We start from the raw sequence: 117,407 nt of genomic DNA, 5'->3' as shown, positions 1-117,407 counted from the left end.
ACTTAATGCACCCAGTAGCCTTCTTCCCTCGTAAGCTCTCTCCGGCCGAGAAGAATTACGATGTGGGGGACCGAGAGCTCCTGGCCATCAAGGCTGCACTTGAGGAATGGAGGTATCTGTTGAAAGGAGTGGCGCATCCCATACTCATTTATACAGACCATAAGAATCTGGAGTACCTGAGAGCTGCCAAGCATCTGAGACCACGCCAGGCACGGTGGGCATTGTTTTTTTTCCAGATTCTCATTTCACATTACCTACCGGCCGGGCTCGAAGAACATCAAAGCAGATGCCCTTTCTCGTATGTTTGATAATCCAAGAGAAGTGTCAGCTCCAGATACCATCCTATCAGAAGGTAACTTCCTACTCTTACAAACAAACCTGTTGTCTGGCTTGAAGCAAGCTTCAGCAAGGATGCCCGGTCCTCCTGGAATTACCCTGTTACCCAAGGATGGGCCACTATGGAAGGATAATAAGATCTTTGTGCCAGAAGATATCCAAATAACAGTGTTAAGTCTGTGCCATGACCATCCCCTGGCTGGCCATTTCGGAATACATAAGACCATGGAATTATTACAGCGCACGTTTTGGTGGCCGGATCTTGAAAAGAACTGCAGGGAATATGTGAATTCATGTGCCACCTGTACCCAAAGTAAGACTGCTAGAAGCAAGGCCTTGGGTCTGCTCTGACCCCTACCGGTTCCTGACAGACCCTGGAAAATTATTTCTATGGATTTTATAGTGGAACTTCCCCCATCAGAAGGTTACTCGGCTATTTTTGTAGTGGTTGACCGCCTGTCTAAAAAAGCTCACTTCGTGCCACCAACAAATACGCTCTCTGCCACAGAAACTGCCCAGGTCTTCATAAAGGAGATTGTAATGCCATGTACACGCGGTCGGACTTTCCGACGGGAAATGTTGGATGTGAGCTTGTTGTCGGAAAGTCAGACCGTGTGTAGGCTCCATCGAACATTTGCTGTCGGACTTTCCACCAACAAATGTTTGAGAGCAGGTTCTCAAAAACTTTGTTGTCGGAAAGTCCGATCGTGTGCACACAAGTCCGTCGCACAAAAGTTCACGCATGTTCGGAATCAAGCAGAAGGAGCCGCACTGGCTATTGAACTTCCTTTTTCTCGGCTCGTCGTACGTCTTGTACGTCACCGCGTTCCCACGTTCAGGAATTGTTGGCCAACGTTTGTGTGACCGTGTGTATGCAAGACAAGTTTGAGTCAACATCCTTCGAAACAAAAATCCATGGTTTTGTTGGCGGAAAGTCCGATCGTGTGTACGCGGCATAAAGCCCCATACACACTATCAGATTTTCTGCTGATTTTTTCCTTCAGATTTACCAAAACCATATAATATGAGGTCAAACCTTAGGAGTTTTAATTTGTATGCAATCAGGCAGGCCCTTGCACTACATGGTTTTGGTAAATCTGAAGACAAAAATCAGCAGAAAATCTGTGTGTATGGGGCTTTAGGCTACATGGGGTCCTAACAAACATTGTTTCAGATAGAGGGGTGCAGTTCACCTCTCACTTCTGGAAGGCATTGTTCAAGGTCCTAAAGATTGAACTGTCTATGTCCTCTGCCTATCACCCTCAGACTAATGGGCAAACAGAGAGGACGAACCAAACACTTGAGCATTATCTCCGGTGTTTCACCACATTTGTCCAGGAGGACTGGCTAGCATTACTGCCCTTGGCGGAGTTCGACTTCAACAATGCCAGTCACTCGGCTACAGGTCAGTCTCCATTCTTTTCCAACTATGGATTCCACCCGACCTTCCTACCTGATCTCACTCCCGATTCCATGGTCCCAGCAGTTCAGAACACCGTTGATTTCCTGAACCATAATAACAAATTATTACAGGAAGCCGTGATCAAGGCACAGGCAACTAATAAAAGGATGTTTGACAAGAAGAGGAGAGGGGAATTCTGCCTTCAACGGGGCGATCAAGTATGGCTGTCTACCGCTAACCTCAGAATGACTTACCCCACAAGGAAACTGGCACCCAAATTCATTGGTCCCTTCCCAGCGAAGAGGAAATTAAATGAAGTTTCATATTAACTTTCCTTACCCGATTCACTGAAAATCCACCAAGTATTTCACGTGTCACTGCTAAAGCCTGCAGTGCCACATGCCTTCCCAAACAAAGGATCGGGACCACCTGAACCAGTAATTATCAATGGTGATGAGGAGTTTGAGGTGGAGGCCATCTTGGATTGTAGAAGAAGAGGAAACCAGCTTCAATACCTGATCAAGTGGAAGGGGTATGGTCCAGAAGAGAACTCCTGGGAACCCAACCAGAATGTCCACGCCCAAGAGTTAATCCAAATCACGGACATCGCACACAAATGCGCGCATGCGCACACATTAGACGCGCTTTGGCCCCTAGTGGCCTATAAAGATGCTCCGGGGCACTAGGTAAACCTGACTCTGTGCTTATATCCTGTTCCAGTGTTTGACCCGGCTTCCTGACCACGCTACTGTCTCTCAGTCCTGACCGTTGGCTTGTTTGACCCTGCTTTCTACTGTCTGCCGGCCTGATTTATCCACCAATCTCTATCAAAAAAATCGCATAAGAGCTTAAATTGCAACTATCCAAGAGCTTGGCTACGTATAGTCTGGCTGAAATATTCCTTCTTTTCCTCTCTTCAAAACAGAACCTTGATGAGGTTCTTGTATTTATTTCTTTACATGGATGGACGATTGGGGATATATCTATACATTCATACCAAAAGGACATTATGGGTTATATTTACTAACTTTTGGTTTGTCTGTTTAGTTAGTTATTTATTCTTCATCTCCAATCAGACACCACTGTCCAACGGTTGCTGTAAGCAAGCTACAACACCTAATTTATAGGAATAGCCCTCACGATTTTGAACGCATAAGTCCATTTTTCACCTTCAGGGGACCTATATACACACTATCCTATACCAGGGGTTGCAGCGAGCAAGGAGATACACCGTCCACATGTCTGTCTTGTCACTCATCCACTTGAATTGGTATTTACTTAGAAATATGTGTATTTTAAGTGCCATACTCCGGATGGATGAGGGGGACGATAACACATTTAGACGTAACATTTATCTTCTTTATCTCATATAGTTCTGCCCATACACATGAAGACGGTACACCAAGAGATGAGATTGCTTTAAAACAACACGCTTAGTAAACGCCCATTTTTTTCGTTTAACCACAGTGAATGTTATCAGGTGGATAAGCATATGCTTTCAAAGACATATATTTTTGAGAGTTTGAGCCACAGAATTATTGGTGTATGATATGTTTTATTACCATTTATTTCCTGTATGCGTAACACAAGCTCGACAGGTATATGTGTAGGAGACTGCATGGGAAACATACACTCAGACATAGACCATTTATTGATCGTGTCTTTCAGTCAAGACACAAACACATGGTTTAGTTTCCACTTTGTTTCATTTTATATATATTCTATATATACTTTCACGATGATATATATATATATATATATATATATATATATATATATATATATATATATATATATATATATATATATATATATATATATATATATATATATATATATACACATGCCCCCTTCACGTTTTATGTTGATCTCCACTTTATTTTTCATTTTCACCTTTTATATTTATGATACACATAAATGCACATATACATGCATTTATAAAATACTTTTTTTTTCTTTTTTTTTTTTCTCCTTGTGGAGTTCAGATCACTAAAAAAGCACCCACACACCATATATGCATACACTTTGTTTGCATCTCAAATCTGGTAGAGTTCACATAAAGTCATGAAATTTGAAAGTCATGCAAACACTGTCACAGATCCTCACATGTAAGACTTTATCGTTTACAAAACACAGTGGTTTTTCATAGTGTTTCCTCATAATAACCTTTACAATATTCTCATTTATATATCAAAAAATTTTTTTGTAAACTGAGCAGACATATGATATCTTTCACACTATGCCGTGGCTGCTGGGCCATATGGCTCATATATACCTGCATTCATTTATATAATGATTCACATGTTTATACGTCTAAGCGCTAGTTTTAGCACCTATCTCAGTCCCGTGGAAAGAAAGGAAACTTTATATCTTCCTAACTTTCCTTCTTCAAAAGACTTTTAAAAGCAATATAAACTTTTTATTTATAGATATTTTTTGTATTGTCTATAGAAACATCTTGTCTGCACATTCACGTCTTCAATAAACACTCCACCATAAAACACACACGCAATGTTAAGAGGCCATACAATCTAACGATCAGCTGTTCAGAGTTACACAATCAGTATGGGGTCATGTGTGAGACGTATAATGTGTATATAAGTGACTTTCATTGTTGTACAAACCAGCTATGAGTAAGCGCTCTATGGGAGCGCAAAACGCGTCAGAGGTTATGCTGTATCACTTCAACAGAGCAATGTACGCATTTTATACCATGTCATTTTTTCAATAAAGAAGATTTTACCTTTATTATTCCAATCCGGAGTGCGGCAGTCCAGATTTTTCATTGCACCACGGCCTGATTACCTGTTGCCAAAACCCAGCCTGGACTCTGACTACTCTCTGCCTGCTGTTTATGCTGATTGCCCTTCTGTGTATGACCTGGCTTGTCTGGCCCTGCTCCAGCCTGCTGTCCTGCATCCACTGCTTTGCATCCACAGCATACCTGCATCTGCTAACCTGAAAATCCGCAGCACACCTGCACCAGCTGTTCCGGCTTCTCATCTGGCACCACCATTTCCAGCGAAGAGAACCCTGTAGGCACTCTTACCCCACCGTGCTCTTACCACCACTATATCAACTCCAGTGGTCTCCGAGCCGGGGTTGTACGAGAGGTCTCCCACTGCATGTCAGGCTCACACCTAAGGTACGTGACACACATGCAATAGAAGACACTCAAAGGAGAAAAGACACAACGGCTGCACACCCCATTAAGGTTATCGAAAAAGGAGGCTGTCCCCCAGAGGGGTTTTCTAGGCAGCAAAGAATAAAAGTTATATCAAAGAATTAGGTATAAATTGAAATTCTTTATTTTTGTTATCAAAGGGTATCAAAACGATAGTTATTTAAAATGTATATCGGCAAAACATGAGCTGTGGTACCTGTATAAAAAGCAGTGCCATCAACATGACAATGTACAATGAAAATGCATCATGGTCAAACATCATAGATAGAAGTATTATATGTAGCTTGTATTGGAATTCTGATGCGTTTCAACCCCAACGGGTCTTCAGACTGTAAAAACGTTAACATATATTGTAGTGTTAAGTTAATGAAAAAATGGAGAGAAAATAAACGAGCAATAATAAATATTTTCATACATTTACCAATCAAGATGTGTTGGACCATATTCAATGCTCTCTGTATGAAAAGGACCCCTTCAGCGTTTCTCAGTGCTTGGCACGGTCAGTAAAGACATAGCTGATTGCTCCATAGCTGGATCCTTCCCATGTGGACATTGTTCCTACTGCCCACTAATAAGAGAAGATAAGACTTTTCACTTACCGAATGGAGAAGTTTTTAGGCCCACACACTTCGTGAATTGCCAGACCCGTGGTGTGGTATACTTCATGGAGTGTGAATGTGGCGCCTATTATATAGGCAAAACAAAACAGGAATTTTGGAGACGTATATCCAAGCATATGTATGGTTTGCAAATAGGCAACCCATACCTCCCAGTTGGGAGGCATGTCGTCTCCACACACGGTTACATAGTACCCAAAGTAACGTTTACTGCCCTTAATAGAATGCATATACCAGATAGAGGGGGCGATTGGAATAAGATCCTACTACAAAGGGAGCAAAAATGGATATTCCAGTTACAGGCCACATCATTTTAAATAACTATCGTTTTGATACCCTTTGATAACAAAAATAAAGAATTTCAATTAATACCTAATTCTTTGATATAACTTTTATTCTTTGCTGCCTAGAAAACCCCTCTGGGGGACAGCCTCCTTTTTCGATAAGGTACCTGACACATACCATCAATGAGTGCAATACTATGCAAGACCACTGGATGTCACCAGTGGATAAAGTATTGATTGTGCCATAAATCATACAATACCAAAAAATTCAAAATGTGCATAAAGTGCAAGTGCATACAATTATAAATTGCCAGTAATAAAGTATACAATGTAAATCATTAAAGCGCAATATCCGTAAAGTACAATGTCTGAAAAATCTTCAGGAAAGAGTTGTGCTGATATACCAAATTGCATTAATCAAAATAGGGGTGACTGTGAATCTTCCTCCACCAAACCCTGTCACACAGCCTACTCACCAGAAACTCATGACACCCATTACAGGTAGTCATATGCACAGGAGAATATATGCGTCTCAGCGATTCAACCAGGGAAATCCTACAGGACTTGGGTCATGCCATCAGGTCTCAAAACATTAGTGGGATGATGAAAGAAAAAAACCAGGCTCCCATTGTGAAGTTCGTCGTGGATTTATTAAAAAGTATTAAAAAATTCCATCGCAATAGGCAATGTAAAACAATCAAACAATGCAGGAAGCAGAGATGCCGTATGTGCTCCACCTGTGTTCCACTAAGAACACAAAAACGATTCTTCATGAATCCATGCTGATTACTGCTAATAATAGCGTTCTTATTACTAAAATTTTGTATATAGTCCCTTATCATCCCCTCCAAGAGTTTACATACTATTGATGTTAGGCTAACTGGTCTGTAATTCCCAGGGATGTATTTTGGGCCCTTTTTAAATTTCGGTGCTACATTGGCTTTTTTCCAATCAGCTGGTACCATTCCAGTCAGTAGACTGTCTGTAAAAATTAGGAACAAAGGTCTGGCAATCACTTGACTGAGTTCCCTAAGTACCCTCGGATGCAAGCCATCTGGTCCCTGTGATTTATTAATGTTAAGCTTCTCAAGTCTAATTTTAATTCTGTCCTCTATTAACCATGGAGGTGCTTCCTGTGTTGTATCATGAGGATAAACACTGCAGTTTTGGTTACTGAAGCCCCCCGATTCACTTGTGAAAACTGAGGAGAAGAATAAATTCAATACCTTCGCCATCTCCCCATCCTTTGTAACCAGATGTCCTTCCTCATTTTTTATGGGGCCAATATGGTCTGTCCTCCCTTTTTTACTGTTTACATACTTAAAGAATTTCTTGGGATTTTTTTTGCTCTCCTCCGCTATGTGTCTTTCATGTTCCATCTTAGCCGTCCTAATTGCACCCTTACATTTCTTGTTGCATTCTTTATAAAGTCTGAATGCTGAGGATGATCCCTCAACCTTGTATTTTTTGAAGGCCTTCTCCTTTGCTTTTATATGCATTTTTACATGTTCGCTCTTTTAAATTTATTACCCAATGGGATATATTGGCTAATGCCCTTATTTAATTGGCTCTTAAAGCAAACCCATCTCTCCTCCGTATTCTTTGTTCCTCAAATTTACAGTATCCCAATTTATGCCTTTTAGCAAGGTTTGTAGTTTAGGGAAGTTGGCTCTTTTGAAATTCAGTGTCTTTATATTCCCTTTATGTTTCCTATTTGTGTGATTTATACTGAAACTAATTGACCTGTAATCGCTGTTACCTAAATTTCCCCGTATTTCCACATCCGTGATCAGGTCTGTATTGTTGGTAATCAGTAGATCCAGTAATGTTTTATTTATAGTTGGTGCGTCTACCATCTGACCCGTAAAATTGTCCTGCAAGACATTAAGGAACTGGCGAGCCTTAAATGAATGCGCGGTTCCCTCCGCCCAGTCTATGTCTGGATAATTAAAATCCCCCATTATGATAACACTTCCTATCCTTGCTGCTAATCCAAATTGTGATAGGAGATCCGTCTCCACTTCCTCCCTCAGGTTAGGGGGCCTATAGCATACTCCCAGTATTATTTTCCCCTTAGCTTCATCCTTTTGGAGCTCTACCCATAAGGATTCCACCTCCTCCCTAGCTCCCTTAGTGATGTCATCTCTCACATTCACTTGTACATTATTCTTGATATATAGGCATACCCCTCCCCCCTTTTTACCCTCTTTATCCTTGCAGTAAAGGGTATACCCTTGAATGTTTGCCAGCCAATCATGAGAGCTGTTAAACCAGGTCTCTGAAATTCCCACAAAATCCAAATCCTCCTCGTACAACAGTATCTCTAGTTCACCCATCTTGTCCGCCATGCTCCTGGCATTGGTGAACATGCCACATAGTTTAGACCGGTCGCATATTGTCCTCGTATTGGGTGTTTCGAGATTGCAACTAGGACTTGCTACTATACTTACCTTGTGTTTTTGTGCTTTGGAAACCTACCAATAATGCCCCCAATACTACCCTCTGGAATATCTTCCGGGCTGACTATCTCTACCTCTGGACCCTCCCCCCATCACCTAGTTTAAAAACCCCTCTAACTTTTTGGCCATCTTCATTTCCAGCAGATCTGCACCCTCCTCATTTAGGTGCAGTCCGTCCCTACCATAGTACCGGTTATCAACTGAGAAGTCGGCCCTGTCCTCCAGGAACCCAAACGCCTCCTTACTACACCAGCTCTTCAGCCACTTGTTTACTTCCCTAATCTCCCTCTGCCTTTTTGGTGTGGCTCGATGTACCGGTAGTATTCCTGAGAATACTAGCTTGGAGGTCCTTTTCCTCAATTTAGCTCCTAAGTCCCTAAAATCGTTCTTTAGGACACTCCATCTGCCTCTGACTTTGTCATTGGTGCCAACGTGCACCATGACAGCTGGGTCTTCCCCAGCCCCTCCCAGTAATCTGTCCACAAGATCCGTGACGTGCCGAAGCCGAGCGCCCTGTAGACAACATACTGTTCGGCGCTTCAGGTCTTGGTTACAAATTGCCCTCTCTGTCCTTCTAAGAATTAAGTCCCCTACCACCAGAATCTGTCTTTTTTTCCCTTCGCTGCCCCCCCCCCCACTCTTACTGGAGGAGTTCTCCCTCGGCAGCTAGGAGAGTCCCTCAGATCCAGCAGTGCTGGTCCCTGACTGGTTTCACCAATGTCACTCAATGGAGCATACTTATTGGGATGCCCCAGTCCTGGATCGGCCTCCCTGGCACTTCCCATTCTACTCTTTCTGACTGTCACCCATCTACTCTTTGCAAGTGCTTGCACCTCTTTGTCTCCACCCGCCTCTGTGCTGGCCCCTGCCGGCACCTGCCGTGTACGTTTCTGGCTCTCCTTTAGTATGGAGGGACTTCTCAGTTCTGACAGTTGCTTCCCCAGATTCAGAACCTGGGCTTCCAGGGAAACAATGTGCTTACATTTTGCACAGCAGTATTCGCCCTCGATCGGATGGTCAAGGAACGCATACATGCAGCAAGATGTACAAAGAGTCGCCTCTCCACACCCGCCGGGCAACGTACCTATTAAATTTAGTGAGGATTGGGGATTATACCCAGTCCAAATGACCTAACAGCTAGCTTCCTGGCACTAATACTAAAGACAATACACAGGTACACAACAAGACAATACACAGGTATTCACAGACCTACATGCACTCGCAGAACAGTCGCAAACCTACGTGCACTCGCAGACCTACGTGCACCCGCAGACCTACGTGCACTCGCAGGCCACTCGCAGACCTACGTGCACTCGCAGGCCTACATGCACTCGCAGGCCACTCGCAGACCTACGTGCACTCGCAGCCATACGTGCACTTGCAGGCCACTCGCAGACCTACGTGCACTCGCAAACCTACGTGCACACCTACGTGCACTGGCAGGCCACTCGCAGACCTACGTGCACTCGCAGGCCACTCGCAGACCTACGTGGCCTGCGAGGGCACGTAGGTCTGCGAGTGGCCTGCGAGTGGCCTGTCATCAGGGGTCACATGACCTGATACGTCTCCTCTATATATATATATATATATATATATATATATATATATATATATATATATATACAAAACTGCATAAAACAGGATATCCAATCTGATTTAATCCTTCGTAGTAATTAGCAAATAACTCCAATCAGAGTGTGCATTCCACAGTCTAACTAGTGGCGGCCCATCCATAGGGGGTGCCTGGGTGCCGCCCACCCCCCCCCCCCCCCCGGCAGTCACAAAAAAGAAAAAATTTAAACATGGCTCTTTAAAATAAAAAGAAAGTCCTTAAGTGCACTGTGTTCATGCACCGGACACAGTGCACTATGGGAAGCGCCACGCCTATGCAATCACGAGATAGCAGACGAGGCGCTCCATTGGCGGGGTTTGGAACTGCTTTATGGTGCAATCCATCACGCCGAGCAGCATCCGCCCGGCGCCCGTAGTATATCACTATGGCTGGGTGCTTTGTTCTCAGTGTGAGAACAAATCACTTCCAGCGGGCTACAAAAATATGGCTGCCACCTAATCCCCTTGTGTTCAGTGGAGAGGGGAGGCCCCGCCCCTCTCCACTGAACACACGGAGAAAGACAGGAACTAGCTGCAGTTAAAGGGGAGAGACAGACGCAACATGAAGGAGGGCTGTGCTGCCAGGGACACAGATGTGAGAAGGACTCTGCTCTGCTGATGGGGACACAGATGTAAGGAGGGACTCCGCTTGGGACACAGTTGTAAGGAGGGGCTCCGCTGGGGACACAGATGTAAGGAGGGGCTCCGCTGGGGACACTGATGTAAGGAGGGGCTCCACTGGGGACACAGATGTAAGGAGGGGCTCCTCTGGTGACACGGATGTAAGGAGGGGCTCCTCTGGGGACACAGATGTAAGGAGAGGCTCCGCTGATGGGGACACAGATGTAAGGAGGGGCTCCACTGATGGGGACACAGATGTAAGGAGGGACTCCGCTGATGGGGACACAGATGTAAGGAAGGACTCCGCTGATGGGGACACAGATGTAAGGAGGGGCTCCGCTGATAGGGAGACAGATGTAAGGAGGGGCTCCGCTGGGGACACTGATTAAAGAGGGACTCCGCAGATGCGGACACAGATGTAAGGAGGGACTCCGCTGATGGGGACACAGATGTAAGGACGGACTCTGCTGGGGACACTGATGTAAGGAGGGACTCCGCTGGGGACACTGATGTAAGGAGGGGCTCTGCTGGAGACACAGATGTAAGGAGGGGCTCCGCTGATGGGGACACAGATGTAAGGAGGGACTCCACTGATGGGGACACAGATGTAAGGAGGGGCTCCGCTGGGGACACTGATGTAAGGAGGTTCTCCGCTGGGGACACTGATGTAAGGAGGGACTCTGCTGGGGACACTGATGTAAGGAGGGACTCTGCTGGGGGCACCTGATGTAAGGAGGAACTCCGCTGGGGTCACCTGATGTAAGGAGGGACTCTGTTGGGGGCACCTGATGTAAGGAGTAACTCTGCTGGGGGCACCTGATGTAAGGAGGGACTCTGCTGGGGGCACCTGATTTAAGGACGGACTCCGCTGGGGGCACCCGATGTAAGGACGAACTCCGCTGGGGACACCTGATGGCATCTGGTGGCAGGCGACGTGGCAGGTGACACGCTCAGGGCTCCCACTGATTCTGCCTTATGGTGAGTTGAATTATTTTTATATTACAATGTAATAATAGAAATAATGCGCTTCAATCATCCTGACACCATAACAACCATGGTGCTAGGATGAATGAAGTGCTAACACCAGGTGTTTGGAGTATCTTTATCTGCTGATTGTTAAACTTTCTAGAATATACATATTTGTATTGGTGTGTATGATCTGGGCCTGCTGTCCCTCCCTCTCTCTCTCCCTCGTTCATCTCAGACGCTAACCACATCCCCTTAGAGTCACACCCTTTAAGCCATGTCTACTATTTTGCTGAAACCACCCAAGTGGGAGGGGTCAAAAAGGAAGGACGGGGTCTGGCGCCCCCCATCCTAAAACTTCATCAGCCACCACTGGTTTGGAGTATCTTTATCTGCTGATTGTTAAACTTTCTAGAATACACATATTTCTATTGTTGTGTAGGATCTGGGCCTGCTGTCCCTCCCTCTCTCCTTCCCTCTCTCTCCATCCCTCGTTCATCTCAAACGCTAACCACACCCCCTTAGTGCCACACCCTTTAAGCCACGCCCAATATTCTACTGAAACCACGCCCATTTTCTTCAAGTGGGAGGGGTCAAAAAGGAAGGGCGGGGTCTGGCGCCCCCCCATCCTACAACTTTACCAACCGCCACTGGACGCGATACTCCCTGCCTATAATTTCTTCCTACTTATGGATGACCTCTTGTCCAGGATTAAACTGGCCTCCTCTCTAGACCAACTGCCCTCTGGTGAACATCTGCAAGAAAAGGATGGACTTTACTTCCATGACCATGCTGTGTTTGTGCCCCTTCAACTGAGAGTTCCTGTGCTCAAACTCTGCTATGACAACAAGTTAGCAGGGCATTTTGGGGTGACCAAAACCACCAATCTGCTTTTGCGAACCTTTTGGTGGCCTACCCTCAAGGCAGACTGCCACGCTTACGTCAATTCCTGCCCAGTATGCAATCACAGCAAAACGGAAAATAATAAATCATGGGGTCTCCTACGCCCCCTGCTGTTCCCTCCAGACCCTGGTAACAGATCAGCATGGATTACGTAGTGGAGCTACCACCCTCTGATGGGTTTGCATCCATATTTGTTGTTGTGGACGGCTTACAAAAATGGCTCATTTTATTCCTGTGATTGGCACTCCTTCCGCCCCAGAAACAGCTCAGGCTTTTATCAAGGAGATCATACGCCTCCATGGCATCCCCAGCAATATTGTATCGGATCGTGGGGTCCAATTCACCTCTAAATTCTGGAAGGAGCTCTGTCTTGCTCTAGACATCGAGAACCACTACTCTTTGGCCTACCACCCTCAGACCAATGGACAAACAGAACGCACAAACCAAACTCTTGAACAGTACCTTTGTTGTTTCTCCACCTTTGTCCAGGACAATTGGGCATCCCTACTTCCTTGCGCAGAATTTGCATACTACAACGCAATACATTCTACTAGGGCGTACACACGGTCGGACTTTGTTCGGACATTCCGACAACAAAATCCTAGGATTTTTTCCGACGGATGTTGGCTCAAACTTGCCTTGCATACATACGGTCACACAAAGTTGTCGGAAAATCCGATCGTTCTGAACGCGGTGACGTAAAACACGTACGTTGGGACTATAAACGGGGCAGTGGCCAATAGCTTTCATCTCTTTATTTATTCTGAGCATGCGTGGCACTTTGTCCGTCGGATTTGTGTACACACGATCGGAATTTCCGACAACGGATTTTGTTGTCGGAAAATTTTATCTCCTGCTCTCCAACTTTGTGTGTCGGAAAATCCGATGGAAAATGTCCGATGGAGCCCACACATGGTCGGAATTTCCGACAACACGTTCCGATCGGACATTTTCCATCGGAAAATCCGACCGTGTGTACGGGGCATACCTCTAAGCAATCACCGTTCTATGCCAACTTGGGTACCACCCTTCTTTTTCCCCTGTTCTACCCGCTTCCACTTCGGTCCTGGCTGTCTGGAATAGAGTGGAGTTTCTACACAATAACTTAGAGCTCCTAAAGGATACCATGGCCAAGGCACAGCTGGATTACAAGACAATCTATGATCGAAGGCGGCGGGGGGACCTGGATCTTCAACCGGGAGACAAGGTTTGGCTGTCTACCAGGCATTTGGATTTGGCCTGTCCCTAAGAAATTGGGCCCTAAGTTCATTGGGCCCTTCCCTGTCCTGTCCTGATTCAACCCTGTTGTTTACAAACTCAAACTGCCCTCAAATTACTGGATCCATCCTGTCTTCCATACCTCCCTCCTGAAGCCCGTAGCCCCAAACCCCTTTGGGGAACATGGGGCCCCTCCTCCGCCTCCCTCTATGATTAAAGGGATTGAGGGGTACAAGGTGGAGGCCATCCTGGACTGTTGTAGAAGGGGCCGCGGACGCCAATTACTGGTGCAGTGGAGGGGTTACGACCCTGAAGAGAATTCCTGGGAACCTGAGTAGCATATCCATGCTCCAGATCTTCTCCGGCGGTTCTTTCAGCGAGCTTCATCCCAGACAGGCGTCCGGCAGCCGCCCCTTCGGGGGGGCTCTGTAAGAGCTTACTACGCATGCACCAATGGCGCGTTGCTGCAAGAGGAAATCTATGCCAACTGAGCATGCACCAATGAAGGATTCTAGAAGGCAAGGAGCCTCCTGCATCCTAGCAACTAACATTGGATGGCGAATGATGTAGCGCTAACAGGTAAACACATATATGGATATATAAGTGAAATGGTGCAAAAGTCAAATATGCAAAAAAAACCACAAATGAAAATGTGAAAAAGTCCAATGGATGTGAAATTCTTTAAGAAGGGCCATATGCGTCAACCACCAAATGATGATAAGTCAAAGATGGAATAGGCTGGCACTGTTCGGCGTGGGAAGGATCAAGGGTGGTACATCTTCAACCAAAAAAGGGAAGTATATATACTCTTACCGGAACAGGTGGACTCGAGTGTCAGTGACAACGGCGGATCAGCGGAACTCCAAGGGATCCAGGGCCTCCAAGCATGACTTCAGGGGTGTTGTGGGTAACCACCCAACCAAACTTCAGATGGAAGGGAAACCAGGGCTGGACCTTAGGTGTGGAAAGACCGGCTGGACCACAAGGGAACTCTCATCCAGATGGTTATGTAAAGAAAAAAATGCTTCCATATGGTGTAGGTCAAAAAAATTGTTTTTTTATTTCTAAAAAACAGCATACAACAATAGGAGTAAAAAACTATGATCACAGAATAAAATTCAGGGCAATGTGGAGAGCCGAAAAGCCAAGTCTGACGCGTTTCATCCCAAAGGACTTCAACTGGGGCATATAACAGCTCCCCCACATTGCTTATATTTATAGACTACATAGGAATAAAAGACCAATAATTGAAGACCAATTAGACCTGGATGATTCCAAGGTCAGTGATTGGACAAGGAACAGTCACCTGACCATATGGTCTCCAAGCCTCGATATGGGGACCAGTAATAAAGAAGAACACTGGTCACATGGGTTCGGGAACCTGCTCCACAGTGACCCTGAGGTATATGATAATTTTAACCCGGAAGTCGCGTGGCTAACACGAGGCAAACACCTCCTTGAAAAGCCCGCGAAAATCGGGTATATGCAGCCACGTGACAAACGTGAACCAATCCTGGCCCCGGAATTCACAAATCACATGACCAAAATACAATAAAGAGGAAGCGATTCACACATTAACCCAACAAAATCTTACACATGATCAGCGTTGGCCAATCATCACAATGCCCGTCATCTGTCCGAAAGGATCAATGAGAGGGGGGATCATCTAAGTACATGATCGCAACCGGATGTTGCTGGTCATGTGGCCGGAAGTAATCACGGCCATCGGAACCAATAGAGTCATGTTGAGAAGGAGATAATCTAAACACGTGATCACAACAAGATGTTGCTGGTCACGTGGCCGGAAGTGATCACGGCCACTGGAACCAATAATAAAATCAATATAAAACAATAAAGGTTGGTTTACCCCATTGAGTTGGGAAAATCAAAAACAGTGTGAGCATTAATATAAACCAGTGTGAAGGAGATGAATAAACATGTAGTGCTAACAACATATAAACAAAATATGAAGATAGACCCAAGGAAAATTAAGCTTGATAAAGGAGTTAGGACATTCCGAACGGTGAGTAGGACTTAAGCTCATATATCCAGTACATTTCGAGGCGAGAGACACAGCAAAGACGGGACTCTTCCCTCCAGTGTGGGACAAACTTATCAATAATCTGGAAATGTGTTCCAGTAGGATCTTTGTTGTGAAACTTTAAATAGTCACGGGGAACACTATGATTGATTTTTTTCCATTTTTAATCCTGGCCAGATGTTCGTTGACGCGTATGGAGAATGTCCTAATGGTGCGCCCCACGTACTGCTTTTTGCAGGGACAGGTCAAGAAATAGACGATGAATTTCGTAGCACAAGTGGCGAAATGTCTCATAGGGTAAACACGTGCTGTGACCGTTGAGGTGAATGTGTCTGTTTTACGTCTCCCACCAATGTTGTGGAGGCACACATTGCACTTCTGGCAAGGATAGTAATCCTTACATTGTTGAAAAAATTTGACTATTTTGGAGGGATCGATAACATTAGGTGCAATCTGTCATTGTATCGACCGTGCCCCTCTAAATATAACACCATCTTGTTCTGGAAGAGCTGGAAGTATCTATCGTTCTGAAGAATTTTCCAGTGCTTTTTAAAAATCTCGCTAATCTGTCTGGATTGAACAGAGTAGGTGGTAAAAAAGGACCATCTGAACTTATTATCCAAAGCAACTTTGGGATGCTCCATCAAAAGAGATTTTCTGTCTATTTGAAATACCCTACTGATCTCAACATCTAGGTCAGCGGATCTGTAGCCCTTTTCTAAAAATCTATCCTTAAGAACTTGAGACTGGGAGAAAAAATCAGTAATCCTCGTACAGTTCCTGCGTAACTGCAGAAACTAGCTGTGAGGGACAGACTTAAAGTGGATGTAAACCCAATATCATCCTTTCTAAACTACTGCCATAGGGGTTATCTATAAGGATATACATGCCTCCTGCATGTTTTACCTGTCAAATGTCTCCCCTCTGTCTGTTATCAGACCCAAAAAACTGCATATTCTGTGGGTGGGTCTGTTGTCTGGAGCTCGGTGGGTGGAGTCGTGATGTCAGTAGACTCCCCGCCCACCTCTACACTCCTTGTCAATATGAATTTTCTCCTTTGTATTTCTAACACTGAACTTCTGCTAAACTTCTGCTATGATCTCTAACATCCAGTGAAAAGACAGGAAAGTAACCACATGACTTCAGCATGCCAAATCATGCTGAGGTGTGGAACAGCCAATCCTTGCAGAGCTGCTGAAGAAAGGAGTGGGGGAGGGAATTAAAAAATAATGCCTGTGTCTTAGGCTGTCATTCACAGCAAGGGGGAGTATTTGACAAATTTTTTCTCAGTTTGTCAAGATTTTTCTCACTGAACAATAAAAGAGGATTGCTCAGAGATGGATTAACTCTGTGTGGCAAGACTGGGCTCAAATGATAGGAAATCTTATACTCTACAGTATGATATAAAAAAAATTTGGGTTTACATCCACTTTAAGCCATTGTGTCTGATGGCAACTATCAACCAGGATGTAGCCGCTTCGGTCCGTAGGCTTGAAGTAAGTCTTAATTTCTAAATGTTGATCAACCACCATTATCTCGAGATCAAGAAAATTAATGGAGGTAAGACTAGCCTCATAGCTCAAGGCTATACCCCTATCATTAAAATTAAGTTTAGCTATGAACACATGAAAAGACTCACAGTCCCCATCCATAGGAGGAGGATGTCGTCGATGTGCCGAGCCCAGAGAACCAATTCAGGTCTCTGGAAGGCATAGACGGCATCCTCCTCCCACTGGGCCATAAAAAGGTTTGCCAAACTCTGGGCGAACCTGGCCCCCATGGCCACGCCTTTCGTTTGTAGGTAAAATTGGTTTTAAAACCAGAAATGGTTATGCTGAGTGGCAAATCTAAGAAATTGCATGATCAATGAAGGTTTTTCATTGGGAATTCTAGACAAGAAAGATAAAAGTTTTCTTGTCCCATTGGCTCCACACATCCCTGCCATTTATTACCTCCCCAAGGTCCACAAGGACCCAGTCAATCCCCCTGGCCATCCCATTGTCAGTGGGATTGACTCTGTCACCTCCCGAATTGGTAGATATGTGGATTTCTATCTTCAACCGATAGTTCGATTGATTCCTTCTTATTTCAAGGACACTCGAGATACCATTCGACTTCTTGAGTCCATATACTTCAGGGAGGGTATAATCATGGTGACAGTGGATGTTGCCGCACTTTACACGTGCATTCTCCCTGAGTTGGGCTTTTCCGCTGTTGAATATTATCTTTTCAAGTATACCACTCTCCCTCTGGTCCAGCGGAATTTTATCATGCTACTTCTTAGATTTGCCACTCTGCATAACTATTTCTGGTTTCAAAACCAATTTTACCTACAAACAAAAGGCATGGCCATGGGGCCCAAGTTCGCCCTGAGTTTGGCAAACATTTTTATGGCCCAGTGGGAGGAGGATGTCGTTTATGCCTTCCAGAGACCCGAATTGGTTCCCTGGGCTAGGTACATCGATGACATCCTCCTCCTATGGAATGGGTACCGTGAGTCTTTGGATGTGTTCATGGCTACACTTAATCTTAATGATAGGGGTATAGCCTTGAGCAATGAGGCTAGTCTTACCTCCATTCATTTTCTTGATCTCGAGATAATGGTGGTTGATCAACATTTAGAATTTAAGACTTACTTCAAGCCTACGGATCAAAATGGCTACATCCCGGTTGATAGTTGCCATCAGACACAATGGCTTAAGTCTGTCCCTTACAACCAGTTTCTGTGGTTACGCAGGAACTGTTTGAGGATTACTGACTTTTCTCCCAGTCTCAAGCTCTTAAGGATAGATTTTTAGAAAAGGGTTACAAATCCGCTGACCTAGATGTTGAGATCAGTAGGGTATCTCAAATAGATACAAAATCTCTTTTGATGGAGCGTCCCAAAGTTGCTTTGGATAATAAGTTCAGATGGTCCTTTTTTACCACCTACTCTGTTCAATCCAGACAGATTAGAGAGATTTTTAAAAAGCACTGGAAAATTCTTCAGAATGATAGATACTTGGGTCCAGCTCTTCCAGAACAAGCTGGTGTTATATTTAGAGGGGCATGGTCGATACAAGGACAGATTGCACCTAATGTTTTCGATCCCCCCAAAATATTCTAATTTTTTCAACAATGTAAGGGTTACTATCCTTGCCGGAAGTGCAATGTGTGCCTCCACAACATTGGTGGGAGACGTAAAACAGACACATTCACCTCAACGGTCACAGCACTTCACCACGTGGGGCGCACCATTAGGACATTCTCCATACACATCAACAAACATCTGGCCAGGATTAAAATTGGAAAAATCAATCATAGTATTCCCCGTCACTATTTAAAGTTTCACAACAAAGACCCTACTGGAACACATTTCCAGATTATTGATAAGTTTGTCCCACACTGGAGGGGAGACTCCCATCTTCGCAGTGTCTCTCGCCTCGAAACGTACTGGATATATGAGCTTAAGTCCTACTCACTGTCCGGAATGAACGTGGAGTGGGACATTAACTCCTTTATCATTCAAGCTTAATTTTCCTTGGGTCTATCTTCATATTTTGTTCATATGTTGTTAGCACTACACATTTATTCATCTCCTTCACACTGGTTTATATTAATGCTCACACTGTTTTTGATTTTCCCAATTCAATGGGGTAAACCAACCTTTATTGTTTTATATATTGATTTTATTATCTACAGTTTATTTGTTATGCTCAACCGAGCCATGATGCATATTTTTGTCTCTTGGGGTTTGGTGACACATTTGGTTGCCTCCTTGCCCACGGAGAGATTGGAATATGTGCTGTCAGGCGAGGTTGGCCACTGTGGGAGTCTGCGTATGGAGGTGCTTACCCTGACTGTGAGTCTGCACGGTACGCCTGGCTGTCCTGTGGTGGCCCCAGTGGGGCAAATGGCTTGGACATCGCCATCATGCCCCTTTGATTTATAGGGGAGCTGTGGCGGACGACATCCTATCCAGCGACTTAAGTCAATTTGTGTAACATATGGGACTTTTAGTGCTATGTCCTTATTTGGCCGGCCATGGCACTACTATGACTGTGCAGTGGGGGCGCATCAGTCGCGCGGCGTTAGGGCGGACGCTGCGTGGCTGATTCTGCCCTCATTTACTTGTTTTAACAGTCAGGGATTTTACATTGTTGGTCATTTGATTGTTGTCAACTGGTGTGTCAGCTGATCTATTCTCTGTCATGTGATTTGCTTTGACACGTGACTTGATTGGTTCCGGTGGCCGTGATCTCTTCCGGCCACGTGACCAGCAGTATCTTTTTTGCGATCACATGTTTAGATGATCTCCTTCTTAACGTGACTCGATTGGTTCCAGCAGCAGTGATTACTTCCGGCCATGTGACCAGCAACATCTGGTTGTGATCATGTACTTAGATCAGGGGTCTCAAACTGGCGGCCCTCCATCTGTTGTGAAACTACAAGTCCCATGAGGCATTGCAAGGCTGACAGTTACAAGCATGACTCCCTCAGGCCGAGGCATGATGGTACTTGTAGTTCCGCAACAGCTGGAGGACTACCAGTTTGATACCCCTGACTTAGATGATCTCCCCTCTCATTGGTCCTTTTGGACAGATGACCCGGCATTGTGATGCTTGGCCAATGCTGATCATGTGTAAGATTTTGTTGGGTTCATGTGTGAATCACTTCCTCTGTATTGTGTTTTGGTCATGTGATTTGTGAATTCCGGGGCCAGGATTGGTTCACGTTTGTCACGTGGCCGCATATACCAGATTTTCACAGGCTTTTCAATGAGGTGTTTGCCTCGTGTTAGCCACGTGACTTCCGGGTTAAAATTACCATATACCTCCGGGTCACTGCCGAGCAGGTTCCCGACCCCATGTGACCAGTGTTCTTTTTTATTACTGGTCCTCATATCGAGGCTTGGAGCCTATATGGTCAGGTGACTGTTCCTTGTCCAATCACTGGCCTTGGAATCGTCTAGGTCTAATTGGTCTTCAGTTATTGGTCTTTTATTCCTATGTAGTCTATAAATATAAGCAATGTGGGGGAGCTGTTATATGCCCCAGTTGAAGTCCTTTGGCACGAAACGCGTTGGTCTTGGCTTTTCTGCTCTCCACATTGCCCTGAATTTTATTCTGTGATCATAGTTTTTTACTCCTATTGTTGTATGCTGTTTTTTAGAAATAAAAAAACTATTTTTTTGACCTACACCATATGGAAGCATTTTTTTCTTTACATAACCATCTGGATGAGAGTTCCCTTGTGGTCCAGCTGGTCTTTCCACACACCTAAGGTCCAGCCCTGGTGTTCCTTCCATCTGAGGTTTGGTTGGGTGGTTACCCACAACACCCCTGAAGTCGTGCTTGGAGGCCCTGGATCCCTTAGAGTTCCATTGATCCGCCAATTTCGGCACCCTTGCCGTTATAAATCGTTGTCGCTGTCACTCGAGTCCACCTGTTCCAGTAAGAGTATATACCATATATACTCGAGTATAAGCCTAGTTTTTCAGCACATTTTTTTGTGCTGAAAGTGCCCCCCTCAGCTTATACTCGAGTCAAGCACTTTCTGCAGCAGAAAATGACAATTTCCGAACCGACTTTCGGGCCCTGTATCTTGGGGCCACTTGGTGCTAGGAACCCCAGCATCATATGTTGTAGTGCTAGTTCCACTTGGTTTGCACACCAAATTTGGGGTTCCTAGCATCAAGTGGCCCCGAGATACGGGGCCCCAAAGTTGGTTCAGAAAATGTCATTCTCTGCTGCAGAAAAGTGCTTGACATTTTCAGAACTGAATTTGGGGCCCTGTATCTCGGGGCCACTTGGTTCTAAGAACCACAGCTTTGGATATGTTGTAGTGCTATTTCCACTAGGTTTGCACACCAAATTTGGGGTTCCTAGTAGCAAGTGGCCCCGAGATACGGGGCCCCAAATTTGGTCAACTGTGTCCATCTGCAGCAATGTCATTTCAGGACCCTTTGGGTCCAGAGACCCCAAATTTCGGCTGCAGCTACGGGGCATCTAGGAACCCCTAACTACCGAGTTTTAAGTTCGGGGGACCTATGGCTGCAAATGGGCACAGTGAGACATGCAAATGGGCATAGTGAGGCTGCAAATGGGCATTGTTGACCCTCTTTTCCACTTACAGTAGCTGCTCATTTCTCACCCTAGGCTTATACTCGAGTCAATACGTTTTCCCAGTTTTTTGTGGTAAAATTAGGGGCCTCGGCTTATATTCGGGTCGACTTATACTCAAATATACAGTACTTCCCTTTTCTGGTTGAAGATGTACCACCCTTGATCCTTCCCCCCGCAGGACAGTGCCAGCCTATTCCATCTTTGAGTTATCCTCATTTGGTGGTTGACGCATATGGCCCTTTTTAAAGAATTTCACATCCATTGGACTTTTTCACATTTCCAATTGTGTTGTTTTTTTTTTTTTTTTGCATTTTTGACTTTTGCACCATTTCACTTATATATCAATATATGTGTTTACCTGTTAGCCCTACATCTTTCACCATCCATGTTTCATAGGTTTGTCACATTGTCCATGTAGCAGCTTTTTCTCTCTCTTTTTCATTTAAAGTTAGCGCAGTAACCTCTACATTTACATATAGCAACTAACATTGCAAGGAGGCATGGAGTTGCCTGCATTCTAGCAATGAAGAACATTGCTGTCATCTAGCATCCTTCATTGCTAGGATACAGGTGGCTCCAATAGAGCGCATTTTCGCTGTACATTGTGCAGATGTAAATGATGGCATAAACATTTACATGCATACAAAGTAAATGCAGTCCATACGCAGGAACATCGACTCATCATGATTCCACCCACCATAATATCACCTTTGGGTGGTTTAACCCTTGAGAAGAATTGTTTATTGAACTTGGAACAAGAACCTGTAAAGCTTTTTTATGTGACATTATATAGTACTATTCTCCGGTAACTTACACAATGTTTATGAACAGGAAATATTGTTTGGATCAACTCTACCCTGGTTTAACCACAGAGTTACAAGGAATACATGAATTTCAGTTTTACAAATAACTGAGATTTATTGGAACTGGAAGAGAATGTTTCAACATACTGTATATGTCAGGTGCCATGCTAGCCCAAGATGGATATCAGCAACTCCTGTTGTGGTAATTCAGCCAGCCTCCTACAAGTTAAAAATGTGAATACAGTAAAACTTTGGATTGCGAGCATAATTTGTTCCAGAAACGTGCCTGTAATCCAAAGCACTTGTATATCAAAGATGTAGAGTCATAGTTTAGATATTTTAATGAAGTGGGGATTAAACTCTTTGATTTCTTAGTAGATAAGAAACGACTCACACTATCCCTTTATTGATAAAGAGATCAAAGATCTCAGGGATAGATTGGCTCCATATAGGACTACAGCGGAATATATTTCACTTTCTACCAGTTTGAAGAACAACCTGGAGAAGGAAGACGAAGACCAAAGAAACAAAAAACAAAAGAAATATAATAGAGACCTTACGGATTATAAAACAGATTTAGTTTTTAATTGTCAGAAAAAAGTCAATCTGCCGGTAGCCCCAGAAGGGGAAATTTCCCCGATGGAAGTTTCCAATTCTATAGCACCCAACCCTGATAGAAGGCTTGTCTATAAGCCCGCACAGGCGGAGAGTTCTGGATCTCAGGGAAACCGTGGTTATACACAAGGCCTTAAAGGTGGACCCCACAAAACTCAGGTTCCAAGGAATGGACCTCTGTATCCCTTTACTTCTAATCATCCTCCTCCCTTCAGTCATAGAGGTAGAGGCTCTAGAGGTAGAGGTAGGGGCCAATACCGGGGTTATTTAGTTGACCCTTATCATCAGGAGGGGCCTAGGGGATCCCCCAAGGTTGGCGTAATCATTATGATGATTACAACCAGGGCTATCAGAATAATGACTACAATCAAAGAACACCTATACGTATGCATAATCGATTCACACCACTTCAAGATAACGCCCCACGGGATACCTATCAGGAAACCCCTTCTCACTATGATAGAGAAGAGGATTTATATAATAAATCCCCTTATAATTACAATCAAAGCTATCCTGGTTCTTCCTATCACTCGGGTTTTCCAAGACCCATGCAGGAGTACCTGGGAAGCCAAGGACGAAAAGGAGGGCCCGAGGGGGGTGGAGGATCCAAGGCAAAAAGAAAAAGAACTTGAAGGGTGCGGGTATTTTCAATCTGAGTTCTGTCCTTTTGACAGATGCTGAGCAATCAGTATTAGACGAAGGATTGAAATACGTTCCCCCAGAATCACTTAACAAGTTTACCACCTTTAGAGATGTCCAAAAGTTTACTCGCAAATTGAGCATTCAAAGACATTTTCTTGCCCAACCCCCCAGAACTGTGCCAGCAGAAATTGAAGGTAGTCATGTACATTCAGGATTATCCAATCCCTCCTTATTCAATCCCCCTGGAACTAATTGACTCTAATCGACTCTGGGGCTGCAGGCCTGTTCATTGATGCTGCCTTTGTATCTAAGCACTCGATTCCACTGCAGCTGCGTGACACTCCACTTGCCATTGAGGCTCTTGACGGGAAGACCTCTACTGCCTGCCTATGTGACTCATGAGACGGTTCCGTTGTTCATGGCCGTAGGGGCTCTTCACCGCAGAAACTGTATGAGGATTACCTTTTTTTCTTTTCCAGTCTCAAGTTCTTAAGGATAGATTTTTAGAAAAGGGCTACTGTCAGGGCTGGCTCAGCCCTTCCTTCTCTGAGCTGGCCGCTCAGCTGTCGGCTAATTGCCAGCTCTGTTCTCTCTCCACAGTTAAAGAGCTGTTGTGGATCTGCTCGTCAGTCCTGCCTATTTAAAGACGTCCAGCTCACTTCTTTCCTGCCTTCGCCTTGGTCACATCACAAGAAATCATCTCCTGCGTTCCTGTTTAAAGACTGGCTTGCTGACATCCCTTCTGGCTCCTTATCCTGCTTGCTGTTCCTCCACTTGGATCCCTGACTTCTGGCCTGGCTGATTACCCGATCTGGTTACTGAACTCTGGCTTGGCTGACTACCCGATCCGGTTACTGGACTCTGGCTATGCTTTGACTACGCTTACTCAATTTACCTTTTTATTTGTATTAATAAACAAGTGTGATTTAACTGTACTTCTGTCTCGGTCTGGTTCATGGTTTTTGGTAGTAGGCGAAGGCCATGAATTCAGAAGATACAGTCAATCCACTTGTTGGTAATATTTTTTCCAGTTTGGATGAGCAAGATCACCGCATGGATCAGTTTGCCATTGCATTACTAATGCTCCTGAGTCGCACGTCTCACCTGGAATCCCCCACTGTGGCTGCTCCGGTACAACCTGAGTTGCAGGCCGTCCCTGCTGCTGCGCCTGTCCCTGTGCAAGCACCCACCTTGAGTATTACCTCTATAAGAGGTATGTCTGGTTCCGCCCTGCTTCCCCAGCGATTTGAGGGCGATCCAGTTCAATGCAGAGAGTTTCTCAACCAAGTTCAGATATACTTTGAGATGCTGCCCCAGGCGTTTTCCTTGGACAGAAGCAAAGTAGGGTTTGTGATATCTTTGCTTTCTGCGAGAGCCTTGGCCTGGGCTAACCCTCTATGGGAGATGCAAAAACCTGTTGTCTTGAGTTACCCTGAGTTTGTGGCCTCCTTTAAAAGTGTATTTGATGTTCCTGCACGCTCCGCTTCTGCTGTCAAGTGCCTCATGTCCATCAAACAGAGTACGAGAACTGTTGCCGACTACGCCATTGAGTTCTGTACTCTGGCAGCAGAGGTTGCTTGGAACAATGAGGCCCTCATGGCTGCTTTTTCTCATGGTCTCTCGGATTCCATTAAGGATGAGATAGCAGCCCGATATATACCCACTGAGCTGGAGAGCTTGATTTCGTTTGCCATCCTCATTGACTCCAGACTCAGAGAAAGACTTTCTTTTAAGAAGCGCTTGCGGAAGCCTCCTGTACGTTTGCCTCCGAGCTTTGCAGTCCCACCCATGTCTCCCTCACCTCCCATGCCTCCTGGTACCAAGTCGGTCAGTGAAGATGAACCCATGCACTTGGGCTTCACGCGTCTCTCTGCGGATGAGAGAGCCTTTAGGAGGAGGGAGAGATTGTGCCTTTATTGTGGCCAGGCAGGTCACCTTTTGAAGTCTTGTCCTACCCGTCCTGGGAACACCCGAACCTTGAGGTCTTGTCATGGACAGACCTTAGGTGGTGTGGTTTCGTCCCCAGTTATCCAGAAAGATAAGCCCCTGGTTTCGGTCACCCTTTCTTGGGCTAAGTTGTCTATCGAGATACAGGCTCTAATCGACTCGGGCTGCAGGCCTGTTCATTGATGCTGCCTTTGTATCTAAGAACTCGATTCCACTGCAGCTGCGTGACACTCCACTTGCCATTGAGGCTCTTGACGGGAGACCTCTACTGCCTGCCCATGTGACTCATGAGACGGTTTCCGTTGTCCATGGCCGTAGGGACTCTTCACCATGAGATAATCCAATTCCAAGTGATTTCCTCTTCTAAGTTTCCGCTGGTTATTGGTTAGCCTTGGTTACAGAGGCACAACCCCTCTTTTGATTGGCTCCGTGCTGAGGTTCTATCCTGGTCACCACAATGCAGTGAAACATGCTTCCGGAAGGTAGCCAAGGTCCTGTGTACCTCTTCACTCTCCTCCCTGCCAGAGGAGTACCGTGATTTTAGCGATGTCTTTGACAAAGGTCAAGCCGGTAGTTTGCCTCCACACCGGCCATATGATTGCGCAATTGACCTTCAACCTGGTACCACTCCCTCTCGTGGTCGGGTTTACCCTTTGTCGGTCTTGGAGGATAAAGCCATGGAGGAGTATGTTGCAGACACACTTTCTCGAGGTTTCATCCACAAATCCTCGTCTCCTGCTGGTGCTGGTTTGCTGACATCCCTTCTGGCTCCTTATCCTGCTTGCTGTTCCTTCACTTGGATACCTGATTTCTTTCCTGGCTGATTACCCAATCTGGTTACTGAACTCTGGCTTGGCTGACTACCCGATTCGGTTACTGGACTCTGGCTATGCTTTGACTACTCTTACTCTATTTACCTTTTTATTTTTATTAATAAACAAGTGTGATTTAACTGTACTTCTGTCTCGGTCTGGTTCATGGTTTCTGACAGCTACAGATCCGCTGACCTAGATGTTGAGATCAGTAGGGCATCTCAAATAGATACAAAATCTCTTTTTATGGAGTGTCCCAAAGTTGCTTTGGATAATAAGTTCAGATGGTCCTTTTTTACCACCTACTCTGTTCAATCCAGACAGATTAGAAAGATTTTTAAAAAGCACTGGACAGTTCTTCAGAACGATAGATACTTGGGTCCAGCTCTTCCAGAACAAGCTGGTGTTATATAGGGGCACGGTCGATACAAGGACAGATTGCACCTAATGTTATTGATCCCCCCAAAATAGTCTCATTTTTTCAACAATGTAAGAGTTACTACCCATGCCGGAAGTGCAATGTGTGCCTCCACAACATTGGTGGGAGACGTAAAACAGACACATTCACCTCAACGTTCACAGCACGTGTTTACCCTATGAGACATTTCGCCACTTGTGCTACGAAATTCATCGTCTATTTCTTGGCCTGTCCCTGCAAAAAGCAGTACGTGGGGCGCACCATTAGGACATTCTCCATACGCGTCAACGAACATCTGGCCAGGATTAAAAATGGAAAAAATCAATCATAGTGTTCCCCGTCACTATTTAAAGTTTCACAACAAAGGTCCTACTGGAACACATTTCCAGATTATTGATAAGTTTGTCCCACACTGGAGGGGAGAGTCCCATCTTCGCGGTGTCTCTCGCCTCGAAACGTGCTGGATATATGAGCTTAAGTCCTACTCACCGTTCGGAATGAACATGGAGTGGGACATTAACTCCTTTATCAATCAAGCTTAATTTTCCTTGGGTCTATCTTCATATTTTGTTTATATGTTGTTAGCAATACACGTTTATTCATCTCCTTCACACTGGTTTATATTAATGCTCACACTGTTTTTTATTTTCCCAATTCAATGTGGTAAACCAACCTTTATTGTTTTATATATTGATTTTATTATTTACAGTTTATTTGTTATGCTCAGCCGAACCATGATGCATATTTTTGTTGCCCCGTACACACGGTCGGATTTTCCAATGGAAAATGTGTGATAGGACCTTGTTGTCGGAAATTCCGACCGTGTGTAGGCTCCATCACACATTTTCCATCGGATTTTCCGACACACAAAGTTTGAGAGCAGGATATAAAATTTTCCGACAACAAAAACCGTTGTCGGAAATTCCGATCGTGTGTACACAAATCCGACGGACAAAGTGCCACGCATGCTCAGAATAAATAAAGGGATGAAAGCTATTGGCCACTGCCCCGTTTATAGTCCCGACGTACATGTTTTACGTCACCGCGTTCAGAATGATCGGATTTTCCGACAACTTTGTGTGACCGTGTGTATGCAAGACAAGTTTGAGCCAACTTCCATCGGAAAAAATCCTAGGATTTTGTTGTCGGAATGTCCGAACAAAGTCCGACCGTGTGTACGGGGCATGTCTCTTGGCGTTTGGTGACACATTTGGTTGCCTCCTTGCCCACGGAGAGATTGGAATATGTGCTGTCAGGCGAGGTTGGCCACTGTAGGAGTCTGTGTACGGAGGTGCTTACCCTGACTGTGAGTCAGCACGGTACGCCTGGCTGTCCTGTGACGGCCCCAGTGGGGCAAATGACTTGGACATCACCGTCATGCCCCATCCTATAGAGCGACTTAAGTCCATTTGTGTAACATATGGGACTTTTAGTGCTATGTCCTTTTTTGGCCGGCCATGGAATTACTATGACTGTGCAGTGGGGGCACATCAGTCGCGTGGCTTTAGGGCGGACGCTACGTGGCTGATTCTGCCCTCGTTTACTTGTTTTGACAGTCAGGGATTTGACATTGCTGGTCATGTGATTGTTGTCAACTGGTGTGTCAGCTGATCTATCTCTATCATGTGATTTGCTTTGACACGTGACCTGTGTAGCGCCCACCCCATTCAGGTGGGTGCTTAGTGTATTCTGATATTAGTGACAGGTAAATTTGGCCTAGGCTTTGCACTTTTTCCTTAGGCCTGGTTGTTTATTTGTGGGTGGAAGTGTTAGAATAGAGGGGGGTGTGGCCAACTACACTCTGGCTCAAGGAGGTCCCCTCATCCTTCCATTGGAAATGTTCTGGAAGGGAGGCAGGATTTGGGACCTGAGTGGCAGGCAGCTTATGTGGAGAGCTCTGGACCAATCATTAAATTGTATTGGCAGGGGCAGGACTCGCATATAAGCTGGGGGTCACATGCTTCCGGGGAGGAGATTGAGGAGTTGGAACCATGTAAGAGTGCAGCAGGAGGAGGCTTGAAGGCCTGGGGGGTTCAGAGACCCCAGTGCTTTATAGCAGGAGCAGACATTGCCATGTAGACCAGAGGAGAAACCGGGCGTCCCAGCCAGGGATGCGCCAGACCATGAGGAGGAGGAAGTAGGAGCAAAGCATATGGAGGAAACTGGGAATTGACTTTATGTGAGTACCATGGACTGTTAATTGGGAGTGAGCAAAGGGAGTGCAACCCAGTGGTGCTTATCCGTAAACTTGCTATGAGTCCAAGGACCTAGTAAGAGACACTTTTCAGAACTGACAGGGATAGATTGCAAGAGTCAAGGAATTAGGCGGTGAAGGTCTGGGACTTTGTAATCTTTTATCCACAGCATTATTCAGTGTGATGCTGGTCAGTTCACAAAAGGAAAGTACACAGGAACCAGAATTAATAGAGGCATCTCATATTTTCTATCTACTTGTTTTACCAACTCAAGTTCAAGAATAAAGTTATATAAAATTCAGAGACTGTCTGGTGTTCTGAAGTTGCATGGGAAGGAAGATCGGCAGTTATTGACATAAAGGTAATGAACAACTTTGCGCTACACTTGATTGGTTCCGGTGGCAGCGATCACTTCCGGCCACATGACCAGCAACATCTTGTTGCGGTTACGTGTTTAGATGATCTCCTTAACGTGACTCAATTGGTTCTGGCAGCCATAATTACTTCCGGCCATGTGACCAGCAACATCCGGTTGCCATCATGTACTTAGATAATCCCCCTTCTCATTGGTCCTTTCAGACAGATGACCGGGCATTATGATGATTGGCCAATGCTGATCATGTGTAAGATTTTGTTGGGTTCATGTGTGAATCACTTCCTCTGTATTGTATTTTGGACATGTGATTTGTGAATTCCGGGGTCAGGATTGGTTCACGTTTGTCACGTGGATGCATATACCCAATTTTCATGGGCTTTTCAACGAGGTGTTTGCCTTGTTTTAGCCACCTGACTTCCGGGTTAAAATTACCATATACCTCCAGGTCACTGCGGAGCAGGTTTCCGACCCCATGTGACCAGTGTTCTTCTTTATTACTGGTCCCCATATCGAGGCTTTGAGCTCATATGGTCAGGTGACTGTTCCTTTACCAATCACTGGCCTTGGAATCGTCTAGGTCTAATTGGTCCTCAATTATTGGTCTTTTATTCCTATGTAGTCTATAAATATAAGCAATGTGGGGGAGCTGTTATATGCCCCAGTTGAAGTCCTTTGGGATGAAACGCGTCAGACTTGGCTTTTCTGCTCTCCACATTGCCCTGAATTTTATTCTGTGATCACAGTTTTTTTCTCCTATTGTTGTATGCTGTTTTTTTAGAAATAAAAAAATTTTTTTTTGACCTACACCATATGGAAGCATTTTTTTCTTTACATAACCATCTGGACGAGAGTTCCCTTGTGGTACAGCTGGTCTTTCCACACCTAAGGTCCAGCCCTGGTGTTTCTTCCTTCTGAGGTTCGGTTGGGTGGTTACCCACAACACCCCTGAAGTCATGCTTGGAGGCCTTGGATCCCTTGGAGTTCCGTTGATCCACCAATTTCGGCACCCTTGTCTTTATGACTCGTCGCTGACACTCGAGTCCACCTGTTCCAGTAAGAGTATATATACTTCCCTTTTTTGGTTGAAGATGTACCACCCTTGATCCTTCCCACGCCGGACAGTGCCAGCCTATTCCATCTTTAAGTTATCATCATTTGGTGGTTAACGCATACGGCCCTTCCTAAAGAATTTCACATCCATTGGACTTTTTCACATTTCCATTTGTGTTGTTTTTTTTTGCATATTTTACTTTTGCACTATTTCACTTATATATCGATATATGTGTTTACCTGTTAGCGCTACATCATTCACCATCCACGTTTCATACATTTGTCACATTGTTCATGTATCAGCTTTTCCTCTCTCTTTTTCATTTAAAGTTAGCGCAGTAACCTCTAAATTTACATATACCAACTAACATTGTAAGGAGCATGGAGTTGCCTGCATCCTAGCAATGAAGAACACTCCTGTCATCTAGCATCCTTCATTGCTAGGATGCAGGTGGCTCCAATAGAGCGCATTTTCGCTGTACGTTGTGCAGATGTAAATGATGGCATAAACATTTACATGCATACAGAGTAAATGCAGTCCATACGCAGGACCATGGACTCATCATGATTCTACCCACCATAATATCACCTTTGGGTGGTTTGACCCTTGAGAAGAATTGTTTATTGAGCTTGGAACAAGAACCTGTCAAGCTTTTTTATGTGACATTATATAGTACTATTCTACTATATTCTACGGTAACTTACACAATGTTTATGAACAGGAAATATTGTTTGGATCAACTCTACCCTGGTTAAATCCCAGAGTTACAAGGAATACGTGAATTTCAGTTCTACAAATATCTGAGATTTATTGGAGCTGGAAGAGAATGTTTCAACATACTGTATATGTCAGGTGCCATGCTGGCCCAAGATGGATATCAGCAACTCCTGTTGTGGTAATTAGGCCAGCCTCCTACAAGTTAAAAATGTGAATACAGTAAAACTTTGGATTGCGAGCATAATTTGTTCCAGAAACATGCTTGTAATCCAAAGCACTTGTATTTTAAAGCGAATTTCCCCATAAGAAATAATGGAAACTCAGATGATTCGTTCCACAACCATTTATTCATAAGTCTTTCAGTTTATAGTCCATATAAAAAGATTATAGCAATGTGACCAGGTTGTGTAACTATAAAATGTCCATCCACAAATGGCAGCTTCCGCAAGGGGATTAGAAGCAAAATCCGGCAGGAGCTACAGAGTATAAAAGAGAAGAGAGGCGCCTCTAAGTGTAGCAATATGGATACATTTTGTCATGGTTATGCAGTAATCTTTCTCTGTCTGCTTACCTCTCCTCGTGTTCAGACTAAGAGGCCAGCCACTCTCACCTGGCTGTTTTTATAACCTCTCCTGTAAGCATGGCTCCACCCCAGGCCCTTATCAAGGAACCCTATATTAACCTATGCACTGCAAGCCAGCGGTGCTGATCAACCATTGTGTATTCATTGTGTGTTTGGCTTCCTGTTTCCTACTTGCCGTGTGCTCTTTGTTTGTCTCTGTTACCGACCTTGGCATGTTCTCAACTATTCCTGTCTGCTCATGACCCTGACCTTTTGGCGTGTCCCCGACTATCCCTGTTTGCCTGTGACCCTGAACCTTTGGCGTGTACTCTGTTGTCCCTGTCTACTAGTCGCCCTGACCTCTGCCTTATCCCTGTACTATCCTTGTTGTTCCAGCCTGCTGCTTCTTTCTCCTGTAGTCTACCGTGAGCGTGAGCTGTGAGACCCTAGGGGCCACGACCTGGAGCCAGAGTGCAGCACAGTCCATCCTCACCACTAGAGGCTCTGGTGAACATCCGCTGGCTCTTAGACTCTGCGCCCTGGGGAATCTATGCTCTAGCTCCCACTGGGATCTGTGTTAGTGATCCAGTAGACCTGCTTCCTGATCCTCCCTGGGTACTATCTGTAGCAGTCAGTCCCAGGGTCCACTATCTTAGCAGTGCACTTCCGACTCCTACGGAGTGCATCTGTCACCTAGTCTCAGGTGACCTGACACATTTAATGAAGGTACAATATTTAGCAACTCGCATGGTTGATGATCAAAAGAGGCACATCTAAGTATGCAGGCATCCGGGTTAAAGCAGTCCACATAGACTGTCCTCCCCACCTCCGGCTCTCACCGCTGTTAGTCTGCAATCGTAACCAGAAAGACTACCCTGCACTTCCTCCCGGCGCACCGCGGCACCAGAAGGGAGATCACCTCTCGCCCCTCCCTCTTGGCAATCATGCGCTGTGGGGGCCCGGCTGTGGCTTCCACAGTTACAATGCTGGCGCCGCAGAGAGGAGGGGGAGACGAGTGGGGCTTCGTTCCCCCGCATCACTGGACCCTGGGACAGGTAAGTGTCCGATTATTAAAAACCATGTGACATGAAAAAGTGCAACAATCGCCATTTTATTTCCTAGAGTCTCGTTTAAAAAAAAAAAAAAAAAGAGTATAATGTTTGGGGGTTATAAGTAATTTCTAGCAAAAAATACTGATTTAAACTTGTAAACAAAGAGTGCCAGAAAAAGCCTTCAAGTGGTTAAATGTGTTGGACAATCTCTCCTTAATCAATCCTGTTATCAGTATGAGTGTCCCCATCTTCCACCAAGTATTAGTATGCCATTCCATTCTCCATCAGGGCTAGTCAGTGTCATTAAAGTGGTTGTAAACCCTAAAAAAAAAAAAAAAACAAACAAAAAGAAAAGCTGCAAGACAAAGGATATGCATAGCATACTAACTCATTATGAATTACTTACCTGAGATCGAAGCCCCCGCAGCGGTCCTCATTCCTTGCTCCGGTAGCCACTTCTCTCCCAGGGGTTACTTCTGGTTATCGCAGCTCCGGCGCTGTGATTGGCCAGAGCCGCGATGACGTCACTCCCGCGCATGCATGTGGGAGCCGCCGGTAACGGGACAGTCTAACTGAAGCAACGGCACGTACATGCCATTGCTTAAGTTTGCTTAGGCTTTCTTGTAGTATAAAGTGGTTGTAAAGGGTTTACAACCACTTTAATGTCAGCATTAACAGGTTCCTTCATTGGTTCTAGGTACCTTCTCTCCTCCCCCCTTTTCAAATTTCTGCCCCTTTTCTTCTATATAAACCCCCAACCTGGGAACATCACTCACCTTTGCCGCATTCACTTACACGTGTATCTGTCCTCCTGAAACTTGCCAAGCAGTAAATCCCAGGTGTGATGCCTTCTAATGTTCTGCTTCAAATGCTTTCTTATCTTCTGCTACACATTAAACCCTTCCTTTCCACTCTGAGCTACTTTGCCACTGATATATGTTTTCTTTTATATTTCCTTTTACTGCAGCTTTATTTGGTTTCTGCTCACCCGAGTCCATCTGAATTCCTAAGGTATGATTTTACTCCTTATATAAAATGCTTTAAGAGATACAAATGTATCTTTCTCTTTAGTACAGCTTTACAATGATTATATGTATAACATTTTTGTGCTTTCATGTACAGGTGCATTTCATAAATTAAATTTAGAATATCATCAAAAAGATAATTTATTTCAGTAATTCAATTGCAAAAAGTGAAACTCATATTTTATATAGATATGCATTACACACAGAGTGATATATTTCAAGAATTTCTTTCTTTTAATTCTGATGATTATGGCTTACAGCTAGTAAAAATCCAAAATTCAGTATCTTAGAAAATTAAAATATTACATAAGATCAATAAAAAAAAAAATATTTTTAATACAGAAATGTTGGCCTCCTGCAAAGTATGTCCATGTACAGTATAGTATGCACTCAATACTTGGTTGGGGCTCCTTTTGCATGAATTACTGCATCAATGCAGTAATGGCAGTGTTTGCTAGTCAGCTAAGGGATTTAAAAATTACGTTTTTTACAAACTTTTTTTTCATTGATACATGTCCCCTTGGCCAGTACCTGGACCCCCATAAACATTGTATGCCCAAATACTTGCATATAAGCCTTCAAAATGGGCACTTTTGATTTTTCACGTTCAGGTCCCATAGACTTCAATGGGGTTCGTTATTCGGTTCCGAACTTTCCCGATGTTCGAATGTTCTGGTGCAAACCGAAGAGAGCATAGTTCTGCCCATCCCTAGCAATTAATCTTTAAAGGCACAGCACAGTATATGAATTTGAGAAAAATGTAAAATGTACCGTTTCCTGAAACTGGTCTCAGCTAACATAAGTCGGTATGTTCCTTTGGTATTTGTTATATTATCTAACAATTAGGGAGTCATAGGGACATTTTTACTTGTAATAATTTACCCAAAGGTCTCCGAAAATAACCTTCAGATGGCATAATAGACCACAATGAGTTGTCCCAGTCCCCTTGTGATTTCCAGTGCTTTCCCACATTATAGATGGCCCATGTCCATTGCCAGAAGTGATGTCAAAATTGTATTGTAGAAACTGACTTGGGCTAAGGTTACCATCTGTACACATTTCCTGGGGACAGCCCTCATTGTCCTGGGGAAATGTGCATTCCCAGATTTGTATCTGTTATGTAAATATGTGTCAGAACCTCGTGAGCAGCTATGTAAAACAAACAAACACACAAAAAAACCTGTCAGCACTCCCCACACTTCCTGAATATGTGATGATGCAAAAAACAAAAGCAAATGAGTGCAGGGCTGAATAAACATAAAGATGCCAATGAATATATTAATATATGACCCTCCTAGAGTAGATAGCCACTATATTAAGAGCTCAATGCAATCTAGCAATCCTCAATAAAGTGCAAGTGCTCTAAACTCGGCTTGAATTCCTAATCTCATACAGTGAATCAAAAAGTTTGAAATAAAAATAAAAAATGCAATTGCTAAAACAATATTCTTATAAAAAACAATCAATAGGTGGTCAATAGTCCAATCTATAGTGACTGTGAACAAAATGATAGTCCAATATATGGTGAATAAAAATAGATGCTCTGAACCCGAAATCTTCACTCTGATTCACCTCTGTGCATATAGCAAAGCAATCCTTGTGCTGCCCTCCACCGGATTTGCCCTCACCTTAAGGCTTAATAAAAGCACTTGTGACAGTAGTACTCCTTCTGAAGGAAGGAGGGGTACTCCTCCTATTGTTCCTCCTTTCTTTGGTATATGACTTAGGTAGCCAATTTCACTATGGAATGCTCCTTCCTGATAGTTACCAGAGACCTCCACTCTCATCACCCACATGCAAAGTAAAAACTGGCAATAGTGCTTTATCCTTTTTAAAAATGTATTAAATGATAATGTGCCATATATACACTGACATTTTTCATATTAAAAAACAGCCTTTGTAAAAACAACCTGTGTGTGAAGACGATAATATCACCTTGGAACCAGCTCTGCAGCTCCGGTCGGCAGTGTTCCCTCAGTCCATCGCACTGAGACAAACTTTCCTGGTCACTTCCTCATACGTCAGCCCTCCACGCCCCTACTACTAGTTTCGCCACACCTCGTGACTTCCTCTGGGAGATCAGATCACGTCTTGTTGCCTGAGCTCTCAGTCCTGGAAGCATAGGCAGAGGCATTCCCCGCCCCTTGCTGCGTTGAGGGGAATGCCTCTGCCACCTAGAATTTGCCAGGAGCAGGTTTAAGCTCACCTTCCAGTGTTCAGCACGCTGATATCCTCCTCTCTTCTGTATCGAGAGAGGAGGATCGGCGGGATAAGTGCACCAGAACAAGTAGCTGTATCACAGCAGCTTTCCTGCACGGCTCTGCTTTGGAAAAACCCTTGTACCTACCTAACCTCTCTTTGTGCCCTGCTGACCCCTCTGTGTGCCCTGCTGACCCCTCTGTATGCTCTGCTGACTCCTTTGTGTGCCATCCTGACCCCCCCCAGGACTGTGCCTATTTAACCCCCAACACTGTGCCCAACAAACTCCCCAGCTCTCCTGACCTCACAGTTCCATACCCTCCAGACCCCCCTGTACCATGCTCTCCTGCCCCCCCAGGTACTGTGTCCTCCTGACCCTGAAGTACTGTGCCCTCCAGACCCCCAGCCCTCCTGAGCCCCTGGTTCCATACCCTCCAGACCCCCCTGTACCAGGCTCTTTTGACCCCCCCGTACCAGGCCCTCCTGACCCCTCTTGTACTGTGCTTTCTTAACCCCCTCCCCCACACTGCCTTGCTGGTCCCTTGTCCTTTGCCATGCTCTGTTCACTGCTAGTCCCTGTTCTGCTTACCCCTCTCATCTGCCCTACTGACCTCTATACACTGCCCTACATACTATTGACCTCTGTATACTGCCCTACCCTCTATTGACCTCTGTAAACTGCCCTACCTACTACTGACCTCTGTATACTGTCTTACCAACTACTGTCCTCTGAGGGCTTGCTAGTTAACAAAAAATAAATAAAAATGCTGCGGCACCCTGGTGATCTTTGCTGTCTTTGATGTTGTCATGGTAGCTCTCCGCCTCTGAAAGGTTGCCTACCCCTGCCCTAGAGCATCCTGATGTTGATTTGGAACTCATGTGCTGGCTCTTCAGTGTCATTTTATCTGCTGATGGCAGAGAGAAGAATGGTCTACGTAGATCATAAAGTGTTGAGTTGAAGACAGATGACTACACATGCCCAGTGCAAGGGGGACAAAAACAGTGAGTGAAAGAAAGTAGTGCTGGGAACCCCCAACAAAAGAGAGTGAGAGGTCTTTGGATGGGGCCTTGTTTATACTAATTATCGCCATAGGTGGCCAGTGGGATGCTGCCTGGAAGTTGGGTGACTGATGTGCAGGAATGAGCAGAATGAGTTTGCAAAAGCTGATGGTAAAGCAAAATTGCCAATATGTATGAATACTGCACAGTATCACTTCTCTTGTCCACTATGCTGGGTGAAGTCTCAGTATCTGTTCATATTCATTATGTATGGATTCTGCACCATACCACTTCTCTTATCCTGTATCCTGTCCTGGATGTTAAGGGTAATCCTGGCTGCTTTTTTTTTTACAAACAGAACAAAGCAGACAGGAAATGTAAATAGTGATCCTCAATGTAAAAAAACATTTTTTTCCTCTGTAAATGTCACATTTGCAGTAGTATATACAGGTGGTCCCCAGATTACAAACAAGATAGGGTCTATAGTTTTATTCTTAAGTTGAATCTGTTTGTAAGTCGTAACAGGTACAAATTTTTAAGTGTAGCTCCAGCCAAAAAAACGATTTTTAAGCTTTTTGGATAGCATAGGGAAGGGTTAACACCCCTGTAACGTTTGTTTTGCTGTCTGTGCCCCTGTTAAGAAGATTTCACCTCACTTTCTGTCCCAATGACAATTGGATTGTACAAATTTTGGGTTGTTGTGGAAACAAGCCTTTGTGATAAAGCATCAGTGGAGGTACCTTTTTCCCATAATAACTCCTACAGGAGAGAATTTCCCTTCCTAGGGGTAGATTTCCTCTCACTTCCTGTTGTCTCCCTCCGTTTGTAAGTAGGAGTCGTTTGTAGGTTGGATGTTTGTAACTAGGGGACCGCCTGTACCCCAAGCATGTTGGATTTGTTCACCCTAAATTTTGTTCTTTAAGCCCTAATAAAAGAGCTGCTTCCAACCAAATGGTACTTTTTAAAAGTTTGTTAGCATTGGTACAGGTTTCCTAGGGCAGTGTCTAGCTCCTAATGCCTTGTGTTTGATTTGGTGGGGGAGCCTCCATGTCATTTTTTTATAAAAAAAAAAGTCCACAGGGAAATTTTATTTACTAGCCAGCAATTTAAATTATATCTTTTTTTTCTCTGTAAATATTAATTTTTCTGTAGTACATTTTCATAGGTGTGTGTAGGGAGTGTGCTAGGTGTGCCTGGGCACACCCTAATCACTGCATGCGGTGCAGATTCCTCCTATTGCCTGGGCCTCCCCCTACGTTGCCCCCCCCCCCCTGCAATGCTGCAGGCTTCCCTCCTCTCCTCTCTCCCTGGCTATTACGGGGGCTGCTCCAAAATGGAAAATGGGGGAAAGGGCCAGTAAATATGCCAGTTACTGGTTCCTTCCTTTTCTAAATGAACACAGTGAACACACTCACTCACTGTGTTCATTCATAACTAAAGCATAGTAAACTGTGTTTACTATGTTTCCGTTTGTGAATGAACAAGAAGCCGCTCAGCACAGAGCACTTCCCATTCATTCACTGTTCAGTGCAGCTGAGGCTGCAGAGAAAGGCATGTGTTTGAGATTTGGGTGCACACCCTAATGCAGTGATGGCAAACTTTGGCACCCCAGATGTTTTTGAACTACATTTCCCATGATGCTCAACTACACTGCAGAGTGAAGTCCAGATGGATGCGCTTCTTCTGACTGCAAAACATGTTGGCTGTTTTTTAGTATAGACTTATAAATTAATTTGGACTTAATCCATTATGCAGCCATTTAGCATCTGAAAAAGATAGTGTATTTTTTTTAGGACATCAACAATTGAAATAGCATACAGATTTATAAGAAAGCCTTTTTGAACAGACTGCAATTTCTGAGAGATTGAGTGGGCATTTAGCAAGTGGAAAAAAAAAAGAAAATAGTGTTTTATTCAGACAATAGGAATAGGGTACAGATTTGCACCACAGCTGGAATGCCTTTTTGAACAGGCCACAATTTCTGAGCGATTGATCAGGCATTTGGCCTCTCAAAAAAGGAATATCAGTGTCTTTTTTGAACACTGAGGATGGAAACAGCATACAGGTTTGCACCACAATTAGAAAGCCTATATGGTGGGGCAGTAATTTATGAGAGCTTGAGCAAGCATTTAGCATCTGGAAAAAAAAAGTGTGATTCTTGGACACAGTACATAGGTTTGCACCACAGCTGGAAGGCCTTTTTGAACTGACCACCATTTCTAAGAGACTGATCAGGTTTTTACTATCCATAAAAAAAGTAATATTAATGTCTTTTTTGAACATGGAAATACAGAGATTTATCAGGCATTTAGCCTCTAAAAACAATAAATATTAGTGTCTTTTTTGACACTGAGGATGGAAACAGCATACAGGTTTGCACTACAGCTAGAAAGCATTTGTGAACAAACAGTTTAAAAGAGATTGATCAGGCGTTTATCTTCATGGATGGAGATATCATACAGGTTTACACCACAGCTAAAAAGTCTGTTTGGACATGCCTGTAACTTCCGAGAGCTTGAACGGCCATTTAGCATGCAGAAAAAACTATGTTCTTGAAATCTAAAATTGGATAGCTTACAATTTATGATCAGTTGAACAGGCATTTAGCATTCATAAAAAAGGATCTTTTTTTTTTTAAATCAACGATGGAAACATATGGTTTGCACCCCAGCTAGAAAGCCTGTTTGGACAGGCCATGATTTCTGAGAGAGCATGTCAAAAAATTGGGTATTTTTTTGACACTGACAATGGAACTAGCAGAGATTTTCACCACAACTAGAAGGCCTTGTTTGGCATCCACAAAATAAATAAATAAATAAATACATATTTGTGTCTTTTTTTTTTGGACACTGAGCATACAGGTTTGCACCACAGCTAAAAAGACTGTTTGAACAGGCCACAATTTCTGAGAGCTTGAGCGGCCATTTTGCATTGGAGAAAAAAAAAACATTTTTTGGACACAACCAATGCAAATAGCATAACAATTTGCACCACAGCTAGGAAGCTTGTTTGAACAGGTTGCAATTTGTTTATAAAGTGGTTGCAAAGTCAAAAGGTTTCTTATCTTAATGAATTCTCTGCAGCAGCCCCCCTCAGCTCCCCTAATACTGAGCCCCATCCAGTTCCAGCGATGTTATAGGAGTGTATTGGCTGCCCGGGACTTCCCTCCCCATTGGCTGAGACAGCAGCGTGGCGCCGCTTCCACTGCTGTCAATCAAAGTCAGTCAGCCAATGAGGAGAGTAGGGGTGGCCCCATAGCAAGCTGCCTGCTGTGGGGGCACTCATCAGGAGGGCGGTGCCAGGAGAACCGAAGAGGGAACCGAGAAGAGGAGTATCTGGGCAAAACCACCATACAAAACAGGTAAGTAAAACATGTTTGTTATTTTTAACTTAAAAAAAAAAGGAGACTTTACAATCACTTTAACCACTTGCCGAACGTATACAGTACATATACAGCAGTAAGTCGGACCTGCTGATTGTTCCCATGGGAGACACAATGGTGGTCTGCCGATGTAAACAAGGCAGATTGCCGTTCTGTTAGTAGGGGAGGTAGAGATCCTGTGTTTCTGCTAAGCAGGGACATGGATCTCTGCCTTTTCACAGCAAAAACACATCCCCCACAGTTAGTGCATTCTATGCATTAATGTGAAAAACATTTTGTTGTGCAGCAGCCCCCCCAGAGCCCCTCTGTTATTTACTTAGCCCTATCTTTTCCAGAGACGACAACGAGCCCAGCATTTCCAGTCGCTGTCTCGGGTCCTCATTGGATAGATTGATAGCAGCGGGATCGAACACAGAAAAAATATATACATATGCTCATGTGTGCTCTGTCAGCTTGATAGAGAGAGTGGGCAATTAGAAAGCTCTCTATAACAGGGAGTCCATGTATGAAAGTTCAAATGCAGCACAAGATGTATCGGTGGTCACAGGTAGACTGACTGTGGACAGCTGCTGGCTCATAACAAGGTAGAAGGGGCTCTGCAGACAGTAAACACAAAGGAGAGCAGCGCCATCTAAGTGCAGCAATGTTAAAACATTTTATTACAGGACAGACAATGTGGAACAATATCGTAGAGGTAACAGCACATATAGAAGGATTTAGATAGTTCATCCACTCCTGGGAGAAGGTGGTAGGCTCACAGATGGAGAGACAGCTGATAAACCCGGCTGTGCTGGTGGCTCCCAGCGCTTCCTGGTTCTCAGAAACGGCTCAGGGCGGCTGTAGACATTACTTCCATTCAGAGCCTGCATGCTCCTTTATCAGGCAAAATCATGTATGCTCCGAACGCCCACTCCTCCCTACTCAGCCGCCCCCTGAGCTGCTGCTTCTGAAGTAAGTGGATGAAGGTAGATGGGCCTTAGCCACTTCAGCCCCGGAAGGCTTACTCCCTTCATGACCAGGTGATTTTTTTGCTATATGGCACTGCGTTAAATTAACTGACAATTGCGCAGTCGTGCGACGCTGTACCCAAATTAGGGCTGAAACAACTAATCGATTAATCGACAACTAATCGATTATGAAATTAATCGATTACTATTTTCATAATCGATTAATCGGCCAGTAACATAATGGGGTTAAAAATAATAAAATTAGCCCTTTATAGTACAAAAAGAGCAAATAATCGCTACTGTAAATATTACTTTCACAGTTCTACATTAAAAAAATTAACCCCTTACAGTAGTGATCATTTGCTTTTTTTGTACTATAAAGGGCTCATTTTAGTTTTTTTTAACCCCATTATGTTACTAAACATTTTAGACCTGGTTTACATCTTTGTGTTTTTTGGTGCTTTTTGCAGAAACACACTACAGTTCATTTAACATGGTTTTCTATGGGACACGTTCACAACTATACTTTTTTTCAGCCGCTGCGTATTTGGAAAGGGTCAGGGACTTTTTTTTTTTTTAACGCAAAACGGTGCTTTTTTGGTTCAATATACTTCAATGGAGAAGCTGCAGAAAAGCATGTAATTTGTTTTTGCAGCAATTTGTATTTTTTAATCTGCCCAACAACAAATTGGCCAAAAAACTGTATTTCTCTTCTAATAGTGTATATATAGTATATCTCTTCTGTCTGTTATTCTCAGAGTGGATTTAATATTTTGCTCCCTAACCATATAGTTGGTTGTTTATATTTACCACTGCATAGAGATATTTAAGAATACATTGTTTTTTTTTAAAAAAACTTTACATACTAACTAAATTATACACCACACTTTTTTTAAGGTTATTAACCGATTAATCGATTAATCAAAACAATAATCGACCAACTAATCGATTATGAAAATAATCGTTAGTTGCAGCCCTAACCCAAATAAAATTGATGTCCTTTTTTCCCCACAAATAGAGCTTTCTTTTGGTGGAATTTGATCACCTCTGTGTTTTTTTTTTGTGCTATAAACAAAAAAAAGACTGACAATTTTGAAAATAAAAAAACAATAATTTTTACTTTCTGCTATAAAACATACCCAATAAAAAAATTTAAATTTCTTCTTCAATTTAGGCCAATATGTATTCTGCTACGTGTTTTTGGTAAAAAAAATCTCAAGAAGCGAATATTGATTGGTTTGCACAAAATACATATATATCAATTTTTTTTAGTAATGGTAGCGATCAGCAACTTATAATAGGACTGCGATATTGTGGCGGACCGATCCGACACTAAGTGACACTTTTTGGGGACCAGTGACAAATACAGTGATCAGTGCTAAAAAATATGCACTTTCGCTGCACTAATGACACTGGCAGGGAAGGGGTTAACATCAGGGGCAATCAAAGGGTTAACTGTGTGCCTAGGGAGTGCTTGCTAACTGTGTGGGGGAGGCTTTAACTGTGGGAAGACAGAGATCCATGTTTTTGCTTAAGCCTCGTACACACGATCGGACTTTACGATGGGAAATGTTTGATGACAGGCTGTTGGCGGAAAATCTGACCGTGTGTACGCTCCATTGGACAATTGTTGTTGGATTTTCCGTGAACAAATGTTGGCTAGCAGGTTTTCAAATTTTCCGGACAAATGTGTGTTGTCGGATTTTCCGAGCGTGTGTACACAAGTCCGTCGGACAAAAGTCCAAAGTACACACACGCATGATCGGAAGCAAGGATGAGCCAGAAGCGGCCGGTCTTATAAACTAGCCGTAATGGAGAATTAACATTATGCGGCAAATTATGAAATCTCAAAATGCAGCGCACAATTCTCTTCTTCTTTAATGGGATAACAATGAAGCTGCTTTGCTGGTGATACTGATGGAGTCATTGCAAACAAATATTCAAAGGTTTTTTTTTTTTCTAGTGATATCAAGAATAATATTATGCTTTTTTTTTTATTTGGGCAAGTTACCACAACACCATTATCCCGTAGTTTTTAAGATCAAAGATACAACTACGCTGGTGTCCCCTTTTTTTAAATGTAACTGCCTACCCCCAAACTGTCATTTGATGTAAACCACATAGCCAAGTATTATTCTCCACAATTTTTTTTATTGTGCATTAAAAAACAAAACAAATAAAGTTAAACATGCTATCAGCCAATAGAACTTAACCAAAAAGTGCATTCTATGCATCCAAATATATAGAAAATATATCAAATCAAATCATTATTCAACCAAAAAAAATGTCAAAGCAATAATTCCAAGGCCAATAATAAATAACATGTTATCTCCTCCGATTCCGCAACATGGCTGGTTGACGAACGGCCGTTCAGAAACGAACTAAAAAGCACGAAATGAAAAGCGCGAACTGAAAAGCGCTAAATGAAAAACGCAAAAAGAAAAGCGCAAATCAACACTAACCAAACTTCTACTAACACGAAATTAGCAGAAGGAGCCCAAAGGGTGGCGCTAAAGAGCTGAGAAACCACGTATTACGTCACTACGTTCGTAATGGTTGGCCAACAATTGTGTGGCCGTGTGTATGCAAGACAAGTTTGGGCCAAAGCCCTTCGGACAAAATTCCACGCTTTTGTTGGTCAACAATCGTGTGTACGAGGCTTTAGAGTTCTAATAGCTTGCACCCCGGCTGGATCAGCTGGTTCACACAGGTGTCCCAGGATCCAAAAGAATCTTAAGCGGTAGTTTGGATCCTCCATTGGTGACATCAGAAACACAAGATCACTGCCTTCCCCTGTCACAGAATGGCAATCTGCCTTTATATTCGTTTTGTTTTTCATTTTTCTAGTAATAGCATTTTTGTCATATATAAAAGTGTATTATTTTGGTATTTGGACATACAGTATAGTGTATAGTGTGGGTGTGTGCTTACCATTTTGGCTATGATTAAGCACCGTAGATGGTGTGAAACGCATTGGCTGTTGCTCTATATCCCTCTTCTATGTGCTGTGGATTGTCTTTGTGACATACGGATTAATAAAGGTGATTTTATGGAAGTGTAGCCATCCAGACTTTCTTCACATTGAAACTTCTGCAGTGTACAGGGCCAGCACTCCTCAGTGTGCAGTGGTGGTGGAATTAGTAGAGACTTATCTTGAGCGCTGTTTTACCTATAATGCCTCCTCACTGCCTGTCAAATGCTTGCTGAAGAGTGATCCAAATGCGGATTGCTCTTCAGAGAGCACTACTATTGTGAACAAGTCCTAAGACCACACTATGTTAAAGAGTGTGTATCCCAAATTTCAGAGCTGGGAGCAGCATTCTCAAAGTTTGTTATTAGTCTGTATGTATGGACTTTGCAAAGTACCTCTTCCTTTTTTTTTTTTTGCATGCTGATTGTAATTCTCTTATGTTTTATTTCATTTACATAGTGGACGTGAGATCCTGTTCAGCTGCGGGGACTGTGACTGCAAATATGTGGACAATAAATAGGTGAGATTACCATTGACCTGATCACACACGATGTATGGGGTCTATTTTCTGTGCACACACTATGCAGGATAGGGAGAAGTAGATAACATTGTTGAAGAACAGTGATTCTCAGCCAGAACCAGATTTGGAAAATCAAGAGCTCAAGGCTACAAAGATTTAAAGTGGAGGGCCACCCTAAAATAAAAAAGTGCATTAAATATTCTTAAAAAAATAAAAAATAAAAATTTGAAAACATTTTCTTTTAACTTACCTGAAACCCCTGTTGGTAGGCAGTCTTCCTAATCTGCCTCTTCCTATTCCGCGACGCTTCCTCCTCTTCGGCGAGTGGCCCCGTTGCCTTCTAGGACATGTGTGTGCCCCAGAAAACAACGGGGCCATTCACAAAGCGCCGTGCGACTCGTGCATGCGCAGTAGGAAACTGGCAGTGAAGCCGCAAGGCTCCACTGCCCGTTTCCCTTCGTTAAGATGGAGGTGCCGGCAGCCGATCCGATGGACGGGCGCATGGATAGGGAGGACGGCGGCGGTGGATAGGGGAGGCAGCGCCCGTGCGCCCACAATGCACAGGCCGCTCCTGACCCCAAGCATCCTACGCAAACAAGATATTGAGGTAGAACCAAGAGGAATAATGTTTTGAACAGAAATACAGGTTTTTATACACTTCAAAAATAGGAGCAGTCATCACATGAACAATGAAAACAAATATTACACATTGGGGTAAATATCCCACAGAGGTTAGGTAACGAGGTTGACACAAGACTAACGAAGTTGACACAAGACTAATCACATCTTAGGAATCTCCAGGAGGATTAGCAAACAGACAGAAAAAATAGGTGGCTCAATTAACAAGGGGAATGTTCACCTAACCTGTTTCCCTGAAAAAAAGCCCTACCCCAAAAATAAGACCTAGCATGATTTTCAGGGATGGCTGCAATCTAGGCCATACCCCGAAAATAAGCCCTAGTTAAAGTCCTTGTAAAAACATGTAATCCATTCTGTAAAAAGATTATTTAATGTGCAGTGTGTCTCCTTGTGTAACTTTAATGTGTTAAATACATTATTTACAGCCCCACTGGGCGTTCTCCTCCCAGCTGACTTCAGAGGCCCCTCCCTCAGCAGTGCTCGGAGTGGGGCTGAAGTCAGTGGGGATCTCGGTATCGGTGTGATGAAAGGAGGGAGCTGGTGGTAAAGGGCCGCTGTGATTGGCCCTGTACCCTGATCCGCAATGCGCTGTGTCCAAGGAACACAGTGATCATGGACACTTCCCCATGTGCACCCCAGGAAGCGCGCAGAAAGCACGATCATGGGTGTGGCCAACCACACTGTAGCCATCATTTTGCTATAGTGCAGTTGGTAAGTGGTTAAAGTTATCCTAAAGGCTGGAGGTTTTGTACCTAAAAAAAAACCTCCAGTATGCAGCTAGCTCCCCCCACAGCCCACCCCCAAAACTTACCTGAGCCTCATCTCAATCAAGGCATGTGCCCATAAGACAAGTGCCCCCATAGAAATAGGTTTCCTGTGGGGACACACTGCAGTGGGGAGGAGCTGGGAGCTTTAGCGGGAGCTTAGAGAAGAGAAGGATCGGGGCCGCTCTGTGCACAACCATTACACAGAGCAGGTAAGTATAACATAAACCAAATTAGCATTCTAGGTAAGCATAACATGTTTCTTAAAGTGGTTGTAAACCCTAAAAAAAACAAAAAAAAACCTGCTAGACAAAGGCATAATGAGCTAGTATGCATAGCATACTAGCTCATTATGAATTACTTACCTGAGTTCGAAGCTCCCGCAGCGGTCCTCGTTCACCGCTCCGGCGGCCGACATCAGTCCCGGGGGTTACTTCCGGGTATTACGGCTCCAGCGCTGTGATTGGCCGGAGCCGCGATTACATCACTCCTGCACATGCGCGCGGGCGCCGCTGGTAGTGGCATGGCCCAACGTGCGTGCGTACGTGTGACGTGCATGTGATGTCGGCACATGCAAATACAGGGATATCTCCTAAACCATGCAGGTTTAGGAGATATCCAGTGTAGCTACAGGTAAGCCTAATTATAGGCTTGCCTGTAGTAAAAAGTGGTTGTAAAGGGTTTACAACCACTTTAATGAAAAAATAGGATTTTTATAACAGTTTACCTGTAAAATCCTTTTCTTGGAGTACATCACGGGACACAGAGCCACAGTAATAACTGTACGGGTTATATGGCACCCTTAGGTGGTGGACAATAGCACACCCTACACAGGAAGTTCAATTCCCCATATAACCCCTCCCCTTACCGGGATGACCTCAGTTTTGTAGCAAAGCAATACATGTGTAACCAGAAAGAGGGGAGGGACCTCTGTGTCCCGTGATGTATTCCAAGAAAAGGATTTTACAGGTAAGCTGTTATAAAAATCGTATTTTCTTTATCGTACATCACGGGACACAGAGCCACAGTAATAACTGTATGGGATGTCCCAGAGCAATGTCACCTGAGGGGAGGGGACACAAACAAAAGTAGGGTGCAATCAGACCTGAGGACCTATACTGCTGCCTGCAGCACACTGCGCCCATAGGCGATATCCTCATGCCTTCTTACATCCACCTGATAGAATCTGATGAATGTATGAACTGAAGACCAGGTTGCGGCCTTGCAGATTTGAGCCATGGAGGCTTGGTGATGCACTGCCCACGGAACACTAACAGCCCTAGTGGAGTGCGCTTTGACCTGAAAAGGTGGAACCTTCTTCTTCAAGCCATAAGCTTGAATAATTATCTGCCGAATCCATTTGTCAATAGTGGATTTTGATGCTGTCTGTCCATTCCTAGGACCTTCAGGCAACATGAACAAAACATTTGAAATAGATCTTGACTGCTCTCACTACATCCAAGAGTGTAGTGACTTTTCTTCCTTAGAACAGGGTTCTGGAAAAAATGAAGGTAAAACAATATCCTGGTTTAGGTGAAAAACTGAAACCACCTTTGGCAGAAAGCTAGGATGAGGACGCAATACTACTCTATTCTTGTGAACGAGAAAATATGGGTCTTTACAAGAAAGAGCCACCAACTCTGATACCCTTCTTGCAGAAGAAATGGCTACCAGAAAAACTAGCTTCCTTGACAAAAGGAAAATGGGGGGCCCCTACCCCCCCTACTTTACTATTTCTGCATACCAAGATCTTCTGGGCCAAGCTGGGGCCCAATGAACTACTGACTTCCTTTCCCGCTTGATCCTGCGAAGAAGTCGAGGTAGCAGCAGAATAGTAGGGAATGCATAAATCAGTGAGAACTGATCCCACTGGGTCACCAACGCATTTGTTCCGCATGCGAGTGAATCCCTTGTTCTTAACAAAAAGTTGTCGACTCTGTTGTTGAACCTGAACGTAAACAGATCTACATCCGGGATCCCCCATCTTTGGCATATAGCCAGAAAGATGTCGGAGTGAAGGGACCATTTCCCCAGGAACAGCTGCTGGCGACTTAAGTAGTCTGCCTGCCAGTTCTCTACCCCTGGAATGAAGATGGCTGAAATGCACGGCACATGTTTTTCTGCCCAGGTTAGGATATGGTTTAACTCTCCCTGGGCTGCCTGACTTCTGGTGCCCCCTTGGTGATTGATATAAGCCACTGCTGTGGCGTTGTCAGATTGAATTCTGACAGGAGAATTCTGCAACCTGAATGTCCAGGCCCTTAGGGCTAGACGCGCCGCCTGAATTTCTAGAATGTTGATGGGCAAGTTCTTTTCGGTTCTGGACCATTTACCTTGGACAGACGCTTCTTCCAGGACTGCTCCCCAACCTGAAAGGCTGGCATCTGTTGTTACCACCTTCCAGGTAACCGGTAAGAAGGATTTCCTCTTCTGCAGTTTCTCGGATATCCTCCAACAACTGAGGCTCTGGCGCACTTTTGGCGACAAACGCATTGGAAAATCTAGTGCCTGAATCTTCTTGTTCCAGGCCGATAGGATACTGTTTTGCAGAAGTCTCGAATGAAACTGAGCATAGGGAACTGCTTCGAATGAAGCCACCATCTTCTCCAACAGCCTCATACAAAGGGGAATGGAAGGACCCTTCTTTGCCCTGACCCCTTGGACCAGCTCCTTTATGGCGCTGATCTTTGCCTGGGGTAAAAACACCTTCTGGGCTGTATCTATGAACAGACCCAAGTACTCTAATCTTCTTACTGGCTTTAAAGAAGATTTCTCTACTTTGATGACCCAACCTAGGTATTCCAGGTAGTTGACCGTGGTGACCACGTTTTGGGCCAAGCGGACTACCGACCGGTCTATTAAGAACAGGTCGTCCAGGTATGCTATTATTGTTATACCTTGAGTCCTTAACCTGGCCAGGGGAAGGGCCAGAAGTTTTTTAAACACCCGAGGTGCAGTAGCTATACTGAAAGGCTGAAAGGCAAGCCTACAAACTGAAAATTAAGTTCTTCTACTTCGAAACGCAGATACTTCTGGTGAGGAGGGAAATAGGCACATGCAGGTATGCATCCTTGATGTTGATTGATGCCAGAAGCTCTCCCCCTTGTAGGAAGGAGACTACTGATCAGATTGATTCCATGCGAAAAGAGCGAATCTTCAGGAATTGATTTAGATCTTTGAGATCTAGAATTGGCCTGACATCCCTATTTGGTTTTAGTACCGTGAAAAGGTTTGAATAAAACTCTGACCCCTGCTCTTCCACAGGAACCACCATGATGACCTTTTGCGACAAAAGTCGGTCTAATGCTAGAAAGAGAGACTTCTTTTTCTCTGGATCTTTGGGGACATTTGAGGAAGCGAGGAGATGGGAACTCTCGGAACTCTAGTTTGTAACCTAGAGCTATTGTGGAGACCACCCATCTGTGCCGAAATTCTTCCTGCCAGACCTTTGAGAACTGTAGAAGTCTTCTCCCCACTCGAATGAGCGGGGGCGCCCCTTCATAAAGAGGCTTTAGCACTCTGTCTTGTGGGCTTCCTCCCCCAGGACTTATTTTGTCCCTGGAGTTGACCCTAAAGTTTACCTCTTGAACCTGACGGTGGAGGCCGTCGTGACTGCCTGGAGACTGATGCCTCTGGCACTGGAGAAAGAGCCCGTTTAAATGAGGGACGTTTACTCTTTTTCTTAACTGGCAAAAGGATACTTTTCCCACTTGATATTCTTTGGATATATTTATCCAAATCCTCCCCAAACAGCTTTTCACCGCCCAAACAGGAGGTTGGCTCTTCAACCGACTCCGTTAAGGGTAGCTTAACTGTGGCGCAGACCATTTCAGTAAGAGAATGCACCAGCAACTTCTCAGCATGTGAAGCTGAAGAAGATCCTTGCCGACTTGATTCTATGGAAGAGGAATCATCAGCCTGTTCACAGTCCCTTGAGGGGGATTCATCTTCCTCCTCACGCAGTTCTTCCGCTTGGGGATCCTGGGTGGTAGAAGGGGACCTAATGCGTTTTCTACCACTCTGTAAAGACGTGATTAAAGCCACTAATCTTTCCTCTAAGCCACTCATAGCTGAGGAGAAAACCTGCTCAGTTATATAGGCAGGGGCTTAAGCGTCAGGAGCAATTGCAGCCCCTGATGACCCTGCTGGCTCACTCTGACCAGCCTCCTTAGTACGGGATGGTGTTGCAGAGGGAGGGTCCTTAGGACCTGAGGGTGACCCCTTTGTGTCCTTGGTCTTTGCGGCATTTGAACCACCTCCTCTGGTCATAGTGCCCAGCACAACGCAGAGGTACCATCAAAAAAAATGCACCCACTGCTGAGCAATAGTCGAGCAACTGCCGCTGCTATTAAGCTCAGCCTGATGCTTAAAGTAAATGTGCCTGGGAATGCCTGTGTCACTCACATGCCACCCGTCCGCTCTGTGTCCCTCCTAGCTGTATGCACCCTGAAAAAAGGTGCATTTTATAGCTACGCAGCCCTTGTTGTGGACGCTAATTCGTGCCAACACCGCTAAGCCCGGCCCCCTTCCTCCGACCACCCATCGCACCCCCTCTAGCTATGAGTAAGCATCTTTGAATGTGAAACGCGTTAGCTATTTTATGCCTATTGTGTCCACTTCCTGTCATGTTTGCTATTTTGGATTTTATCCCATTTTTCCAATAAAGATGTTTTTGCATGGAGTGCGGCAGTCCAGGATTTTTCCTTTCGTACACCCATTGCACTCCCTCTCATCTATTTTAAAATAGAGTGTTTTCCCGCACAAGCGGGCTCCGATCCTGCCCGCACCGCATGGAGGAGGGCTGGGGGAGGAGGAGAGGAGGAGAGCCGCCGATGGAAACTGCCGTAATGGCGGCAGGAGCAGCGCAGCACACCGCCATCTGATGCCTTGCTCCTACTGCCTGGAGGAAGCTATCCAGGTGGGGGGACATTCCTAGGAGAAGAAAAACCCCCCTTTCCCACGACTTTACCTAGAGCCTGGGCCGGAGGAAGCGTGCAGATTGTACACAGAGACGAGACTGACAAGCATGGAAAGGTATGTGCTCTTGACAGCCCCCCGGTGGTGACTATAGGCATAGCAACATTTGCTTTAAAAGGAGAAATCCCACAAGAATTAGAAAAATTCCTTAGGAATCTCCCTTACCTTATCGAGCTGCAGGGTTCTGTGGTAACAGACCCAACCTTCACCTCTCACGGTGGGCTCTGTTTAGAAAACCTTCAGGGACTGGGGCCCCCTTTTTTAACAGGGGATCCACAGCCCTGGGCCTGTAAAGCACCCCGCCAGGGATATGGCTGAAAAAAACAAATACTGGATCCCGGGGTCCAGCTCTCTAAAAAGAGAAGCGTTACAGGCAAAACCTCGTTTCTTCGGACACGAGGCCTGGGTACCTTTCAATTCGACACTTTGAATGGATCCGGTTGCATGGCTGGCCCCAGTAAGGAATATTCCAGTGGAGCTCAGCACAGCACATCTTTACTCGTGACCAACACCTAAGACACTGGCGAAAAAACTGAGGTACTCCCAGTAAGGGGAGGGGTTATATGGGGAATTGAACTTCCTGTTTAGGGTGTGCCAGTGTCCACCACTTAAAGGTGCCATATAACCCGTACAGTTATTACTGTTGCTCTGTGTCACGTGATGTACAATAAAGAAAAATTCTTTTAGTATGACTTTAAGATAATGACTGTTACACACAGCCTGTGAAATCCCCTGATCACTCCCCAAGAAAGTTTCGTCCAGTAAGCAAAGTTCTCCTATCCTTGTCCTGGGAGTTAGTTCCTCTTTGTCATAGACTTCTATTACGTCCTGTAGGTGTGGCGCACTTACTGAAACTGCACCAAAACTACTGCAATCAGAAGGCCAAGCAGTACTGTTGCACAAAATTTTAGCCAAGAAAAATTGACCGATTTCACAAACCTCTAATTGATACCTGTATGGCCAACAGGAGCTGTATAAATGTTTAAATGGTTTGTGTTTTTTGAAGTCTGTTTGGGTTTTAATATTTTCTTATGTTTTTTAATGGTAATCTTTCACCAGTAATTATTAATCGTTTTCTTCTTTCTAGCCTGAAGAAGAACTTGATCAAAAATCCATGCGCTCTAGGTGAGATTGTTATTCCTATTTGAGTGTATGAAAGAAAATGTGATTAGTTACATAAAGGGCTCAATGTTATTTGATATACAGGTGATTACTGTATTTGTAAGAATACAAAATAAGCACTTTGTAGGGTTGTGTTGAGGTTCCTCTCCATTGAGGTTTGTTTCCCTGTACATACAATACACAAAAATCCTGAGATCTCTGCAGACCCATCACTTTTGAGTTTTGTTTTGCATGATTAGACTGTTTCTCATGCTTTGTGGTATGTAAAGGTTTACAAAAAAAGCCATGTTTATGCCTGGGGATAGATCCGGGATGACTTGGGCTCAGAGGAAGTGGGAGGAATGATGATGGCCATCAGACTGAGGATAGCAGAAAGGCACGGAGGGGGAAATATCTGTATTGATGCTGAATATTACAGCCAACACTGGTTTTATTTATATATTTTATTGGACTAGTCAATATGAGGTTTATGGCTAGAGTTCTGCTTTAAAACCTCCACAGATATGGAAGTTATTAAAGTGGACTTCACCATGTGTGCCTAACAATCAATTTTATATTATAACATTTATTCTGACAGCCTTGGCAGAAACATGACTTTAATTTTGCTGTTTGTTGTCTAAACTACATGTGTTTTCCCATTCTGTGTTCCCCGCTGTAGAGGATTTTAAATACTGGACCATAGATGAAAATGGTGGTGATAAATGGAGAATTGAAGATTTGCCTGGAGGTTTCGGAGAGCTTTTTCCAAATCCATCTGTCTCAAAATACTTTGTAACCTCTTACCGGTAAGGCCAATTTTCCTTCATTAATGTCATTAACACAAAAATGCTGTAAACTGTTTTTTAGATTTTCATTTTATACTTCTAATGGCACATGGGATGGTTGAACTCTGGGGGGAAAAAAATCCATTGAATACATCTCTGCACTCGGCTCCTAATGGCCTGTTTGAGTTGGCAACTGTGTCTACTACACTGAAATTCCAACAAGTGTCAGCCCTGCCCAGTTATCCTTTGCTGGACTACATAAAGCCCCCCCCCCCCCCTCCTCATCTCCATCACATAAGGAGGAGCTGACTCAGGGGGTCTCCAAACTACGGCCCTCCAGTTGTTCCGGAACTACAATTCCCATCATGCCTAGTCATGTCTGTGAATGTCAGAGTTTTGCCTCATGGGACGTGTCATTCCGAAACAGCTGGAGGGCCGTAGTTTGGAGATCCCTGAGCTGACTGTTTTACTTGCTAAATCATAAACAATACCAGCATTCTCTTCCGAATGGCCCCAAAAGAAATATAAACCAATTCTCAGTCTCCTGGGAGTAATAACAAAGATACACTATAGTACCATAAGTATTGGGACGCCTGCCTTTACACGCACATTAACTTTAATGGCATCCCAGTCTTAGTCCGTAGGGTTCAATATTGAGTTGGCCCACCCTTTACAGCTATAACAGCTTCAACTCTTCTGGGAAGGCTGTCCACAAGGTTTAGGAGTGTGTCTATGGGAATGTTTGACCATTCTTCCAGAAGCGCATTTTTGAGGTCAGGCACTGATGTTGGACGAGAAGGCCTGGTTTGCAGTCTCCACTCTAATTCATCCCAAAGGTGTTCTATCGGGTTGAGGTCAGGACTCTGTGCAGGCCAGTCAAGTTCCTCCACCCCAAACTTACTTACCCATGTCTTTATAGACCTTGCTTTGTGCACTGGTGTGCAGTCATGTTGGAACAGGAAGGGGCCATCCCCAAACTGTTCCCACAAAGTTGGGAGCATGAAATTGTCCAAAATGTCTTGGTATGCTGACGCCTTAAGAGTTGCCTTCACTGGAACTAAGGGGCCAAGCCCAACCCCTGAAAAACAACCCCACACCATAATCTCCTCTCCACCAAATGATTTGGACCAGTGCACAAAGCAAGGTCCATAAAGACATAGCTGAGTGAGTTTGGGGTGGAGGAACTTGACTGGCCTGCACAGTGCTGTACTCAACCCGATAGAAAACATTTATAGTTGGTTTATATAGTTAGGTTGAATAAAGAGACAATACCATCTGGTTCAACCAATAAAGAAAAAACACAACCATACAATCCTATACCCAAAGTGGATCCAGAGGAAGGCAGCCCCCCCCCCCCCCAGCAAAGCATGATCCAACTTGCTACAGCAGGGGAAAAAAATTCCTTCGTATTCCCTCCCCCCGAGAGGCAATCGGATATTCCCTGAATCAACTTAACCTATAAATGTTAGTACCCAGTTATATTCTTTGTAACCTTTAAACAATGATAGTGTTCCTTCCTTTTTAATACCCTTTAAAAGCTCTTTTTTATTATGTATAGCTTTTTTAACTTTGGCCGTGAGCCACATAGGTTTTATTTTTAGCCTTTTAAATGTATTGCCCTTGGGATTGTACTTTGCAGTGAGTTCCCATACAGTCTTTATGAAGATTTCCCATTTCTGTTCATCGATGCCAATATTCCCTCCCAGTCTACAGTAGGTCTTGGAGAGCAAAATTTTTACAGGTTACCAGTTTAGAGTTACAGAGGAGGTCCAGGGCTAGAATTATTGCTCTCGCTCTAACGCACGCGGCGATACCTCACATGTGTGGTTTGAACGACGTTTACATATGTGGGCGGGGCTTACGCGTGTGTTCGCTTCTGAGCGCGAGCTACCGGGGACAGGGGCGTTTAAAAAAATATATTTTTTAAATTTATTTATTTATTTTACTTTTTTTTATTTTTACACTTTTTTTTTTTACATTAAATTTTTTTTGATCACTTTTATTCCTATTACAAGGAATGTAAACATCCCTTGTAATAGGAATCTATCGTGACAGGTCCTCTTTATGGAGAGATGCGGGGTCAATAAGACCCCACATCTCTCCTCCAGGCTGTAAAGCATAAGATCGGAAAAAAAAATTCTCCGATCTCATGCTGACAGCCGCGATCGTGGGTTTGTTTACAATGCGGAGTCCGGGCGTGACGTCATAACATCGCGCCCGGGCCTCCGACGGTAATAGAGATGACTGGTGACCATCTGGTCACCAGTCATCTCTATCGTCCTCATCTGGCGCCGGCCGATTCATTCTCCGGGCTCCCGATGGCACGGGAGAGCCCGGAGAAGCACCGGATGGCGGCGGGAGGGGGGGGCGTCCCCTCCCATCGCCTATAAGAACGATCAAGCGGCGGAAGTGCCGCTATGATCGTTCTTATCGTGCACAGAATCGCCGGCTGAAAAGAATGATATATGAATGATGTCTGTAGCTACAGGCACCATTCAGATATCCCCCCCCCAATGTGAGGACGTCATTTGACTATGGCCCGGTAACCAAGTGGTTTATATTTCCCGTATGTGTTTGTTGCTTACAGCTAACATAAAATTAAATCATGTTATGGTCACCGCTACCCAGATTTTTTTTTTATATGAATATTGGTAATAAACCTGACCTCACAAATGAGCTTCTGGAAGAATGGTCAAACATTCCCATAAACGCACTCCTAAACCTTGTGGACAGCCTTTCCAGAAGCTGTTAAAGCTGCAAAGGGTGGGCCAACCCAATATTGAACCCTACAAACTAAGACTGAGCCATAATCCCCAGTACTTTTTTTTCCTGCAGGCGGCCAGCTTTCTCATGAAACCAGTCTGAGCGGCTCATGAGCCGCTGGAACGGTTTCAGAATTGGCTGAAGGGGACATCAAACCCCTCCACTCCCTTCCGCCACTCGCAAGTGTTTCTCGGGCTTCCCATTTCAACCAGTTCGCCCGAGAAAGGATCCGGCAGTGCGGCCAGCTGCTCCCATAGATGATCAAAGAGTTAACACTCCTTGATCGTCTTTATGGCTTTGGAGGACCTGAGAGACACCATGATGTATTTTGCAGTCCAGGCTGGAAGAAAAATAGGATTTTTTAAAACAGCTTACCTGTAAAATCCTTTTCTTTCGAAGGACATCACGGGACACAGAGCCACAGTAATTACTGATGGGTTATATAGGTATCACTAGGTATTGGACACTGGCACACCCTTTCAGGAAGTTCAACCCCCTATATAATCCCTCCCCCTTGCAGGGATACCTCAGTTTTGTAGCCAAGCAATATAGTGTATTAGAAGAGGGGCGGGACCTCTGTGTCCCGTGATGTCCTTCGAAAGAAAAGGATTTTACAGGTAAGCTGTTTAAAAAATCCTATTTTCTTTCTCGAACATCACGGGACACAGAGCCACAGTAATTACTGATGGGATGTCCCAGAGCAATGCTACCTGAGGGGGGGGGAACCACGACCAAGTAGGGTGCAATCATACCTGAGGACCCTGTACCGCTGCCTGCAGCACACTACACCTAAAGGCGATATCCTCATGCCTTCTCACATCCACCTGATAAAATCTGGTGAATGTATGGACTGAAGACCAGGTTGCGGCCTTGCAGATTTGAGCCATAGAGGCCCGGTGATGCACCGCCCAAGAAGCCCCAATAGCCCTTTTGGAATGTGCCCTGATCTGAAACGGAGGAATTTTCTGTTTCAAACCGTAAGCTTGAATGATCAATTGTCGAATCCATTTGGAAATGGTAGTTTTTGACGCTGCCTGTCCTTGGGACCCTCTGGCGGCACAAACAAAACATCCGTCTTACGGATCTGAGAAGTTGCTCCGAGATAGGCCTTAACTGCTCTTACTACATCCAACGAATGTAGAGATCTCTCTTCCGGAGAACAGGGATCTGGAAAAAAGGAAGGCAGGACAATGTCTTGGTTGATGAAAATCAGAAACCACCTTCGTTAAAAAACTAGGATGAGGGCGTAGTACCACTCTATCCTTGTGTATAATCAAATAAGGCTCCTTACAGGAAAGGGCTGCTAATTCTGAAACTCTTCTAGCAGAAGAAATGGCCACCAGAAAAATTAACTTCCTTGTCAACAAGACCAAAGGAATCTGACTTATTGGTTCAAAAGGCTGTTTCTGTAACACAGCCAGGACCAAGTTCAAGTCCCAGGGGTTTAGGGGCGCTTTAACCGGAGGATTAAGACGCATCACCCCCTGCATAAAGCTTCGGACCAAAAAATGCGAAGCAAGTGGCCGCTGAAATAATACTGATAAAGCAGAGACCTGGCCCTTGATGGTACTCAAGACCAGCTTCATCTCTAATCCCAATTGTAGAAAATCAAGAATTCTACCTATGACATATTTCCTGGGATGCCAACCTCTGGATTCACACCAGGATACATAAGCTTTCCAGACTTTATGATAAATCATTCTGGAAACTGGCTTCCTTGCATTGATCAATGTAGAGATCACAGGACCTGAGAGCCCACGACTCTTCAGAATGTGGGTCTCAATAGCCAAACCGTCAAATTTAGCGTTTGTAAGGCAGGATGGTACACTGGACCTTGAGATAACAGGTCTGGGCGTACCGGTAGGGTCCACGAGGAACCCACCGTCATCCTTACTATTTCTGCATACCAAGTCCTTCTGGGCCAAGCGGGGGCCACCAGAAGTACCGACTTCCTTTCCTGCCTGATCCTGCGAAGGAGTCGTGGTAATAGCAGAATAGGCGGGAATGCGTAGATCAGTGAGAACTGATGCCACGGAATCACCAACGCATCCGTCCCGCATGCAAGAGGATCTTTTGTCCTTGCCACAAATCTGTCTATCTTTTTGTTGAGTCGGGATGCAAAGAGATCTACATCTGGAACCCCCCATCTCTGGCATATGGCCCAAAAGACGTCGGGATGCAGAGACCATTCCCCTGGAAGTAACTGCTGGCGACTTAGGTAGTCCGCCTGCCAGTTCTCTATTCCCGGGATGAAAACTGCCGATATGCATGGCACATGCATCTTTGCCCAGACTAAGATCTGGTTCACCTCCTTTTGAGCAGCTCGGCTCCGGGTGCCTCCCTGATGATTGATATAAGCCACTGCTGTGGCATTGTCGAACTGGATCCTGACCGGACAACCCTGTAGCCTGATAGTCCAGGCTTTTAGGGCTAGATATATTGCCCAGATCTCCAGAATGTTGATGGGTAAAGTCCTCTCGGTCTTGGACCATATCCCCTGAACCGCAACCAGAACTGCTCCCCAACCTGACAGTCTGGCATCTGTTGTTACCACCGTCCAGGTAACCGGTAGAAAGGATTTCCCCTTCTGCAGGTTTTCGGGTATTAGCCACCAATTGAGGCTCTGACGCACCGCATGCGACAGGTGCATCGGAAAGTCTAATGCCTGAACCTTCTTGTTCCAGGTCGACCCAAGACACTGGCGTAAAAACTGAGGTATCCCTGCAAGGGGAGGGATTATATAGGGGGTTGAACTTCCTGATAGGGTGTGCTAGTGTCCAATCACCGGTGATACCCTATATAACCCATCAGTAATTACTGTGGCTCTGTGTCCCGTGATGTTCGAGAAAGAAATATATACACTACCGTTCAAAAGTTTGGGGTCACATTGAAATGTCCTTATTTTTGAAGGAAAAGCACTGTACTTTTAAATGAAGCTAACTTTAAACTAGTCCTAACTTTAAACAAATATACTCTATACATTGCTAATGTGGTAAATGACTATTCTAACTGCAAATGTCTAGTTTTTGGTGCAATATCTACATAGGTGTATAGAGGCCCATTTCCAGCAACTATCACTCCAGTGTTCTAATGGTACAATGTGTTTGCTCATTGGCTCAGAAGGCTAATTGATGATTAGCAAACCCTTGTGCAATCATGTTCACACATCTAAAAACAGTCTAGCTCCTTCCAGAAGCTACAAAACTGACCTTCCTGTGAGCAGATTGAGTTTCTGGAGCATCACATTTGTGGGGTCAATTAAACGCTCAAAATGGCCAGAAAAAGAGAACTTTCATCTGAAACTTGACAGTCTATTCTTGTTCTTAGAAATGAAGGCTATTCCATGCGAGAAATTGCAAAGAAATTGAAGATTTCCTACAACGGTGTGTACTACTCCCTTCAGAGGACAGCACAAACAGGCTCTAACCAGAGTAGAAAAAGAAGTGGGAGGCCGCGTTGCACAACTAAGCAAGAAGATAAGCACATTAGAGTCTCTAGTTTGAGAAACAGACACCTCACAGGTCCCCAACTGGCATCTTCATTAAATAGTACCCGCAAAACACCAGTGTCAACATCTACAGTGAAGAGGCGGCTGCGGGATTTTGGGCTTCAGGGCAGAGTGGCAAAGAAAAAGCCATATCTGAGACTGGCCAATAAAAGAAAAAGATTAAGATGGGCAAAAGAACACAGACAATGGACAGAGGAAGACTGGAAAAAAGTGTTGTGGACGGATGCCAAAGGTGAGCAATGCTGTAATTGCTGCAAAAGGAGGATTCTTTGATGAAAGCAAAGTTTGATGTAAAAACAATGTTATTTCAAATACAAATCATTATTTCTAACCTTGTCAATGTCTTGACTCTATTTTCTATTCATTTCACAACGTATGGTGGTGAATAAGTGTGACTTTTCATGGAAAACACAAAATTGTTTGGGTGACCCCAAACTTTTGAACGGTAGTGTATATATATTTTTTTTTGTTTGATCTTTTGCTTTTTTAGGTAAAGGATAGATTTGGGGGTCTTTTTGACCCCAGATCTCTCCATAAAGAGGACCTGTCATCCTTATTTCTATTACAAGGGATGTTTACATTCCTTGTAATAGGAATAAAAGTGATATAAATGGACAGTGTAAAAATAAAAAGTAAAATAAATAATAATAAAAAAAAAATGTAAGCGTTCCCATCCCTCCATACTAGCACATAGAAGCAAATGCATACTTAAGTTGCGCATGCATATGTAAACGGTATGAGAACCACACATGTGAGGTATCACCGCAAACGTTAGAGCGGGAGCAATAATTCTAGCACTAGACCTCCTCTGTAAATGCGCAATTTTAAAGCGTGAAATGTTAGGTATCTATTTACTCAGTGTAACATCTTTCACATTATACAAAAAATTTGGGGTAACTATTGTGTTTTTTTTTTAATTCATTAAAGTGTATTCTTTCCAAAACAAATTGTGTTTGCAAAACCGCTGAGCAAATACTGTGTAACATAAAATTGAAACAATCACCATTTTATTCCCTAGGGTCTCTGCTAAAAAAAAAAAAAATTATATAATGTTTGGGGATTCTAAATAATTTTCTAGAAAAGAATTCTGATTTAAACTTGTAAATAAATAGTACCAGAAACAGCCTGGTCAACAAGTGGTTAAAATAAGTGGTCTGCTGCCAGGGCTGGAATGGGACAAAAATTTGGTCCTGGACTTCATCCAGATCAGCCCACTTTAATTTTGCAAACATGCACAAAAACAGTATATAAACTATACGTAATTGCGCAAAAAAATAAGTAAAAATATTCCACTGTAAGTATAAATGGCTTTTTGTATGAAAATGTGTTAACTGAAAATATGCTCTAACTCCTCACTCACCTCTTTTATTATTTCACTTATCCTCCTCTGTATTTTTCTCCTCCTTCTCACATCACTGCGTGAAATGGGAGGGCTAATGTCATGCAGGAACATTGCTACAGCCTAATTGGCTGGAATTTCAGAAACCGGCATTGATGCACATATTACATTGTAATATAAAATGAAATTGTTCAACTCACCATAATGCAGAATCAGTGGGAGCCCTGAGCGTGTCACTTGCCGCCGTCACCTGCCACCAGATGGAGCCTTACACTTGCCACCGTCACCTGCTACCAGATGGAGCCTTACACTTGCCACCATTGCCTGCCACCAGATGGAGCCTTCCACTTGCCACTGTCACCTGCCACCAGATGCTGCATGTGAATTGCTATACGTTGCCTCCACCAGATGCTGCATGTCACTTGCCACGTCGCCTTCCACCAGATGCGGATTGTCATTGCCACGTCGCCTGCCACCAGGTGCAGCTTGTCACCTGCCAAGTCACTTGTCACCAGATGCAGCGCTAGTACAGGACTTGGTGTGAACCTCCAACCCAGCTCTGCCCCCCCTAATACTCAGAACATTCAGCAGATCACCCCATGGCCACTCACCTGCAACTGTGGTCGATGGTGCCTGCAGATGGCAGCTCTGTGGTGCCCACGGGATCTCCCAGTATTCATTAGGCAACCAGTCACCGGCCGACCACCGGACTGTGTTTAGTGAAGAGGGGAGGGGCCTCCGACCCATACAGCTAACCGGCATCTCTCTTCAGTGTACAAGTAGACAATTCACTTGTACACTGATGCCCGTTAGCTGTCTGGGTCGGAGGCCCCTCCACTCTCCACAGGGGAAAGAGACCTGCTAGCCGAAAGAAGATCTCGCGGCCATGTTTTTATAGCCAGAAGCTGCGGCAGCCAGTGACACTGCCAAAAAAAGTCACTGAAATGGGCCATCGGCCCACTGGGAAACTCCCGGTAGTCCCGATAGCCAGTACATGACTGTCTACTGCCCCCCCCTCACCAGTATTTTGCATGAGAATCCGACCGGGGAAACTAGAATGACAAAAAAATAGTATCCCAACATTTGCAGTATATTAGGGAGGAAATCCCTGCTGTCCTGGACGACTTTTAGAAACAGAGTTAATGGTAATGGTAAATTCCCCAAAGTAGGAAAGGGGGGAGGGGACATCTTCCAATGGGGACACTAGTTCCAGTGACAATCAGGAACTCAATCCCTTCAGAGAAATTTCTTTCTTACTTCCCGTTTTACAACCACTAACTCTTATGCCGTGTACACACGCTTGGATTTTCCGACGGGAGATGTTGGATGTGAGCTTGTTGTCGGAAAGTCTGACCGTGTGTATGCTCCATCGAACATTTGCTGTCGGACTTTCCGCCAACAAATGTTTCTTAGCTGGTTCTCAAATTTTCCGCCAACAAAACCTTGTCGGAAAGTCTGATCGTGTGTACACAAGTCCGTCGCACAAAAGTTCACGCATGCTCGGAATCAAGCAGAAGAGCCGCACTGGCTATTGAACTTAATTTTTCTCGGCTCGTCGTACTTCTTGTACGTCCCCGCGTTCCCACGTTCGGAATCGTTCGCCAACATTTGTGTGACCGTGTGTATGCAAGACAAGTTTGAGCCAACAACTTTCGAACAAAAATCCACGGTTTTGTTAGCGGAAAGTCCAATCGTGTGTACGGGGCATAACTCTTGGAAATGAAGGGAAATCTCCCAATTTGGCTCACTCTATACAAAATGAAAAAAAGGTTTTGCCTTTAGTCCACCTTTCTGACCACGTTTTATGTTCACCCAAAATTTTGGGTGTACTATGAATCAGTCATATTCTGAAGCCTCAATCATGGGGTACTTCTGCCCATAGCATCCTGTATTTTTACTTAAACTGCATCGATCACGTACACAGCTACCTTATCCACTCAGACAAGGCACACAAACATGTGAATGGAGGACCACCAGTCCCATCTGCCGCCCTGAAAAAGGACTTGGAGTTCCTAATGGAGCACATGTCCAGCATTTACTTCTCCAGACCCTTAAATGAAGGTATATAATTCCTGGGGGGGTGTGCATGAGGACCTGAGGCTCGGAAATAATCTGCAGAGACTTAAGCATGGCACCCACCATCCACTGATCGCAGTTGCAATGCTTTGCTTATGAAAAAAATAATGCATTTTTTTTTCTTTTTAATAGGGTCCATTTTATTTTTTTTTTTCAAAAGGTGGGGGGTATGCATTTTTGATCTACTGGACAGCACAAGTCCAAGTTGTCTTTTGTTTTTTTTTAAAGTCCACAACTAGGACAATTTCCTAATGGATTTGGAGGAGCACAACCAGGTGTGAAAAAAAATATGTTTTTGGTAGAAGGTTTTGAAATGTATATAGATCATGTTGTATATGATTTTCGGCTGGATTCACACCTATGCATTTTTAGTGCTTTTTGCATTTTGCAGATTTGCACTACAGTCCATTTAACATGGTTTCCTATGGAACACGTTCTGTAATGCAAATCTGCAAAATGCAAAAAGCAGTAAAAATGCATAGGTGTGAATCCAGCCTTCTTGAGGTCCTAAATAAAGAATAAAAAAAAATCTTTTGATCTTTGCAGACCCTGCAAGAAGTCCCAGATTATTGACCTAAAGAATGAGGGGTTCAGTGCTGAGATTATGGACGAAGCTCAACCGGCCATTATCATCACAGACTGGTAAGTGTAATTTATAAGCTGATTGGTGGAGGGAGAGTTGTAGGATGAATCTTGTATCTCTGTGCAGAGCAAAATGGGAATTGTGACTTAGCTGCTTCATAGATAGTGTGGAGGAGATGGAGCGTTCAGAATCTGGTGCAGCTGTGCATGGCAGCCAATCAGCTTCTGACTTTAGCTTCTTTAATTAAGCTTTGATAATAAGTCCCTGTTCACATCGGAGCCTATTGCCGGCAACGGCACCGTCCGAATCAATGTGACGCCGACTTTGCAGGACCGCACCCAAAAGTAGTAGATTCCCAAAAGCAGTTCCTGCACTACTTTTGGCGACTTTGGGGGAGATTTCAAGAGACATCTGTGCATCCCCCCCGCACAGATGTCTTTCAAATCGCCCCCGAACTCGCAATGTAATGCTTCTGTGCACTGGTCCAAATCATTTGGTGGAGGGGAGATTATGGTGTGGGGTTGTTTTCTGGGGTTGGGCTTGGCCTTCCCTAGTGGTCTCTGCTCTAATTCATCCCAAAGGTGTTCTATCGGGTTAAGGTCAGGACTGTGTGCAGGGCAGTGAAGTTCCTCCACCCCAAACTCGCTCATCCACACTATATTGCCAAAAGTATTGGGCCACCCCTCCAAATCATTTGGTGGAGGGGGGGGGGTTATGATGTGGGGTTGTTTTTCAGGGGTTGGGCTTGGGCTCTTAGTTATAGTGAAGGGAACTCTTAAAGTGGATGTAAACCCACTCTCATCCTTTCTAAACTACTGCCATAGGGGTTATCTGTGAGGATATACATGCCTCCTGCATGCATCCTTACCTGTCAAATGTCTCCCCTCTGTCTGTTATGAGACCTGAAAAACTGCAGATTCTGTGGGTGGGTCTGTTGTCTGGAGCTCGGTTGGTGGAGTCGTGATGTCAGTAGACTCCCCGCCCACCTCTACACTCCCCTTGTCAACATATATTTTCTCCTGTGTATTTCTTACACTGAACTTCTGCTATGATCACTAACATCCAGACAAAACCCAGAAAAGTCACCACATGACTTCAGCATGCCCAATCATGCTGAGGTGCGGAGCATCCAATCCTGGGAGAGCTGGAGAAGAAAGGAGGAGAGGATCTGAAGTACACAGAATGTCTCTCTCAGGCGCGTGCATGAGATATGTAAATGACCTGTCACTCACAGCAAGTGGGAAGGACTGACTCCTATTTCTCTGTGTGTTTTTTTTATCTTACTGAAAAAAAGATAAGAGGATTGCTCAGAGCTGAATTAACTCTTTGTGGCAAGACTGGGCACAAATGACATGAAATCCTATACTGTACAAGGTGCAAGCCTTAATTAAACTTTTTTTGGGGGGTTTACATCCACTTTAAGGCATCAGCATACCAAGACATTTTGAATAATTTCATGCTCCCAACAGTTTGGGGATGGCCCCTTCCTGTTCCAACATGACTGCACACCAGGGCAAAAAAGCTGGGTCCATAAAAACATGGATGAGTGCATTTGAGGTGGAGGAACTTGACTGGCCTGCACACAGTCCTGACCTCAACGGAACATCTTTGGGATGAATTAGAGCGGAAACGGCGAGCCAGACCTTCTCGTCCAACATCAGTGCCTGACCTCACAAATGTACTTTCTGAAGAATGGTCAAACATTCCCATAGACACACTCCTAAACCTTGTGGACAGCCTTAACAGAAGAATTGAAGCTGTTATGGGCCAACTCAATATTGAACCTTACGGACTAAGACTGGGATGCCATTAAAGTTCATGTGCGTGTAAAGGCAGGCGTCCCAATACTTTTGGTAATATAGTGTACATATGGGCACTAACTCCACCAATTACAGCAATACAGGAAGGCTTTGTCTGAAAAGGATCCTAAGACACAATTACATTAATCCCACACAATATTTTGAGAGAGTCACCTCGTAACCGACTGCCTGACTTTAGCTTCTTACAAGTGGCCTAAAGGAACACCAGTAATTGCTGCATACATCAATATTAATGGCCGTGGTTTTTGAATGGGATGTCCATCAAACTTGTATAGGTGTATTAGTCAGAAGTTCACAAACTTTTGGCCATATGGTGCATTTACAGATGAAATGAACCCCTTCACACCGACCGTACGCAAATATGCGGCCACACTGGACTGGGCTTTTTTTTTCCGTGGGCCCGAATATTTGTGTAGCTCCCTTTGCATGTGGCACACTCCCAGCACAGAGACCAGGGTCTCAGCGGGAGCCCCGGGCCCCATACTAACAATTGGGACCCGAATCTCCCGATTCCGGGCCACCTGATTGCTGTGATGGATTCTCATTGGCTATCACAGTGATCAGTCACTGTGAAGCCCACCCCCGTATTTTCTTCCTCTGTGATACTTACTATCTCCCTCTCTCCCCTTGCAGAAAAAAAAATGTTTGTAAGGCCCCTTTCAAACGAGGCGGATACGCTTCCACGGAGTCCGCCGTGATCCGCCGGCTCAGCGGGAGATCTCTCCATTAATCTCCGCTGAGCCGGCGGATGACAGGTCCCTCTCTGCTCACTGAGCGGGGAGGGGCTTGTCAGGCGCCGCTGCTGCCCATGGAGGGATTGGATGAAAACTGACAGCATGTCCGTTTTCATCAGATCTCACCCGATTCAATATCGATGGATCCGGACGTAGGGCCATCCGTCTGCTTTTTGCGGATCGGATGTCAGCGGACATGTCTCCGCTGACATCCGTCGCTCCATAGCCTAACATGGAGCGCCTGTTTAGGTCCGCCGTCAAAACTGACAGGCGGACCTGAACGGTCCGATCGTGTGAAAGGGGCCTTAAAGTAAAAAAAATAAATAATAATAATAATTTAAAAAAATACCTAGATCAAGATTTGATCTAGGTCAGTGCCAGGGTTAGTATTTGGGTCAGTTTTTTTTTTTTTTACATTAGTATCAGTGTCAGTTAGTGCCAGTGTGTTTTAGGTAGGATTAAAAAATAAATAAATAAATAAATAAAAGCAAAATGCGCACTATTGTTTCTGGGCTGTACTACGGGTACAAACAAAAACTAACATACCCATATGTGGCATCGCTGCGATCGGCAGGAGAAGGAGAGTTTAATGTAGGTTGTTATTTGGTAGTAGCAAGAATTATACAGCTACATTTTTAAAAAAATATATTTTTTTTACTATTTTGGGCCAGTTTTTCCTTGAAAAAAAAAAAAATCAAAAAGATATCCATTTTCATTTACTGAAAAAATGTGGTATAATCCACCTGGATGTACAAAGTAGTTGTGATGATATGTACCATTTTACTAACACATATAAAAGTTGCAAAATTGTGCTTAGGCATTTAGATTTGTTTTACCCTTAGGCGCAAAAGGGTTGAAAGTTTGAACAAAAATAGTACCTAAGCTGTAGTCTCCTTATATAACTCAAAGTTGTGGTAACGCCCTATGAAACTTTCTTCCCCTCAGGTATGCGTCTAGGAAGGACTGTAGCTGCCAGTATGAGTTGTTGGTCCGACTGCTTTCTGCAGACAAGAAATCTATACAGGAGTTTCGCCCACAGCCCGTGAACCTACCGGGCGGTGATGGCCAATGGCATTATGTAATGTTCCAATTGCAATTCCTTACAGATCCTTCCATAATGTTGCTTTACGTAAAGAGTTGCTGATGACATTTGACACATCAATATGTGTAAAATCTCATGTTTGAACAGAAATTCTAATATTTTGACACCACTCGTAGCAACCCTTTCCTCCATTGCAGCTCTCAGTCTCTTTGGTGTCAACACTTTTGGGAGGTTTGGATGGCTGTGTCCCCCCCAAGCACCATGGTACTATCCTCTGATCCCTGACATTTACTGACGGGGCTGATTTTTAACTTGGCAACTCTGGCATAGAATGTTCTAGATGAGCTGCAATCTTCCACACACAAAGTCCTGACAACTTTATATAATTTCCTATTAATTGTAAGCCTTTCTTCATAAATTAGGTAAAAGAGGAGCAGCGCTGTGAGAAATGTTCCATGTGATGAACAGAATTAGTACATAGGTAAAAAACCAAAAAATTGGGATAGGCTCCAAGTTCATAGGTTATATAAACAACTGGACTGTCCTATTGAGAACCAATCTTGATGGTAAATACGGGACGTGAATATGGGAATCAATGAGTCCTTCACCACACCACTGTGATAATAAAATTGTGCGCTTACCAAATGGCAAGCTTAGAAGAGCTTGCGACCTTAACCCGGTCGGGGCCTTTCAAGGTGGAACCATCAAGGAGAGACACACCACTTGGTTTGAATTAGGCACACTGTTCTTCAAGTTACCACTCTAAATGGAGATGTGACCCCAGGCTAGGGATAAACCTCCAAGGAGGTATACCAGAGAAAAAAAGGAAAGCAACATAGCGTAATCCTGCTTCCACTTTTATTAAAATCAAAAAGAAATGCACTTACATGTAAAAGGATAACAATAAAACATTAGAGCCGGCCGGCTAGAAAGCGAACGCCCGTCCTGTAGACTGTAGACGGTAAATGCAGCACGTCAGCACGTCGGCGTGCTGACGTGCTGACGTGCTGCATTTACCGTCTACAGTCTACAGGACGGGCGTTCGCTTTCTAGCCGGCCGGCTCTAATGTTTTATTGTTATCCTTTTACATGTAAGTGCATTTCTTTTTGATTTTAATAAAAGTGGAAGCAGGATTACGCTATGTTGCTTTCCTTTTTTTCTCTGGTATACCTCCTTGGAGGTTTATCCCTAGCCTGGGGTCACATCTCCATTTAGAGTGGTAACTTGAAGAACAGTGTGCCTAATTCAAACCAAGTGGTGTGTCTCTCCTTGATGGTTCCACCTTGAAAGGCCCCGACCGGGTTAAGGTCGCAAGCTCTTCTAAGCTTGCCATTTGGTAAGCGCACAATTTTATTATCACAGTGGTGTGGTGAAGGACTCATTGATTCCCATATTCACGTCCCGTATTTACCATCAAGATTGGTTCTCAATAGGACAGTCCAGTTGTTTATATAACCTATGAACTTGGAGCCTATCCCAATTTTTTGGTTTTTTACCTATGTACTAATTCTGTTCATCACATGGAACATTTCTCACAGCGCTGCTCCTCTTTTACCTAATTTTGTTATGTGTGTATCTCACGTTTTAGCAGCTGCTTTATATATTTGATCACTTATTTGTCACATTAGATTGGGTTTAATTTACAATTTATTCTTTATTTGTCAATAGGTGGTTTTGCATTATTTAGTTTAATATAGCGCGGTGATTTGTCCTGTTTTTTCTTCATAAATTGTATGTGTAGCAACCCTTAATTCAATTTTATGTTAAGACTTCTCTACTTTCTCTTCCCCTTTAGGTAACACACACATTCAGTAACTATGGACCAGGAGTGCGCTATATATCTTTTCAGCATGGCGGGAAGGACACTAAAGGCTGGGCCGGCTGGTATGGAGTGCGAGTCACCAACAGCAGCGTCTCTATAGACATTTAGGGTCCAACTGCGTGAATGTGACATGTTTTCATTTCCTCTTCTAGTGTTGAAGGGCACTGCTAACCTGTAAATTTTAGTATGCAGTTGTCTCTAAATTGTAATTCAAAGCAACGGAAATATGAAACATTACTATGTCATTGTTCTGGAACCAGTGCCAATAAAGCATGACTCTCATCCTCAGACTTTTATTTTTTCTACAAATAAATCTAAGGGGCAATATATTTGGCTTGTGAAACAACCAGTTGATGTGAAGCTCTCAGTGAAAACTGTAGTACCTATAGTCACTAAGCCCACTCTGTGTTGAGGAGCATGTTAACATGCATCTATTTATTAAAAAAGCATTGCCAACGCATGACAACAACCCAAAAAATGCACCGGCAACCCTTTTTAATTGCAACACACAGTACTACAAATGAATGGCACAACCCGTAGTATTCAATATTGAGTTGGCCCACCCTTTGCAGCTATAACAGCTTCAGCTCTTCTGGGAGGGCCGTCCACAAGGTTTAGGAGTGTGTCTATGGGAATGTTTGACCATTCTTCCAGAAGCGCATTTGTGAGGTCAGGCACTGATGTTAGACGAGAAGACCTGGCTGGTTTGAGGTCAGGACTCATTCCCACTCAAAATATTGTGTGAGATTAATGTAATTGTGTCTTAGGATCCTTTTAGACAAAGCCTTCCTGTAGTGCTGTAATTGGTGGAGTTAGTGCCCATATATACCCTATATTACCAAAAGTATTGGGATGCCTGCCTTTACACGCACATGAACTTTAATGGCATCCCAGTCTTAGTCCATAGGGTTCAATATTGAGTTGGCCCACCCTTTGCAGCTATAATAGTTTCAACTCTTCTGTTAAGGCTGTCCACAAGGTTCAGAAAGTACATTTGTGAGGTCAGGCACTGATGTTAGACGAGAAGAAGGTCTGGCTCGCCGTTTCCGCTCTAATTCATCCCAAAGATGTTCTACTGCGTTGAGGTTGGGACTCAAGTTCCTCCACCCCAACCTCGCTCATCCATGTCTTTATGGACCTTGTTGTAGCTGCAAAGGGTGGGCCAACTCAACATTGAATCCTACGGACTAAGACTGGGATGCCATTAAAGTTCATGTGTGTGTAAAGGTAGGCATCCCAATACTTTTGACAATATAGTGTTTGTGCGATATAAAGTTGCAGCAACTTCAAAGTAGTTCATGCACTACTTTGGTCCGACTTTCATGCAACTATAGGGCCATAGACTTCAATGTTAACCCTCAAAAGTTGCATTAAAGTTGTACCTGAATGTCTTTCAATGTAATAGTTGTACAAAAGTTGGCCATTATCACTGGTCAAAGCCAAATTAGGATCCAAGTTGCACCCATCCAAAGTTGCATCAAAGTTGCACTCCAAAGTCAGCGCAACTTTGGAGTCATACAAGTGTCAATGGAGCCTAAGTCCCTGGAATAGGAAAGAAGACTTACTTACCTGGTTTGTTACTTCCTAATGTGAAGACAATTCCTTTGTCCATGTAGTGCAAAGAAAAAAAAAAGGGTTGCTTAACTCTTCCCCAGAAACATATAGGGCTAATTCACACTACTGAAGTGCATTGATTGATGTGTGTTTAAGGCTGGGCTCACACTGCTGCACGAAGCGGCTCACAGCAGGGGTCCAGTGTGTCCCCGTTCACCGTTTCAGGTCCGATTTCAGTCCGAATTTTTGGCTGAATTCAGACCTGAAGCGAACCAGAAGACGCACAGGACTCCTGTGCAATTTGTGCCGGACCCGCTCCAGAGATGTGTGAACCGGCTCTATAGAGAGCCAGTCACAGACTCCTGACATACGAATTCGCAATAGTGTGAACCCAGCCGTAAGTGTACTTGTAAAATGTAGATCAACGCATAGGCACATAAATAATTGCATTTTATGTGGTGCAAATTGAGACACACCACGTTTGTAAAGAGCAAAAGAAAAAGTTGAATGGACTTTATTGGTTGCCACTTTTAACCCCAAATAAAGGAAATGAGTACTCCAAAAGGTATATAAAAAAAACTAAAAAAAGTTTATTAACAAGCTTAAAGCGGAGGGCCACCCGTAAAAAAAAAAAATGCCACCAAAATTCCTAAAAAATCTGGAAAAAAAAAAAATGTATACTTACCTAAACCCTTGTTGATAGGCAGTCTTCTTAATCTGCCTCTTCCTATTCCGCTGCGTGTTCTTCTCCTCGGTGAGCGGCCCCATTGTCTTCTGGGAACTGTGCAGGACGAGGGACGGTTCGGCCTCGGGCGGCCGACATCACGGGCAACCAGGACAGGTAAGTCGAATTATTAAAAGTCAGCAGCTACAGTGTTTGTAGCTGCTGACTTTACATTTTTTTTTTTTTGCTGGCCGGAATCCCGCTTTAAATGGCTAACTATTTCATAGCATAAAAACAGATGAAACCCAAAGTAATCAGATATAATAGGCTACATTCCCACTGGTATATTAGGGCAAGATCTAAGTGTGTGATACAATCGAACACATATATGAATAATAGTAAAGTTTTTCCATAGGTGGGGCCCAATACAGGAGACACTATTGTGGATCTCTACGTGTTTCGCTGATAGGCTTCCTCAGGAGATCCTATACATGTTGAAAGATGTAAAACAGTTAAAGACAAAAGTCATATAGTAATCATAAGAGGACATACATATCGTAAGTATCGAGCACTCACATGCATGCACAGAGCTAGAGCCAGAGACTATATAAGTGTCCAGTCTCAGATGGTGGGGGGAGGGAAAACCTCCCCAAAGACGTGGGGGCACAACACTGGGATTGATGTGGCTGCAAGAGGAGCAAAAGTCATAAACATTCAAGAGATTTGGACAAATCATATTTGAAATGGGTGTAAAAGGTGTGTAGAGATATAAATCAAAAAGTTCAAAAACTCACCTAAAGCAGAGAGTGGAAGGTATAGGCCGATGGTGCAGAGGAAGAATAGTATATCCCAGAGGGCAGATGGAGGTTCACACATCCAACACCTTGTACTGCAATGAAGCAAAACAAACAAACGCAAAATATCCTGAAAAATTCCATTCCTTCGAGGTATTGACATACGAAGACCCCCACAAACAAAGCAACCACATATAACTCTGTGTTCTGTGGACTAAGTCCAATTGTTCTGCTTCGCGTTACTGAACTGTTGTATAACACTAGTCAGACAGCTTAACAATAATTCAGAAGTCAAGAAACGTGAGACATCAGATCTGTATGTATTCTTTTTTCCGAATAACTTTGTAAAACTACAACATAAGCATAACCAAAAACAATAAACCATAAACAAAACATATGTGTCAGTACATTAAACATTATACAGCAGCCTCACTCTATCAGTGGGAGTACTCACAGACAATTCCATCATTAGTCCAGGAATATATCAAGAGCTCTTCTGCATGCAGTCTGCTACATCCAGGAGCAGTCATGAAATGAAGGAAAAACAGTTCCAGGTTAAAGGTTACTGCCTTTCACTCTGAGGAGAATATTACTTCCTGTCAAGCTCTGGCAAAATAATAACCAACTCTCACCACTAGATGGCAGCAACGTAAAACTAACATTGCAGTATAGTCTGTAACAGCACATAGCACACATTACTATGAACAATATGGGCAGAACACTCCCTGTCTGGCATGATTTTTTATGGCACTACCTAAATAACTACTACTATAAGTTACTATGTAACTACTGCTATGCAGGAAAAACATATAAACAGGAAAAGGGAATGCTAGCTAGTCAAAGGTCAAAACTATAATGTCAGTTATAGGTCTGAGATAAATTCTGGCGGTCTCATTTTTTACAGTCTTGACCTCCACCTTTCTAACCTTGCCATCTCTGCTTGGTAGAGCATTGACAATAAGTCGTACGGGCCACTCGTTCCTGCCCCCTTGGCTGCCCTTCCAAAGAACAACATCACCCACTTTTACGTTTGGGCGATCCTCAGTCCATTTCCTACGGCGTTGCAGATTTAACAAATACTCTCTCTTCCATCTTTTCCAAAAGGTGTCTGCCAAGCATTGTACTTGCTTCCATTGTTTCACATGAACTTGTGTTGTACTTATGGTCCCAGATGGAGCAGACAAAGAGTTCACCTTTTGAGTCAACAACATTGCTGGGGTAAGGACCATAGGTGTATCTGGGTCTGAGGATACAGGAACGATAGGCCTGGCATTCATAATAGCTGTAACCTCTGCCATAAAGGTGCTTAAAGTCTCATGGGTCAAGTCAGCAGTGCTCTCTCTATGCCATCCTGTAATGCTATGGCCCACATGTCTATCCCCACGTCATTAAGGTGTATTCCATCTTTTCGAGGGTAACGCCAAGTATCTTCCTCCAACTCCAGAAGCCTGATAGCTAGCCCCCCATTCTTTACCTCAAACCTTCTGACCTTCTTGTTAACCTTCTTCCTGGCCTTGTTAACACAGGGTAGACTAGAACTCGTGGACGCAAGCAGTTAGACACCTCCCAAGCAGCTTGGATTAAGGACGCATGCCACGGTGTCCGGCGAGGTTATTGCAGTGCTCTCTGTGTCTAGAAGCTGGTTTCTCATTGAAGTCATCGGCTCAGCACTGCCATCTATAGGCAGCATTGGGAATCACACCCGCACGCTGCTGAACTGAAGGGACGCTCTCTGCTCTACCACACCTGCGCACAAGCTGTAGCTATCTAGATCAGCTGCTACAGAGCAGCAGCAACTGAGCCGCTAATAGGGGTCAAGTAGGCGCAATCCGGGCGCCCATTTAGGTAACGTAGGCATAATCCAGGCGCAAATAGGGGACAACCCAGGCGCTAGTAAATGTAGGTGACAAAATATTCAATTAATGTGGTGCTCAATCAGATTAAAATATAAATGGTGTAAAAAACTGATGATTAAGTGATGCTCAAAAAATTATAATAAATATCGCTCAAAAAAATTAATATAATAGAAATGTAAAACAACCACGTGAATGGAGGTTCTATAGGGAAAATCCTATGCGCTGTTAGGACGAGAGATCCCTAGGAGAGTCATTTTGAGGAGGATCGTGGAGCTGTTTTATCAATTTTGATTGTATCGTCTATGGGACCTTTTTACCAAGGGCACGTTTCTTCACTGATCTAAGCACCTTTTTGATACAATTGGACTTAATTATTATTTATTGCACTTGTGTGGATTTTTATCTGTCATTATTTATATATATTGATTCTATATTATTATTGCACAGATCACATAGTTGCACTACCATTACTTATTTTAGAGTGCCATATTTATTGCTTTTTTATATTCTATTTGCACAGTGGTTCTATGAATTCATTAGTTACACTTAAAGTGGAGTTCCACCCACTTTTACAACTCTTCAGCATCCCTCACTAAACTGTGCACTGTAAACGAATTGGATATTTTTTTATTTTTTTTTTCTCAGCACCTACTGTATATCTGCTGTATTCATTTTTCACTTCCTCCTCCCTGGCCGCGGCCCATCGCATCATTTCCTGTTTGCAATGCCTTCTGGGAAGGGGCGGCAACTTCCTCTGACACTGCAGTTGCTATGGAAACCTGACCTGAAACCTATTAAACTGCTTGTGCTGCACTGAGCATGTGCGAGATCTGCGAGGATGAGATCCAGGAAGAAATACAGTCTGGCTTCAGATGCCCACACTTAAGATGGCCACGGCCTGCTGTAAGTTTATAAAATAACAAACTACTGCTATAAACTAACAAAACAGACCTTAGTTTACAGACTAACTTTACTAGAATACATTAAGCTTGTGTATTATAGAGGTATTTTTATTTAAAAAGTATAATTTTGGCCGGAACACCACTTTAATATGGAGTTTCGTTTGTTTTTTTTAGTCACATTTTGGATTATTATTATTGGAAGAAAAGCTCTGGGAATCGTAAGGGGGGCTCCACTGGGGACACCTGATGCGAGGGGGAGCTCCGCCGGGGACTCCTGATGCGAGGGGGGGCTCCGCCGGGGACTCCTGATGTGAGGGGGAGCTCCGCCGGGGACTCCTGATGTGAGGGGGGGCTCCGCCGAGGACTCCTGATGCGAGGGGGAGCTCCACCGTGGACTCCTGGTGTGAGGGGGGGCTCCGCCGGGGACTTCTGGTGTGAGGGGGGACTCCGCCGGGGACTCCTGGTGTGAGGGGGGGCTCCGCCGGGGACTCCTGGTGTGAGGGGGGGCTCCGCCGGGGACTCCTGGTGTGAGGGGGGGCTCCGCCGGGGACTTCTGGTGTGAGGGGGGGCTCCGCCGGGGACTCCTGGTGTGAGGGGGGGGCTCTTTAATCATCCTGACACCATAACAACCATGGTGCCGGGATGATTGAAGTGCTAACACCAGGTGTTTGGAGTAACTTTATTTATTTATTTATTTATTTTATTTCAGGGACTTATATAGCGCCGTCAATTTACGCAGCGCTTTACATATACATTGTACATTCACATCAGTCCCTACCCTCAAGGAGCTTACAATCTAAGGTCCCTAACTCACATTCATACATACTAGGGACAATTTTAGACAGGATCCAATTAACCTACCAGCATGTCTTTGGAGTGACTTTATCTGCTGATTGTTAAACTTTCTAGAATACACATATTTTTATTGTGTAGGATCTGGGGCTGCTGTCGCGTCGTTTCCCTCTTCCCCTTTCCCCCTCTCCCCCTAATTATTGTACGGCTCCGCCTACAGCCACAAAAGTGTTCCACTTTTCTTTTTTTTTTTTACAATCTTGGCAACTATGATAACCCCTGTCAGATTTTTTTTTTTTTCACCATTTGTGTCCCAATGCAGGGAGACTTCCCTTCACTTCCTGTCCCATAGCCAAAAAAGGAAGTGAGAGGAAATACCAGAAAATGAGGGGAATCCCTTGGGGACCCCCAGGTCACCAGAACTCATGCCCCATTGGAAGATTTCCCCCTCTATTACTTTTCAGGGGACAATCCAAAAATGTGGGATCTCCTTTTTTTTTTCCTTTTCAATGATAATGGTAAACAGGACAAACAGAGGGAGAATCTCCATAATGGGGGCAGAGACAGCAATCAAAATTGACAGGTGTTCTAATCTCTCTGCCCTCTATCTAAAAAAAAAAACAAAAAACAAAAGTTTTGCCTTTAGTTATACTTTAACCACTTGAGGTCTGTGCTGTAGCCGAATGACGGCCCCAGCGTGGACCTGAATTTCCGGGAGGCCATCATAGGACGTCCTCCCCTTTGCGCGCTCCCAGCGCTCCCCCTGCAGGGCACGCGCGGTGTGATTAACCGAGACTCGGGTGATCACCGATCCGAGTAAGGGGCCGATCGCGGCCCCTTACCACGTAATCAGCTGTCAGCCAATGACATCTGATCACGTGTGTAAACAAAAGCTCGGTAATTGTTTTTTTTTCTCCTCACGCTGACAGTGTGAGGAGAAAAAAAAGCTGATCACCGGCTTATGTTCAAGGGACATCGGTCCCGAAGAGGAAGGAGGCACATCTGCCTCCTCCTCTGTGCTTGCCAGTGCCACCTGCCAGTGCCACAGTGCCACCTGTCAATTCCCACAAGTGCCACCTATCAATGCCCACCAGTGGTGCCAATCAGTGCCACCTAGCAGTGCTGCCTTTCAGTGTAACCTATCAGTGCCCATCACTGCCAGTTATCAGTGCCACCTATCAGTGCCACTTCTCAGTGCCCACCAATGCCACCTATCAATGCCCTTCAGTGCCACCTCTCAGTGTCACCTCTCAGTGCCCACCAGTGCCGCCCTATCGGTGCCCATCAGTGCAGCCCATCGGTGCCTATCAGTGCAGCCTATTGGTGACCATCAGTGCAGCCTCATCAGCGTACATCAATGAAGGAGAAAAATTACCTGTTTGCAACATTTTATAACAAAATATAAAAAAAATATATATATTTTTTTAAATTCAGTCTTTTTAAATTTTTTTAACAAAAAATAAAAACCGCAGAGGTGATCGAATGCCACCAAAAGAAACCTCTATTTGTGGGAAAAAATGATAAAAATTTAATTTGGGTACAGTGTTGTATGACCGCGCAATGGTCATTCAAAGTGCGACAGCGCTGAAAGCTGAAAATTGGTCTGGAGGGGGGTTTAAGTGCCCAGTAAACAAGTGGTTAACCACTTCAGCCCTGGAAGATTTGGCTGCTGAATGACCAGGCCATTTTTTGCGATTCGGCACTGCGTCATTTTAATTGACAATTGCGCGGTCGTGCGACGTTGCACCCAAACAAAATTGACGTCCTTTTTTCCCCACAAATAGAGCTTTCTTTTGGTGGTATTTGATCACCTCTGCGGTTTTTATTTTTTGCGCTATAAACAAAAAAAGAGCGACAATTTTGAAAAAAAAACAATATTTTGTACTTTTTGCTGTAATAAATATCCCCATTTTTGGGGATGAGACCAAAATAAACTTACTTGGTTCAGATGGTGTCAAGCCTGTGTGGCGGTACCAGGTGAGGAGTACAAAGACAAGTGTTTTTTGCCTACAGTCAAGCATGGTGGTGGGAGTGTCATGGTCTGGAGCTGCATGAGTGCTGCCAGCACTGGGGAGCTACAGTTCATTGAGGGAACCATGAATGCCAAAATGTACTGTCACATACTGAAGTCGAGCATGATCCCCTCCCTTCAGAGACTGAGCCGCAGGGCAGTATTCCAACATGATAACGACCCCAAACACACCTCCATGACGACCACTGCCTTGCTAAAGAAGCTGAGGGTAAAGGTGATGGACTGGCCAAGCATGTCTCCAGACCTAAACCCTATTGAGCATCTGTGGGGCATCCTCAAACGGAAGGTGGAGGAGTGCAAGGTCTCCAACATCCACCAGCTCTGTGATGTCGTCATGGAGGAGTGGAAGAGAACTCCAGTGGCACCCTGTGAAGCTCTGGTGACCTCCATGCCCAAGAGGGTTAAGGCAGTGCTGGAAAATAATGGTGGCCACACAAAATATTGACACTTTGGGACCAATTTGGACATTTTCACTTTTTCACAATTTTCAGGGGTGTACTCACTTTTGTTGCCAGCGGTTTAGACATTAATGGCTGTGTGTTGAGTTATTTTGAGGGGACAGCAAATTTACACTGTTATACAAGCTGTACACTCACTACTTTACATTGTAGCAATGTGTCATTTCTTCAGTGTTGTCACATGAAAAGATAATAAAATATTTACAAAATGTGAGGGGTGTACTCGCTTATTTTTTATGAATGGCATCAATTCATGTGTCATTATGTATTATTGCAATAGCTGTGATTGGCTATCACATGGTACAGGTGTGCTGTGATTAGCCCTGTCTGTACCATGTGATCACAGGGACCAATCACAGAGATCACAACAGTACACAATGATTGGCTATGACTATAAGCCATTGTGTACATTTGACATGTGATCACTGTGCAGTGCTGCCAACCTACCAGATTGAAATTTACTGACACAACATCCAAAATTTACTGGCACAGCCAAGTTTTTACTGGAATTTTCCAAAAGTAGATATTAACTTAAAAAAAATATATTTCTATCTTATTTTTGATATAGTAAGTAGCTCACGGGGCAAGAAATAAGAATGGGGAGGCACGCACACACATGAAACTGACTCTCACAATGACATTGACAGCAGTGTGCAGCAGCACAGATGATGAGGACACCTCAACGACACGACGCGTCTCCTCCTGAATCACAGTCTCTCTCCACACCAGGTGGTCCCTTCAGTCCAAACAGCACTGACAGCCCCACTCCTGTCCCACAGACCTGCACACGAGGCTCCGGCCGCTCTGCTCAGCTCCCTTGCACCATCACACGACATGCTCAGGCACACCTGTGGTAGACCCGCCCCTGCCGGTGCTGCCCGAACACACTGTAGCAGGCACTTCAATAGTCTCGGCCGGCTCCAGACCAGAATTGTACATGTGCAGTATCAAGCCAACCGTCAGACTTTTTTTACTGGCAACTTCTTCCTGTCACTGGCATTTACTGGCAGTAGAAAAGTGCCTGTTTTTTACTGGCTGCCAGTATAAATACTGATGGTTGGCAACAATGTCACTGTGATTGGTCACAGCCATCACATGGTACCAGGGCCGGCCCGGTATAGCGATCTGTCTTCCGCTGTGTCTGGTGGACACAGCAGGTCACAGATTGTGCCACTGCACGGCCCCTGTTTTGTCACATATGGCGACCCATCACATTTGGCTTCCCGCTGGAGTGCGCATGCGCGACAGCGCCCCATATGCGTTCCAACACTTTTAAAACTTTACGTTTTAAAAGTGTTAAAAGTGACAAAAACACTTTTTATTTTTTTAAACACTTATAAAACTTTTGTCACTTTTAACACTTTTTTAAAAGTGTTGGAACGCATATGGCGGCGTCGCGCATGCCCACTCCAGCGGGCAGCCAAATGTGATGGGTCGCCATATGTGACGAAACACCCCTAGGGGACACACAAGGCACGCAACCGGGAGGGTGTCATATAACGTCCACCCAGAAGACAGAGGCTCCGGGGCGGCTGTAATTTTACAATAGACCAGGCAGGAGGTGGTTAAACCCTACACAGCTGGAATGCCAAAAGGCTTTTCTTAAACAAGGTTGGCCCAAGGCCATCTCAAAAAAGATCCAACTGCTCAACAGACAACCATACCAATCAAATAATACTTGGGAAGCTCGTGAGAAACATAGAAGGATGGTGCCAGAAAAAGGCCATCAATGTAGTCTGAGGGCCTACCATGTAGTCTGAGGGCCTACCATGTTGTCTGAGGGCCTACCATGTTGTCTGAGGGCCTACCATGTAGTCTGAGGGCCTACCATGTAGTCTGAGGAAATACCATGTAGTCTGAGGGCCTACCATGTAGTCTGAGGGCCTACCATGTAGTCTGAGGGCCTACCATGTAGTCGGAGGGAATACCATGTAGTCGGAGGGAATACCATGTAGTCGGAGGGAATACCATGTAGTCGGAGGGAATTCCATGTAGTCGGAGGGAATTCCATGTAGTCGGAGGGAATTCCATGTAGTCTGAGGGCCTACCATGTAGTCGTAGGGAATACCATGTAGTCGGAGGGAATACCATGTAGTCTGAGGGCCTACCATGTAGTCTGAGGGCCTACCATAGGACCTACCATGTAGTCTGAGGGCCTACCATGTAGTCGGAGGGAATACCATGTAGTCGGAGGGCATACCATGTAGTCGGAGGGAATACCATGTAGTCTGAGGGCCTACCATGTAGTCTGAGGGCCTACCATATACTACATAACTATTCCAAAAGGAGTTTGTGCACTAAGAATGTAATGACTATGACTAGCTTCAGAAGACCATGACATGACTAATGTTTTGAGTGAGACTGTAATTGATTTCCTTCAAACCTTCATTGCAAACCCAGATGGCATCATATTCTTGGGCCATTCAAACTCCGTGGTGTGAATTCTGATCCCGGATTCCACCAGAACTACGGCTTTAGAATCTGGCCTGTCAATCAAAAGTAAAACAGCCAATTAGGACTGCGACAAAGAAAAACAATTGTTGGAGAGCAAGTTAAATATACAAAGACACATGGCAAAATAATTGTATATATATAGTCCTGTAATGTTACATTCACACGGGTTACAGAAAAGGTGCCATGTACAATGGGGGAGATTTACTAAAACTGGAGCACTCAGAATGTGGAGCGGCTGTGCATGGTAGCCAATCAGCTTCTAACTTCAGCTCGTTCAATGAAGCTTTGACAATAAAACCTGGAGGCGGATTGGTTTCTATGTAGAGCTGCACCAGATTTTACACTTTCCAGTTGTAGTAAATCTCCCCCATACTGTCAGCGCCTAGCAAACACCCAGTCCAAGAAGGTGTATGGAGACAAATTGGCTTAATACACATTCCTGCTTTTATCGGACATTGCATTATGCCAGATAAAATGTTGAGTTCTACGTTGGGAGCAACAGCATCTTAATTCTACAGGCGATCAAACCAAACTCAGATCGGATGCTTTGGAGGGCATAGGAGAGATATGGGGTCTGAAAGACCCCAGATCTTACCATAAAGAGGACCTGTCAAGGCTCATGCGGTCACAAGGGATGTTGTTCATCCCTTGTGATAGCAATAAAGTTAATCCAAAAAAAATTTAAACCTCCTGTGTAACTCTGAATTGGTAACCTGTCAAGGCTTTTAAAGTGTCTCCTATGAAAATTTTTAGGTAATATAGTTTAGCGCTGTTCCACGGGCATACACAATTTTAAAGCATGGCGTGTTAGGTGTCTATATACTCGGCGGAACTTTTTTTTTTTTTTTACCAAACAACTGAGTATTAGACTGCATTTCTATGTACTAAAACTCAGTGTATTTTTTTCCTAAAAAGTTTGATAATTGATAATCCACTATGCAAATATCTTGTGACATAAAAAACTGCAACACCCACCATTTTTAATCTCCAAGGTCTCTGATTATAAAATATATAATATTTGTGGGTTCCAAGAAAAAAAAAAACGAATTGTTCCGTGTATGAGAGAGATGTCAGAATTGGCCCAGAATGGAAGGTGTTTGTTACCCCAACATTTCCTATTCCTGATATGTGCCTGCTGTACCATGTACTTGTATGAGAAAGTCTCCTGTTCTCTTTGTTTTGCTTCCTTTATGTGAAATCCCTGGTGTGTCTGTCAGTCCCTCTGCTTTCCTAATAAAAACTGACCACACTAAGCAGGAGAGCACAGCGTGGTCAGTTCTCTAGCTATGATGGGAACTCAGCCTGCTCTCCTCCAATGATCAGACTTGTCCTGACACCCCCCCCCCCCCCCCACTGCACAGCTTTTCACTGAGAAGATCAGTGTGCTGCTGCTTCTCCTCCCCAAGCTCTTATGCAGCTGAGAACAGAGGGAATGTGATCACTTATAAAAAAGGCAACAAAGATATTTATAATTTTTTTATTTTTTATATCTATACACAAATGTTTTGCTTACCATTTCTATTTTAATCGCTTGCTGACCAGCGCACGCTGATGTACATCAGCAGAATGGCACTGGGGGCAAAAGGGCAAACAGGTATGTCCCCTTTAAGAAGCGGTGTTGCGGGCGCGCGAGTGCCACGTCCTCCGTGACAGCGGGTCCCGTGGACTCGATGTCGGTCGGATGCCCGCAATCGTGTCACGGAGAGGTAGAACGGGGAGATACTTTTGTAAACAAAGCATTTCCCCGTTCTGCCTAGTGACATGACAGAGATCACTGCTCCCTGTCATCGAGAGCAGTGATCACTGTCCTGTGTGTTGAAGCCCATCCCCCCCTAACAGTTAGAATCACTCCCTAGGACACACTTAACCCCTTCACTGCCCCCTAGTGGTTAACCCCTTCCCTGCCAGGGTCATTTACACAGTAATCAGTGCATTTTTAAAGCACTGATCGCTGTATAAATGACAATGGTCCCAAAATAGTGTCAAAATTGTCCGCCATAATGTCGCAGTCACGGTAAAAATCGCAGATCGCCATTGCTAATTAAAAAAAAAAAATTAATAAAAGTGCCATAAAACTGTCCCGTTTTGTAGACGCTATAAATTTTGCACAAACCAATCGCTTATTGCGATTTTTTTTAACTAAAATTACGTAGAAGAATTCATATTGGTCTAAACTGAGGAAAAAAAAGGGTTTTTTTTATATTTTGGGGGATATTTATTATAGCAAAAAGTAAAAAAATATTGCTTTTTTTTTCTCAAAATTATCGCTCTATTTTTATGTTTATAGCGCAAAAAATAAAAACCACAGAGGTGATCAAATACCACCAAAAGAAAGCTCTATTTGTGGGGGGAAAAAAAGGACGTCAATTTTGTTTGGGTACAACGTCGCACGACCGCGCAATTGTCAGTTAAAGAGACGCAGTGCCGAATCGTAAAAAGTGCTCTGGTCAGGAAGGGGGTAAAATCTTCCGAGGGCTGAATCGGTTAAAAACCCCTTTTATACTACACCAGGTCACTTCCTTGTTAGGAATGGTTCCTGGGCCCCAGGGCCCCTGTGAATGGGGCCCCGCTTTCTTAATAATGAGTAAATCTAAAAATAAATAACGGTGTATAAAAATAAAAATGGGTGTGCGATGACATTAATAATAAATAAATATAAATAAAAGATTGTGAATGGAAAAAAATAGGTTAAAAATATAAACAAATAAAAGTAATATAAAATAAAAAAATAAGAGAGTATAAATATACATAAAAAAATAAAGATAATGAATAAAAATGTATATAAAAAAATAAAAAAGGATACATTTATGAATAAATTTAAAGAATAAAGATAAAAAAAAGGGTGTATAAAATAAATAATAATGATAAATATAATAGTTAATAAATATAAAAATAACTCTAAATAAGGGTGTATAAAAATAAAGAAAAATAATGAGGATAATAATTAATAAAAATAACTATGAATCAGGGTGTATAAAAATAATAAATGCATATGAAAAATAAAAAATGGTGTAGAAAAAGAAAAAAAAAATATAATAATGGGTAAATCTAAAAATAAATAATGGTGTATAAAAATGGGTGCTTGATGAAATGAATAATGAATAAATATAAAGGGGTATAAAAATAATAAATGAAAATCATAAATACCATAAATAAAATGAATAATTAAAAAATGTAGGAAAAAAAAGTGTGCTTTGCACACCCGATCCACAAGCCCCAGGGTAGACTAGAACTCGTGGACCTGATGATATACCTCCCAGTTGGCTTGGATTAAGGACACACGCCACTGCGTCCGGCGAGGTTATAGCACTGCTCTCTTTATCTTGAAGCTGGATTCTCAGTGACGTCATCGGCTCAGCACTGCCATCTATAGGCAGCAGGGCTGGTACAAGGGGTGGGCGGGAGGATCGGCTGCCCTGGGCAGGGTGTGGGAGGAGTGTGGGAGGGGGCTCTAGGTCGCCGACAGCAGCATGAGCATGCAGAGAATATTTAGGTTATGGCTCCACTCAATTGTACAGTCTGCCCAAAAAGTGGGCTGAGGATGCACCCATACATATTGCTTGCCTCCTCTCTACAGCGGCAACCACATTCTGGCACAGAGGGAGAACAATTCATTCTACTGGCCTTGATTTCTCATCAGTCTGGCTGGCTGGATCGGGCTGTGACACTGAGAGCTCCTCTACAGGTGGGCGGAGCAAGATGATACAACAGTGCAGTTCCGATCATTGCTTTCCGCCCCCTGCATACATCATACAGCTCTCCCAACATGAAGATCTCACAGGATGGATGTTAGTTTTCTTCCATGTGAGTCCCCACTGCTCTGCCTTCCAAACTCTACCTGGCTGTGCTGTAAACTCGCCCTGTACTTTGCAGAGCAGGTTTACAAAAAGTGAAGAACAATTCTTATATATGTTGGGAATATACTGGGACTTTTCATTTGTTAATGTTCTCTGCTGATCCATCTAGTACTTGTGTATAGGGAGGGGATCCAGTGCTTAACTAACTCCCCCCAGCTGTCTCCCATCCTAAACACAGGATATGTCTCACTAACAGCAGTGTACTTACTATATTATTTGCCTGATATAAGCTGGGTGCAATGAAAAAATAAATACCTGTCCCTATTAGCTCAGTCTCCTGTCAGTCTATTGAGCCCTCCCCTGCTCTGTCAGCCCCACATTCCCAGAAAAGAGCTGAGGTGTTAGCATAGAGCTCTGTACATGTGCAGACTGGGGATAAAGGCTGGGGAAACATTATTTCAGCAAGCTGCAAATGCCATCGATGTTGTTGGGAATCAGAGCCCCCCTGTGTGTCAGAGCCCCCCTGTGTGTCAGAGCCCCCCTGTGTGTCAGAGCCCCCCTGTGTGTCAGAGCCCCCCTGTGTGTCAGAGCCCCCCTGTGTGTCAGAGCCCCCCTGTGTGTCAGAGCCCCCCTGTGTGTCAGAGCCCCCCTGTGTGTCAGAGCCCCCTGTGTGTCAGAGCCCCCCTGTGTGTCAGAGCCCCCCTGTGTGTCAGAGCCCCCCTGTGTGTCAGAGCCCCCCTGTGTGTCAGAGCCCCCCTGTGTGTAAGAGCCCCCCTGTGTGTAAGAGCCCCCCTGTGTGTCAGAGCCCCCCTGTGTGTCAGAGCCCCCTGTGTGTCAGAGCCCCCCTGTGTGTAAGAGCCCCCCTGTGTGTCAGAGCCCCCCTGTGTGTCAGAGCCCCCTGTGTGTCAGAGCCCCCCTGTGTGTCAGAGCCCCCCTGTGTGTCAGAGCCCCCCTGTGTGTCAGAGCCCCCTGTGTGTCAGAGCCCCCTGTGTGTCAGAGCCCCCCTGTGTGTCAGAGCCCCCTGTGTGTCAGAGCCCCCCTGTGTGTCAGAGCCCCCCTGTGTGTCAGAGCCCCCCTGTGTGTCAGAGCCCCCTGTGTGTCCGAGCCCCCTGTGTGTCAGAGCCCCCTGTGTGTCAGAGCCCCCTGTGTGTCAGAGCCCCCTGTGTGTCAGAGCCCCCTGTGTGTCAGAGCCCCCTGTGTGTCAGAGCCCCCCTGTGTGTCAGAGCCCCCCTGTGTGTCAGAGCTCCCTTGTGTGTGTCAGAGCCCCCTGTGTGTCAGAGTCCCCCTGTGTGTCAGAGCCCCCTGTGTGTCAGAGCTCCCTTGTGTGTGTCAGAGCCCCCTGTGTGTCAGAGCCCCCCTGTGTGTCAGAGCCCCCCTGTGTGTCAGAGCCCCCCTGTGTGTCAGAGCCCCCCTGTGTGTCAGAGCCCCCCTGTGTGTTAGAGCCCCCTGTGTGTCAGAGCCCCCTGTGTGTCAGAGCCCCCCTGTGTGTCAGAGCCCCCTGTGTGTCAGAGCCCCCTGTGTGTCAGAGCCCCCCTGTGTGTCAGAGCCCCCTGTGTGTCAGAGCCCCCCTGTGTGTCAGAGCCCCCCTGTGTGTCAGAGCCCCCTGTGTGTCAGAGCCCCCCTGTGTGTCAGAGCCCCCTGTGTGTCAGAGCGTGTCCTCCTCATTCTCTTTCCCATGTTGACTTTAGACAGCAGAGCAGAAAGTAGAGGAGTCCAGTGTGCTGAAGTGTGGAGAATGTGTGATCCTGTTTTTCATAGGCTATTGAGTTTGGCTAAATCTGCTAGTACATCTAACACTACCCTCCTTCCCAGACTGACTATGCTGCTATCAGCTGTGCCTTCTGTGCTCCTTTATCCAGATTGGGGGCACTCTAATACAGGACATATGCCACTGGCCAGATCGCCAGGTGAAAACAGAGGGGAAAAGCCTAAAATAAAACTAATGCAGCCACCACATCTAATGATTGTTAAACTGCAATATATAACATATTGGGTTTTATACCAGTCTTCTGAACCCTATTTCCACAATCCTTAATATGTTTTTTTTTCCATTCCTGAGCTCTGCATCACTTGCTACTGAACCCTTGCACTGTAAATGGGGGGGGGGGGGGGGAGGGCGCAATTTGGTATGTTCGCACTGGGTGACCTTGTCCCGGCACTGCTGCTAGGTGTCACTGATTGGCACCACTGGTGGGCATTGATAGGTGACACTTGTGGGCATTGATAGTTGGCACTCATGGGCATTGATACATGGCATGGGTGGGCACTGTGGGCACTGTCAGGTGGCAATGTGTCAGGTGGCACTGGCAGGGGGTACTTGTGGCACAATCGAGGCATTATTGCCTCCTCCTCTTCGGGACCGATGTCTCTTGCTAACGAGCCGGTGATCGGCTTTTTTTTCTCCTCGCACTGTCAGCGCGAGGAGGAAAAAAAAACGATCACAGAGCTTTTGTTTTGATCATGTGATCAGCTGTCATTGGCTGACAGTTGATCACATGGTAAGGGGCCGGGACCGGCCCCTTACTTGGATCGGTGATCAGCCGAGTCTCAGTGACTCGGTGATCACATCGCGCTCGGTGCTCGCCCTGCAGGGCGCGTGCACAGGGGAGGCCGTCATATGACGGCCTCCCGGGAATTAAGGTCCACGCTGTAGCCGTCATTCGGCTATAGCGCGGATATCAAGCGGTTAAAGATGATATTTTATCTATTTCTGAGTGGGTGGTCTGTCAAAGTCCCGATTGAGGGGGTTATTCCTTTGTTCCTATGCCCCCGCCCCCGTCCCCATTGTACTTGCCTCTGTGGATGCAGAGCTGTCAGTGCCCACGCATGGCGTGGCGATCCCGGGAAGTGATGAATTGATATTCATGCTCTTCTCCCACTTCTTTTTGCAGTACTTCCAGGATGGAGTAGAGCGTTGCTCTTTGCTGGCGCTGACCAATCAGAATAACTCTGACCTGTCCTAGAAGCACTGCAGTAAGAAGAGGGGGGATTTTAAACCTGTGGACACCTACACCAGCTTTGTGGGCACTGATAGCTCATCACCCACGGTGGTAAGTACAAAAGCAGCCAGCAAATACGTGTTTTGTTGCAAAACAAAAGAGCTGAAACACCCTGTAAAAAAAAAAAAAAAAAAGTGCCAATCTCTGCACCCAATAAAGGTGCGGGAACTTTTTGTGTTGTGCAAAAAAAAATAAAAACCGTGCAGCAATGCGATGCACAGGTGTCAATGGGGCCTTTTTAAATTTTTTTTTATACAAGATTTTAGGTTTCAAAAACACTTTTAGTACCTAAATAGTACTTTTTGCTTATTATTATAACTTTTTTTATGGGAAAGGTCAGAATCAAAAGAATGATGACTGAGAAGGAAAGTGGTACAGAGGGCTCTGGTTCCAAAAGATGGATAGTTCCTCTAAATTAGGAGCATCAACCCTGACAGCGTGCATGAGACTTCAACCTCCATACAACCAATCAGATCGTCCCGTGTGTGCTCAGCAGAGACACATGCAAGACCATCTACCACCGCAAATCATTAGGCAGCTGTAAACACGTGCTCAAAATGTCTCCGCCCCTCTCGATTTAGCTAGGCACAGTAGAAATCCCGCCTGCCGACCAACCACGCCTCCCATGGGCGTTACCGCTGCCAAGGCCGGCCCCTGTGTCTGAGAGAGACGTGGAGAGGAATGGCTGTGGGTTTTATTGACTGTCATTGTCATGTGACCGCTGATGAGTTTCTGCCAATTTTGTAACTATATAAACTATCCGAAAGGGAAAGTAGTCACCAGTCCGCTGACAGCTCCGAGCTACCACGGTTTATAATCTTGTCTCTAATAAAGCAAACGGAGATCAGAGCGGCGGCCATTTTTCTGACGACGAAAATGCCTAGGAATTTAGGCAGGTGACTCCACCAAGATGTCCCCATTAGTGGAGACAGGTTCTTGTCAGTGAGCGTGATATAACTTTGTTATAAAAGAATGAATCCGCGCTTAGGACAGAGTAAGAGCTGCTGCCTATCTCTAATTAGTACCCCTAAGGGTCTAATTTTACAATAGATGAGTAGAATGAGAACGTGGATGGCGCTGCTCTTAATGCTAATTACTGGGTGCAATAAAAGAGAATAGAATATCCCAGGATTCACACTGAATAGAAATAACTTTGATATATAAAACCTCCAATAATATCAAACCTTACTAAAAATTTTTTGGCTGAGAAATAGGCCAAGTAATCATGAATAAGCAAATTAAACAAACTCACCAGTAATCACAAAATTAGGTGTGTTCCCCCTATGGGGTATGAGTGTCATCCAAAGTGAAAATATATACCAAGGTGAGAAAATATAAATGAAAGGATCCCTAGTTGTAGCAGTATCTACATATCCCCTTCCGTGTTTATATTTGTAAGATTTCCTGCATATAAACACGGAAGGGGATATGTAGATACTGCACTAACCACATTTGCACAACAAATATATCTTTCCTTATTAATGTCCCAATACTTTTGAATATCCTTTGGTGCCATTTTGTCCCAATACTTTTGGGTTAAAAGTTATTTTTATTTTTTGATTTTTCCCTTTCTTACACTGATTTTTGGTTTGCACTGTTTTACTTTAATTCTCTACAACTAGGGATCCTTTCATTTATATTTTCTCACCTTGGTATATATTTTCACTTTGGATGACACTCATACCCCATAGGGGGAACACACCTAATTTTGTGATTACTGGTGAGTTTGTTTAATTTGCTTATTCATGATTACTTGGCCTATTTCTCAGCCAAAAAATTTTTAGTAAGGTTTGATATTATTGGAGGTTTTATATATCAAAGTTATTTCTATTCAGTGTGAATCCTGGGATATTCTATTCTCTTTTATTGCACCCAGTAATTAGCATTAAGAGCAGCGCCATCCACGTTCTCATTCTACTCATCTACTGTGATATAACTTTGTGACTACAGGGCATAGTAACTGATTGGCAAATTCTTATTTGACAATTATTAGAATGTTGTTACGTTGGCAGAAGGGCACGTACAGGCAGATTATTGTACCTGGACGTTGCCCTTTAGGAAGCAGTTTGCGGGCGCACGCGCCGGTGTCTTGCCAAGAAAGTTCCTCCCGGCGGATAAGGGCCCCCCCCCGTACTGCGCAGGCGCAGCGCTTGCGCAGTACGAACTACTAGGAGCCGCCGAAGATAGCTGAAGCTGAAAATCTTCAATCAGCTGTACACGGCGCCTGGGTTCAGGTTGAAGCCCCACCATCCAAGTGGACCTAGAGGGAGAATAAAAAAGTGCCGAGCGAAGCGAGGCCGTGCCCGAAGCGCAGCGAGCCTGCGAGGAGCCCTCTTACAGGCGCCGTGTACAGCTGATTTCAAACTATTCGGCTATTTCCGCTGGCTCCTACTGCGCAGGCGGGGGGGGGTCCTTATCCGCCGAGGGGAACTTTCTCGCCAGAACACCGGGCGCTACCTTCGTGAGTGTGATTGCAGGTCCTGCGGACTCAATGTCCGCGGGGATACCCGCTATCATCTCACGAAGAGGAAGAACGGGGAAATGCTGATGTAAACAAGCATTTCCCCGTTCTGCATAGTGGCAGGACACTGATCACAGCACCCTGTAATCGGGAGCGGTGATCAGTGTCATGTCACACATAGCCCCTCCCCCCCACAGTTAGAATCATTCCCTAGGACACACTTAACCCCTTCACCGGCCCCTAATGGTTAACCCCTTCCCTGCCAGTCACATTTAGACAGTAATCAATCCATTTTTAATCGCACTGATCGCTGTATAAATGTGAATGGTCCCATCTGTCCGCCATAAGGTCGCAGTTATGATAAAAATGATCGTCGCCATTACTAGTAAAAAAAAAAAAATATTAATAAAAATGCCATAGAACTATCCCCTATTTTGTGGATGCTATAACTTTTGCACAAACCAATCAATAAACGCTTATTGTGATTTTTTTTTTTTTTTACCAAAAATATGTAGAACAATACGTATCGGCCTAAACTGAGGAAAAAAAATGTTTTTTTATATATTTTTTGGGGATATTTATTATAGCAAAAAAGTAAAAAATAATGAATTTTTTTTCAAAATTGTCGCTATTGTTTTGTTTATAGCGCAAAAAATAAAAACCGCAGAGGTGATCAAATACCACCAAAAGAAAGCTCTATTTGTGGGGGAAAAAAAGGACGTCAATTTTTTTTTTTGGGAGCCACGTCGCACGACCGCACAATTGTCAGTTAAAGCGACGCAGTGCCGAATCGCAAAAAACACTCTGGTCTCTGGTCTTTTGCCAGCCAAATGGTCCGGGGCTTAATATGGAGTTTCGTTTGTTTTTTTTAGTCACTTTTTGGATTATTATTATTGGAAGAAAAGCTCTGGGAATCGTAAGGGGGGCTCCACTGGGGACACCTGATGCGAGGGGGAGCTCCGCCGGGGACTCCTGATGCGAGGGGGGGCTCCGCCGGGGACTCCTGATGCGAGGGGGGGCTCCGCCGGGGACTCCTGATGCGAGGGGGGGCTCCGCCGGGGACTCCTGATGCGAGGGGGGGCTCCGCCGGGGACTCCTGATGCGAGGGGGGGCTCCGCCGGGGACTCCTGATGCGAGGGGGGGCTCCGCCGGGGACTCCTGATGCGAGGGGGGGCTCCGCCGGGGACTCCTGATGCGAGGGGGGGCTCCGCCGGGGACTCCTGATGCGAGGGGGGGCTCCGCCGGGGACTCCTGATGCGAGGGGGGGCTCCGCCGGGGACTCCTGATGCGAGGGGGGGCTCCGCCGGGGACTCCTGATGCGAGGGGGGGCTCCGCCGGGGACTCCTGGTGTGAGGGGGGGCTCCGCCGGGGACTCCTGGTGTGAGGGGGGGCTCCGCCGGGGACTCCTGGTGTGAGGGGGGGCTCCGCCGGGGACTCCTGGTGTGAGGGGGGGCTCCGCCGGGGACTCCTGGTGTGAGGTGGGGGCTCTTTAATCATCCTGACACCATAACAACCATGGTGCCGGGATGATTGAAGTGCTAACACCAGGTGTTTGGAATAACTTTATCTGATGATTGTTAAACTTTCTAGAATACACATATTTTTATTGTGTAGGATCTGGGGCTGCTGTTGCGTCATTTCCCTCTCCCCCTTTCCCCCTCTCCCCATCTCCCCCTCTCCCCCTCTCCCCCTTTCCCTCTCCATCATTCATCTCAGACTCTAACCACACCCTCTTGAGTCACGCCCACCATGTCACGTAAACCACGCCCATTTTTCGCCACGGCGCACTTGTATATTTTTCCTAAGCCACGCCTACAACGAATGCCACGCCCCCTAATTATGGTACGGCTCCGCCTACAGCCACAAAAGTGTTCCACATTTTTTTTTTTTTTTTTTTTTACAATGTTGGCAACTATGATAACCCCTGTCAGATTTTTTTTTTTTTTTTCACCATTTGTGTCCCAATGCAGGGAGACTTCCCTTCACTTCCTGTCCCATAGCCAAAAAAGGAAGTGAGAGGAAATACCAGAAAATGAGGGGAATCCCTTGGGGACCCCCAGGTCACCAGAACTCATGCCCCATTGGAAGATTTCCCCCTCTATTACTTTTCAGGGGACAATCCAAAAATGTGGGATCTTCTTTATTTTCCTTTTCAATGATAATGGTAAACAGGACAAACAGAGGGAGAATCTCCATAATGGGGGCAGAGACAGCAATCAAAATTGACAGGTGTTCTAATCTCTCTGCCCTCTATCTAAAAAAAAAAACCAAAAAACAAAAGTTTTGCCTTTAGTTATACTTTAACCACTTGAGGTCCGTGCTGTAGCCGAATGACGGCCCCAGCGTGGACCTGAATTTCCGGGAGGCCATCATAGGACGTCCTCCCCTTTGCGCGCTCCCAGCGCTCCCCCTGCAGGGCACGCGCGGCGTGATTAACCGAGACTCGGGTGATCACCGATCCGAGTAAGGGGCCGATCGCGGCCCCTTACCACGTAATCAGCTGTCAGCCAATGACATCTGATCACGTGTGTAAACAAAAGCTCGGTAATTGTTTTTTTTTCTCCTCATGCTGACAGTGTGAGGAGAAAAAAAAGCTGATCACCGGCTTATGTTCAAGGGACATCGGTCCCGAAGAGGAAAGAGGCACATCTGCCTCCTCCTCTGTGCTTGCCAGTGCCACCTGCCAGTGCCACCTGTCAATTCCCACAAGTGCCACCTATCAATGCCCACCAGTGGTGCCAATCAGTGCCACCTAGCAGTGCTGCCTTTCAGTGTAACCTATCAGTGCCCATCACTGCCAGTTATCAGTGCCACCTATCAGTGCCACTTCTCAGTGCCCACCAATGCCACCTATCAATGCCCTTCAGTGCCACCTCTCAGTGTCACCTCTCAGTGCCCACCAGTGCTGCCCTATCGGTGCCCATCAGTGCAGCCCATCGGTGCCTATCAGTGTAGCCTATTGGTGACCATCAGTGCAGCCTCATCAGCGTACATCAATGAAGGAGAAAAATTACCTGTTTGCAACATTTTATAACAAAATATAAAAAAAATATATATATTTTTTTAAATTCAGTCTTTTTAAATTTTTTTTAACAAAAAATAAAAACCGCAGAGGTGATCGAATGCCACCAAGAGAAACCTCTATTTGTGGGAAAAAATGATAAAAATTTAATTTGGGTACAGTGTTGTATGACCGCGCAATGGTCATTCAAAGTGCGACAGCGCTGAAAAATGAAAATTGGTCTGGAGGGGGGTTTAAGTGCCCGGTAAACAAGTGGTTAACCACTTCAGCCCTGGAAGATTTGGCTGCTGAATGACCAGGCCATTTTTTTGCGATTCGGCACTGCGTCACTTTAATTGACAATTGCGCGGTCGTGCGACGTTGCACCCAAACAAAATTGACGTCCTTTTTTCCCCACAAATAGAGCTTTCTTTTGGTAGTATTTGATCACCTCTGCGGTTTTTATTTTTTGCGCTATAAACAAAAAAATAGCGACAATTTTGAAAAAAAAAAACAATATTTTGTACTTTTTGCTGTAATAAATATCCCCATTTTTGGGGATGAGACCAAAATAAACTTACTTGGTTCAGATGGTGTCAAGCCTGTGTGGCGGTACCAGGTGAGGAGTACAAAGACAAGTGTTTTTTGCCTACAGTCAAGCATGGTGGTGGGAGTGTCATGGTCTGGGGCTGCATGAGTGCTGCCAGCACTGGGGAGCTACAGTTCATTGAGGGAACCATGAATGCCAAAATGTACTGTCACATACTGAAGTCGAGCATGATCCCCTCCCTTCAGAGACTTAACCGCAGGGCAGTATTCCAACATGATAACGACCCCAAACACACCTCCATGACGACCACTGCCTTGCTAAAGAAGCTGAGGGTAAAGGTGATGGACTGGCCAAGCATGTCTCCAGACCTAAACCCTATTGAGCATCTGTGGGGCATCCTCAAACGGAAGGTGGAGGAGTGCAAGGTCTCCAACATCCACCAGCTCTGTGATGTCGTCATGGAGGAGTGGAAGAGAACTCCAGTGGCACCCTGTGAAGCTCTGGTGAACTCCATGCCCAAGAGGGTTAAGGCAGTGCTGGAAAATAATGGTGGCCACACAAAATATTGACACTTTGGGACCAATTTGGACATTTTCACTTTTTCACAATTTTCAGGGGTGTACTCACTTTTGTTGCCAGCGGTTTAGACATTAATGGCTATGTGTTGAGTTATTTTGAGGGGACAGCAAATTTACACTGTTATACAAGCAGTACACTCACTACTTTACATTGTAGCAATGTGTCATTTCTTCAGTGTTGTCACATGAAAAGATAATAAAATATTTACAAAATGTGAGGGGTGTACTCGCTTATTTTTTATGAATGGCATCAATTCATGTGTCATTATGTATTATTGCAATAGCTGTGATTGGCTATCACATGGTACAGGTGTGCTGTGATTAGCCCTGTCTGTACCATGTGATCACAGGGACCAATCACAGAGATCACAACAGTACACAATGATTGGCTATGACTATAAGCCATTGTGTACATTTGACATGTGATCACTACTGTGATTGGTCACAGCCATCACATGGTACCAGGGCCGGCCCGGTATAGCGATCTGTCTTCCGCTGTGTCTGGTGGACACAGCAGGTCACAGATTGTGCCACTGCACGGCCCCTGTTTTGTCACATATGGCGACCCATCACATTTGGCTTCCCGCTGGAGTGCGCATGCGCGACAGCGCCCCATATGCGTTCCAACACTTTTAAAACTTTACGTTTTAAAAGTGTTAAAAGTGACAAAAACACTTTTCATTTTTTTAAACACTTTTAAAAAAGTGTTAAAAGTGACAAAAGTTTTATAAGTGTTGGAACGCATATGGCGGCGTCGCGCATGCCCACTCCAGCGGGCAGCCAAATGTGATGGGTCGCCATATGTGACGAAACACCCCTAGGGGACACACAAGGCACGCAACCGGGAGGGTGTCATATAACGTCCACCCAGAAGACAGAGGCTCCGGGGCGGCTGTAATTTTACAATAGACCAGGCAGGAGGTGGTTAAACCCTACACAGCTGGAATGCCAAAAGGCTTTTCTTAAACAAGGTTGGCCCAAGGCCATCTCAAAAAAGATCCAACTGCTCAACAGACAACCATACCAATCAAATAATACTTGGGAAGCTCGTGAGAAACATAGAAGGATGGTGCCAGAAAAAGGCCATCAATGTAGTCTGAGGGCCTACCATGTAGTCTGAGGGCCTACCATGTTGTCTGAGGGCCTACCATGTTGTCTGAGGGCCTACCATGTTGTCTGAGGGCCTACCATGTAGTCTGAGGGCCTACCATGTAGTCTGAGGGCCTACCATGTAGTCTGAGGGCCTACCATGTAGTCTGAGGGCCTACCATGTAGTCTGAGGGCCTACCATGTAGTCTGAGGGCCTACCATGTAGTCGGAGGGAATACCATGTAGTCGGAGGGAATACCATGTAGTCGGAGGGAATACCATGTAGTCGGAGGGAATTCCATGTAGTCTGAGGGCCTACCATGTAGTCGTAGGGAATACCATGTAGTCGTAGGGAATACCATGTAGTCGGAGGGAATACCATGTAGTCTGAGGGCCTACCATGTAGTCTGAGGAAATACCATGTAGTCTGAGGGCCTACCATGTAGTCTGAGGGCCTACCATGTAGTCTGAGGGCCTACCATGTAGTCGGAGGGCATACCATGTAGTCGGAGGGAATACCATGTAGTCGGAGGGAATACCATGTAGTCGGAGGGAATTCCATGTAGTCTGAGGGCCTACCATGTAGTCTGAGGGCCTACCATGTAGTCGTAGGGAATACCATGTAGTCGGAGGGAATACCATGTAGTCTGAGGGCCTACCATGTAGTCTGAGGGCCCACCATGTAGTCTGAGGGCCTACCATAGGACCTACCATGTAGTCTGAGGGCCTACCATGTAGTCGGAGGGAATACCATGTAGTCGGAGGGCATACCATGTAGTCGGAGGGAATACCATGTAGTCGGAGGGAATACCATGTAGTCTGAGGGCCTACCATGTAGTCTGAGGGCCCACCATGTAGTCTGAGGGCCTACCATAGGACCTACCATGTAGTCTGAGGGCCTACCATGTAGTCGGAGGGAATACCATGTAGTCGGAGGGCATACCATGTAGTCGGAGGGAATACCATGTAGTCTGAGGGCCTACCATGTAGTCTGAGGGCCTACCATGTAGTCTGAGGGCCTACCATGTAGTCTGAGGGCCTACCATATACTACATAACTATTCCAAAAGGAGTTTGTGCACTAAGAATGTAATGACTATGACTAGCTTCAGAAGACCATGACATGACTAATGTTTTGAGTGAGACTGTAATTGATTTCCTTCAAACCTTCATTGCAAACCCAGATGGCATCATATTCTTGGGCCATTCAAACTCCGTGGTGTGAATTCTGATCCCGGATTCCACCAGAACTACGGCTTTAGAATCTGGCCTGTCAATCAAAAGTAAAACAGCCAATTAGGACTGCGACAAAGAAAAACAATTGTTGGAGAGCAAGTTAAATATACAAAGACACATGGCAAAATAATTGTATATATATAGTTCTGTAATGTTACATTCACACGGGTTACAGAAAAGGTGCCATGTACAATGGGGGAGATTTACTAAAACTGGAGCACTCAGAATGTGGAGCGGCTGTGCATGGTAGCCAATCAGCTTCTAACTTCAGCTCGTTCAATGAAGCTTTGACAATAAAACCTGGAGGCGGATTGGTTTCTATGTAGAGCTGCACCAGATTTTACACTTTCCAGTTGTAGTAAATCTCCCCCATACTGTCAGCGCCTAGCAAACACCCAGTCCAAGAAGGTGTATGGAGACAAATTGGCTTAATACACATTCCTGCTTTTATCGGACATTGCATTATGCCAGATAAAATGTTGAGTTCTACGTTGGGAGCAACAGCATCTTAATTCTACAGGCGATCAAACCAAACTCAGATCGGATGCTTTGGAGGGCATAGGAGAGATATGGGGTCTGAAAGACCCCAGATCTTACCATAAAGAGGACCTGTCAAGGCTCATGCGGTCACAAGGGATGTTGTTCATCCCTTGTGATAGCAATAAAGTTAATCCAAAAAAAATTTAAACCTCCTGTGTAACTCTGAATTGGTAACCTGTCAAGGCTTTTAAAGTGTCTCCTATGAAAATTTTTAGGTAATATAGTTTAGCGCTGTTCCACGGGCATACACAATTTTAAAGCATGGCGTGTTAGGTGTCTATATACTCGGCGGAACTTTTTTTTTTTTTTACCAAACAACTGAGTATTAGACTGCATTTCTATGTACTAAAACTCAGTGTATTTTTTTCCTAAAAAGTTTGATAATTGATAATCCACTATGCAAATATCTTGTGACATAAAAAACTGCAACACCCACCATTTTTAATCTCCAAGGTCTCTGATTATAAAATATATAATATTTGTGGGTTCCAAGAAAAAAAAAACGAATTGTTCCGTGTATGAGAGAGATGTCAGAATTGGCCCAGAATGGAAGGTGTTTGTTACCCCAACATTTCCTATTCCTGATATGTGCCTGCTGTACCATGTACTTGTATGAGAAAGTCTCCTGTTCTCTTTGTTTTGCTTCCTTTATGTGAAATCCCTGGTGTGTCTGTCAGTCCCTCTGCTTTCCTACTAAAAACTGACCACACTAAGCAGGAGAGCACAGCGTGGTCAGTTCTCTAGCTATGATGGGAACTCAGCCTGCTCTCCTCCAATGATCAGACTTGTCCTGACACCCCCCCCCCCCCACTGCACAGTTTTTCACTGAGAAGATCAGTGTGCTGCTGCTTCTCCTCCCCAAGCTCTTATGCAGCTGAGAACAGAGGGAATGTGATCACTTATAAAAAAGGCAACAAAGATATTTATAATTTTTTTATTTTTTATATCTATACACAAATGTTTTGCTTACCATTTCTATTTTAATCGCTTGCTGACCAGCGCACGCTGATGTACATCAGCAGAATGGCACTGGGGGCAAAAGGGCAAACAGGTATGTCCCCTTTAAGAAGCGGTGTTGCGGGCGCGCGAGTGCCACGTCCTCCGTGACAGCGGGTCCCGTGGACTCGATGTCGGTCGGATGCCCGCAATCGTGTCACGGAGAGGTAGAACGGGGAGATACTTTTGTAAACAAAGCATTTCCCCGTTCTGCCTAGTGACATGACAGAGATCACTGCTCCCTGTCATCGAGAGCAGTGATCACTGTCCTGTGTGTTGAAGCCCATCCCCCCCTAACAGTTAGAATCACTCCCTAGGACACACTTAACCCCTTCACTGCCCCCTAGTGGTTAACCCCTTCCCTGCCAGGGTCATTTACACAGTAATCAGTGCATTTTTAAAGCACTGATCGCTGTATAAATGACAATGGTCCCAAAATAGTGTCAAAATTGTCCGCCATAATGTCGCAGTCACGGTAAAAATCGCAGATCGCCATTGCTAATTAAAAAAAAAAAATTAATAAAAGTGCCATAAAACTGTCCCGTTTTGTAGACGCTATAAATTTTGCACAAACCAATCGCTTATTGCGATTTTTTTTAACTAAAATTACGTAGAAGAATTCATATTGGTCTAAACTGAGGAAAAAAAAGGGTTTTTTTTATATTTTGGGGGATATTTATTATAGCAAAAAGTAAAAAAATATTGCTTTTTTTTTCTCAAAATTATCGCTCTATTTTTATGTTTATAGCGCAAAAAATAAAAACCACAGAGGTGATCAAATACCACCAAAAGAAAGCTCTATTTGTGGGGGGAAAAAAAGGACGTCAATTTTGTTTGGGTACAACGTCGCACGACCGCGCAATTGTCAGTTAAAGAGACGCAGTGCCGAATCGTAAAAAGTGCTCTGGTCAGGAAGGGGGTAAAATCTTCCGAGGGCTGAATCGGTTAAAAACCCCTTTTATACTACACCAGGTCACTTCCTTGTTAGGAATGGTTCCTGGGCCCCAGGGCCCCTGTGAATGGGGCCCCGCTTTCTTAATAATGAGTAAATCTAAAAATAAATAACGGTGTATAAAAATAAAAATGGGTGTGCGATGACATTAATAATAAATAAATATAAATAAAAGATTGTGAATGGAAAAAAATAGGTTAAAAATATAAACAAATAAAAGTAATATAAAATAAAAAAATAAGAGAGTATAAATATACATAAAAAAATAAAGATAATGAATAAAAATGTATATAAAAAAATAAAAAAGGATACATTTATGAATAAATTTAAAGAATAAAGATAAAAAAAAGGGTGTATAAAATAAATAATAATGATAAATATAATAGTTAATAAATATAAAAATAACTCTAAATAAGGGTGTATAAAAATAAAGAAAAATAATGAGGATAATAATTAATAAAAATAACTATGAATCAGGGTGTATAAAAATAATAAATGCATATGAAAAATAAAAAATGGTGTAGAAAAAGAAAAAAAAAATATAATAATGGGTAAATCTAAAAATAAATAATGGTGTATAAAAATGGGTGCTTGATGAAATGAATAATGAATAAATATAAAGGGGTATAAAAATAATAAATGAAAATCATAAATACCATAAATAAAATGAATAATTAAAAAATGTAGGAAAAAAAAGTGTGCTTTGCACACCCGATCCACAAGCCCCAGGGTAGACTAGAACTCGTGGACCTGATGATATACCTCCCAGTTGGCTTGGATTAAGGACACACGCCACTGCGTCCGGCGAGGTTATAGCACTGCTCTCTTTATCTTGAAGCTGGATTCTCAGTGACGTCATCGGCTCAGCACTGCCATCTATAGGCAGCAGGGCCGGTACAAGGGGTGGGCGGGAGGATCGGCTGCCCTGGGCAGGGTGTGGGAGGAGTGTGGGAGGGGGCTCTAGGTCGCCGACAGCAGCATGAGCATGCAGAGAATATTTAGGTTATGGCTCCACTCAATTGTACAGTCTGCCCAAAAAGTGGGCTGAGGATGCACCCATACATATTGCTTGCCTCCTCTCTACAGCGGCAACCACATTCTGGCACAGAGGGAGAACAATTCATTCTACTGGCCTTGATTTCTCATCAGTCTGGCTGGCTGGATCGGGCTGTGACACTGAGAGCTCCTCTACAGGTGGGCGGAGCAAGATGATACAACAGTGCAGTTCCGATCATTGCTTTCCGCCCCCTGCATACATCATACAGCTCTCCCAACATGAAGATCTCACAGGATGGATGTTAGTTTTCTTCCATGTGAGTCCCCACTGCTCTGCCTTCCAAACTCTACCTGGCTGTGCTGTAAACTCGCCCTGTACTTTGCAGAGCAGGTTTACAAAAAGTGAAGAACAATTCTTATATATGTTGGGAATATACTGGGACTTTTCATTTGTTAATGTTCTCTGCTGATCCATCTAGTACTTGTGTATAGGGAGGGGATCCAGTGCTTAACTAACTCCCCCCAGCTGTCTCCCATCCTAAACACAGGATATGTCTCACTAACAGCAGTGTACTTACTATATTATTTGCCTGATATAAGCTGGGTGCAATGAAAAAATAAATACCTGTCCCTATTAGCTCAGTCTCCTGTCAGTCTATTGAGCCCTCCCCTGCTCTGTCAGCCCCACATTCCCAGAAAAGAGCTGAGGTGTTAGCATAGAGCTCTGTACATGTGCAGACTGGGGATAAAGGCTGGGGAAACATTATTTCAGCAAGCTGCAAATGCCATCGATGTTGTTGGGAATCAGAGCCCCCCTGTGTGTCAGAGCCCCCCTGTGTGTCAGAGCCCCCCTGTGTGTCAGAGCCCCCTGTGTGTCAGAGCCCCCCTGTGTGTCAGAGCCCCCCTGTGTGTCAGAGCCCCCCTGTGTGTCAGAGCCCCCCTGTGTGTCAGAGCCCCCCTGTGTGTCAGAGCCCCCCTGTGTGTCAGAGCCCCCCTGTGTGTCAGAGCCCCCCTGTGTGTCAGAGCCCCCCTGTGTGTCAGAGCCCCCCTGTGTGTCAGAGCCCCCCTGTGTGTCAGAGCCCCCCTGTGTGTCAGAGCCCCCCTGTGTGTCAGAGCCCCCCTGTGTGTTAGAGCCCCCTGTGTGTCAGAGCCCCCTGTGTGTCAGAGCCCCCTGTGTGTCAGAGCCCCCCTGTGTGTCTGAGCCCCCCTGTGTGTCAGAGCGTGTCCTCCTCATTCTCTTTCCCATGTTGACTTTAGACAGCAGAGCAGAAAGTAGAGGAGTCCAGTGTGCTGAAGTGTGGAGAATGTGTGATCCTGTTTTTCATAGGCTATTGAGTTTGGCTAAATCTGCTAGTACATCTAACACTACCCTCCTTCCCAGACTGACTATGCTGCTATCAGCTGTGCCTTCTGTGCTCCTTTATCCAGATTGGGGGCACTCTAATACAGGACATATGCCACTGGCCAGATCGCCAGGTGAAAACAGAGGGGAAAAGCCTAAAATAAAACTAATGCAGCCACCACATCTAATGATTGTTAAACTGCAATATATAACATATTGGGTTTTATACCAGTCTTCTGAACCCTATTTCCACAATCCTTAATATGTTTTTTTTTCCATTCCTGAGCTCTGCATCACTTGCTACTGAACCCTTGCACTGTAAATGGGGGGGGGGGGGAGGGCGCAATTTGGTATGTTCGCACTGGGTGACCTTGTCCCGGCACTGCTGCTAGGTGTCACTGATTGGCACCACTGGTGGGCATTGATAGGTGACACTTGTGGGCATTGATAGTTGGCACTCATGGGCATTGATACATGGCATGGGTGGGCACTGTGGGCACTGTCAGGTGGCAATGTGTCAGGTGGCACTGGCAGGGGGTACTTGTGGCACAATCGAGGCATTATTGCCTCCTCCTCTTCGGGACCGATGTCTCTTGCTAACGAGCCGGTGATCGGCTTTTTTTTCTCCTCGCACTGTCAGCGCGAGGAGGAAAAAAAAACGATCACAGAGCTTTTGTTTTGATCATGTGATCAGCTGTCATTGGCTGACAGTTGATCACATGGTAAGGGGCCGGGACCGGCCCCTTACTTGGATCGGTGATCAGCCGAGTCTCAGTGACTCGGTGATCACATCGCGCTCGGTGCTCGCCCTGCAGGGCGCGTGCACAGGGGAGGCCGTCATATGACGGCCTCCCGGGAATTAAGGTCCACGCTGTAGCCGTCATTCGGCTATAGCGCGGATATCAAGCGGTTAAAGATGATATTTTATCTATTTCTGAGTGGGTGGTCTGTCAAAGTCCCGATTGAGGGGGTTATTCCTTTGTTCGTATGCCCCCGTCCCCATTGTACTTGCCTCTGTGGATGCAGAGCTGTCAGTGCCCACGCATGGCGTGGCGATCCCGGGAAGTGATGAATTGATATTCATGCTCTTCTCCCACTTCTTTTTGCAGTACTTCCAGGATGGAGTAGAGCGTTGCTCTTTGCTGGCGCTGACCAATCAGAATAACTCTGACCTGTCCTAGAAGCACTGCAGTAAGAAGAGGGGGGATTTTAAACCTGTGGACACCTGCACCAGCTTTGTGGGCACTGATAGCTCATCACCCACGGTGGTAAGTACAAAAGCAGCCAGCAAATACGTGTTTTGTTGCAAAACAAAAGAGCTGAAACACCCTGTAAAAAAAAAAAAAAAAAAGTGCCAATCTCTGCACCCAATAAAGGTGCGGGAACTTTTTGTGTTGTGCAAAAAAAAATAAAAACCGTGCAGCAATGCGATGCACAGGTGTCAATGGGGCCTTTTTAAATTTTTTTTTATACAAGATTTTAGGTTTCAAAAACACTTTTAGTACCTAAATAGTACTTTTTGCTTATTATTATAACTTTTTTTATGGGAAAGGTCAGAATCAAAAGAATGATGACTGAGAAGGAAAGTGGTACAGAGGGCTCTGGTTCCAAAAGATGGATAGTTCCTCTAAATTAGGAGCATCAACCCTGACAGCGTGCATGAGACTTCAACCTCCATACAACCAATCAGATCGTCCCGTGTGTGCTCAGCAGAGACACATGCAAGACCATCTACCACCGCAAATCATTAGGCAGCTGTAAACACGTGCTCAAAATGTCTCCGCCCCTCTCGATTTAGCTAGGCACAGTAGAAATCCCGCCTGCCGACCAACCACGCCTCCCATGGGCGTTACCGCTGCCAAGGCCGGCCCCTGTGTCTGAGAGAGACGTGGAGAGGAATGGCTGTGGGTTTTATTGACTGTCATTGTCATGTGACCGCTGATGAGTTTCTGCCAATTTTGTAACTATATAAACTATCCGAAAGGGAAAGTAGTCACCAGTCCGCTGACAGCTCCGAGCTACCACGGTTTATAATCTTGTCTCTAATAAAGCAAACGGAGATCAGAGCGGCGGCCATTTTTCTGACGACGAAAATGCCTAGGAACTTAGGCAGGTGACTCCACCAAGATGTCCCCATTAGTGGAGACAGGTTCTTGTCAGTGAGCGTGATATAACTTTGTTATAAAAGAATGAATCCGCGCTTAGGACAGAGTAAGAGCTGCTGCCTATCTCTAATTAGTACCCCTAAGGGTCTAATTTTACAATAGATGAGTAGAATGAGAACGTGGATGGCGCTGCTCTTAATGCTAATTACTGGGTGCAATAAAAGAGAATAGAATATCCCAGGATTCACACTGAATAGAAATAACTTTGATATATAAAACCTCCAATAATATCAAACCTTACTAAAAATTTTTTGGCTGAGAAATAGGCCAAGTAATCATGAATAAGCAAATTAAACAAACTCACCAGTAATCACAAAATTAGGTGCGTTCCCCCTATGGGGTATGAGTGTCATCCAAAGTGAAAATATATACCAAGGTGAGAAAATATAAATGAAAGGATCCCTAGTTGTAGCAGTATCTACATATCCCCTTCCGTGTTTATATTTGTAAGATTTCCTGCATATAAACACGGAAGGGGATATGTAGATACTGCACTAACCACATTTGCACAACAAATATATCTTTCCTTATTAATGTCCCAATACTTTTGAATATCCTTTGGTGCCATTTTGTCCCAATACTTTTGGGTTAAAAGTTATTTTTATTTTTTGATTTTTCCCTTTCTTACACTGATTTTTGGTTTGCACTGTTTTACTTTAATTCTCTACAACTAGGGATCCTTTCATTTATATTTTCTCACCTTGGTATATATTTTCACTTTGGATGACACTCATACCCCATAGGGGGAACACACCTAATTTTGTGATTACTGGTGAGTTTGTTTAATTTGCTTATCCATGATTACTTGGCCTATTTCTCAGCCAAAAAATTTTTAGTAAGGTTTGATATTATTGGAGGTTTTATATATCAAAGTTATTTCTATTCAGTGTGAATCCTGGGATATTCTATTCTCTTTTATTGCACCCAGTAATTAGCATTAAGAGCAGCGCCATCCACGTTCTCATTCTACTCATCTACTGTGATATAACTTTGTGACTACAGGGCATAGTAACTGATTGGCAAATTCTTATTTGACAATTATTAGAATGTTGTTACGTTGGCAGAAGGGCACGTACAGGCAGATTATTGTACCTGGACGTTGCCCTTTAGGAAGCAGTTTGCGGGCGCACGCGCCGGTGTCTTGCCAAGAAAGTTCCTCCCGGCGGATAAGGGCCCCCCCCCGTACTGCGCAGGCGCAGCGCTTGCGCAGTACGAACTACTAGGAGCCGCCGAAGATAGCTGAAGCTGAAAATCTTCAATCAGCTGTACACGGCGCCTGGGTTCAGGTTGAAGCCCCACCATCCAAGTGGACCTAGAGGGAGAATAAAAAAGTGCCGAGCGAAGCGAGGCCGTGCCCGAAGCGCAGCGAGCCTGCGAGGAGCCCTCTTACAGGCGCCGTGTACAGCTGATTTCAAACTATTCGGCTATTTCCGCTGGCTCCTACTGCGCAGGCGGGGGCGGGTCCTTATCCGCCGAGGGGAACTTTCTCGCCAGAACACCGGGCGCTACCTTCGTGAGTGTGATTGCAGGTCCTGCGGACTCAATGTCCGCGGGGATACCCGCTATCATCTCACGAAGAGGAAGAACGGGGAAATGCTGATGTAAACAAGCATTTCCCCGTTCTGCATAGTGGCAGGACACTGATCACAGCACCCTGTAATCGGGAGCGGTGATCAGTGTCATGTCACACATAGCCCCTCCCCCCCACAGTTAGAATCATTCCCTAGGACACACTTAACCCCTTCACCGGCCCCTAATGGTTAACCCCTTCCCTGCCAGTCACATTTAGACAGTAATCAATCCATTTTTAATCGCACTGATCGCTGTATAAATGTGAATGGTCCCATCTGTCCGCCATAAGGTCGCAGTTATGATAAAAATGATCGTCGCCATTACTAGTAAAAAAAAAAAAATATTAATAAAAATGCCATAGAACTATCCCCTATTTTGTGGATGCTATAACTTTTGCACAAACCAATCAATAAACGCTTATTGTGATTTTTTTTTTTTTTTACCAAAAATATGTAGAACAATACGTATCGGCCTAAACTGAGGAAAAAAAATGTTTTTTTATATATTTTTTGGGGATATTTATTATAGCAAAAAAGTAAAAAATAATGAATTTTTTTTCAAAATTGTCGCTATTGTTTTGTTTATAGCGCAAAAAATAAAAACCGCAGAGGTGATCAAATACCACCAAAAGAAAGCTCTATTTGTGGGGGAAAAAAAGGACGTCAATTTTTTTTTTTGGGAGCCACGTCGCACGACCGCACAATTGTCAGTTAAAGCGACGCAGTGCCGAATCGCAAAAAACACTCTGGTCTCTGGTCTTTTGCCAGCCAAATGGTCCGGGGCTTAATATGGAGTTTCGTTTGTTTTTTTTAGTCACTTTTTGGATTATTACTATTGGAAGAAAAGCTCTGGGAATCGTAAGGGGGGCTCCACTGGGGACACCTGATGCGAGGGGGGGCTCCGCCGGGGACTCCTGATGCGAGGGGGGGCTCCGCCGGGGACTCCTGATGCGAGGGGGGGCTCCGCCGGGGACTCCTGATGCGAGGGGGGGCTCCGCCGGGGACTCCTGATGCGAGGGGGGGCTCCGCCGGGGACTCCTGATGCGAGGGGGGGCTCCGCCGGGGACTCCTGATGCGAGGGGGGGCTCCGCCGGGGACTCCTGATGCGAGGGGGGGCTCCGCCGGGGACTCCTGATGCGAGGGGGGGCTCCGCCGGGGACTCCTGATGCGAGGGGGGGCTCCGCCGGGGACTCCTGATGCGAGGGGGGGCTCCGCCGGGGACTCCTGGTGTGAGGGGGGGCTCCGCCGGGGACTCCTGGTGTGAGGGGGGGCTCCGCCGGGGACTCCTGATGCGAGGGGGGGCTCCGCCGGGGACTCCTGATGCGAGGGGGGGCTCCGCCGGGGACTCCTGATGCGAGGGGGGGCTCCGCCGGGGACTCCTGGTGTGAGGGGGGGCTCCGCCGGGGACTCCTGGTGTGAGGGGGGGCTCCGCCGGGGACTCCTGGTGTGAGGGGGGGCTCCGCCGGGGACTCCTGGTGTGAGGGGGGGCTCCGCCGGGGACTCCTGGTGTGAGGTGGGGGCTCTTTAATCATCCTGACACCATAACAACCATGGTGCCGGGATGATTGAAGTGCTAACACCAGGTGTTTGGAATAACTTTATCTGATGATTGTTAAACTTTCTAGAATACACATATTTTTATTGTGTAGGATCTGGGGCTGCTGTTGCGTCATTTCCCTCTCCCCCTTTCCCCCTCTCCCCATCTCCCCCTCTCCCCCTCTCCCCCTTTCCCTCTCCATCATTCATCTCAGACTCTAACCACACCCTCTTGAGTCACGCCCACCATGTCACGTAAACCACGCCCATTTTTCGCCACGGCGCACTTGTATATTTTTCCTAAGCCACGCCTACAACGAATGCCACGCCCCCTAATTATGGTACGGCTCCGCCTACAGCCACAAAAGTGTTCCACATTTTTTTTTTTTTTTTTTTTTTTACAATGTTGGCAACTATGATAACCCCTGTCAGATTTTTTTTTTTTTTTTCACCATTTGTGTCCCAATGCAGGGAGACTTCCCTTCACTTCCTGTCCCATAGCCAAAAAAGGAAGTGAGAGGAAATACCAGAAAATGAGGGGAATCCCTTGGGGACCCCCAGGTCACCAGAACTCATGCCCCATTGGAAGATTTCCCCCTCTATTACTTTTCAGGGGACAATCCAAAAATGTGGGATCTTCTTTATTTTCCTTTTCAATGATAATGGTAAACAGGACAAACAGAGGGAGAATCTCCATAATGGGGGCAGAGACAGCAATCAAAATTGACAGGTGTTCTAATCTCTCTGCCCTCTATCTAAAAAAAAAAACCAAAAAACAAAAGTTTTGCCTTTAGTTATACTTTAACCACTTGAGGTCTGTGCTGTAGCCGAATGACGGCCCCAGCGTGGACCTGAATTTCCGGGAGGCCATCATAGGACGTCCTCCCCTTTGCGCGCTCCCAGCGCTCCCCCTGCAGGGCACGCGCGGCGTGATTAACCGAGACTCGGGTGATCACCGATCCGAGTAAGTGGCCGATCGCGGCCCCTTACCACGTAATCAGCTGTCAGCCAATGACATCTGATCACGTGTGTAAACAAAAGCTCGGTAATTGTTTTTTTTTCTCCTCATGCTGACAGTGTGAGGAGAAAAAAAAGCTGATCACCGGCTTATGTTCAAGGGACATCGGTCCCGAAGAGGAAGGAGGCACATCTGCCTCCTCCTCTGTGCTTGCCAGTGCCACCTGCCAGTGCCACCTGTCAATTCCCACAAGTGCCACCTATCAATGCCCACCAGTGGTGCCAATCAGTGCCACCTAGCAGTGCTGCCTTTCAGTGTAACCTATCAGTGCCCATCACTGCCAGTTATCAGTGCCACCTATCAGTGCCACTTCTCAGTGCCCACCAATGCCACCTATCAATGCCCTTCAGTGCCACCTCTCAGTGTCACCTCTCAGTGCCCACCAGTGCTGCCCTATCGGTGCCCATCAGTGCAGCCCATCGGTGCCTATCAGTGTAGCCTATTGGTGACCATCAGTGCAGCCTCATCAGCGTACATCAATGAAGGAGAAAAATTACCTGTTTGCAACATTTTATAACAAAATATAAAAAAAATATATATATTTTTTTAAATTCAGTCTTTTTAAATTTTTTTTAACAAAAAATAAAAACCGCAGAGGTGATCGAATGCCACCAAGAGAAACCTCTATTTGTGGGAAAAAATGATAAAAATTTAATTTGGGTACAGTGTTGTATGACCGCGCAATGGTCATTCAAAGTGCGACAGCGCTGAAAAATGAAAATTGGTCTGGAGGGGGGTTTAAGTGCCCGGTAAACAAGTGGTTAACCACTTCAGCCCTGGAAGATTTGGCTGCTGAATGACCAGGCCATTTTTTTGCGATTCGGCACTGCGTCACTTTAATTGACAATTGCGCGGTCGTGCGACGTTGCACCCAAACAAAATTGACGTCCTTTTTTCCCCACAAATAGAGCTTTCTTTTGGTAGTATTTGATCACCTCTGCGGTTTTTATTTTTTGCGCTATAAACAAAAAAATAGCGACAATTTTGAAAAAAAAAAACAATATTTTGTACTTTTTGCTGTAATAAATATCCCCATTTTTGGGGATGAGACCAAAATAAACTTACTTGGTTCAGATGGTGTCAAGCCTGTGTGGCGGTACCAGGTGAGGAGTACAAAGACAAGTGTTTTTTGCCTACAGTCAAGCATGGTGGTGGGAGTGTCATGGTCTGGGGCTGCATGAGTGCTGCCAGCACTGGGGAGCTACAGTTCATTGAGGGAACCATGAATGCCAAAATGTACTGTCACATACTGAAGTCGAGCATGATCCCCTCCCTTCAGAGACTTAACCGCAGGGCAGTATTCCAACATGATAACGACCCCAAACACACCTCCATGACGACCACTGCCTTGCTAAAGAAGCTGAGGGTAAAGGTGATGGACTGGCCAAGCATGTCTCCAGACCTAAACCCTATTGAGCATCTGTGGGGCATCCTCAAACGGAAGGTGGAGGAGTGCAAGGTCTCCAACATCCACCAGCTCTGTGATGTCGTCATGGAGGAGTGGAAGAGAACTCCAGTGGCACCCTGTGAAGCTCTGGTGAACTCCATGCCCAAGAGGGTTAAGGCAGTGCTGGAAAATAATGGTGGCCACACAAAATATTGACACTTTGGGACCAATTTGGACATTTTCACTTTTTCACAATTTTCAGGGGTGTACTCACTTTTGTTGCCAGCGGTTTAGACATTAATGGCTATGTGTTGAGTTATTTTGAGGGGACAGCAAATTTACACTGTTATACAAGCTGTACACTCACTACTTTACATTGTAGCAATGTGTCATTTCTTCAGTGTTGTCACATGAAAAGATAATAAAATATTTACAAAATGTGAGGGGTGTACTCGCTTATTTTTTATGAATGGCATCAATTCATGTGTCATTATGTATTATTGCAATAGCTGTGATTGGCTATCACATGGTACAGGTGTGCTGTGATTAGCCCTGTCTGTACCATGTGATCACAGGGACCAATCACAGAGATCACAACAGTACACAATGATTGGCTATGACTATAAGCCATTGTGTACATTTGACATGTGATCACTACTGTGATTGGTCACAGCCATCACATGGTACCAGGGCCGGCCCGGTATAGCGATCTGTCTTCCGCTGTGTCTGGTGGACACAGCAGGTCACAGATTGTGCCACTGCACGGCCCCTGTTTTGTCACATATGGCGACCCATCACATTTGGCTTCCCGCTGGAGTGCGCATGCGCGACAGCGCCCCATATGCGTTCCAACACTTTTAAAACTTTACGTTTTAAAAGTGTTAAAAGTGACAAAAACACTTTTTATTTTTTTAAACACTTTTAAAAAAGTGTTAAAAGTGACAAAAGTTTTATAAGTGTTGGAACGCATATGGCGGCGTCGCGCATGCCCACTCCAGCGGGCAGCCAAATGTGATGGGTCGCCATATGTGACGAAACACCCCTAGGGGACACACAAGGCACGCAACCGGGAGGGTGTCATATAACGTCCACCCAGAAGACAGAGGCTCCGGGGCGGCTGTAATTTTACAATAGACCAGGCAGGAGGTGGTTAAACCCTACACAGCTGGAATGCCAAAAGGCTTTTCTTAAACAAGGTTGGCCCAAGGCCATCTCAAAAAAGATCCAACTGCTCAACAGACAACCATACCAATCAAATAATACTTGGGAAGCTCGTGAGAAACATAGAAGGATGGTGCCAGAAAAAGGCCATCAATGTAGTCTGAGGGCCTACCATGTAGTCTGAGGGCCTACCATGTTGTCTGAGGGCCTACCATGTTGTCTGAGGGCCTACCATGTTGTCTGAGGGCCTACCATGTTGTCTGAGGGCCTACCATGTTGTCTGAGGGCCTACCATGTAGTCTGAGGGCCTACCATGTAGTCTGAGGGCCTACCATGTAGTCGGAGGGCCTACCATGTAGTCGGAGGGCCTACCATGTAGTCGGAGGGCCTACCATGTAGTCGGAGGGCCTACCATGTAGTCGGAGGGAATACCATGTAGTCGGAGGGAATACCATGTAGTCGGAGGGAATACCATGTAGTCGGAGGGAATACCATGTAGTCTGAGGGCCTACCATGTAGTCTGAGGGCCTACCATGTAGTCGTAGGGAATACCATGTAGTCGGAGGGAATACCATGTAGTCGGAGGGAATACCATGTAGTCTGAGGGCCTACCATGTAGTCTGAGGGCCTACCATGTAGTCTGAGGGCCTACCATGTAGTCTGAGGGCCTACCATGTAGTCTGAGGGCCTACCATGTAGTCTGAGGGCCTACCATGTAGTCTGAGGGCCTACCATGTAGTCTGAGGGCCTACCATGTAGTCTGAGGGCCTACCATGTAGTCGGAGGGAATACCATGTAGTCGGAGGGAATTCCATGTAGTCTGAGGGCCTACCATGTAGTCTGAGGGCCTACCATGTAGTCGTAGGGAATACCATGTAGTCGGAGGGAATACCATGTAGTCGGAGGGAATACCATGTAGTCTGAGGGCCTACCATGTAGTCTGAGGGCCCACCATGTAGTCTGAGGGCCTACCATAGGACCTACCATGTAGTCTGAGGGCCTACCATGTAGTCGGAGGGAATACCATGTAGTCGGAGGGCATACCATGTAGTCGGAGGGCATACCATGTAGTCGGAGGGAATACCATGTAGTCGGAGGGAATACCATGTAGTCTGAGGGCCTACCATGTAGTCTGAGGGCCTACCATATACTACATAACTATTCCAAAAGGAGTTTGTGCACTAAGAATGTAATGACTATGACTAGCTTCAGAAGACCATGACATGACTAATGTTTTGAGTGAGACTGTAATTGATTTCCTTCAAACCTTCATTGCAAACCCAGATGGCATCATATTCTTGGGCCATTCAAACTCCGTGGTGTGAATTCTGATCCCGGATTCCACCAGAACTACGGCTTTAGAATCTGGCCTGTCAATCAAAAGTAAAACAGCCAATTAGGACTGCGACAAAGAAAAACAATTGTTGGAGAGCAAGTTAAATATACAAAGACACATGGCAAAATAATTGTATATATATAGTTCTGTAATGTTACATTCACACGGGTTACAGAAAAGGTGCCATGTACAATGGGGGAGATTTACTAAAACTGGAGCACTCAGAATGTGGAGCGGCTGTGCATGGTAGCCAATCAGCTTCTAACTTCAGCTCGTTCAATGAAGCTTTGACAATAAAACCTGGAGGCGGATTGGTTTCTATGTAGAGCTGCACCAGATTTTACACTTTCCAGTTGTAGTAAATCTCCCCCATACTGTCAGCGCCTAGCAAACACCCAGTCCAAGAAGGTGTATGGAGACAAATTGGCTTAATACACATTCCTGCTTTTATCGGACATTGCATTATGCCAGATAAAATGTTGAGTTCTACGTTGGGAGCAACAGCATCTTAATTCTACAGGCGATCAAACCAAACTCAGATCGGATGCTTTGGAGGGCATAGGAGAGATATGGGGTCTGAAAGACCCCAGATCTTACCATAAAGAGGACCTGTCAAGGCTCATGCGGTCACAAGGGATGTTGTTCATCCCTTGTGATAGCAATAAAGTTAATCCAAAAAAAATTTAAACCTCCTGTGTAACTCTGAATTGGTAACCTGTCAAGGCTTTTAAAGTGTCTCCTATGAAAATTTTTAGGTAATATAGTTTAGCGCTGTTCCACGGGCATACACAATTTTAAAGCATGGCGTGTTAGGTGTCTATATACTCGGCGGAACTTTTTTTTTTTTTTACCAAACAACTGAGTATTAGACTGCATTTCTATGTACTAAAACTCAGTGTATTTTTTTCCTAAAAAGTTTGATAATTGATAATCCACTATGCAAATATCTTGTGACATAAAAAACTGCAACACCCACCATTTTTAATCTCCAAGGTCTCTGATTATAAAATATATAATATTTGTGGGTTCCAAGAAAAAAAAAACGAATTGTTCCGTGTATGAGAGAGATGTCAGAATTGGCCCAGAATGGAAGGTGTTTGTTACCCCAACATTTCCTATTCCTGATATGTGCCTGCTGTACCATGTACTTGTATGAGAAAGTCTCCTGTTCTCTTTGTTTTGCTTCCTTTATGTGAAATCCCTGGTGTGTCTGTCAGTCCCTCTGCTTTCCTAATAAAAACTGACCACACTAAGCAGGAGAGCACAGCGTGGTCAGTTCTCTAGCTATGATGGGAACTCAGCCTGCTCTCCTCCAATGATCAGACTTGTCCTGACACCCCCCCCCCCACTGCACAGCTTTTCACTGAGAAGATCAGTGTGCTGCTGCTTCTCCTCCCCAAGCTCTTATGCAGCTGAGAACAGAGGGAATGTGATCACTTATAAAAAAGGCAACAAAGATATTTATAATTTTTTTATTTTTTATATCTATACACAAATGTTTTGCTTACCATTTCTATTTTAATCGCTTGCTGACCAGCGCACGCTGATGTACATCAGCAGAATGGCACTGGGGGCAAAAGGGCAAACAGGTATGTCCCCTTTAAGAAGCGGTGTTGCGGGCGCGCGAGTGCCACGTCCTCCGTGACAGCAGGTCCCGTGGACTCGATGTCGGTCGGATGCCCGCAATCGTGTCACGGAGAGGTAGAACGGGGAGATACTTTTGTAAACAAAGCATTTCCCCGTTCTGCCTAGTGACATGACAGAGATCACTGCTCCCTGTCATCGAGAGCAGTGATCACTGTCCTGTGTGTTGAAGCCCATCCCCCCCTAACAGTTAGAATCACTCCCTAGGACACACTTAACCCCTTCACTGCCCCCTAGTGGTTAACCCCTTCCCTGCCAGGGTCATTTACACAGTAATCAGTGCATTTTTAAAGCACTGATCGCTGTATAAATGACAATGGTCCCAAAATAGTGTCAAAATTGTCCGCCATAATGTCGCAGTCACGGTAAAAATCGCAGATCGCCATTGCTAATTAAAAAAAAAAATTAATAAAAGTGCCATAAAACTGTCCCGTTTTGTAGACGCTATAAATTTTGCACAAACCAATCGCTTATTGCGATTTTTTTTAACTAAAATTACGTAGAAGAATTCATATTGGTCTAAACTGAGGAAAAAAAAGGGTTTTTTTTATATTTTGGGGGATATTTATTATAGCAAAAAGTAAAAAAATATTGCTTTTTTTTTCTCAAAATTATCGCTCTATTTTTATGTTTATAGCGCAAAAAATAAAAACCACAGAGGTGATCAAATACCACCAAAAGAAACCTCTATTTGTGGGGGGAAAAAAAGGACGTCAATTTTGTTTGGGTACAACGTCGCACGACCGCGCAATTGTCAGTTAAAGAGACGCAGTGCCGAATCGTAAAAAGTGCTCTGGTCAGGAAGGGGGTAAAATCTTCCGAGGGCTGAATCGGTTAAAAACCCCTTTTATACTACACCAGGTCACTTCCTTGTTAGGAATGGTTCCTGGGCCCCAGGGCCCCTGTGAATGGGGCCCCGCTTTCTTAATAATGAGTAAATCTAAAAATAAATAACGGTGTATAAAAATAAAAATGGGTGTGCGATGACATTAATAATAAATAAATATAAATAAAAGATTGTGAATGGAAAAAAATAGGTTAAAAATATAAACAAATAAAAGTAATATAAAATAAAAAAATAAGAGAGTATAAATATACATAAAAAAATAAAGATAATGAATAAAAATGTATATAAAAAAATAAAAAAGGATACATTTATGAATAAATTTAAAGAATAAAGATAAAAAAAAAGGGTGTATAAAATAAATAATAATGATAAATATAATAGTTAATAAATATAAAAATAACTCTAAATAAGGGTGTATAAAAATAAAGAAAAATAATGAGGATAATAATTAATAAAAATAACTATGAATCAGGGTGTATAAAAATAATAAATGCATATGAAAAATAAAAAATGGTGTAGAAAAAGAAAAAAAAAATATAATAATGGGTAAATCTAAAAATAAATAATGGTGTATAAAAATGGGTGCTTGATGAAATGAATAATGAATAAATATAAAGGGGTATAAAAATAATAAATGAAAATCATAAATACCATAAATAAAATGAATAATTAAAAAATGTAGGAAAAAAAAGTGTGCTTTGCACACCCGATCCACAAGCCCCAGGGTAGACTAGAACTCGTGGACCTGATGATATACCTCCCAGTTGGCTTGGATTAAGGACACACGCCACTGCGTCCGGCGAGGTTATAGCACTGCTCTCTTTATCTTGAAGCTGGATTCTCAGTGACGTCATCGGCTCAGCACTGCCATCTATAGGCAGCAGGGCCGGTACAAGGGGTGGGCGGGAGGATCGGCTGCCCTGGGCAGGGTGTGGGAGGAGTGTGGGAGGGGGCTCTAGGTCGCCGACAGCAGCATGAGCATGCAGAGAATATTTAGGTTATGGCTCCACTCAATTGTACAGTCTGCCCAAAAAGTGGGCTGAGGATGCACCCATACATATTGCTTGCCTCCTCTCTACAGCGGCAACCACATTCTGGCACAGAGGGAGAACAATTCATTCTACTGGCCTTGATTTCTCATCAGTCTGGCTGGCTGGATCGGGCTGTGACACTGAGAGCTCCTCTACAGGTGGGCGGAGCAAGATGATACAACAGTGCAGTTCCGATCATTGCTTTCCGCCCCCTGCATACATCATACAGCTCTCCCAACATGAAGATCTCACAGGATGGATGTTAGTTTTCTTCCATGTGAGTCCCCACTGCTCTGCCTTCCAAACTCTACCTGGCTGTGCTGTAAACTCGCCCTGTACTTTGCAGAGCAGGTTTACAAAAAGTGAAGAACAATTCTTATATATGTTGGGAATATACTGGGACTTTTCATTTGTTAATGTTCTCTGCTGATCCATCTAGTACTTGTGTATAGGGAGGGGATCCAGTGCTTAACTAACTCCCCCCAGCTGTCTCCCATCCTAAACACAGGATATGTCTCACTAACAGCAGTGTACTTACTATATTATTTGCCTGATATAAGCTGGGTGCAATGAAAAAATAAATACCTGTCCCTATTAGCTCAGTCTCCTGTCAGTCTATTGAGCCCTCCCCTGCTCTGTCAGCCCCACATTCCCAGAAAAGAGCTGAGGTGTTAGCATAGAGCTCTGTACATGTGCAGACTGGGGATAAAGGCTGGGGAAACATTATTTCAGCAAGCTGCAAATGCCATCGATGTTGTTGGGAATCAGAGCCCCCCTGTGTGTCAGAGCCCCCTGTGTGTCAGAGCCCCCCTGTGTGTCAGAGCCCCCCTGTGTGTCAGAGCCCCCCTGTGTGTCAGAGCCCCCCTGTGTGTCAGAGCCCCCCTGTGTGTCAGAGCCCCCCTGTGTGTCAGAGCCCCCCTGTGTGTCAGAGCCCCCCTGTGTGTCAGAGCCCCCCTGTGTGTCAGAGCCCCCCTGTGTGTCAGAGCCCCCCTGTGTGTCAGAGCCCCCCTGTGTGTCAGAGCCCCCCTGTGTGTCAGAGCCCCTCTGTGTGTCAGAGCCCCCCTGTGTGTCAGAGCCCCCCTGTGTGTCAGAGCCCCCCTGTGTGTCAGAGCCCCCCTGTGTGTCAGAGCCCCCCTGTGTGTCAGAGCCCCCCTGTGTGTCAGTGCCCCCCTGTGTGTCAGAGCCCCCCTGTGTGTCAGAGCCCCCTGTGTGTCAGAGCGTGTCCTCCTCATTCTCTTTCCCATGTTGACTTTAGACAGCAGAGCAGAAAGTAGAGGAGTCCAGTGTGCTGAAGTGTGGAGAATGTGTGATCCTGTTTTTCATAGGCTATTGAGTTTGGCTAAATCTGCTAGTACATCTAACACTACCCTCCTTCCCAGACTGACTATGCTGCTATCAGCTGTGCCTTCTGTGCTCCTTTATCCAGATTGGGGGCACTCTAATACAGGACATATGCCACTGGCCAGATCGCCAGGTGAAAACAGAGGGGAAAAGCCTAAAATAAAACTAATGCAGCCACCACATCTAATGATTGTTAAACTGCAATATATAACATATTGGGTTTTATACCAGTCTTCTGAACCCTATTTCCACAATCCTTAATATGTTTTTTTTTTCCATTCCTGAGCTCTGCATCACTTGCTACTGAACCCTTGCACTGTAAATGGGGGGGGGGGGGGGGGGGGGGGCGCAATCTGGTATGTTCGCCCTGGGCACTGGGTGAGGGGAATCCCTTGGGGACCCCCAGGTCACCAGAACTCATGCCCCATTGGAAGATTTCCCCCTCTATTACTTTTCAGGGGACAATCCAAAAATGTGGGATCTCCTTTTTTTTTTCCTTTTCAATGATAATGGTAAACAGGACAAACAGAGGGAGAATCTCCATAATGGGGGCAGAGACAGCAATCAAAATTGACAGGTGTTCTAATCTCTCTGCCCTCTATCTAAAAAAAAAACAAAAAACAAAAGTTTTGCCTTTAGTTATACTTTAACCACTTGAGGTCTGTGCTGTAGCCGAATGATGGCCCCAGCGTTGACCTGAATTTCTGGGAGGCCATCATAGGACGTCCTCCCCTTTGCGCGCTCCCAGCGCTCCCCCTGCAGGGCACGCGCGGCGTGATTAACCGAGACTCGGGTGATCACCGATCCGAGTAAGGGGCCGATCGCGGCCCCTTACCACGTAATCAGCTGTCAGCCAATGACATCTGATCACGTGTGTAAACAAAAGCTCGGTAATTGTTTTTTTTTCTCCTCACGCTGACAGTGTGAGGAGAAAAAAAAGCTGATCACCGGCTTATGTTCAAGGGACATCGGTCCCGAAGAGGAAGGAGGCACATCTGCCTCCTCCTCTGTGCTTGCCAGTGCCACCTGCCAGTGCCACCTGTCAATTCCCACAAGTGCCACCTATCAATGCCCACCAGTGGTGCCAATCAGTGCCACCTAGCAGTGCTGCCTTTCAGTGTAACCTATCAGTGCCCATCACTGCCAGTTATCAGTGCCACCTATCAGTGCCACTTCTCAGTGCCCACCAATGCCACCTATCAATGCCCTTCAGTGCCACCTCTCAGTGTCACCTCTCAGTGCCCACCAGTTCCGCCCTATCGGTGCCCATCAGTGCAGCCCATCGGTGCCTATCAGTGCAGCCTATTGGTGACCATCAGTGCAGCCTCATCAGCGTACATCAATGAAGGAGAAAAATTACCTGTTTGCAACATTTTATAACAAAATATAAAAAAA

The 117,407-nt window shown here is 44.8% G+C and overlaps 1 protein-coding gene across 3 annotated transcripts; it reads left to right on the top strand.

The window, feature by feature from the left end:
- The first annotated feature begins 4,564 nt into the window (after positions 1-4,564).
- LOC141148347 (F-box only protein 6-like) lies at positions 4,565-69,191 on the top strand. Of its 3 annotated transcripts, XM_073635738.1 has the most exons (8): positions 33,710-33,775; positions 33,904-33,947; positions 44,919-44,979; positions 52,447-52,484; positions 53,140-53,266; positions 63,478-63,573; positions 67,014-67,146; positions 68,907-69,191. In XM_073635738.1, the coding sequence occupies exons 3-8, from the start codon at positions 44,963-44,965 to the stop codon at positions 69,039-69,041; spliced, it is 546 nt and encodes a 181-aa protein (XP_073491839.1). In that variant the 5' UTR covers positions 33,710-33,775; positions 33,904-33,947; positions 44,919-44,962; the 3' UTR covers positions 69,042-69,191. The 3 variants fall into 3 exon arrangements, with proteins under 3 accessions (XP_073491838.1, XP_073491839.1, XP_073491836.1); XM_073635737.1 differs by lacking the exons at positions 33,710-33,775; positions 63,478-63,573; positions 67,014-67,146; positions 68,907-69,191 and adding exons at positions 4,565-4,883; positions 59,336-59,969; XM_073635735.1 differs by lacking the exons at positions 63,478-63,573; positions 67,014-67,146; positions 68,907-69,191 and adding an exon at positions 59,336-59,969.
- The last annotated feature ends 48,216 nt before the right edge of the window (positions 69,192-117,407 follow it).

This window comes from Aquarana catesbeiana, linkage group LG06, assembly GCF_042186555.1.
Source record: "Aquarana catesbeiana isolate 2022-GZ linkage group LG06, ASM4218655v1, whole genome shotgun sequence".
In the NCBI taxonomy this organism is placed as follows: Eukaryota; Metazoa; Chordata; class Amphibia; order Anura; family Ranidae; genus Aquarana; species Aquarana catesbeiana.
The sequence above is the reverse complement of the archived record's forward strand: the minus strand, read 5'-3'. Positions and strand labels throughout refer to the sequence as shown.

What these genes read in the sequence shown, in the direction of transcription:
- LOC141148347 (XM_073635737.1), top strand. An exon ending in CAAAAATCCATGCGCTCTAG is followed by an intron (nt 52,485 to 53,139) that starts GTGAGATTGTTA and finishes TCCCCGCTGTAG; the next exon opens with AGGATTTTAAATACTGGACC. An exon ending in TACTTTGTAACCTCTTACCG is followed by an intron (nt 53,267 to 59,335) that starts GTAAGGCCAATT and finishes TCTTGTTCTTAG; the next exon opens with AAATGAAGGCTATTCCATGC.